The 144,179-nt window shown below is 39.9% G+C and overlaps 1 protein-coding gene across 2 annotated transcripts; it reads right to left on the bottom strand.

Annotated features, from left to right (window-relative positions):
* Positions 1–30,352: 30,352 nt before the first annotated feature.
* On the bottom strand, positions 30,353–123,073 carry DAAM1 (dishevelled associated activator of morphogenesis 1; the record flags this gene model as incomplete). 2 transcript variants are annotated; one of them, XM_084240921.1, is made up of 25 exons in its annotated part: positions 30,353–30,562; positions 31,660–31,830; positions 34,822–34,953; positions 37,810–37,870; positions 39,247–39,354; positions 43,539–43,707; positions 44,633–44,721; positions 47,196–47,302; positions 51,353–51,437; positions 57,764–57,870; positions 58,991–59,020; positions 65,944–66,051; positions 66,359–66,658; positions 67,186–67,373; positions 70,545–70,603; positions 70,887–71,025; positions 71,421–71,538; positions 71,751–71,817; positions 72,977–73,080; positions 73,198–73,308; positions 73,840–74,173; positions 76,102–76,196; positions 81,982–82,053; positions 104,407–104,496; positions 122,876–123,073. In XM_084240921.1, 25 exons carry the CDS (start codon positions 123,056–123,058, stop codon positions 30,353–30,355), a joined length of 3,237 nt encoding a protein of 1,078 aa, XP_084097047.1. The 2 variants fall into 2 exon arrangements, with proteins under 2 accessions (XP_084097047.1, XP_084097048.1); XM_084240922.1 differs by lacking the exon at positions 58,991–59,020 and having other exon boundaries at positions 122,876–123,058.
* Positions 123,074–144,179: the final 21,106 nt, after the last annotated feature.

Raw genomic sequence — 144,179 nt, 5'->3', positions numbered from 1 at the left:
TAGAGCTGAATGGGGTTACTCAGGATCATAGAAATAAAGAACATTTTAGAAAAGTATTATTAAACTTTTTATTCTAAGAAAATTATAGATTCCCATGCAGTTATAAGAAATAATAGAGATCCTGTATACCTTCTACCCAGTTTTCCCTAATGGCAACATTTTATAAAACTATAGCACAATATTACAACCAGTATATTGATGCTAATAAAGGCAAGACACAGGACATTTTCATCACCATCAGGACCCTTCACATTGCCCTTTTTGTGACCACATCCATTTCCCTCTCTCATCCCTTCACTTCTATAATTTTGACATTTTTAAGACTGATAGATAAATGGACTCATACAGTATATAAACTTTTAGATTGGCTTGTTTCACACAGCAGGATTCTCTGGAGAGTTATCGTGGTTGTTTGCATTAATATTTACTTTTTTTTATTGTTGAGTAGGATTCTGTAATATGGATGTACCACAATGTGGGTGACCATTCATCTGATGAAAGATGTCTAGGTTCTTTCCACTTGGGTCCATTACAAACAGAGCTCACGTGAACGTGCACGCAGGCGTTCATGTGCGCATCAGTTGCCATTTTTCTGGGAAAAATGCCCAGGAGTTCAGTCATTGGGTTGAACAGTAGTTGCATATTTAGTTTTGAAGAAATTGCCCAGTTATTTCTTTTTCAGACTGGCTGCACCATTTTACATTCCCACTAGGAAAACATGAATGATACGCTTCTTCCTGTCCTTGCCAATATTTGGTGCTGTAGCTTTTTTTCATTTTTGCTATTCTGAGAGGTGTGTCATGATATCTCACTATGACTTTGAATTTCCCTAATAGCTAAATTTTGCACCTGCACATTTGCTTATTTGAGCTGCTGTCCCTCAAGCACCCTTGCTATCACTACAGGGAGCACATGACAACCAGATGAGCTGATTCAGGGCCTGTAACCTCCACCGCCACTAACAAGGCTGCCTTTAAAATTTTACAGATTGGGTTTTTAAGTGGGATTGCATTTAAACAAGTTTTTCTTTGGGTAAAGAAAGTATAAAATCAGCTTCATCTATTTTACAAATTGCTTTTTAGGAATCTACTTCACACGGTCTTAGACAAAAACTAAATTCAGAATTAGAAACATACTCAAGTACATTTATATAACAAATATTCAGAAGCCAACTATTTAAGCCAGCCCATGCTCTTTTCAAATATTATTTCTTCATAACAAATGACAGCAAATCAATTCTAATTTTAAAATATCAAAATGTTTTATGTATTTTAAATTTAAAAATATTTAGTATCTCTCACTATAAAGTAGTTCTCATTAAAAATGGCTAAGACATCACTCACCTAGTCTGGAGCATGGCTTCCTTTCATGCATGCAGAGTCAACTCATCAATTACCCCACCTGCCAGCCAGGAGGGGAGCTCCTGTGGAAGTAAGAACTTAAAAGATTTTAGATATAAATATAGATGAAAAGATTTTAGATAGAAATATAGTATGCTGGTAACAAGATGACAAATACATGCACAATGCTTGCAATACAGTATGATTTTGTGAGTCCATGGATCAGTATAGATTAATAGGTTGGTGAAAAAACGACCCATTCCCAGCACGCCTGAGTCATGCTGTAATCTTGTATTCCTTTGGGGGGATGTTTCCCTCGAGACACAAGGCCTTTAGCCTTTGCTTCCTGCAAGCAGGCCCTCTTGCTTTTTTTGTTAAAGAGAGATGTTTCCTAAGCAAGGTCAAAAAACATATTTTGAAAAACCCACATCCCTGCTGTACTTTTCCTAATAATTGTCACACCCCAGGAGCAGGTGTGTCAGTCTGTGCTCCTGAAGGGGAGACACAGAAGGGCATGAGTAGCCAGGCTGGTGCTACCCTGGCAATAATTCATTTGCCTTAGTGAGGCCATTTGAGGTGACAGCCTGCGGCAGGATATGAGCCACATCCTCCCAAAGGACCAGAAAACAGAGGTCACTCCATCCCAGCTCCTATGGAGCAGTGTAATCCCCCCGCCGCCCCAACTGGGGCTCTTTCTGCTCATCCACACGCGTGCAAACGGCTCTCTGGAGGAACACAAACTGGCTACAGTGCAACATTTTTCTCACATGTTATCATCCATTCCTGGGAATCTGTGGAAAGACAAGGATAGGTCTGGTGAAAAGAAAATCAAAACAAAACACATTTGAGTGTCTTCATTCTGTACACGTCCCTTCCCCAAACATTGCAATCTCCGTGGCTGTACTTGAGGGCTTCAGCACAGTGGTCAGAAGGCTCTGCAGAAGTTCTATGCCATTGGTTTATGTGGGATTTCTTTTTCTCTGTGTGTGGTAGAAGGAATTAGAAGGGGGTAATCTCTTTTGGAATAATGCATTTTATGTTCCCACTGGAAGTTGGGTTTAAAAGTACAAGTAAATGTTTAAGAGTTTGCATCAAGGTGGAGCAGGGGCCTGCTGACTGCCTGGCGTGAGCTCATGCTTCATTGGAGTCTCCTCCCCAGTCCCAGTCAGGACCCTCGTTAGACTGGAAGGAAGAAACAGGGTGCTGGCCAATTCCATCTTTCCCATGAAAAAATTAATGGCATTCCCACCAAACTCACTTGAACATCAGATTGAGGGCTGGCAGAGAATTCGTTCTTTTTCCTGGAGGAAGTAAAAGGCCCTAGTGCCTAAGAAAATGTGAGACGTGAGCCCATCCCCATATAATTATGGAATAAGGCAATTATAGCATTCATATGCTCCTGGTCCTTCCAAAATAAATGTGGCTTTGAGTTTTAGCAGGAGAGCTGTAATTCTAAAGCTCTGTACTATCAACTTGTGTCCTGGCTTTAAAATAATCTACACATACCAATCACTAGGGTGGTAAGACACTTTGAAAAGAATGATTAAAAACTGGGATTGGGCTTTTACAAATATTATCTCATTTAATCTTCATAACCACCTATCAGGAAGGTACTATTTATAAGCCCCAGTTTACATTCCTGGGAACTGAGTGGTAGTAAAGTTAAATAACTTTCCCAAAGTCCTGCAGATAGCAAGATGAAGTGCTGGGAATTGAACACGGAGCTTGGCTCCAGAACTCTCAGCTCAACCGCTTGGCAATGCCAGAGACCACCCGCCACAAGGCATGTGGTCGGCCCTGGAGGAGACACCAACAGACTGGGCTGGGTGTGGAGCCTGAGGCTGAGAGGATTCTAGGAGTCAAGACGTGTGATCTGTCCTGCAAGATGGAGTTAGAAAGCATGAGGAAGTGTCAGAGGAAGGAAGGGAGATGATTAATCCAGAAAGGGAAATGGATGTTCAAATACGTGGAGGCAACAAAGAATGTGCAAGTACGAGGAAAGCCTAGTAGTGCAATGAGCTCACATCATTGAATTGGGTTTGAATTGAAGAAGGAGGGTGTGGCTAAAGCATAGGTAAGAACACAGGAGAGCTAAGTCATGCCAGAGAGAACTTCATTTTGAAGGTTAATGATAGCCAGAAAAGGATTTTTTTTCAATTTTATATATTTTTACATCATTTTCATTTTTTGCATAATATATGAATTTTCTTCTTGGTTACAGTCCCCATACAATTCCCATCCCCTGCCTTGTTTTGATCCTACTCCCTCCTTCCTACCCTGTAGTGTGTCTCTGGTCTACAGTTGCTTGTTGATTTTGATTTTTACTTTATTATAATTAGCCTTTTTCCTGGTTCCTTACTTAGGTTTTCTAAATTCCTGCTATGAGTGAGACCATTTGGTATTTTTCTTTTTCTTTCTGGCTTATTTCACTGAGCATGATCCTTTCCAGCTCCATCCATGCTGCTGCAAATTACATGAGCTTATCATTTTGATTGCTGAGTAGTATTCCATTGTGTTTATGTACCACATCTTGATCCAGTCATCTGTTTTTGGGCATTTGGGTTGTTTCCATAACTTAGCTATTGTAAACAGTGCTGCTATAAACATAGGGGTGCAGGTGCCCTTTTGAATTAATGTTTCTGTGTCCTTTGGGTAAATACCTAGCAGTGGAATTGCTGGATCACATGGAAGCTCCATCTTTAGCAGGTTGAGGAATCTCTACACAGCTTTCTATAGTGGTTGGACCAGTTTGCACTCCCACCATCAGAAAAGGATTTTAAAGAGAGGTCAGGGGACACGTTTTGCATTTCAGAAAGATGAATTAGAGACAGGGAATTAGTGACAGGGAATTAGGGCCCAAGATGTGGCAACAGAGTCAAGTGTGAGTCGGTCAGTCTAGCTTAGCGACGATGCCTTAATCTAGTAGGAAATGATGAGGTTATAGTGTAAGAGAGAGGCAGTGAGGATGGAGAGGAAGAAATTGACTTGAGAGGCATTAAGGGAAGTGGAAAGTCACTAATGACTGAATGTGGAGCGTGAAGGAGAGTGTCAATGGTGAAAAAACACGTGTTCATTCCACTCAGACATGATGGCTGTGTTCATTCATCCAGCAGTACTCACTCAGCGGGGCTAAGCAGAGTGGAAGAATGGACAGGTTAAGAAGGTGAACAAGGATAATGAGAGCAATTTAGAATGTCCTGAGTTTGAGGTAACTATAGAGCACTCAAATAAATACCCCAACAGGGGTTTGGCTAAATAAGCTGGAGCTGAACAGAGATGTGCGCCAGGGAAATAGGGTTTTGGATCTTCCCATGGTGTTTGAGGATAGAGGTCAGGCCAATTTTTAATCTCTTTACCCAAATTCACTCTTTCTTTTCCCTCTCAGATGCTGGACCTGAGACTCTGCCCCATTTTCTCAAGCTCTGCCCGTAGAGGGCTGGAGGGTTGCTGTAGGGAATGGAGGAAGGAGAGGGCCCAGGATCCCTCCGGCCTGGCCAAACTCTAGCAGCTGCAGTTCACATCGGCAGCAAGGGTTGGGTCCACTGTGCATGCTTTAACACTGGCAGAAGCAGCCTCCCCTTGCCCCACTTAGAGCCACTCCAGCACCAGCTACACCCCACTCCATGGAGGTCCATGTCCCAGCCCATGGCTGTCTTCTCCAAGATTCAGTTGTAGTAATTTCAGCCTCTTCCTTGGTTCCTCCAGCTCTAGAGATGGAGTTGCTTCTGTTGCTGCAGCTTAGAGATCTTTCACTCTTACACTTGCCTCGTTAACAATTTTATCCTTGGTTATTATTCTTTATTTTATTATTATTATTATTATTTTCTCCCAGCTAAAAATCTAGCGCGGTTCTCTCTCCTGATTGGACGCTGACTGCTGTGAGCTGAATATGAGGGCACCTGAGAAAAGTACAGAGAGTAATGGAAGAAGACAGCTTTGAAAAGAACCCTGGGGCCATCTTCATTTGAGAGCTTTCCAACCCAAGCTGTGCACTGGGGAGGTTCTAGCGGATCCAGAAGAGTCAGTATCTGCTAAGGGAGAGGCCAAGCAAGGAGGACAATGCTCAGGCCAGAAAGATAATTATTAGTGGACTGAGATTCCTGATGGCGTGGCAGGGGTCTTGCTCCTTGAAGGGAAAGAAAAGGGGTGAAGGTGGTGAGGAGTAGATCAGCTTTCCATGGGGAGGGGTGAACTGAGAGAATAGGATGCGAGGAAGGGGGTAGGGTGGGGTGGGGGTGTGGGGTCTGAGGGAGGACGAGGGGTTTACGATTGCTTCTAAGGAGGATGAAAGAGAAGGCGGGTCAAGGGCACCCTCTGGGACAGCACTGAGGGGCCAGGGAAAAATGGGGCAGTTTTTGTTTATTTTTGTTTTATTGTTTAGGGCACAGCGGCCCTGTGTGGGCATTGACAAGGAGACAATGGGATTAATCCAGGGAAGGATTTCACCAGGTGCTCAAAAGAGACACATGTTTGCCAGGTGTGGGCAGAAGAGGGATTAACACCTGAGGACTCTGTGCTGGAGTTGGAGAAGGAAGTGAAGTTGGGGAGGTGGGGGGCAAGAGGGGTGATGTGTTCTGGCCAGAGAGAAGAAACTCCTCCACAGAGACTGGATACTAATTTTATTACTAAAACCTTGGGTGTTTTGGGTATGTATGTATCCTTACGTTCCACCTAATTAGCAAACTACTTTTGTCAAATGCCTCATGAATCTGCACATTTAAATGCCTTATTTATTTTAGGTAAGAAACAGATTTCAAGAAGAAGTATGATAATGAGTTTAGAAAACTTCAGACTCCTCAGATATGAAGAGTCAGGGATTTTGTTGTGGCGAGGTGGGTCTGGTTTGAATACGATTTTACTACTTCAATACTTTCTTAGGGCTGAGATCAAGTCTGATAAGTACTTTAACTCAGGCAAATAATGATGGTAATAGAATATTACTAAGTGCCCAGGCTTCTGCGCTTTTCCAATTATTTTCTTGTAAATGCATTGGTAGAGGAATAGTTTCCCCCAGGACAGATCATAATTTTAAAAACTTGTATTCACTGCAGTCTTATAAATTATTGTTTCCCCTTCATGTTGGCAAGTAGTGATTTATTTTAGTGCAATTGCAGCCCTCACTAGGCATACTTTACTGTGTATGTACTTCCCTAGGGCGACTAAGACTTTTTAATGTATTGTTTGGAGAAAGCCTAAAAGCTATTAAATTCATGAATTCTTAGTTTACTATGATTTGTCACATATTTTGTATGAGTGTTATATTTGCATTATCTAAGCAACTAAAATGTACGACTCCGAGGAATTCTTGAATTTTTAGCATTGACTTTTTCATTATTATTTAAAAAAATTTTTTTTTAATTGAGGCAACATTGGTTTACAACATTGTAAATGATTCACATGTACAGATTCACACCTTTTCAGTTGCCTGTGACTATACCACATGCACCACCAAAGATCCATAATCTGCCACTGTAGTCCACTCTGCCTCTCTCTCCCCCTTTGCTTGCCACGCCCCTTCACCCACTCTGGTAGCCCAAGTTCTGCAGCATATTTCTAGGGATTGCTTTGATTTAGCTTTGTCTGTTCCTTTATTTTGTTTCTCTATATTCCCCATAAGAGTGGAATCATCCTATATTTCTCTTTCTCCTTCTGGCTTATTTCACATTGCATAATCCCCTCCCGTTCCATCCATGTTGTGGCAAGTGGCAAGATTTCATCTTTTTTTTTTTTAATATAGTGAAGTGGTATTCCACTGTGTCTATACCACATCTTCTTAATCCATTCACATTTGATAGGCATTTAGGTTGTTTCCATGTCTTGGCCACTGTGAATAATGCTGCTATAAACACAAGGGGTCATAAAGCTTTTCAAATTAGCGTTTTCATATTCTCTGGGTAAATACTTTAGGAGAGGTATGGCTGGGTCATATAATATTTCTGTTTTTTTTTTCATTTTTAAAGAAATCTCCATACCACTTTCCACATGGGCTGCACCAATTTATAACCTGCTAACAGTGAACAAGAGTTCCTTTTTCCAGGAACTCTTCTACACTGTTGGTGGGAGTGCAAACTGGTCCAACCACTATGGAGAGATGTGTGGAGATTTCTGGACCTACTAAACATAGAGCTTCCATATGATCCAGCAATTCCACTCCTAGGTATTTACCCAAAGGACACAGAAACACCCATTCCAAAGAGCACCTGCACCCCTATGTTTATAGCAGCACTATTTACAATAGCTAAGCTTTGGAAACAACCCAAATGCCCAAAAATAGATGACTGGATCAAGAAGATGAGGTACATAGACACCATGGAATATTACTCAGCATTCAAAAAAGATCAACACATGCAATTTGCAGCAACATGGATGGCGCTGGAAGGGATCATGCTCAGCGAAATAAGCCAGAAAGAAAAAGAAAAATACCGGATGGTCTCACTCATAGCAGGAATCTAGAAAACTTAAATAAGGGACCAGGAAAATGAATAACTATAAGAAAGTGAAAATCAAAATCAACAAAAAACTATGAACCAGAGACACTCTATGGGGGTTGGGGGGTGGGGAGGGGAGGGATTGGGGTCAAAATAAGGGGGGTGCAATTGTATGGGGAATATAAAAATAAAATTTATTTTTTTAAAAAAAAGTTCCTTTTTCCACTGCACCTTTGCCACACTTACTGTTTCCAATAATTGTCTTTTTGATATAGGCCATTTTCACAAGTGTAAGATGTTACCTCACTGTGTTTTGATTTGCATTTCCCTAATAATAAGTGATCAGTTGAGCATTTTATCATGTGCCTGTTAGTCAACAGGATATATTCTTTTCATTGACATGGAATTTAATGTTCTCTTATCACAGATTTATCTAGGAAAGACATAGGGAAAATAGTCAAAGTGAAATAGGTATGGTTTTCTTTAGTTCAAATATAAAGGCATTTAAAAAGAAAGGGTATCCAGAAGAATACAGAGTGGTTAAATGCAGCAGAAAATGATGAACTGCTAAATGGTTTAATAGGGAAGGTACTGATGCCATAAATTGCAGCGACTCTATCACCTGAAGAGTCTGAGAACTGGTACCCCTGGGACACTGTTGGCAAACATTGTCAAGATCTTCTCACATTTGACAGAAAAGAAATTATTTAGCAGAAAAAAATTTGAGTCAGGCAAATATTGGTTGGACTTATAGCTCAGCCACTTACTATTAGTTTTTGACCTTGGTCAGCTTTAATTTTTCTTAGTCATGTTTTCTTGTCTGAAGATTGAAGATAATTACCTCACAATATCCTTGTGAGAAGCCATTGTGATGATGGGGTCTGGTATTGGCACCTGGGGAGCGTGGTGGCCAGTGGTCTTCTTCCTTTGTGGTCCCTGACTTCCTCCAGCCTCAGGTTCTGACCTCCCAAACGACTACCTGAGGAGACCTCAAGTAAGATTTTGCTAGAACACAAAGGGAAGATGCCATGATCCTTTTATTACAAACTATAAAATGTAGAACTGTTTATACTTTCAAGAGGCAAAGTGCATGATGGAGAAAATAAGTTTGCTCTCAAAGTTGTTGCCATCAAAAAGGAGAACAGTGTTGGACCACGATTCCTAGCTTAATGGCTTACTGTAGAAGCCTACAGCTTCATTACTTAATTTGGAAACATGGCTGAAAGCGCAGACTGAAAAAGCACTCGGAATAATCCAGAACGTTGGAATGATCAACGCAGTTATTTGAAGCACACAGGAGCAAATTCTTTTGTCAAGAAAGTTTGACGGAATGACTCCTTTGCTATCATATCCTATCCCAGGACTAGCAGTGTGATTATTCCATTTGTTTATTAGAAATCTTGAAATATCACAGTTGTACTGTTGGCTCAGGAAAGGGTTCCTCGTGACCTTCTCCTCAGCAGCTGTTCGTCCTCTGTTTCTCATCCATTTGAGTCTTTGCAGCTCTTGGCTGTTTGTGGGAGATTTTCCTTTCAGTGATCTCACTAGGTGCGCAGCACTGATTGACCTCTCCTCAGCCTTGCTTCTCTTTTTCTTTCTGGCCACCTTGACTCTCCTGTGAAGCTCTATGTCGCCCACCCCATTATTTGTACCAGTGATGCTGGGAGGTAACCCCAGAATCTCTACTTTGGACTTGTCTCCACTGCTCTCACCCCCATTTCTACCTATCTGCTAGACACCCTCACACTCCTGTCTCATAGGTACTTCAAATTCCTCAGAACAAATCTGCACCCATTATCTCCCCTCTGAACTCAGTTTACCTGGTAAATGACATCACTGTTCCACAGGGACACAGATTCAAAGCTTTGCTTCTCTTTGCCTCCTTTTTCTCTTCTGCCTCCAAAACTTAAGCAGTTGCTACAATATGTTCTATCCAGTCTGCCTTTGCAAAATCTTTCACATTGACATTCAAATTTCAATACTTTCTGCCTTATATTGAGTCTTTGTTGCCTTTCCTCAGGACTATTGGAATAGCTTTCTATAAAGATGTATTTATTTATTTATTTGTACAAGAACCGGGGTACAGGCCAGATTCGCTGGGTGAGAGGATTCACCAGAGACAGAGCAGGGAACAGAACAGGCAGCCTGAGGAAATACACTTCTAGGGGGAGCAGTGGGCACGACAGGAGAGGTCTGCCTCGCCATGTGGGTATCTCCCTGGCTGGCCAGGAATCAAACCGGTGCTGCAAAGGCTGCAGACGTCTTCACAGCACTGAGCTCAACCCGCTGCACCACCTGGGAGGCCCTCTTAGCCATTTTTTACCCCTTGCACTGAACATAAATCCTGGCACATTCTAGAGGCACAGTGTCAAAATTCATTGCCCTACCAGCTTACAAAAAAAAAAAAAAAAAAAAAGCAACACTGGCATTGGCAAAATAATGACAAGAAGTCCCTGTGTTTTTCTTGCAAGTCACAGTCTTCTATCTAGCCACTAAGCAAATAAATATAATATAAGGGGGAGAGAGGGTGTCTTACTGATGACACATTTTACACTAAGTTCCTGATTTGTGTGGTTTGTACATCTAAATAAAGTGGACACTTTTTTCAAAACAGTAGACACAGTTGAAAACCAACTGATTCTTCTTCTGTAAGTCAGAGGTGAATTATTATCCAAGTCTTGTTTTGTTCAAGAAATCATGTGACGTTGGCAACAAAATGGACTCTTGTCTAAGTTCATGCGAGCAACATTACCCAACACCTTCCCATGTTTATCAATTATGAAATCTAGGATGTTGTCACTCAACATTGAAAAGTAATAAAAATGATGTGACCCAGTTAATTCTACTCCATGTGAAATATTGAAAACACATATCCACCCAAAAGACTGTGCAGCATTATTTATAACAGTCAAAAAGTGCAAACAACTGAATGTCGAGTAACCGATGAATGGACAAGCAAAAGTGGTATCTCCATACAACTGAGTATTATTTAGCAGTAGAAAGGAATGAAATACTGAGACATGGTTACAATATGGATGAACCATGAAAGGATTGATTATGACAAGCAGAAAAAGCCAGTCACAAAAGACCATCTATGTGTCATTCCATTTACATGTCACGTACAGAAAAGGGCAATCTACAGACACAGAATGTAGATTAGGGGTGTGGAATCAGGAGATACTGGAGTCACTAATAATGTGTATGATGAGTTATTTTTGGAATGATGAAAGTGTTCCAAAATTGATTGTAGTGTTTATTTCAAATGAGTGAATTATAGTATGTGAGCTATATCTCAATAAAGCTGTTATTTTAAAAAGCAGTCCAAATGGCATCAAGGATTACTATGGGAAGAAGAGGTAGGCTAGCCAATGGTTGCAAAAGCTGCTAAAATCCTGTTTGAAAGAGGAAATCTAACATTTGAATAGGCTCTTTCCAAATTTTCTTTCTGAAAACAGATTACAAGGAAGCCAGAGTGATGGGGAAAAACATATATTTGGGCTTTTGCTCAGTCTCCTGGAACATTTTACTTTAATCAGAAATGATGCTTTAGTTTAGGTCAATCAGGAATATCTTTGAAAATATATCATTTACTCTTCTATAGTTTGAAAAGGAAAAAAGTGAATATTTTATAACTTAGATAATGGGGAACTTTTATTTTTAGCTTTAATATTAATTTTGAAAGTCACTTAACATAAATGAGCATTTTTTAACCAACTAGGTATATGTGTCTTAATATAAACAGCTTTAAATTTATCTAGGAACATTTAACAACTGAGCTGTACATAAAGATTATTTAAAAAAAAAAAACCCAACTATAGTGTTAATGACTATTACACATTCCCAGCCAGCAGGGACTTGACAGAACATTGGACTACAGAAACCCTATAAGTGAATAACATGGGAAACAGTCTATAAATAGGAGGAATATCAGTTATTTGCCAAAACACACAGATTCTGGTGTGACCACACAGAAAGGAGTAAGAATGCCATTAGGATTTCTGACAAGCTGAATGATCCTTGGACACAAAGACAGCAATAAAGATATTGCATTCTCCTGAGCAAATGTTAGGAGCTGGTTTAACCTCTTCTCTTACTTTGGCTACTTTCCAGCCCTCTCCAAAAGAGGAAGCTGGGCCTGGGAATATCAACTGCATGAGAGATAGATGTAGGATTTTGACTGTAGTCCTGGGTTCCTTGTGCTTTTACAAGGCAATTCAAAAATGGGTTGGCTGGTTCTGCTTGGCAGGGACCATCCTCTTACATCAGAGATGCTGTAAGAGTGTGGGGAGACTGAAGACTCCTCCTGGTCCATGTGCTCTAGCTAAACAGAGGGTTTTGTCCTGCCCCCCATACCGAGGGTGGTGCATGCTACTACTTGATTATTCGCCAACAACCTATACTCAAGACCCAGACAGAAATGCAAAAATGTGTGTGTGTGTATGTGTGTGTGTGTGTGTGTGATCAGTAGGAGACTATTAAACCCTATAGTCAAAGTGAAAGAACTGACTGTCTAATGGGAGTATTCCAGGCACCACCAGGAGAGAGATCTGTTCAAATCATATTGTAGTGTGTGCATTAGTTCGCTCAGGCAGCCACAGCAGAGCATTGCAGACTGCGTGACTTAGTGACAGGAAATTATCATTTTCTCAAGATTCTGGAAACTAGACGTTTGAGATCCAGGCGCTACTGGGATGGGTTTCATGAAGAGGCCTTTTTTTTTTTGGCTGCTTCTATGTCGTCATCTTCTTATCTTCACAAGGGAGAGTTGCACACTTTGCTCTGTGTGTATCTGTGTCCTAATGCTCTCTTCATAAAATGACACCAATCTTGTAGCATTAGATCACTTAACATTAATTACCTCTTTAAGGTAATTACAGTCCCATCTGAGGTTCTGGAAGTTAGGACTTCGAAATATGAATTTTGAGTATCACAATTCAGCCAAAAAGAGTATATATGTCCTAACTTTGCCTGAGGTTCAGGCTTGTCTTGTACATCAGTTCTATACACTCTTTTTACCTCCCTTGAACTTGATCCTCAGGTCTGAGCAATGTTGACAAAGCCAGTAAGTAGAACTGGCAAAAATGGAGTCTAGATGCTATGGCAGATTCTCTTCTTCCTCTTCTAGTAGGGCATGTGTGAGGAACCCTTCCAGGATGTCAAAAGGCAAGTGATCCCTGACCTTACACATTGCAGCCTGTTTTTCTGGAAGAGCTCAGGCATGAGTTTGCAGAGGGAAAGAAGAGCAATGAAGGTCTCTTTTCACAAAATTAGAATTGTGTGCAGCTGAAGCCATCCAACCTGCGTTGGCCTGAAAGTTAGGCTTGTTGTAACAGCACATCATTCAAGTTTCTGCCTCTCAATGCAGATGTCCACTTCAAAATAGAGCAAAAAAAAAATCATTATAGCATCGTGAAACTGTTCAGCATAGATTTCTCTTGGAAAAGGCAGTAGTGGAGTCATTTCCTGAGAATAAGATTGGGTTTACAATGTTTGCCCTCCAGAGATGGTCTTCCCTTCCTTTGGTTTAATATTTCTCCAAGTGAGATCCTGGGTCATCTTTGTTGGATTTACATGGATTTCTTCATAAAATTGTAAGTTCTTATGCCTTATCTCACGCCAACTGACTCAGGATCTCCGGGTGGAGCGAGGAATCTGAATTTTCATTTTTGCCTTGTGTAATTTTCTTTTTAAATGGATTTTTATTAAAACTTTTCACCACCACCACCCCTTATGTCCCCTTGATCCTTTCTCTCCTGCTCCACTTAACCTAAGGTGCTTCACTTCATTTATTAGTGTCTGCTAGTTTTAGTAAATGTTTTGCATTATCAAATTGTTTCCTAGGTAAACATTGAATATTTGTCTTTGTCATTCTGACTTGCTTTACGACACATAATTTCCTTGAATCACTTTCATTTTACTGTTAAGTGACTACATTTCATCTTTCCTTATGACTGAACAGTATTCCACTGTGTGGCTATACCACATCTTCTTGATCCAGGCCGCTATCAGTGGACACTTCGGTTGCTTCCCTGTCCTAGTATTGTAAACAATGCTGCAATAAACATTGCAGAGCATATGGTTTTCGAGGTCATGGTTTTGTATTCTTTGGATGGATGCCCAGGAATAGGTTTGCTGGGTCATGTGGTATTTCCATTTTTAGTTTTTAACAGTAAGTTCTTATTAGTTTCCATAAAGGCTGCACCTGTTTACATTTCCACCTACAAATGCAACAGAGTTTCTCTTTCTCCTCTTCCTCTCCAGCACTTGTTTTTGGGGTTCTTTATAATACAGATTGTTCCCATGGGATGATATCTTATTTTGGTTTTAACCTGATTCTCTCTTCCTGGGATCAATGATGAACATTTTTCCATACATGTATTGTCCTTCTACCCATCCTCTTTGATGAACTATCAATTCAGAGCCACTGCCCATTTATTAATTGGGTTATTTTTCTATTGTTTAATTGTATATATTCTTTATGTATCTTAGCTATTAACCACTGTTGGTTAAATCATGTGTAAGTATATTCTCCCTCACAGTAATCTTTTTAATCTATATGTTTTCTGTCACTTCAAATTTTTCATTTGAGGTAATCACAATTGTTTGTTTTGCTTTTATTTCTTTTGCCTTGGGGGAATCAAGTCTCCAAAAACATCGCCACCATTGACCTTATGGATCATATGGGCAATATTTATTCTATATATTTTATTGTTGCAGGGCTTTTATCTAAGTCTTCTCTCCATTTTGAATTTAGTTTTGGGGCATGGAGTTAGAATGATCCAGTTTAATTCTTTTACACGTGACCTTTCAACTTTCCCAGCACCGTTTGTTAAGGAGACTCCTTTCCCCATTATATGATCCTGGCTACTTTATCATAAATTCAGTATTGAAATGCATGTGGATTTATTTCTGAACTTTAGATTCTATCCCATTGATCCATGTGTCTATTTTTATGCCAATGCCATATTGCTTTTAGTACTGTTGCCTTATAGTATAGTTTAATGTCAGGTAACATAATGCCTCTATTTCGCTCCTTTTTTTTCCTCAGGACTGATCTTCTACTTGAGGCATTTTATGATTCCATATAAATTTCAATATCTTTCGCTCCATTTCTTTGAAAACAATTGTTAGTATTTTAATGGGTAGTGTGATAAATTTATATGTTGCTTCAGGAAAATAGTCATTTTGATAATATTGATTCTTTCCACTACTGAGAATGGGAGTTGCCTTGTGTAATTCTTATTCAAATTAACAAGTATAAACTGCAAATAATTCTCCCTAGAAATGTAGGAGAGGCCCTGGCAGACATATGGTTCTAACTAAACTATGACCTCATGATCCACTCAGCTTTTCTGTGGGTGTGGTTGACTGAGACCACGAGAAAACTAGTCACAAGGTCCTTGTCCACAGACCCAGCCCTAATTCATACTCTCCAGGCTCTGCCCATAATTTCAATTGATGTCTCTTCCTTATCACTTTATTCTTTGAAGTCACTGCTAGGATCATACTTATTATTTTAAAAGTGCCTGCATGTTAATTCTCAGTGATTCACACCTCTCAATCTTATATAATGCTATAATGCAATGCTACTTTAATAAAAAAATTCTTTTAATTGCCAAAATTTTTCTAATCCTGATACTACTCAATGTTGATGACGGAGTAGTTAGTTGAAGGGAAGTTTCACACCCAGCTGCTGGGAGTGTAGACTGGTCTGATCCTTTCCAGAGGGCATTTGGCAATCTGTAGTGAGAAACCATGAGTTCTATTTCCAGAAATGAACCCCAAGGGGAAAATGAGAGATGCTGTCAAAGACTTGTATTCAACAATATTCATCAGAACTTTGTGTGAATTAGTGATAAATGTTCAACAGATTGGGAACTTGTCAAATTCATAAAACTAAAATATTAAGTAGTCATTTAAAATCCTGTTGTCATAAAATATCTAACAGGTGAGAAAATACATTTTTACTAAGGTTTTTAAAAGTAGGATGAAAATACCTGTGTAATCATTTTATACTCTCCCCTTCCCTGTCTCAATTTCTCTATCTGTGTCTGAAAAAAAAAATATGTTTAAATAATTATTTTTAGGTCAGGGATATCCACAGAGATAGATAAGGGCAGGAACTCTTGAGAATGTAGTCACCCAAACCTTCAGTCAACTCACATATCCCTATTCATTCAACTCACAACTCCCCATTCATTTGAGCAGAGATTGGTTTGCTTGAGTGGAGAGAAATTTGGATTTGGGGTGGATGTGCCATCGGCAGTTAGACACCAGAACACTGAGAGCAGCAGCTTTTAAACATCAGTGTGTCAAAGGCTCACCTGGGGAGCTGGTTAAATTGCATATTCTTTGCCCCACTTCTAGAAATTCCTATATAAGACATGAAGCTTAGTAATCTTCATTTCAATAAGTACATGAAATAATTTTGCTGCAGGCAACCTGGAAGATAGCAGTACCTGAGGGAAGTGCAAGCAGAACAGAGGACCCCAGGGAAGACCCAGGGAAGCAATGGGCCCTGGGAAGCTAGGGGGAGGGGACAAAGAAAGGGGTCAAATTGTAAATTGTACCATAGTTTCTTTTCCACCTAAACTGGGACTAGTTACTAAAGTGCTAGGACTATCAGAACTATTTTTTTTTTTTTGTAGTAAGGAAGGACATGACTTTCATTCAAAACATGATTTCCAATAAAAAATGTGTTTTAAGTAATTCCTTCCCATCTGAACTTCTGGAATTTAACTTGTTCCTATCCTGGCAGCTCTCTGTTAACCACATGCCGTAGGCTCCCGATGAGAATTGGAAAAGTCATCCCAACCCTGATGTAACTATTATATTTAGATGCCCTTCAATTTTTCACATTGCTATTAGCTCATTTATCAAAATAGAAAAATAATAAGCCTACTTTGAGAAAAAAAGAAGTGATATCCCATTGTTAAATATAAAATTATATTACATGTATTTAAAAAATTACACGTCTTTCCTACTTCTTCCTCCCCATACCTCAAGACCTTTGGATTTTCATCTTTTGGGAGAAGGATACCATGAGGAATAGGAAAGGTAACTTGAAGTTCTGGTCAGCTTTTGTAGATTTACCTTTGTATTGGAAAGGCCTTTTAAAATTTATAGATTTTAAAATCAGTAACGTCAAAGAATAAATTACTGAAGAAATCTCTTGACAGGTATGAAACAGGAATTGATGAAAACTTCTATCACTGGATATGTGCACAAATGTGTCATTGTACATCTACAATATGGGGATAAAAATAATTTGTTTAAGGAAAAATTCAGATGTGATTTGGAACCAAGTTTGAAAAAGTTGTCAGCGGGAGGTAAGTTGGGATGGCAGTTGTTTCCATGTTTGTCTTGATTGTGGAAAAATAGAGGTGAGAGTAAGGGGCTCAGAAGTTGCCACCCTTTCCTGTATCGTTAGTCATTTGCAAAATAAATTAACATACCAGTCAAAATTAAAGGCCCCAACAACTGAGTTAGAGGAGCACAGTTTGAGCTACCATCAAACTTTAATAACAATACTGTGGGTTCAAGCAGAGTCTTTGCTGAAGCAGAAGTGGAACCCTGTCAGCTCACTTGCTTGGTTCCTCCATCCTTTCAACAACCCAGTTTAGACTTTCACATCAGTTAGGCTTCTTCAGTTCTAAGCAACAGAATCTGACTCTGGCCAGTTTATAGAATTGCTGGAAAAGTTGAAGAATTTAGCTTCATAAAGGACTGGAACTGGGGAAGCTCCAGAATTCTTGATACCAAGAAGTAAAGGATGGTGTCTTCTGGGTGGTCATTAGAACCAGACTTGGTGTTCCTCAGCTCTGAGTGCCTTGCTGGGGTCACAAGTCATCCATGGACCTATGCGGGGTGGGAACATTTTTATTGACCATCTGGTGTGAGAGAATGCTTTGCAGAAGGAGGGGGAGTTGGTAGTAAACTTAAACATGTGTCTGCTATAGTCCTTTGAGATCCCCTGCAATCCCACGATTCTATGAGTACTGTTCCATTATTAGAAAATTTCCACTTGTAATAGTAAACTAAGATGGCCCCAGAGAGCTAGCTGTTCTAATTTTAAGCTTTAATTTTCAGAGGACAGCAGTGTCAACATAGAAGTAGAAAAAAAAAATAGGCAGTATAACAGCAGCGTTTTTTGCAGTTTCTCTTTCACTGAATATTTGTTCAGGGTGCAGACATTCTGGTGAGTCACAGGTATATTTTGACTTTGGGTAAAATGTCTTCATTTTCCTAAAACTCAGTTTCCTCATCTGTAAAATATGAGTCATTGGGTTTTTATTGGGTCTTATGGGGAATACTTATTATAGTGCCTGATCTTAATAAGTGGTAGTTATTATTCTAAAAGAGAATTTCCTTTCAAATGTTAATTATGGAAATCTATACAGTTATTTTAATGAGTTCATGTTCAAAAATGTATTTGAACTTGGAGACATGGTGAACAACCAAGCCCACAGGACTAACAAAATGGTGACAATTCACTGAAACTGCAGATATGTATTCTATGAACACAAGTCAAGTCATAGGGATTGTGTCCAGGTATGTAGATGGTATTTATATTTGACAGCCACCAGAGCAATACTCTAGCAATATTGTTATCAATGCTCACTCTGAAGATTTACCCTGGCTTTCTCTGAAAAGGTTTCCTCCCTAGTGACTTACATAATGGAATGTATACCATATTTCTGTAGCATTTTGATATATGATCAAAATATGTACACCCTCCATCCTTTGGCAAACCAGATTGGTTGCTTTAACTCTGGTTTATCACCATGATGACTAAAGTACAAGTAAGTTTCAGGCCAAACAGTGTGTACTGGGAATTATGAAACCACATGCTTCCGGAAGTAACTCACTAAAGGAGGATTTTAAAACAAAGAGGGGCTGACGTCTGGTGAGAGAATTCCACTCCCTTAGTTCATCACAAGCACCTTATTAGGAATGGGAAATGGAGAAAGAACTGCTTCTAATGCAGATCTACAAATTATCCTGGTGTGACCAGAATTGTGTCTGAGAGGGAAAGATCCCAGCCCCTCTGTTGAACACATTTCCTTCCTTTGGGTTGTGAATTGGAAAGTTAACCCTTCCGTCCCAGAAACAAGTGTGTGTCCAACACTCAGTGCCAGCCCTTCAGAATTCCCACATCTTATTTCTAAAGCAGCGAACCAGAAGCAGTTGCTGATCGCCTCTTGACATTTTAATTCTTCACTGTGTCATATACTTGAGCTCTCAGAAGAAATGGGGAATTCCACACTTTGAGACACTGCTTGGGGAGACATGTAAATACATGAAAAAACTAAGACCAAGTGGAAATCAGTATGAAATGATAACTCTTTTCTGTGAGTCAGAGGCCAGTGAGGCTGTGAACTTCACCGCACACTTGGCAAAACCCCTTACTCAGCTGGAGGAGATTTCAATCAGCAAACTGATCTGTGCCTAATGCAACAGTGTCCAAATTTGTCACCAGGCCATGTTTGAGAGAAGAGGCAATTTGTTGAAGTCATTTCGGATGCAGGAAATCCTGTGTTTACTACCTAGGAAATACTACATAAAGATTTGGAATTTTTCCCCCTGTAATGCTCTTTTGAATTGAAATTTGGTGACAGAGGCACTGCTGATAAGAAGGTTGCTCAGGAAATGACACTGTAGTGATAGCTGATCATACACAATCGTCCTCACTTCTTAGTTTCCATTTGTTTCTTGGAGTTAGCTGACAGAATGGCTTCCTTCAGGGAGGCCATTGCTGATACGCAGGGAGGCAGAGCCATCATCCTGAAAATGCCTGGGAGGAGGTATGAGGGGACAGCCTTGAAAATACTGTATAGCTGTTAGAGGATACTGAGCAAGTGGGACAGTGAGAGTGAATTTTTATAAATTCATGAGAGCCTGGAGGCATGGTGGACAGGCAGATATTCTTGGATTTTCAACAACCAAGTCCACAGGACTTATAAAAGGACTGGTGACAATTTACTGAAACCACAGAGAGGTGTTCCATAGCCACAAGGCCATGTCACAGGGATTGTGTCCAGGTATGTAGCTGGTATTTACATTTGGCAGCCACTGGGGCAATACTCTAGAAATACTATTATAAACATACACTCTGAAGATTCACACTTGCTTTCTCTGAAATGATTTCCTTTGTAAAGATGTTGGAGGATGATAAACAAGAGGAACAGTGAGAGTCTCTAAGTTTCAGTTATTTGCATCAAATCAGCTAAATGGAATGCAGTAGATCCTTTCTAAAGTCATCTACTTAAGCAACGATGTCTATATTTATAACTATAGAATGTCCTCTAGTCAAAATATCAGGACAGAATCTTGGACCTTACATGGCATGACAAGGATGCACGGAAGTAAAGAAATATGTGTCTGAAGAAAAAGATGTCGATTGAAGGTATTGATAGAGTACCTAGAAGAACGGTGAGCAGATGTGGAGCACCACTAGAATATAGCCTGCACTGTCGAAGAACTGAAAGTTTTTTTTTTTAAGATTTATTTTTATTTATTTATGCATAAGAGCTGGGGTGTAGACCAGGGGTGTAGGTGGTAAGAGGATTCACCAGAGACAGAGCGGGGAGCAGAACAGGCAGATCTACTGAAATACACTGCTGAGGGGAGCAGCGGGCGAGCCAGGAGAGGTTTGTTGCACCATTTGGGTTAGCTCTCTGGCTGGGGATCAAACTCATGTCACAGTGGCTGGTGATGGTTTGACAGCACTGAGACATAACCCCTGTGCCAAGAGGGAGGCCCCCAAATATTGGGTTTTAGAGTCCCACTGGCAAGACTAGAGTTGGCAAGTTTTCTTCCTATAAATTAACTGTGATATATCATTTTAAATTACTTATTTTGTTTGCTTTTGTTATTTTCTCATCGTTAAGTTAAATTTTTAATTCATTTTTAGTCATGTTTCTTTTTAAGAAGTGACAACACCAACAAGCAAACTTTTGCCTTCAAGTACCATTTGGATTGTGTTCTTTCTATAGGAGGTATATTTTTATAAGTAATGATGCTTTCATTATTTTTTAAATTGGAGTTACCAGATACAAATAATAATATTAGATCCCCAATAAAAGTTTAATTTAGTATAAACAACAGATCCATTTAGTTAGTGTAAGTATATCCCTAATATTGCATGGGGCATACTTATACTGGATTATCTGAAATTCTGATTTAACGGGGTATCCTGTATTTTATCTGGCAACCATATTATAAGTATATCTTAGATGTAGTTTGGTTAATTTTTTACCCAGTATTTCTTGGAAGACTTTCCTCCACAATGATTGTAAAATATTTTGCTTAAATTTTTGTTAGATTCTATTCTTGTGTATGTGTGGCTCAATTTTAGGAACGTTACTATAGGCAATAGAATCTCAACAGGGTGAGATTTACTCTCCAGAAGACATTTGGTGGGGCCTGGAGACACATTGGTATCAGAGTTTGGGGAGGTGTGCTGCTGGGCAGGGACAGAGATGCTGATAGACACCACAACAGTGCACACAAGAGCTGACAGCAAAGAGTTATTTGGCACAAAATTAAATAGTTGCTATTGAGAAACACTGTCATCAACATTTCGCAAGAGGTCTTTATCTCTTCAAATATATCTCTGTTAAAAATATATCTATTACATCAACCTCATGTATTATTCATATCATCTCTATATGTTTGCATATTTGATCTAACTAAAGTCAGAGTGATATAGTGAAGTCATTCATTCAATTTAACAAACATTTACTGAGATCATCCAGTAAGTCAGACCTTGTTGTAGTTGCTGTAGTTGCTGTCAGCGAACAAAATGAACATCTCTTACTCATGGAGCTTCGATTCTAATGGGTATGGTCAGATCAGGAGACGTAATAAACAAAAGGTATGCAAAATATATGATGTTAAGTGTTATGAAGGAAAACAGAGTAGCGAATAGGGAGGGGTGGGGGTTGTAGTTGTACCTTATGAAGCAAGGAAAGCATTACTGAGAAGGTTACATTACAAGAAAGACCTAGAGGAGAAGACAGAGAAAGTGATGTGATATCCAAGGGAAGTGTGTTTCGGGCGAAGGAAACAGAAGTGCAAGGGTTCCGATGTGGGTCAGTGCTTGGTGTGTGCCAGGAGGAAGGGGAAGCCAGCACCACTTTAGCGAAGGGAAGAAGAGGGAAAGTAGTAGGGAAGAAGTCAGGGGGTGATGATGCTGGGCTGGCATCCAGATCATTGGGGGCTGTCACATTTACTTCTAAGTGAGATAGGAAGCCTCTGGAAAGTTTAAGCAGAGGGATGGGATTTTACATACATCTTGAAAGCATCTCTTGAGCTGTTGTGTTGAGAATAAGTTATGGACTGGGGGTGGGGGAGGCCAAGCAAAGACTAGTTCGGGGGGCATTGCCATGATTCAGGAAAGAGATGATGGTGTTTATCTAGGGTGCTAAGAGTGGAGTTTCTGGGCCTCCCTGGTCATGCAGGTGGTTGAATGCTGCACTGTGAAGCTGTCCGCAGCCTCTGGGGTGCAGATTCGATCCCCGCTGGCCGGCGAGAATCCCACATGGCACGGCAGACCTCTCCTGTCTTGCCCTCTCTCCTCAGCAGTGTGTTCTGTCAGTCTGCCTGTTCTGTTCCCCACTCTGTCTCTGGTGAATCCTCTCACCCTCCCACGCATCTGGCCTGTACCCTGGTTCTTGTCTGAGTAAATAAATCTTTAAATAAAAAAAAAAAGAGTGGAGTTTGTGAGAACTGACTGAATTCATCGGCACACTTACACATCAATGGTGGGAAGGCAAAATGGCAAAAGACCTATGAGTGGAACTTAGCAATATGACCTATGGATCTACTCTTTGATTCAGAGAGCCTACTTTTAGGAATTTATACTGGAAATTCACCTCCAACAGTAACAAATAAAGCTGCACATGGTTATTCAGTCCAATGCTAAATGTAACTGGAAAATACTAGCGATAGTTTGAATAAACTATGTTATTTCCATACAATGGAGTACTATGCAATTGTCAAAAAGAGTGAGCGCTGTCTAAAAGAGAAATAATATGCCCATAACGAAGTGGTTTATGCCAACCCCCACCTTAATGTAAAACCTAACCTAACTACAGTTTCAGCATCTTCCAAAATGGAATTTTATTTTTTATTTTTATTTTATTATTTTTTTTTTTTAGAGGCATGTTTATTTATTTATTTGTTTGTTTGTTTGTTTATACATGCACTGGGTACAGTCAGAAGCGCGGGAGGGTGAGAGAATTCACCAGAGCCAGAGCAGGGAGCAGAGCAGGCAGAAGGACCGAAGCACACTGCTGAGGGGAGCAGCGGGCGGCAGGAGAGGTCTGCGCGCCATGTGGGACCCTCCTCCGGTGGCCGGGGAGCAGCCGGGGATTGAACCGGCGCCGCAGAGGCCAAGGGCAGCTTCGCAACCCAGCGCTCAACCGCTGCGCCACTGGGGAGGCCCCCAAAATGGAATTTTAAAACAATCAATCTGGGATTTCCCGGTCAGCACTAGTGAGGTCATCTTCCTTAAGGAAGGTAACTTTGCCTGAGATCATCTTTCTTTTCTTGTCCCACTCTCTCTCTGATTATAGAAGCTTTTTGTTTTGTACAGTCAGTTGGGGCACTTTTCTGCTGCTAGATGGGATGCTGTTAGAGTCACAAATTGCTAAATAAAGCCAATTAGGTCTCAAAATTTATTCAGATGAATTTTGCTTTCTAACAGGTTGCAGATCTGTATAATTGATTCAGGATGACTTAATCAGATATTAAGTGTGAAAGATTTACTGCAAAATAATTTATATAGTTGCTAGCTTTTGTGCAAAAAAGAAGTAAAAATATGTGTAAAAACATACACATATCTATTTGTCATGATAAGAGAAACAAAGGAGCGATCAACCAGAAAACATTGAACTTGGCTATCCAGAAGGTAGTGTGAGCCTGGGGGGTAGGGTTACAGGTTACTGGAGGGAAGGACACTTCTCTGAATTTGCCTTTACTTATGGTATTGACCTTGGAAGTATGTTAGTTGCCCATATATTCAAAAAATACCATTAAGTCAATATGAATTCAAAGGGGACAAACCTATGCAAAACTTAAAGATATAGAAGCAAAAGAATCTAAGTGTATCTGAAATGATTCTTGTAGTTTATATTGAAGGGGGATTTAAAAAAAAGGATCAGTTCAAGTAATTTATGAAGTTTTTAATGATATTTATTCTGGTGGTGAGGGTAAGTCCAAGTGAGAAATATCAATTTTGCACTCCCTGCTGGGTAAGATTTTGTGTGTTAGGTAAGAAACAGTTTTGAAATTCTTCAAAGACTCTACTCAAAGAAGACTCAGTAACAGTTTGAGCAAATGAGTAAACGTGTGAATGTGGTTGGACTTGGGGGTTTTCACTGTTGGAAAAGGGGACATACAAATACAGCAGGAGGAAGGCAAGGGAGGAATCTATGGGGTTGGATCCAAACTTGAGGTACTGATGTGAAGTCATCTCTATGTCTCGTGTATGTACATACCGGTATATGTGCATGTTTGTGTTTGTATGTGTCATACATGTATGTACACACACATTTCCTCACTCTGTGCTAAGGGTCAACAAGAAAAATTAATCTCAGTCTCTAATCCTATTCCTCACTAGACTAGGGCAGGCTAGGCACGAGATAAACCCAGGAACTTTTGTTATACCAGAAAGTTAGGAAATGCTTTAAACATGGAACATGAGGCAGGGTCAGAGGAGCAAATCTGAGGGCCTCCCCTGGTCACATCTGGAGCAATTTGAACACAAAAATAAGTATATAAATTATAAACCACTGGGAAAAATAGGAAATTGGAAGCCTTATTGATCACGGGAGGAGGTAGGAGGTCCCTGGCCTACAGTAAAATGCTCAGGTCAACTGGTAAATGTGGGGTGTGTTGAAACTGAATAGTCATTTTGCAGAGAAGACGACACTGAGTGGGCGAAAGGTGCTTCACCTATAAAGACAGACGTCACACGCCATTGGATGAGACACCCTTATTCCACCTGTGCTGCTTTCCAGTTGCCATGTAGGTGATAAACAGGGCAGTTGGAAATTTTTTTCAACTGTTAGTAAACTGGTTGTAGTGATGCCTCATCACCCTGGGACTGGAAGTTTCAGAGATGGGTCTGTGGCATCCTGCAATGGGAAGTCTTAGAACTGCTCTGCTCAGCTTCCAGAAGGGAAGTAAAGAAACACCTTTACTTCAAAGGTGTTTAGGAGACTTGCCTTGGGACACAGCTCACATCTGAGGGCAACAGAGCAAAGTAGAACTCAGTCTTTAGGGCCTAGGATGTCACTTACAAATGGGAGCAAGAGAAATTGGGAGCAGTGTCCTGTGGGGAGCACGGAAATGACTACAGGGGGCAGTGTTGGGATGGATCAGTGTCACCTTGGCCCCATGTGAGTGAGAGAAAGTCAATGCCATTTGTCCTAGAAGCATGGTTTCTCCAATCCCGTGGTTGAGGCCCCTTCCCCCTTGCATTCATCCTTGAGCAGCCACCCGGTGAGGCAGGCCCCGCACAGCCCCGCTTCTAGCAGGGCCCCAGTAGACACGCAGAGGCCAAGCACCCAGTGTGAACATACCTGTCATAAATACAAGTCCCAAAGTAGCTGCTGCACCGCAGGGTCAAATATCTCATTCAGGGCAGGAGAGGATTGCCTTCTGCAAAAAGGCTTATGTAAGAGAATTGCTAGTGGCTGTCCACTTGTTGGTTGCTCATGTCAGCAGCCTGGACATCCTAGAGGTTTATAATCTGAATTGTCTCAGCATGACTTGCTGACATAAAACCCTTCCTTTTATTCTGGGCCCCTAATGAAAGAATGAACAGAAAGGTCCTGTTGACCAGAGTTAATCTGGCCAGACTGAAGTCTCAGAGTGTGGTGTTCTGAATGGAAGTCCAAGGAAGAGTGAGAAGTTACCCTATTGGGCTCGTTTTTAGAGATATACCCGTATGTGAATATATTGGGGGAAGTCAAACACTGGGAAAATTTCTCAAAGGAAGTTGATTGGTGTATATTAGGTGCTTTTTAAAGCAGCTAATAGAGGCAACTCCTCTCCTCCATGCCTGCCTTCCCGAGTCATCCCTCAGCTCCACAATAATGTCCTTATTGTGCATATCTGTTCTCCTCACCGACTGGGGTGGCCCCCAAACCTGTTCCAAATTGGGAGTGCCTCTACTTTGGAAGTGGGAGTGTGGAATGGGGATGAGGACAGTCACAAGAGATGCTCACCAGTGCAGCAAGCTGTGATGATTCCTTTACTGTAGCAATGTTCCCACAGAACTGTAATAGCCGTAAATGAAATGGAGATCAGGACAGAAGTTTCCTTTCTTCTCCTTCTGGGTAAAAGAAACTACTGGCAAAGGAGCAAAGAACAAATGCTGTATTTAAATAACAGAAAGATAACACTTAGGAGCCTCTCTCTTTCCCATGAAAAACACATATAGAGGTTTGATAAAAATCAAGGCCCTCCTTTGTCCAAAACCTCTGGTGTGCAATCCTGTGCTCATGTTGTTTGTTTGATGCCATGGATACTGGAGTTGACTGCAGCACACAATGGCCAGGCAGGGAGGAGACCAAAGGTTAGAACTGATGTTTTCCCCACATGATAGATGACAAGCAATTCTGTTTGGTCTTCGCTGTAGAAAACACTAAAATCCTTACAAACAAGGAACTCCTTCCTCCAGGAGTTGCAAACTTCTTCCAAGTTAAAGCGTTTATAGTTTTTAAGTCATCCCTTTAGTTAGGGACACAACAGGGTTTTAGACTCTAGTGGAGTTCAAATTCATAATGGAAACGAGGATAGAGAACTAAACCAATCTAAAGACCACGCAGAAAATAAGTGCCAGACACAATAAAATAATGATCTATAAAAATCCCCAATGCAAAAGCCCCAGCACCCCAACTTTAAGTCTCTCTACATGTGGTCCAGTGGATCTTGAAGCCAGTAGTAACGGAATGACTGGTATCAGGAGGCTGCTAAACCTTGGGAGTTCTTAAGTTTTCTACTTGATAGGAAATAGGTGGTATTAAAAAAAAAAAAAAAAAAGCAAACCAGAAAATTCTCCCTTCCAGAAATCGCTTAAATGACTGGGCCCAATTAGCTTAGTAAAATTATGCTTTTGCATCACATAAATCCATATTAGTTTACAAAAAAGAGGCAAAGTGCTGGGATCAAATAGCATCATCCCCTGACAGAAGCACATTTTCCCCAGGGGTGATTTTTTTGGGAGAACCTAAGACATAAAAGTAAATAAGGAAAAGTTTCACTTTTCCCTACTTCCGCCAATACACCAAGGACAAATGAGGATCTAGGTTGTTCTGTCTGTAGCTCCACTCTCAAATGTGACCATCAGCAATCCATTGGGCTTGTGGGATGGGATATAAAATTTGTCTAACATGTGAAGGGTCTCTTTTGTCTGAATGCCAGTCTCAGAGAACAAAGTAGCCTTTGGATACCAGGCAGTATTAAGTGACGGCATGACAAACAAGATAGTTAGCAATTACAAGAACATCGTAAATCCATTCCAAAGATCAGAAGGTTTAATGTGTGGTATGCCTGGTCCTGTCAACCGCTGTCACAATCTGCTTCCAGCTTGATCTCAAATTGGGTTGAGGATGGCTGGGCAGCCACGAGGGCCCACAGGAAGCTCAAATGTTCAAATGATAATTTGTAAAACATGTTCCATGTTCACCAATATCATGTTTTTTTAAAAACAAATGCTCCAAATTGAAAGAGGTTTTGAATCTAGAAACTAGAGACTTTCTATACTTCCTGTTGAATGATATCATGAGTATCGCTGCAGTGAAACTATATAACACACACTGTTACATGAAAAGGTCATAAAGAGTTACACAAAGAGGTAGCATATGGTAAGTCTGCAGATGTGATGAATGTTGCTTCACAGAAAACTACTAATATATCCCCCTCATGGTCCAGTACAGACACATTAGAAAACAGTTTTAGAAACCTGATTTAGTAAATTTGCAATGTTCAAATTTAATGATGGGACAAGCAAAGAAGTTTGATAATGCTGTTTTTAATAACTCATGGAAAGTAAATACAAACACTCAATGAATTCATCTCTTTATTGCATATTGCTATTTAAAAAAAAATGTACAGTCTCCTAACATACAACATTTTTTTTCTTGGTACTGTAACGACAGTCTTGCACCTAAAGACTAAATGGTTCCAACTACTAAGCTAATAAGATACAAGACATATAATTAAGTTTACAAATTAAATGCTTTTTCTTTTTGGCATTAATTTAAAAAAACAAACAAAAAACTTCAAAATACACACCCAAGAGAAAAAAGTGGCTAATTACACCAGCACCAATCTAAAAAGTAGGTTTTCTTCAACAATGGCACATGGAATTACCTGCACACAGCTTCTGGGGAAAGAAACCAAAAGACGGGAATGGCGAGGGAGGCCTACCAGGAGGGCCATGGCAGAATGAGGATGCTTACAAAGGGCAAGAGGGACACGCTGCACAAACTTGCTCCTTCATGTGCCTCTCCATCTGTTTGTCCATTCCTTAAACTGGAAAATAAAGCCATTTTCAAAATACAGTTCCAAAATTGAGCCAGACCAAATTTCTCCTGCTATCAATAGAAAAGAATATACATAGAGGCACTTTTGATAAGTAAGGAATAGACAAAACCATCAGCATATCCCACTCCTCATCTCCAAGATTTTTTTTGAGCAAAGTCTCCATCTCCACCTTTAATGGTGGATTTGCAGACCTGGGTGACTAGGGGCAGGGGCAGCACAGCTTCTGCTCTGTGTTGATGACTTCTGTTTGCTAGTCATTCACTTCCACGTACTGTGTAGAAAGTCACTAAGTTTTCAATGAGGGGAAAAATGTAAAACCACAGCTCTTGACAACTCTTAGAGCACTATTTCACAGCTTTCACATAGCACAGAGATCTGGCCACCTGTGCTAAGCTTTATAGTTTATACAAATTATTTTTAAATAGCACAATTCCTGTACAGCGCACACATTGGTATTCTGTTCACCCTTCATCTCCCCACTAGAATGCAACTTCCTTGGGGGCAGGGATTCTGTCTTGCTTACCATTGTAGACCTACTATGCCTGGCACATAGCTCGTGCCCAATAAATATCTGTTAATTGACTGAAAAACTCAATTTTGTGTGTAAATAATGTTCTAGTGCAACAGGACAAACTACTCTCTCCACAGGAAACCCGACCACAACAGGATGATGGAAAGAAAAGAGAGAAACTCAGTTCTCCTCCCCCACTACAAAATAAATAAAGCAAAAAACAAAAACAAAAACAAAAAAGTAACAGTCCTCTTCATATATCATATAATTTAAGGATATTAAGAGTTGGTAGGTTAATGGTAAGCATTTATATTTTATTTTCTAATGTTCATTGTTTTTATTCATTTCTCCCTGAGAGTTTCATCTTTTGGACTGAAATTTTACAGGTAGCTTTACTGACACAATTTAAATGACAACATATAAACAGCAAACCACTTCAAACATAGCTAGAGATAAATAGATCTTGGCATCTCTGTTGGTGGTGTTGGTATTTTGTGCACTCACTAAGTGTCCTTTAGTCCAGACCTATATTTACAGAAGATGCAGCTTGTCCTACAAAACAGAAAATACAAAATACAAAAAAAAAGGCACCCCATAAAATTTTTTTTAATAATGTGTATCCCATCAGATAATTCCTCCTTTTAAGTCTTGGGTGGGAAATTTTATTTTTATAGCTTATACATCTATACTGTTAGAACTACAAATGCATTCTGGCAATCTTGTTCTTTAACAAGAGCATAGAAATGCATTTAGATAAATAGTGTTCTTTCCAAAAGCAATGTAAAGAAATCATCAAGAATGCTTGGCTGAAATTAGGGGAAAAAAAATTGATGTCCAAGTTTACATATAGAAAAGAATTCTGATCGATATTCTACGTAATTCAGATTGTGTGCAAGATGTTCTCAATAAACATTTATAGATGCATCCCCACACCAATGTCAGAAATGCTAAGCTGGTCCTCTATCCATTATTGATATGATGCACCAGCATCATATTGTCAACTATTAAAAACTATTTTAAATCTATATTTTTCCAATATCAGTTTCACCAATGAAAATAATTTCAAAGCATAACAAGCTTGGAAACCATAAAATATTTCTCAAGCTTTTTCTTTTTTTTTTTTTTGCTTTTGTTTTTCTTTTAATCTAGGGAATGTCTGCGTCATCTCTTTCAGGAGATAGTATTGTGCTTCTGAACAGTAGTGGTGTTCAGGGGAAGAAGATGAGTCACACTCAATATGAATGCATACACAAAGGGCCTCTGAGCACAAGTGTTAACATAGACTATTTTTTTTTTTGGAATCAGACATATAGGTCTCCAGACAACATTCAGACTTCTATATACATTTTTAATATATATATACACATACATTTACAAACACACACATTCACACATTCACACACGGATGAAAGAAGAAATTGCCACTGTTCAAATTGCAAGGCAGTGTAATGAAAAGTTCTAGTCCCTTCAAAGGGCTGCTAAATGAGCTTTCTAAAAAAGGGATTCAAGGGAGATTAGAAATTCAGTTTTGTGATGGGTCTCTCTCGGCTGCTGTCCGTCATCTGGTTGGTAATGCGTTTGCGATTCCTCTTCAGTTTAGAGAGGTCTTTGTCAAACACCTCTCCGGAGCGTAAAGCTGAAACCAGGTCATCAAACTCTCCACCTTCTTCACTGTTCTCTTTTGCTTTTCTCATTTTACGTTCCCTTTCACGCTGTTCTTTGAGCTGCAAATAAAATGCAACATTTTGAGAGAAGTGTCAAAATGTTTTGTTTCAATAGAGATGAATTCTGTGTTGTGTGGCCCTGCATCAGTCACACCAAGCCAAGTCTATCTCTAGCTGCTCATCCCCGTGAGTCACAAGAGAAGGGTAACCAGGACATGAGGGCTCATTGTAGAAGCAATGGACAAAAAAGAAAAATGACCACTGCTTTGTGACTGGAACCTCATTGATTAGCTAGGTAGACCTCCAGTTAAGAAAAGAGTGAAGGAGGCAATTTGCATTTCTATTACGCAACGAGAAAGTTATCACTATTAAATAAACCCCAAATGTTGGTTTCTTTTATGGCAGAGAAAGATTTTAGTATGTGTGATGCAGAAACAAACACAATGGCAGAAAAAGATCAAATAGTTGTGAGATCATTCTCCTTATACATCAAAGTTTTAGCCTCTATCTGCTGTGGATGCCTGGAACTCCACACAGAAATTATTATTAACAGCCAAATAACACGCATATGTTATAGAAAATTTAGGTAATTCAGATAAGCAAAGGGGACCGAGATACCATCCTAATTGCCAAGAGATAACCATTGTGAAACTCTGCAGGGGTATATCCCACCACTATTAATTTTCATATTAACATTTATTTTTTAAAAAAAGATTTCATGCAGAAATTGTTTTGCAAACTTTCTTGCAACATTAAATATTCCTTGAAGATGTGACTTCTAAGGACTGCATGAATATTCTATTCAGTGACTATTACATCATTTAGAACTGTGCCGTGTTGATAAACATTGAGGCTGTTTCCAAGTTGGGATTTATACAGACCTCTGTTCTCATTTATGATTGTTTCTTTAGAATAATTTCTAAGAAATGGAATTCCAGATAAAAGGATGTGGATATATTTTTTTTTACACTTTGGATAGAGACTGCCAAATTGCCCAAAAGAAATTGTATACCAATTTAAACTCCCAGTGGCATGCTAGAGAGTACTTTGGTGTCCTTCTTGCCAGCAAATCAGATAGCGTTGTTTCAAAACCAAGCTGTTACAGCCGCAGACAGACCTTTCGGGAAGTGGAACTGGCTAATTATTCATCCTCTTACCTGAGCTTCCATGCGAGCTCGGCGCTCTTCCTCCTCCTTCCTCTTCCTCATGTTTTCATTCTCTTGTTTGGCTTCTGACACAGCTTGAAGAAACTGATCAAAAATGCCAAAGAACTCATCTGGCTGTATTTTGCCAGCCTCCTCCCCAAAGTGTTTCACTGCTTTAGTGAACTGGAAGAAAGGTTTTAAGAAGTTCAGTTCAATTTCATGATCAAATAATCTCTTTAGAAGGACTAAAGCTCAAATTGAATTGATTGTAACTTAGGTGTCTGTGAGCTTGTGTTTATGTTTGGCCACTGAACATGTCTATCAACCGTTTCTAAAGCAAAGAATTGAATAGTCCTCGACTTTTGAAACCATTTATTTTATCCACTTCATTTCAGAGTAACATCTAAGATTACTTCCTGTGACTTTTTGCTAACCAAACAGTAGTAAAAAACAAGAAAGCAAAATATTGTAGGGCAGAACACTCAAGACATAAAACTAATAGCAAACTCAGCAGGGACAGGGAAACTTGTACTTTCAACTTTTCTTTGAAGTAGTTTAGTATCATTTACTGGTGCCATATGGTTAATATCAAAAAGCAAATGGGATCCAGTGCTTCTTAGCTGTTTTTCCTAATCATAAACAATGCTAGGCATTGTTAGGAATCAAAAAACATTAACTGATTATAAAATCATGAATCCAACCCCAAATTCATGACTGACAATATAATTTTACTCCAAATCCTTCATTTTATAACTCCTTTAATGCAAATCTCTTAAAACAGCTAAAATGCAAAGTATTAAGAAAATTAAAAAAAATCATATTATTTGATTTTACACAGATGATTTTTTTAACTATATATAGTAACTATTATTTCTAGTCTTTTTCATTTGAAATGTTTCTATTTTTCAGTTTTTCTGGTGGTTATCTTTACAACTTGAGATTATATGCTTTCAGGAGTCTTAGCACTGTTCTATTAAATAATGCTTAATGCCAGGAAAATTGTTAGGATATTTTTTTCTGTAAAGAGCTAACGCTGTTATTTCAGGTAATAAGGATGGTGGTTATTAGCTTCAGAGTCAAATGAATTCTTATTCCCTATGCCTGATTAACTAGTTAAATTTTTCCAGATCTCTAATTTTCTTTGTATTTAGAACATGAAGTATTTATACAGTCCCCATCCCAACCCAAGAGCTTCTAGGGGCTTTTGTTTTTCTTGCATTATTTGCTTTTACTATATTTTTAAGGTTTTCTGGCATTTCAGTAATACTGGTCTATCTAAAGGAAATGCTTGTAATACTTAAATAAAACATTCTGATTTAAATTATATGTGTGTGTATATATATAAAACATATATGATATTTTATAATTATTATTTCCTAACTTTAAGTTTGTAATAAAAATGTTCTTTTATCATCTTTCCCTTCACGGAATTGTCACTCTCAATATTTTACTTATTTGGGAATATTCTATCAGAAACCAGAGCTCTGTAGGGAGAAACACGACATTCTTCACACACTACACACTGTGCTCTCGCTTGCCGAATGGTTTCATCAGCTAATTCCTAAAAGTTCTGGTATGAATAACAGAGCCACAGACAGCTCTTAACTGAGTTTCAAAAACATTAAAGTTCATGCACTTCAAGCCATTCTGAATGATCTTTTTATCTAGGAATTCTAGTGATGATGAAGTCATGTATATTTTAGTCTTAGAAATCTGAAGAAAACTAATCTCAGACTAAAGTTCCCACACTAAAAAATAAATAAATAAATAAATGCAGGTTTTGTGTATATGTGTCTGTGTGTTAATACCAAAAAATAAACTATCCATAACTACTTATTCTTATAAAACAGTCGACTCCTTCATGAAGTACGTACTACAACGCCTGGTTTGGGATGGAGTATATACAAGTATATACCCCAAAATGAAGTGTACACAGGACATGGATGGGGCTTCCACATACATCAGCTGACTGATTTCAGTCCTGCGCTACCAGAGGCGGGGCTCTAAAGCAGTCACTGCAACATGCAGTCTTCCCATTTATTTAATAATGTTAGAGATGGGGCTGAATGTTGAGATTAGCCAGTGTATCTTAATATAGCCTACTTCTGAACTTGAACCAGTTTGTGTGTACACTTACATAACAACCATCTCTCTCTCTACATATATAACTGAACAGGTGACCAGAGAAGTGACATCCACCACTAAAACTTTGAAGGAAAGATTCCAGTTAGAGTGCTGTGGCAATTGAGAGGTGGGCAGTATGAAGGAACTCAATAGGGTGGGGTATAAATAAAGAGGAAAATGTGTCCACATACATGTATGTAAATGTGTATGTATATGGAAGAGGAAATAACAAGGCAGAGGTGAGACAAAGAGATAGGTGGGGATAGTTAAAGGTCTTTCTTTAAAGAAAAACAAAATTTTGAAATGGCAAATATTGTAACAACAAAAAAAAATGTCACATTAAAAAGATGTGCCTCTTCGCAGGTGGTTGAGTGCTGCATTGTGAAGCTGTCCGCAGCCTCTGCAGCGCTGGTTTGATCCCGGCCGGCTGGCGAGGGTCCCACATGGCGTGGCAGACCTCTCCTGTTGCGCCCACTGCTCCCCTTAGCGGTGTGTTTGTCAGTCTGCCGGTTCTGTTCCCCGCTCTGGTGAATCCTCCCACCCTCCTGTGCATCTCGCCTGTACCCCGGTTCTTGTGTGAATGAATAAATAAATCTTTTAAAAAAAAAAAAGATGTGCCTTGTGCAATGAGGCCATGAATTAAAATGCTCTCATTTAATAGGTTCTCCCAGAGGCTTCAAGAGGGAGTCTCCTGTTGTCCCAAGACTATCTCAGGCAAGCAGTTACTTACAGGTATTGAGGCACATGTGGTGGTGACACCTGACCTCACATTTCATCCTGCCTCTGGATTTCATAATCTACTCCTTTCTGACTTCCAGAGGTATCTGCTGTGATCCAGTATCAACCAACATGAAACTATCAAAATGCTTGCTGGTTTTACACCACTCAGGTACTTCAAGGTCTTAACTAACCTACAAGCAACACAGGCCAGTTAGACCAAAAAGGTGAGTTTCAACTGATCACAGTGCTAGAAATGAAAATATACTTAAGAGTATAATTTCTGAAAGTACCAGCCCTGCCAAACAACACTCTGTGCAAGGGGAAATTTACCAGGTCTTTAGCTTCTGCTAGAAGATCTTCAACATCAGAGAAGCTGAAGCTGGCTACAGTGATGAACTGGCTGACAACGGACACAAACTTATCTCCCGCCTGCGGGGGCTGAGACTTCTGATATTCCAGCTCCTTAAACACAGGAAATGGATAATGTCAACACAGGCTTCAGATGCAGACATACCTTGTCTCATTTTCCAAATGCCTCAAATTTAATAAATCAGATGGAAACATGTCAAAACCTGCTCTAAATGATTTCGTGATACTCCAGCTCCACCGCCCTTCTGCCCACCATGCCCACATGTACACACGCCTCAAAACAGCAGTTTAACCAATAATTATAGCACTTTTTCTCTATGATTTCTTTTAGAAAGCAGGTTAGAATTTGGATAAAATTAATAGAAGTCAAACAAATAATGGGGTTAAAGTAAAGTTAAACAAAAAATTGGATTCAAAGGATGTGTGGCTGAAAGCAAGACAAGTTGGGGATATTCTGTGCTCAGAATTCTGGTGCCTTGGTTTTCCCTTCTTTTCCCCTCTGCCCACTCTACTTACTTCCTCTACTGTGATGTCTGGGTCAGCTGATTTTCAACTGTAGCATTTGACACCATAATCATATACTGTTTTTCTTCTTGCCCATACCCTTCAGTTTTTGTGAACAGGCATGTAGGAGGCATTAGTTTCTTGTTAATTATCCAGAGCCTCTTACATTAATGATTATGATACACAGATGACTCAGATCTAATTGCACTAATTTCAATCATTTCCAGATGTGCTTTCCTATTTTATCCCACAACACTCTGTGTAGACACATAACTGTGCAGACACATGAATTGAGTGAGGGTCAGCGGGAATAAAGTCTTTGCTCAAAGTCAAATAGCTGATAAGTGACAGAGCCAGAACTTGAACCTCTGCTTGTCTAGAGTCTCAGGAACAACTATGCTGTGTGCCAACTGACTTAAAATCTTGATCTATTTTCTTTTGCACCTGCTTTAGCAGAGCTACTAAATAAAAAGCAGGAGTGTAGAGGTCACCAGCTGTTGAGTTCTGATTCAGCTCCACCATAGGTTTGGTTCTCATCCAAGTGGCCTGAGCCTCAGTTTCTCCACTTATAAAATAAAAGGAGGACAATATTCATATAACCATGAGAATCAAATGAAAAAACAGAATTAGAAGCTCATAAATTGTGGAGCTTGCTCTGATTGGAATAAATTGCCAAGATTATAGTACTTTGGCCCGGAAAGCAAGTATGTGGTGCTGGTAGGAGGGAGGGAGGGGGTTGAAGACTGTATGTGGGGGTGTGATGGAGATATAAAAGCAATTTAAAGTACATCATTAATGTTTAACTTTCATAAGAACACCTACTTCAGTACCTTCAAACAGTATCATCAATTTGCATCAAACACATCAACGCATCAGCAGGCCAAGATCTCACTCCCATTATTTTCTTCCAGTGTTACATTTTGATATTTCAACAGTCAGAGGGAGGGGAGGCTTCCCTAGCATCTTTTTTATGAAGAGTGTGTTACAGTGTACACGATTCAAGGGCTGGGGAGATTTTAGCAAAAGTACCTATGATAAACCCACAACCCAAAACTTCCTCAGTACCCCTCCCTTCCATGCCCTGCTCTGAAACTAGCCGAGATGCAAGGGTCAGTGTACCCGTTATCAGGCTTTAGGGTTTTCATAACTGCCAAGTAGTCTTCAGAAAGTCTTCCACAGGGCAGAAATGGCAACAGAGTGATGCTTACAAAACAAGCCTTGTCCCAAACGGCCCTTCTCCAGTTTGGCCTCTGAAAGCCAGGGAAGATGACCCGAAGTGCTCACGGGGGTTGGGAGAAAGAGTTATGCAACTAGTTTATTTCCTGTTTTTTTAACCCCTCCCACCCCCCCAAAACAAAAAAACAACCAAAACCTTATGTGCTCCTTAATTTATTAAAAACAAACAAAAAGATTAGACAATGCCCCCTTTTATTTTTATTAGCGGTGCATCTTTTATGAAGCTAGCAACTTTCTATGGCACAGTTTCGTGACTCAAAAAGGAAGATACTCATGGTATTACTGATAATTTAAAAGATACTTAAGGGAGGGGTATCTCCCTAAGAGGAGACTATGAGTCAGCATTCTTCCCTCAGTGCCAGACCAGAGCCTCTCCTGGGTGAGGTTTCTCAGCCCCCAGCCTGCTCCTACATAGTCCACACATGGTGCTTTGCCCACACGGTTCTGTTGCTGCCAACTTCTTAGCCTCCAGGGCTCTGACCCGCAGTCTTTCCATGAAGGCCTGGACCCAGCTATCTCTTATACCTAGAACCATTTCCCTCCTGTATACCCAGGTTTACTCCATTGTTTTTGGCCACACTCAAAATTTGTTTCTTATAAAAGAAAATTTTCTCCAATATCTGTTAATTGTCCCCACAATCTTGGACTAAACTAAATCTACCCTCTCCTCACTGCTCATCCAGTCAGGCTGGATAGAGCTGACGTGCATGCTTGCTGGATTGTTGTTGGCCACCACAATACCTTCACAGCAAGGATTCTGAATCTCATGGCCCCTCACCTGGAGAACTGACTGTACACCAGTGTCTGCTCAATAAATACCCCCGCAAAGGCCCAACTTGCAATGTTAAGGTCCGCTGCTCTATTGGTAGTAGATGTTTATTAGTAGGATGAGAACACTGAGAGGATCCTTGAAGATTATCCTAGCCCAATCCCAAGTCCTGCCTCTTAGGTAGGAAACTGAAAGTCTGGTCCAGTTTTCCAGCTCCCTGCACCAGCCAGTCCCCCCCCTTCACCCCATGGCACCCTGTGGCCTGCACTCCAGTTACCAGGCTAAACACAGCTGCCTTTGTGTCTTCCTTGTTACTCCCTTCGTCTTTTTAAAATGAAGAAATGCTTATCCCACATGCCAGCGCAACAAGTCTTTGCTGGGAATCACCGGCGCTAGAGACGTGATGAGACTAGGAAATAGAAGCAACAGCAAGTACTCACCATCTCCACTGCTTTCAGGCCACTCCTCAAAGTACTCATTTCTTTGTCCAGCTCAGTCATGCTGTTGTAAGTGGCAACATTTTAGTGACTAACATGGGACTTAACATGTCTTAAGTATATGATGGGTTTAAATATTTCAAGCTTAGAAGACCACACTAGTTCATTATTTTAAATCTTTGAAATTCCCTCAATGTTCAGATTTCTCAGGAAGACAACATTTCAAACCTATAGAATTTAGGTACGGAATTATGTGTTTTGTTTTCCACAGCCAGCAGCTATGTTCCATCTGTTAAAAATAGAGCTATCTCCCATCTGCACAAAAAATTTTTATGTTTCAATCTCACAAAAATATTACTGGAGCAAATTAGTAAATGTAGCAATGCTTTTCTTTCCATATGCTGCTCCCTTCTAACACATGAAAGACACTGCTTATCCACAAACATGTTCACGCGGTGCTCTTCAAAACTGATGACTACTTCTCACTACAGCTCTGGTAATAAGAGTATTACAAGGTGATGGCATACATTTTCATCAACAATGGTTTTTCTTAAAGTTGTACTAACCAGTTTTTGTGTTTACTGCCTTTTTTTTTGTAACAGAGAAGGTTTCCTGGACTTCTCCCATAATAATTTCTATTTGACAGCTTTTAAATATTAGCAATTACAACTTAATCCTCATGAATAATTCACATGTAAACAAATTCACCAATATATCATTAACCATGACATTTAAATTCTGTGTCTCATATAGTACATTTCTACCCAATTCTAACAAACAGAGGGAAAGAATTAGCTTGGTCATCATATTTTTCAAATTCACTGCAAAAATATGCTGTTTAAATATGTTTTTAAAAGGAGGAGAGGGTGCAGATGGGAGGAGGGAAAAACAGCCGAGAAAACTGCCTGCTCCTCAGTCTCTAAAAAGTGGTGTGAAGTTTGTGGTGAAAGTTTGGCAACCTGCCATTTTATTTTTAGTTTCTTATTTGCATAAAGACTGCTTTCCATTAAAAGGTTGCCTGGGTTTCTGGGAGTGTGCGCACATGTGAAAATGGCTAGTAATGCCCTGGGTTTAGGTCTTCTATTTGCTTTGCCATGTACCTCATTTAACTAAGGGTGTTCTGACCTGTTTTTTTTCATAGAACTGCCTTTTAAAAGCCCTCGTGAAACCACATTCCTTTCCTATATGCTTAATAACTCAGAAAATTAGGTTTTATGGAAGTTAAATATTGCATGCAGGGGTATTTCAAGGGAGCTAGAACAAATATATATTCAAAACTGTGGAAGACATTTCTGTGACTTGGATATGACTCAAACGTTACTTCATGCACTATTCAGGGGAAAAGAGAAGGACCAGCTTCATGCAGTGCTAACTATCTCAATGGCTAACGCACAGCCTCAGTGATTTTAAAAAGGAAAGCAATTCACCATACGCACTTACTTTACTTTTGCTGCTTGAGCAATGTCCTGCAATTCTTCATGTAGACCGAGAACCTTGGGATATTTATTTTCCACAATAGTTATGAGATAGTGCAAAAGTGTGATGTTCCTACAATTAAAGGAGGAAAGTATTAATCATGGTTCAGTCCTGCACATGATTTGTACATTCAAGTGGTTGAACTCAGAATAATATTATCTTACTGCATTCATTTTAAAACTTGGAGGTTCCTGTAAGGCAGGGATTCTCAAAAGAAGGGGATACAAGGGAGCGCCTACATGAGGTTTATATAAATACATGTCAGAAGGAAGCATATGTCTTCTAAAAAAGGAAGGGCAGGGGATAAGAATTCCTTGGCCCATAAAGAGCATCCGTCAAAATCCAGGTAATGTGATGGGTGATGGAAACAAATCTGAACCACTGCCATGGGGGACACACCTTCCAGTGCACCCACCCACAGATGAGGTGTGCCTGTAATTCCTAATCAGCAGTGTGGGTGGGGCAGGGAGTGAAAGATGTTGAATCCACTAGATAAGATAGCTATTTTTAGGTTTAAAAGTTCAGAGAAGCAACTCACTGCTGACAATTATTGATAATTCTCATTTAAGGTTTCTTCCAACTCTGTAACAACTTTCTCCCCTCATCTGACACGTTTTGCTGTAGCTGGGAAATTAGAATGCCCCCTAAATCATGGCAGGGCCTGGAATAGGGCTGGAAAAGGGCTGCACCATCATAGATATGATTTTCTTGACCTGAGAAGCCACTTCCTAATTTTAGCAACACTTCACCTTCTAACGACAAAAACCCAGCTCTCTCTTGAGTGGTGACAAGGCTGAACCCTGACTGACCTGGGTTGAAAAGGTAGGCATCTGATAACACTGTCTCCTTGGCAAAGCAATGGTAGTCTGGTTCCCTTGTCCCCAAGCCCTCTCACAGCAATTTCTAGTTACCTGGAGTCCAGACGCCCAGGCCAACCTGAGATTCATTTAATTTGATTGAGGTGGGGCATGAGTATTTTTTAAAATTCCCTGGTGATTCTAACATACAGCCAGAACCAAGAACCACTGAAAATACCAAGAGGATACACATGTGTTTCTCTAAAAGCAAAATTCACAATATCACCACATAATAGTCCTGCCCATCTTCAGTTATAGTAAAACAGGATTGCCAAACAATTTTCTTTTTCACAACAATGAAACCATTTCTGGTTACTCTTATAGCTTCACTTAAAGTCAACATAACCCTATTCCTCTAAGTCACCTAGCCCACAATTTTAAAAATGTTTTCCTTTTTCTTGCTTTTAATTATTAGAAAACATTTTCCCAGATAAGTAAAACAGTGGCCAATTATTCTGAGTAATTTTTTATATTTGTTCACCTGCATCATCCACTTTAATTCTGGGCATGTATGCCCGTGTATCTGTTGCCTGAGGGACAACACGAGTGAGTGAAACCCCAGCGATCATCACAAGAAAGACCAATGCCATTTTTCTTCATTGTTTTGCCAAAATTTTAATTTCCTCTATAAATGTAACAATAGAAAATGTAAAACTAGGGCAGAGTTTCTCCATTTGTTTGCTATCCAAATCACACCTCATTTGATTGCATATAAATTCTTGAAGAATGAAGAAAAAAACAACAGAAGAGCCATACAACTGATTATTCCCTGGTTGTTACAAGAAACAAGCCTTCCACAGGGAGTGAATGCTCCCTTCATGCTGTCTGGTTTTTGCAGTTTGATTAGAGTCTATAGAATATTTAATGGGTGATCACTTACAAGTAAGGAACTCTGCTAGGCACTGTGGGTTTATAAGACACAGGTGCTACTTTTGGAAACCAAATATTCATAGGCAGGAAGAAGAGGATAAGAGAGATCAGAAATGCTTTAAATTTATTCTTTTTTTTTTGAAGATTTATTTATTTATGCATACAAGAGCTGGGGTACAGACCAGAGATGCGGGGATGAGAGGATTCACCAGAGACAGAGTGGGGAACAGAACAGGCAGACTGACCAAAGTACAATGCTGAGGGGAGCAGTGGGCGAGTCAGGAGAGGTCTGCTGCACCATGTGGGTAGCTCCCTGGCCGGCCGGGGATTGAACTCGTGCTTCAGAGGCTGCAGATTGCTTCGTAGTGCAGAGCTTAACCCCTTGTGCCACCAGGGAGGCCCTAAATTTATTCTTTTGAAAAGGCTTGTACATTAGTAATAACTTCAAATAAGCAGATTAGCCACATAGTTACATGTGTTGTAAGTGTGTGTGTGTGTGTGTGTGTGTGTGAGAGAGAGAGAGAGAAAGAGAGAGAGAGAGAATAAAATGGAGCTGACTCTTAGTGAGGGTTTCCTTCCTCCCCAGGCAGCAAGCCCAGTTAGAGAGAAAACCTTTCTTTAAAAAAGGTGACCACTGCTCCCCTCAGCAGTGTATTTCAGTAAATCCATATGTTTTGCTCCCCAATGTCTCTGGTGAATCCTCTCACTCCCCCCCACCCATACCTCTGGCCTACACCCCAGTTCTTCTACACAAAAATACATTAAAAAAATATATGTTTTTTAAAAAGGTGACTGCTAACTATAGATCTGAGGCATACAGCAGAGGAAGGGGAGGAAGAGGAGTCAAAACAGGAGAGGGAAGAGTACGAGAGACTACAGTGATGGTTCATGGGTGATGTGATGGTGGGAGATTTATGGGAACTATATTTAAAGGGGAAAATCAAATATTGTACAAAAATGAACAATGATGTAAGAAAATAATATTTTGTACATACAAAAATGTGACTATTATATGCAAATAAGACCCACTACAACCTCCAAATAAGATCCATCTTGGTGGAGCAGAGCTGTGGCTAGACCACAGAATAGGTGCTAAGTACCTATAAGGCCAAATACCTTGCTTATTGTGACCTTGGGAAAGCTACTGAGTCACTTGGCCCTGCCTGGGTTTCTTTATCTGACAACAGGTGATACAGCACTTGGTCTGTGAGCTTCACAGGCAGTTGCGACAGTGAAATGTTAAAGTGCTCTGGAAAGGGACAAGTGCTTACAATAAAAATAAGGTGGCAATGATATAACATAGCAGCTGCCCTTCATTAATCTGTTTCTACACACTGCAACCAAAAAGGCTCAGCCCTAGAATTTACCACAGTGCCTATTTGTTACAGGATGGACTGAGGCTTGCCACGAGGCTATGCTTCACTAACCCTATGGAAAATATAAAATTGAAAAGCCTCACTAGTTAGGATAATTAGGGTGGACAGCCCATATTTCTAAAAAGAATTTGGGCGCAAGGAAGCTTACCTTAGAAATAATTTGTGCAAGTTCCTTTGAAGTCAGTGAAAATCTTAGAAAACACAGCTCTCAGGGAAACCAGAGCGAATATGCCTAATGACCCTACCTGTTAATGGCACCAGCGCACTTTCACACCTCGGTGTCTCAGACAAGAATCTATTCACCTAAAATGCTGCGTTGCACACTTTCTAGGAGGCATTTTAATAAGTCTCAGGATGAGCAGTTCAATTCCAAGAACCAAAATGCATATATATATCTTAATTTTCTCAGATAGCTAGTAGCTCCAACATATGCAGAAAAACATAACCTAAAACCCCAGCAAGCTTTGGCAGCTGTCAGTTTTTTTCCTTTTCCCTGGATCGCAGTTCTCTGTGGAGGGGTCATGGCAGGGAGGAGACTTCTAGTGAGCTGGCTATACAGGTATGGTCAACTTGTGAACATTCATGGGACATTTACCATAAGTAAGCTAGCACTATAATGGAATGTTTTCCTAAAACAAAAATCCCTGTGGATGGATAGTGGCCCAAGGTGCAGTTGGGCTAGTCAGGTTGAGAGGTAAGAGAAGGCAGTGCCAGGGCCTCCCCGGTGGCGCAGTGGTTGAGCGCTGGGTTGCGAAGCTGCCAGCAGCCTCTGCAGCGCTGGTTCGATTCCCGGCTGCTCCCTGGCCACCAGAGGAGGGTCCCACATGGCGCGCAGACCTCTCCTGCGGCCCGCTGCTCCCCTCAGCATGTACTTCGGTCCTTTTGCCTGCTCTGCTCCTCGCTCTGGCTCGGTGAATTCTCTCACCCTCCCGCGCTTCTGACTGTACCCAGTGCTTGTATGAATAAATAAATAAATCTTAAAAAAAAAAAAAAAAAAAAAGAGAAGGCGGTGCCGGGGAAGGAAAGGGGACGGTGAGACAGGCAATTGCAAACCAGAGACTGCAGCATCATGAGGCCCAGGCGGGCTGGGCGGTGTGCTAAGCCCTGAGCTGAGCACCTGGATCCTCCATGTGTTATAAGAGCCCAGACTTACTTGTCTATACTGGACTTTGTGTCAGCAATCTTGTTGAGGCTGGATATCTTGAATCCATATGCATTGCCTCTCTGGCCTTTGTTCATGTAATTTCCAAATGCCAAAACCACTTCCAGCAACTGCTTCAGGGCACCACTCCTGAACACCTCTTCTGAGCCAGAACGAATTGCTTCAAAACAAAACAGATAACAACACAACTATTACAACCAAGACTCTTCATTGATACCCATCCTAAACCTATCCTGATACAGTAGATATTGAAGACCTAAGATTGGGTTGTTAGGCCGCAAGGAGTAAATTCAAAACACCTAAACTAGAAGCAAAAAAACAAGGGTACAGGGAGAGCCAGCCGACATTGTCCAAGAAACCTCTGCTCCGTCTTGTCTGTTCCCAGCCTATTTCTGGCTGAGTCATGAACCATAGGCAAGGAGGACACATGGAACAGCAGCTGCAGTTCCCACATTCCTTTGCTAATTTTCTTGTCTGGGGTGACAGGATGACAGGCTGTCAGGGTGACTTCTATTGACAGAAAAACTGGTCAAATGTGTTACATGTCACAGCTCGCAGGTGACACTAGGGTCAGGGCTTCAACTGGGTCCTGTGTTCAGCCTGCTTTCTGAGGCTGTGGCTCTGTAGTGGCCTTGTCCACATTTCAAACATTATAAAATGAAAACTTCACAATCAAACCATATAATATATGAATAATATTTAAAAAATTAAAACATGAAATAAATAATAAAGTTTACAAATCTTTCTTTAAAATCCAGTAAGGCCCAGTTACAAGAAGGCTAATCACAGGCATACTGCTGGTAGAGGTGAAATCAATTCCTCACTAACACCAATACCCAGGCTGTCAAAAGCTTGGTCCTACAGAGGAGCTGAGGAGATAGGCTGCTGAACTCCAGGAACCAGGCAAGAGAGCCAGACTTGGCTCTTAAATAATTATCCATTAGAATTCTGAAGACTTTTAGGTTAAAAAAAAACAAAGCAAAAAACAACATAGGACCCCGTTTACTGTGTGCACTTGAATTGTACATGAAAATGGTTAACACTTAAGATGAACATCATTTCCAACATGGGTCACTTTCCTTTACCTTCTACTTTAGGCTTCACTTCTGCCACACGCTCTGCAAACTTCTTTTTGAAGTACAGTGATTGCAGTCTTTGCTGATAATGATTAATTCTGTAAGAGCAAGCAGGGAGTAGTGAATATTAATCTAACATGTCTGTGTTCACTCAATCACTCAATGGTATGGTGGTACCTTAGAGTACCCCCACCCTCAATCACACACACACACAGAGACACACAATTCCTTTCCTAGACAGGAGCACAGAGCATGAGGCCAACTTTGCCTGGCAATTTCATTTCCCTCTGACCTACAGGAGGTATTTGGGCAACTGTGGGCATGATCCTTAGCTCCAATCAATAAGGCAACTGTGACAGGAAACGAGAGTTGGCCCTTGTTAACTAAAGCCCACTTCTCTTCCTTGGAGACCCATTAGCTCTTATGAACATATAAAAGAGATAAAATAACAACAATGTGAAGACTCCCTGTTGTGCTGCAGATAAAGGTCTGTCTCTTACATATCTCCCATGCTTCTTAACCTTCTACAAAGTTCACTTTTGGCAATAGTGGAGACTTAAAATACATCTCCAGCCTTCATGCCTCACATCAATTTCTACTCATATCATCCTCTACTTACTCATCCGCAGAACTTCCTCTTTACCTCCCTTTCTTTCTTGCATTTATTTAATTTTGGAGTTACATTTTGCCTCTCCATATGTGTACATGTTCCATTCACCCTCTGCCAAATCTTCTGTGCCAGTAGCCCATCTGGCTCCCTCCCCCATTCCCTCTGGCAACCATTAAATTCTTTCACTAAACTCCAAAATTTATTCCTGTTGTATTTTGCCTGTGTTTTTTTTTTTTTTTGCCATTTATATTCCACAGATAATAATACCATCTGATATCTATCTTTCACTTTCTCACTTATTTCACTTAACATAGTCACCTTGAGGTCACCCATTTGTTCCAAAATCACCCTTTTTGTTCCAAAATAGACTCTTTCATCTTTTTAACAGCTTTGTAATAGTCCATTGAATTCCTGAGTTAGCTCCCTTTATGCTCTTAGCAGGACTGGCAAGCTCTGCCTTCTAAGGGAGCAACTAGTGACTATACATTATAGGGATGCACACTGGCCTCTGACCAACACTAAGCAACTTTGTGTTGCTGAGGGGCAGAAAGGCATTCTTGCCCAGGTCTTCTGCTAATAAACTGTTCTCTGGTGAAAACTTCAGTCCAATAGGAACAGTGATCTGCCCTTCCTCCAAATCTATACCATATAATCAGACAGACCTGACTATGCAGCCCAAATTCTATTAGGTGACCTTGAACTTCTCCACATATCTTCTTCCCTATTATTAGTTTTCAGTAGCCCTCCTGGTAGGTTTGATCAGATTAAGTATGATGATGCAAGCAAAGATCTAGACAATTACTAAGTGGCAGCTATCGCAGGTGACCATCTGTCTACATATAGTACTGCTGGCAACACTTGTAAAAATTTCAGAACTATCTTTTTTCCTCCATAGTAGTATACAAAATGTTGAGATAATACAACAATGACAAAAGTTTGGACATGACAAAAATAATAGAATGAGAGGCATGTCTACCTCAGCTACATTTATAGGCCTCTGCCCACTCAGGAGAAGAGCTCTGCCCTGGGGTTGACTGAGATTTTCAGGACCACTGGTCCTTTTCTATTGTAGAACCAATGCACTAGGCCTGGGGTGGCAAACATACTCAGCTCACACGCCAAACTCAGTTACAGAGCAGTAACTACCTCAGGGCTTTCTATGGAAGGATTGAGAAAGCTTGCCAAGCTCTGTGGGAAGAGTGCCATGATTGATTAATGACGTGTACATTGTCATGATTTAACATCCAAATACTGGCTGCTCAGCTATATGGGCTTCAAGCTGACACTGTCAAGTCTAGCCACCCCCTGCCCCCATATTTATAACACTCTTAAGATGTTGAGACACTAGGGTTTCCCTGGTGGCACAGGTGGTTGAGCGCTGCACTGTGAGACGGTCTGCAGCCTCTGCAGCATGGGTTCAATCCCGGCCAGCAGGGGAGAAATCCACATGGTGCGGCGGGCCTCTCCTGTCTCGCCCGCTGCTCCCCTCAGCAGTGTATTTCATCAGTCTGCCTGTTCTGTTCCCTGCTCTGTCTCAGGTGAATCCTCTCACCTTTCCACGCATCTGGCCTGTACCCTGGGTCTTGTATAAATTAAAAAAAAAAAAAAATCTTAAAAAAAAAACCAAACTGCTGAGGCACTAGGAGGAGCAAGATGCAATCCCAAGAAATCAAAGTTGTGAAGAGAAAGACACTGACTGGAACCAGGGAAAGTATGGCTAGATTAGGTAAAAGCACTGAAGCCAAGGAGAGCCAGAAACAGAGATAATTGTGAAGAAACCCTGACCCTGGCTCACCCAGAGGCAACAACTCAAACAATTAAACTCCATACAACTCAGACTTGAGAAGATTTTGGAATTCAAAACAACTTCAAGTTAAGCCAAGTTAATTGGTTCAAATAATTCGGTGTGATTCAAAAGTTTAACTTCCTTAGGGGCATCTTTTTAAGCATTTTCAGACTTACCGACTCATCTCAAAAAGAAATCTATCAGCCTTGGCCATCCGATCCAGTTCATGTTTATGTTCCTCCAACAGGTCAATGTCACTTTTTTCAGGAACAAATTTCAAGAGCTAAAAAGAACATGCAAATATTAAAATCAAGGTTTATAACTTAAATTTCTGCAGTAATTTTTCACGCTTTTAGCTAATTTGCCCAAAAATGAAATTTTAATGTTTGTTTAATTTACAAACTCTGCCCACAGGTGATTGTTAAGATACAACGGAAATAACTAAATCTTAATGTTTTTACATAAAAGTAATTAAATTGGTATTAGATTTCATTCTTGGCACCTTTCTCATTAATACTGCCTCTCAAGTCAGAATTGTGGAAGCTCTTTATAAGGACCCACCTTGCATAGACCTTTAGATGGACCTTAGAGACTTAACCCCCTCACTAGAAGATGATAGCTGAGGTCCAGAGAGATTATGCAGCTCACCCAGGATCACAAAGCAAGTTCACGTAATCAGCAGAAATAGAACCTAGGTCTCTGGGCTCTCAGCTTGGGCCTTTTGTTCTATTACATCATGCTGGAATGACTAATTCTATGTGTATTTTCCATTCAATTTGCTTATTTCTCTGGCTCATCTAATTGCATCTCATTTTTTTTGTTCCATGTAGAGCTGGAGGAAGAGAACATAGTGGGATTTGAAGTTTCTGATTCCACATTTTATTTTGGAGGAAGAAAGGAGCATGGGATGTGGAAAAAATACCAAATACTTAATGTTTTGAAAAAGTGCTTTGGTATGTGTCTGATTCCCTCTAAAATTATGAACATGTATCAAAGCGCAGTAACCCAGGTGAGAGATGACAGTGACCAAGGGAGGATGGGGCAGTGGACAGACCCTGGAGCTGCTCAGGGGTGTGAAATATAACTGGACTGTGGTAGCTGAGGGTAAAAGGATGAGGTTTGAGCTTATGGCCAAGGCAACAACGTAGACAGAGAGTAACAGGGGATCCAGGTAGAGATGGTTGGAGGAGGGTGTGATTTTTAGTAGACAGGTGCACAACTGGGTGTGGAGCCCTGGGGAGATCTGTTTGGAATACTAAGCACTAGTGTTGGTAACAGGTAGGGTACTGAATGCACAGATATAAGTGGGGTAAACAGTGGAACCATCAGAAAAAAACAGAACTAGAGAGAAGTCAGCATTGATGAGATAAGTACAAGAAGGAGAGGAACTTTCGGAGGAGGAAACAGAGGGGGATGGTGGTGTTGCAAAGGAGAAGTCATTTCATCATGGAGTCAGTGGCCATCGGTGTCACATACCAAGAAGAAATCAAAGACGACTAATGATTGGGAGGTGTTCCCAGGCTTTGGCAACAAGGAAGATGAGGTTCCCTAGTGAGAACAGCTTTGGGGACGTGAGGAGGACATACTGAGGGGGGTTGAGGAAGAGTGAACAGGAGGAGTGTGTAGAAAAGCTTTCAAGAACTTTGAGTTGAAAAAAGAAGAGGACAGTAAGCAGATGGGATAGGGGGTGCTAAGGTGTGTGTGTGCATGAGAGAGAGAGAGAGTGAGAGACTGAGAGTCAAACAAGTAACATGTTGAAAGGGAAAGACTGAAAATCTAGAGTGGGGGGGAAGCTCCTACTGTCCAGCTGGGCCCTGAGCAGAAGGAAGGGATGGACCAGGGACACCCTTTTGCCTAATGGGCTGGAAGGGGGGAAAGGAGGAAGTGCATGCCAGGGAGATCACAGGGCTGGTGGCCTGACAGCTTCTAGGCATTTATGTTTCTGGGTTCAGATGATGATACTGGACATAACAAGTTTCTATTTGTTCTTCCTCAGTGCAGACATATAAGGTAATAGGGCAAGAAGGGAAGGGAGAAGGACTAGAAAGGTAAAGGCTTGCTTTTCACCCTCTGTTTGAATTTTACCTACGGGGCAAGGAAATTCAGTGCTTGTCTCCCCAGCAAGCATGAGCACACAAACGCACATGTGCACACACACACAGAGTTATGGTGAGCAGATAGGCTCTGTTCAGGATAACACAACCACCACCTCTCTTTCATTACTTGTAAGAGCATTGTATAAGGGACATGCTAAAGATTCAATCCTTTTCATAGAAGAGTGGAGTAACAGAATGTGTATGGATAATTTTAAGAGAGGAGTGAAGAGCAAGACAATCACTTGGGAATAAGGAGAGGTGTATACTGATATCATCTGAGACCCAAGTTCAGCAGCTAAAAGCTGGAGAGGAGGGAGTGAATGTTGCTCAGTAGAAACCATAACTAGGAGTACAGAGAAGCCAGCTTCAACACTTGTCTGAAGAAAGTGCTGTATGAAGGCAAAGGATACAGAGAACATGGTAGAATAAAGAAGAAAAGAAAGAGCACAGGAGATGACCAGAGAGTGACAGACACAGAATTATCAAGAAAGAGCAGGTCAAAAGTATCTGACTTAGACAGATTCTGCTTCAGTAGACTGATTTTCTTCCTTGTATTTATTTGAAGTACTTTCTGTTTGCACTGTAAAGCACTTTTGGCATGATTTTGAAATCCTTTCCCTCAAGGAGGAATTTTGCTGGATGCGGTTTCACAGTAAACAGATCTTGTGGAATTTTAAACATACGACCTTGTCAATTTTAAACATACGACCCTTGTCCCTATTGACATGAAGTAGCTTCATGCAAGGATGGGGGCGGTATAAGAGTTCAGGGTCACCTGGGGATAGGGAGGGGTGGAGGGCACCCAGGCTCTGCTCTCTCAGGCTGAGAAACTGTAAAAGGTTCTAAAAAATGAACTTTGGGCTTAGGAGTTACTTTCAAACTATCTATATACAGAGCATCCTAACAGACCTGGAAACAGTCATTAACTATTCGGATAGCTAAGTCAAATCTTAAAAGGACAGTAGGACACACTTCTCTACTGCTAAGTGTGAGGGTCTTCACCTCAGATGACTGAAGCTGCAGAGGCTCCGTGAAGGGACAGTTCTATTTTGAAGTGGTGACACTGCACACGTTACCCTCCCTTGTGTCCAAGGCTATGTAGGACATCAGTGAGAACCACAGAAAATGCACAACAGAGACTAATACTCCCCTAGTAGTAGCCCTGCACACAGGCTCACTGTAAGCCATCAAAATACCCCTTTTCTCTGCTCTGGGGTGCTGAGCATGACTATCCACGAGTCTTCCAGTTCAAACAAAATCATGACTACTTGTCACAGTCTATCATAAGTGAATCCCTGAATTAAAAACACTCAGGCTATGTATGACTGTCCCAAGGGCAATGAGACATGCTGGCAGAACAGTCTTAGCACTTTCAGGCATTAGCACTACAAAATACAGAACAGTTTCAGCCCAGACCAAGAGACAGGTGATAATTCCTGAGACAGCTGATAGTTATCACTTTGGGAGGAACTGAACAAAGCTGCTGAACAACATGTGACAGTATTGGGGTGGCTAAATGGAGTGTGCTACAGAAACACTGCACCCTAAGAAGCTATGTCACCACACTTGACTGCTGCCTGGCCATGGATAACAAAAATTATCTTCAAATACCACAGGCAAAGATGCACTGACTGCATGTAAACCCATCCAGAACTTTCTAGCCCCAGCATTTAAATCTAGTGCTATTTATGACACAAGAAGGGTGCCAGAGATTGGACCCATATAACCCCAAGAAATTTATACGCCATCTCCTAATGCATATGACTGTTTAAACACAGATGACAGTGTCCAGGTTAGCATTTAGGAGTAGGTCGTGTGGCAGTGGGACTGGAGAGCCAAGAACAAGACACAAATTGTATCAGGATTTGTGTAGGGCAGTCTGTGATCTCACAGTCCTAGTGAGATTCTCAATATTCCTGTGAAGCTCAGATTTTCCACTAAAGCTAGTACACTTCTAAGACCTACTAAAGCATAACTGTCGCAGGGAAACTGTCGCATTGAGGAAGGGTACCAGGCATATGACAGACTCATGACCTATCTTTTCACCTGTCACCTTTATGAATGAGAGAATTAATGCATAAATCTCCCACCATGGCCACATGGCACCTTGGTTCAGCCTCCTCAACTCAGAGCTGAGGAAATGGTCCTTTTCTGGCAACAACCAGGATTTCTCAACATCCACTCCCTGCTGAAAAGCCAGTTGTCACTTGTGCTCTGAGACACGTCTGGCAGCTCACCTGTTCCAACATGTCCTTGGGCAGATCTTCCTGCTCATCCATTGTTAGAATAGCCCGTTTGATTTCATCATTGGATAACTTCAACCTGGAGAAAAAATATTTAATTTTGTTGTCAACAATACCGGTTTAAGTATTAAAATTTAATACAAGATGATTTATTTTGCTACTTCAGCTGCTACTTTTCCAGTACTGTTTTTCTCAAAATCTCTTAGTGAAAGCTTATTTCCTGATAATATTGCTCCTAAAAATAGTATTTTGAAACTGCTTTAACATTCTTTTGAGGCTTTGTAATGCTCTTCTGACACAGAGAACAAAGATGTTATGTTCTAGGATTTAGTTTCCTTAAATGAGGGATCGGAAGATGAGAAACTAGGAAAATACCCATATATGACCATTTTTCTTTTATATATATAATGTCCATGAATTGCAGGTAAAAAACTAAATTCTTAACTTAGAGTTCAGATTTGCTTAAAGTTTGCAGTCAGATCAAAGATGAATTTTGAGAAAATTAGAATCCCTGTTACTATTAAAAATTGAATAGTTAGGGCCTCCCTGGTGGCACAGTGGGTTGAGCGTCGCACTGTGAAGCTGTCTGCAGTCTCTGCAATGTGGGTTCGATTCCCGGCTGGCCAGGGAGAAACCCACATGGCGCGGCAGACCTCTCCTGCCTCGCCTGCTACTCCCCTCAGCAGTGTCGTTGGTCCGTCTGCCTGTTCTGCTCCCCACTCTGTCTCTGGTGAATTCTCTCACCCTCCCATGCCTCTGACCTATACCCTAGTTCTTGTATAAATAAATCTTAAAAAAAATTGAATAGTTAATACACAACATATAATGTATAGGAACTTAATAATTGAGGGTTTTTTTTTTACATATTTCAATTGAGCTTGAAAATAATTGCACTTTAACAGAAGAGGAAACTGAGGTACAGAATGGCTGAGTGTTTTGCCCCAACATAGAGAAAGCAGCAGTATCTATCACAAACCCAAGACTCATGATTGCTAACCTCAAATATTTTTTACAAATATAGCTACTTAGTATCTTATAAGGAAGGAATTAAGCAAAAACCATAAATTCAAATGATTTACTTTTTAATTATGTCAGAATAACAGAGGGTTGACTGTAAAAAGTCATGAAATCAAAACATACGTATAAAAATGTTTTTACTGGACACAACCAAAAGTCTTAACCATGGCAAAAAAATCCTAATCAGATTATTACCTGTACAATAGAATCATTCTCTTCTATTTATGAGCATTAGACCCAGACTTCTTTTAAAAACCTTACTTCCTGATAAGCCACCACAACTATGGCATATTAAACTCATTTGATCTATTCTTCTAGTTTGTGATCTTCAAGAGAATCATATTTAGGACTAAAGCTAAAGCCAAAAACACACAAATACAGAACAAGATGTAATGTTCGAAGGAGGGGCTTTGGCATCAAAGAGGCTGGGCCTCAGTCCTGACTTTAGCAATTCCTGGTCAGTGTGACTTTGGAAAAAATTTTTCTTAAGCCTCAGTTTCCTCATCTATAAAACAGGGATAATAAGAATGCATAAGAATAATTTTGCATGTGTGTGATAAAGTGAAATAATGTACATAAGGGATTGAGCATAGTGAGCAGCTAAAGAAAGAGCTCGATAAACCACATGGATGCTCTACATGGCAGCCTTTCCACACTGGAAAAGAAGCAAGCAGCAGTACCCATGTGACCGTGAGATTCATGGCAGATATCTAATCACAGAACAGTGCCTAGTAGGGTTATTATGAACACCTCCCCAAGCAATCTCACAGACATCATTTCACCAGTTTCCTCTCTGCATACATCTACAGGCCTGGGAGTATTAAAAAAGAATGAGAAAACACATTCTTATTTGAAAGATGGTGCTAATATTTGGGAGAATGAACAAGGGCAAATAAGGCACACATGGTCACCCCAGTTGTCCCATGTAAAGGAGAGGGGAGATGAGAGAGCTGGACCCAAAAGCCCTAGAAGGAGGAATGAATCAGGGGTGGGTCTGGGGTGAGTCATGTCCCACTCAGAACACCTCTGATTCGTCCTTCTCCCTAGATTTTGATCTTGTTAAAACCATCTATCTTGTAATTTAAGCTGAACGTTGTTTCAAGTGCTGATAATAGGAAAGGGAAGGAACAAATTTAGGCAAACTACTATACCAATACCATTTTCATCAGAGCAACATGCCAAACTGTTCATGCTTGACAGGGTCAGCTAGTACCAATTTCCAGGCTGTGGACAGCAATTTGATCTGGGGCAGACTTCTCCAAATGGCTTTAGTCATTCTGAGGACAATCAATACGCCAGGAACATGCTCACCAGACACATGGTGAAAAACCCACAACAAGTAGAACAATGTAGCCACTTTGGCATGGAGCAATATGGCGGGAAGAACCGCATCCTGGCATCAGGGTCTCCACTATGCAGGCTGGGCAGCCCTAGCCGACAGGACCCTAAAGGCTCTTCAGTCAACCAAGGACAGACACCCTGATGCAGCATGGAGAGGCTGAAGTGGAGGAACACTAGGGGAGGCTTTAACTACCACAAATGGAAACTAACAGGTTGTGGAAACCTAAACAGTCATCATGAGAAAAATCTCTGCTTGTAAGGAAAAAAAAATAAATTAGCTCTGTGTCCTTCTCACACTGAGCTGATGAAACCACTTTATGGTGTAGTTCTGTTGAGTCCTTCTGTTTTGCATTTAAAAGAAAAGGAGTTGAAAATCAGAGTGAGAACAATACTTGAAGTATCAGATTTGCATTTCATTAGCTCCCCATATGGAGTGCAGAACTTCTTGCTTTTGAAATTGTATATATTTATGCTCCTCAACCCCCAGAGGCCGTCTGGACTAAACATGAGCTCTAATTCATAACAATTTTGGTTTCTGTTAATGTGGCCCACAAAGCGACTCGAGACTTTAATGGAGAGTACTTAAGAAAACCTACCTGTCATCGTGCCGCCTTGCACGTGGCCTGTTGGAACAGACAAAGAAACTGGACCCCTGGGGAAAGAGGAGAAGGGTACGTAGCCCTCCAGGATACTTCTATAGGTTGCCGAGTGCTTAGTATCATCTGTCATCCAGAGAATGAGTCAGTAATCTCTGTAATTTAAGGACCTTACCAATTCTAACCTTTTAATTGCTTTTAAAGCTTGGCAGTGCTCTGGTGTGCTGGAGGGTGGCAACTTTTGAGACTTCCACTTCACTTTTCTTTACAAGGCAGGAAACAAACTGGCTGTTTAAAATAGTATTTAAGTCTACCTTGCTCCACTCAAGTATTTCAAAAATTTGCCAGAGAATTGGAACATCCAGGCGTAATTAAAGTAAGTTAAGGATGGATGGCTATATCAGCCTTAGCTCAGCTTCTGTGGATTTAAGCCAAATCCACCTACTTTAAAGTAGCTTTTTGTGGTTTACTAAACCCCAGCTGCCATGTTAAGCGAGCATCTGGAAAAAGAGAATGGCAGAACACTTCATAAAAGTATATTTTAGGGGGATTCATTCCGCAATATAAGCCAGCTTCCAAGTTTCTTTCTTTTTAGAAAGTCTGTTTTAGGGAATAAAGCAGAGTGAATTTTTAATTGCCACATGTCATCTATATACATGCAGTAGGAAAGTTATCGTTCATGCTGCCTGGGGTCTAAGGAATGGGTTCTCAATCTCAGTGTCCCTTCCATCCATTCCATTTTCTTCTCAAGTCTGTGGAAGACAGGGCCCTGGGCGCCTGGAGCTTCTGCTTCAACCTGACACCTTCCAGGCCATCTCTTTCCAGGAGTTGTGAGTGACCCTGACCTACTCCTCCCCTTCTTGGCCCCTGGGGAAGGGCTTTCCTTCTCATAGTCTGTTCATCTTTAGGCATGGTTGGGGCAGGTGCCCCAGACCAAAGGTCCACTAACTCTTGCAGTGTAGTGTGTAAGGAACTAATTGAGCAGCTACCACATGTAGGACTAATTCACAGGTACAATATAAGACTGCAACTTTCCTTACCTCTGCTTTATAGATGAGATGGGTATGGCTTGACCCTGAGCTAACTCAGCACCTACAAAGGCACCAGACATGGAGGGCAGGCTCTCTTGTTTGGTCTCATTCAATCCAAGTGATGACTGTCTGCAGCAGGCTCCACTCCTCCAGTGCCCCTGCTTCAACTGCATGTATCCTTGGGACTGCTGGCTATCCCCTATGCCCATGCATAAGTGGGTCCTTTGAAGCCACTTTCTCTGGTAAGCCCTGCTGGTGCCCCTGAGCTGGGCTCCTTTCCCGTTCTGTTCAGACCAATCAAAGCCCTGAACTGCCCAGCAGTCACCTGACCCGTGTCATTTTTCTTCTCCAATTAGCCTAAGCACCTAAAGACACCAGTGCTATCTCAAGTTTGGTACATCCTATGCCACCCAGATGGTGCCAGGCAAGTACATGCTAGCTAGCAAGTGGTAACCCTCAAAGAAAAAAGTCACAGCACACTTTCCCATCTCTCTCCCCCTTTTTCTTGCTGCTTTTATGTGCAGTAATGCATTACCAATGAGAAGGGAGAAGAAAAGCAAGGCAAACTGCTGCCAAGTTAGAAAACCAAATAAGATATAAATTAAAATTAAATCTGGTTAATTTCTTTTAGCTTTACCACAGCACATGTAACATGTCAGTCCTAGGCTTTTCTGATAAGAGCAAAGCTATTGACCACCAAGCAGAAAAGCATGTGGGAGAGAGGGTTTTAGACTCTGATCAATAAGGCCCCCATTATCATAAGGTCAACTGGGACTCAATATTACATTGTTATGCACATACACTTTTTAATTACACTCACTATAATACCACTTATCGTAAATTGGCTTTTAATAGATAATTTATAGGAGCAAATTCTTAAACCAGTCTTCTAGAGAGTTTGGACACATTCAAGTTGTAAGTCACCTTAGCTTCTGACACATTTGAAGTAGCAAGGGAATTACATACCACAAATATGAAATAATTCCTTCAGTAATGGCATGGAAAATTTGCCAGAAAGAGTTGAAACCCTATCTATGACTGGTGTAATTATTCTGGTTGTCATTTTGTACTAAGCCTAATCTGTCTATAAAGAACTGGATCAGTATTTTTACTCCTATGAGCACTTAAACAGTGTAGAAATTTAGAGAGCTAACTCTCTTTGAGAAATTATTTTAAGTGTTTCTTTTAGACTACAAAAACAAAATACAGGAAAAAATTCCACAATTAAAAAAAAAAAAACTTGCTCCACATTTTTACCTATTTTTGCCATTAGGAACGTTATTGGTAAAAAAAAAATATTGTAAGAAAGCAAATTATATACACCAAAAAGCCAAATAAGTAGACCTTCAAGCTACTTGCAATGGTGTCTTCCTGAACATGTGTTTAGGGAGCAAAAGTGGAAATCAGCACAGGGCCTGTCCACTTAGAAAGCCTCCAGTCAGAAGCAGAAATGAAAGGTTAACAGGATGGTTCACGTTACCTTATGAGCTGTATTAAAATTCAGGGATCTCACTAAGCTTCAATTTCTCTTTCACTAAAAGAAACACTTGCTCCCTAAAGTAACACATATCTGGCTCACAATCAAGCTTCTATGTTGCAAACCAAGCAGCAGCTCTTTGTGTTAAAAGAAAGTCATTCTAGGATCATCTGTAAAACAAGGACTAGGACCTTCCCTCTTTACCCTCCCTGAAAGAGAAGCCACATTATACCAGGCTCAATGTGTTTTATGACAGTGTTTCCAAAATGGAACCAATATGACTTATTTTTAAAGCCCCAAAGTTTGGGATTCTTTACATCTTTATTTACTGATTCAGCATTAGTTATCTTTGCCTGATGTGAAAATCCCTTGTTAGAGAAAAAGAAGGAGCTTGACACAGAAAAGCTACTTGAAATGTCCAGGATGACCTGACATACAGCTTAAAGCTACAATTAGACTCCAAGCCCCCAAATTTCCTTTCTCCTTTTCAATTAGCGATGTTCACTAATTAATGAGAAAGATTTCTGAACAGGGCTGAATTGATAAATTAGGCTTTTACTGAGATTTGAGATTTATATATCCTTTCAGTCATAAAAAATGCTAAAAAAGAGCACGAAATCATATAGCCTTAAAGTATAAGAAAGTTAGAAAGCAGAATGAAACAAAGAACATTAATCATATAAAGTAAAGAGCCATTTTACAGGCTCTCTGAGGAAAAAAACAAACATTGATGTGGGATGTTCTGCCTTTTAAGTTAACAAAGTAGGCAACCAGCTCCGACACATTCCAATAGAGAAAGTAAGCACCACCTTAAATAGAAGAGATTCTGAGGAACTGAACCTCAGCCGAGTACCATTAAAAGAACAAGTACAAACATGCGGTTTGGAGCAACATGACAGAAAAGTCAGACCCGATAGAAATGTTTATTCAACATCAACAATACCTCGATAGAAGGATGTTGCAATTCTGAGCTCTGCGACCATCAATCACCGAAAGCTCTTTGACTTTAAGCTTGGAACTCAGTGTGTCATCAATGGCATCTGCTTCTTTCTATAAAGAGCATGAAAGAAATCCATCAAAGAAATCCATCAAGCCAAACAAGGACATTCCGACTTTAGACATACACTTTCCCTTTGTATTCTCTCTCTCTCTCTCTCTCTCTCTCTCTCTCACACACACACACACACACACACACACACACACACACACACACAGAGAGTTGAGATGGGGGGCAGTGTAGGGAAGTCGAGGAATTAAAACAAAGGCTAAAATCTAGTTGACAATGGGAAATAATAAGAAAAACTGACCACCCACATTTGAAAAAGCATTATTTGGAAGAACAAAGGGCTTCTAAGTTGAAGATGCTAAGTGTGCATAAATTAACAGTGAGTGGTGCCCTCCTTTTGTCCCCCAAATCCCTATGGATAGCAGACAGAAGAACTGTCATGATGAATCAAGTTCAGCTGAGGTTTGCCATGGCCAGTCTGGCCATTTGCAGGGTCCATTTACCCCAGAACCATTTGCATCCAGAGCACTCAAAAAGCTGAACAATGAAACTTCCCAAACGTCTTTACGAGCAACAGGAAGCTTCAAAGCCCAGATGGTACCTTTCATTACCCTGGTGCCTGATGGACAACGGGGAGGGGGCAGCTCAAAGCATTAGCTCAATCCCTTGAATTAACAAAGCACAACGTGCATGCTGCTGCTGCTCAGAAAGCTGTAAGCAATAACATTGAGTCATAACTTATGGTGGAAGAAGGATAAAACAATTCTATATAAAATACTGTTTGAATAAGCTGCACAAAGTGAAAATGTAGACTGACTTGATAAATAACAAGTTTGATTTAAATAGAGGTCAGGATCAATTTTAAAAATGGATCATAGCATTTTAAGAACGTAAGGAACCAAAGCACTCTGGAACTATGTAAGTTTAGGATACAAAGACAATATGGAATTTATAATAAGGAACCCTGTGTGGTCCAACTTCAACAGCCAGTTGGGTTAAGATTTCAGGTGCACCCCTACATATTCAGTTAAGAGTTGAATCCCAACATGGAATAATATAGGCATTGCATTATACTATTGGAATAAGAGGGATAGCCAAGAAATGTCAAGCTTATAGTGAGCCAAGGAGTTACATTAAGCAAGGTTTAGGAGGTAGCTCACTTACCTGCTTGGAGTTACTGTTCACAAAGAAATCCTACAGCCATGGCAGAGGCATGGAAAAGGCAAATCAGATACATGCAGTTCAGAAATCACAGCAACAAATGGGGGAAAGTCAAAGCAGTCAGGGAAATCAGAGACACAGGGCAAAAGATGACTTATGCCTGCAGGATCAGCAATGAGAGTTGTTGAAGATGAGAGAGGCCTGGCTGAAGGCGCAATGTGGAGCAGAGTACTAAGCATTCAGGGCAGAGAGAGAAGATGACAGGTATTGCACACAATTTTTATTGGTGGCAAATCAAATTCAAAAAAGAGAGAACTTAAAACACCCCAGAGAGACTCAAGTTGGGGAAGGAACAAATCCTCTTTCAAAGGACCTCTTTCAAAGGGGCTCTATTTATTCAACAGGAAAATATCAGTTCCATCAACCACTGTCAGATATTACCCAGTGAAATACGCTCTTTGCTGGGTAGAAATAATTTCCTGCCTTCTTGTGTCACAAGGAGGGATTAAGAAAAGAAAAAAGAGAAGTTCAACAACATAGGTCATATTAACCCTCAGTATCCCTCAAGATTCCAAATGACGCCTGTGGGTACTATGGCTGGGTATGAGGGAAAAGACGATGTGCAGTAACTGAGTCATGTGGTGCACAGCCATGCTTGGCCCTGGCCCAACTGCCTTAAGGGCTTCTCGAGCATACAAGGTCAACAGTCTCTTTTTTGAAATTGTTCATAGAAAAGTCCTGGAGCGAAGAAGGAAAAGAGGAAGAAGCAATTGATATGAGAAAATCATAGCTTTCTTTGCATATTTTTGCAATGATGGAATGAATAAAAGCTTCGGTGTACAAAACACACCCCAGCTTTCAGGCCAACTGCTTGCACAACCGGCATTGGCTCAGCAGATTCCTCAAGGTCTTATTGGTCCCGGAAGCACTGCCAAGGCCAATTTTACACAGATGAGCTGGTTTGCATCATTCTTGTAGTGGGAAACACAATGTGTCCTCCCTGAACCCACCCATTCAGGGAGGGATCGCTTTTCTAGAATGACATTTGAGGAACAGATGACAACCAAAAGAAATCTTTCTTTTCTGAAGTCTCAGTTTTCCTTCATCCCTGTTCTAATGCCCAAGTTTTCTACTCTGAAGTTCTTTAGAACTCTTACCCTATAAAAGCAGCTTCTTCTTTCAAGGACAGAAAAAACTATGGTGAAGGGAACTTTTCTTCTGTAAGGAAGTTGCTAGCTGAAATTAGGTCTGGCTCTGTTTGACAACTCTTTGTCCATTAGTTCCTGCTGTCAGGAAATTAAGACCTCTGACCTCAACTGTGGTGGACGATGGGGTCTGGCACCTCTCTTTTACTAGGTATGAGGTTCAGGGGTTCAGTCTCACTCTCTGTAAAACGGGGTTTATAACTGGATTCTTGTGAAGATATAATGCAATAAGGTATGTAGAGCATTTTGTATAGTACCTGACACATTTATTTATGAACACAATACTTAGAATACATCAGGCATTACGGTTACTTTATCTTTCAAGGTGATGATCAAGTCCATTATTTCTCCCTTTGCTTTTCTACCAGCAACAAGTGTAACAGTTAATAGCTAAGTAAAGTACCTTAGCTTTCCAGAAGTAAGGATGAGGCATGCCACGGGGGAGTTTGGTTAACTGGTAGTCTTTCAAATTCCCATTCTTAGGGAAAGACAAGTATCAAATGGGGTCACTTATATGTAGAATATGAAGAAACAGAACAAAGGGTCAGACAAAACCAAACTAATAACAAACCCTAAAATCCAACTAGATCTGAATCTACCAGAGGGGGAGGAAGAGAAGAAAGTGAGGAGGGGCTCAATGGACTATGATGGATACTCAGTGGGTGGTAGGTGTGATTGTGTACCTCTGATTCACAGTGTTGAAAATTAATGTTACTTTAATTAGGTAAAAAGATTCCCCTTCTTTATAGTCCTTTAATCATCACATTCTAAACGAAATCACAAAGTTTATTGGGGGCATGCTGAAAAAATAAATAGTACTTTTCAAATAAGTTAACATTCTTTTTGAAAATGTCAATTATTCACTAACTGACTTAGGCCAAACATGATAGAATCCTCTATATTTGGCTCTACCTAAAAGAATGTTTGATTTTTGTGGATGATTTTTTCAGGTGTAGGGCTTAGAAAACAGGAAGTTGGGACATCTATTGTCAGGACCCAGTGCTGATAGGTTCCTATAGGTAGGATTCCACAATGAAGATGGCTCAACACTCCATAGATAATAACGAGTCTCAGACAAATAATGATAAATCTTACATAAATGCATCTTAATCTTTCTGAGATTGAGATCCCTCTGTATACCTGAAAGGGTATTCCTTTCCAGGAAAATATGTACACTTATATTTATATAAAACCCTGCATCAGATTAACTCCTATCATGGAGTACTGTTATGGAATCTACCTTATACTCTGGTCATGAGAAAAACCACTTTTACAATTTTCTCTTCTGCCTTCATGTGCCTTATGGTTAAGGGTAGATTATTGAAATAAATATTCTCATTTATATACTTTTTCAATGTAAGAATCACATACACAGAAAATGAAAAAATAAAAAGAATAAGAGGAAAATTCCTTGACCATTAATAAAAAATCAGACTATATCATTGAATGTTCCAAATGGCATCCCAAGAATGACCTATATATTATTACCTATTAGCAGAATGAGACAGATTCTGGAACATGGGATAGCAGTTATCCTTTGTTCCCTAAATCCAAGCAGAAAGGTTTAAAATGTTTTACTATGTGCTGATAATGGGACCTGTAAAAAATGGGTGTCCTTAGACAAAGAGCAAGGAGGAGGAAAGGAGATAGCTATCATTTAATTGTATCTGAAATAGCATTACGATGCAAAGTGCTACAGTATGCATTAAAATGGGTGTGTGTGTGTGTGTGTGGTTGGCCTAGAGAACATGTATAAAATAATTTCAAGAAAAATAAGTTCTGAGATTTGAGAAACTGACTTTTCAATGAACTTCTGGAATATGAGCAGAGGGAATAACCCTGCCTACTATTAAATTCCATTTCATGTGTCCCATAAGCTTACATAATCAGCTCTGCACACCTTTGATATCCACACTGAAAGAAAAAAAATTCCTGAATAAGGATGGTCTTGTTCTTAAAACTGGAGCTAAAGAAAACTCCTGACAAAGCCTGACATTCATAATGAATAAAACCATAGCATGAGAACAGAGTGAAACTAAGAATTATACTGCTTGTAGACCTGGCTATGCCAGCTGTTTGTACACACTGCATCATAGGAAATAGGAATAATACCAATTTTAGAGAGTCAGTATGATGATTAAAGAAATTAAAAAAATACACTAACTTTTTTTTTTAACAGTTTTTTTTTTTTTTTAAAGATTTATTTATTTATTTATACAAGCACTGGGTATAGTCAGAAGCGCGGGAAGGTGAGAGAATTCACCAGAGTTAGAGTGGAGAACAGAGCAGGCAGACTGACGAAATACACTGCTGAGGGGAGCAGCGGGAGGCAGGAGAGGTCTGCGTACCATGTGGGACCCTCGCCTGGCAGCCGGGGATCAAACTGGCACTGCAGAGGCTTTGGGCAGCTTCGCAGCCCAGCGCTCAACCGCTGCACCACCAGGGAGGCCCAATACACTAACTTCTTAAGAATTAAATTTTAGGACTGATAAGATTAGAAACTGGGCATATCATATTCAACACCAAAAATGAAATGTTAACAGATACTTAGCATTGATTATTTATTTAGTATCTTTTAGTTAAAATTATGGCTATTTATGGGTTTTTCTCATCTCTGCTTTTATATCATAAGTTGAATTGTGAGCCTGAGCAACAACAGCTCGATACATTTACAGTCTTTGGAATCCTTTAAACACAAAGCAGACAGCATATGTCTGTTCTGATTTTAATGGTAAATTTCTCAAATCAATGGGGGCATATCTTGAGTATGCGTGTATACATATATTTATATAAAATACCTCTCCTAGGGTAACTAATCAGTGTTCACCTAAATTATACAAGTCTGACACTTGAGTTCTTTTTCAAGATCTTACTCTGTGTAGTGTTCCTGTTGTATGCACAGAGATAATGGTATTTGTGTGCTCCTTTACCCCTCTGAAATATTTACATGATCAAACAACTGACCAAAGTCTAGAGAATTTAACCAGGGCTTTATAACTAGAGGATAGAAAGAGTGAATACTGTAGGAAAAGTAGGTTCCCCATATTCATTTGGGAGTGGAAAGGAGATCAGTGTAAGAGTGATGATAATTAGGTAATGCAGTGCCAACTCTAAAATGAAACAGCGTAGGTTTGTGATGCCATGATTAGTTACAAAACTAGGGGACATTCAATGACAGGTGCTGTGTTTCATTCACCCCTTCCTATATATTCCTACTAGAACGTGGGCATCTTTCAATTTTCTGTCTCTCCACAGTCAGTAAATTTAATAAAATGCCTCAAATTACCTTCATTTAGGAAATGACATTTATAGTTCAAAAATTCTCACCTCAAATTCTTGCACCAACAGGGGAAATATACTTGAATTGAACGGAACAGGTGTGTTGAAATTTTTTTCTCCAGGAAATGTTACTAAAAATGTCACAAATGGCTCTACTTACCAGTCTACTTATTGTTAAGTACAACTGAAATGTTCTGGTTTATCCTGACTGGAATGAATACTGATTACTTAAACAGTGATTGGTTGCTAAGAGACAATTACCCAATCGCTAGGCTTTCTGCAACCTGTGTTCCAGAGCTCTTGAGAACTGTCCACATATTTGTCCCAGAGCATTTTGGCAGCATCCTTCTGCACCTTCTGCTGAAAGCTAGTTAATTATGAGTCTTGTAAACTTGGGTCTTTCAACCACCTGCCTTCGTAATAAGTGCAAGCCACATGTTCAGACTTGAATAGCATCATTTGAAATAACTGATGTCTTCCCTTCCTTCAGTTTACCTTCTCCAAGTTTCCAAATTTTCATCTTAGGCAAACAGAATGGACTGTTATTAGGACTAAACTGAAGGGGGAAATTAATGGGACATGAAATGAGGTCAGCAGATTATTTGAATCTAATAGGAATTTGCTAAAATGTATTATGAGCTCGTATCGTGACCCAGAGGACACCTTCTGAAAGGGGAATAGGATGTGGGGAGGGATGCAGGGAGGGGGAGGAGAGGGGTGAGAGAGAGGGAGGGAGAGAGGGAAGAAGGTAAGAAGGGAGTGGAGGAGGGAGGAAGGGAGAGAGAGGATGCCCTAGCTATGGCCAATGAGGAATGAATCTGGTCTGAGCACTTGCTGTAAGAGGGTTCTAAACAGGCCCTTAAGGCAACCACCTACATTTTTGTACTTTACTGAAACAGCATAAAATGCACCAGAGAAGATGTTCCTCTTAATTGAAAAATATTCTGTCTAAAAGACATAGCCTTTTTTTTTTTTCTTTTCAATTTCATATGCATTAGAGGCCATTTTGAAAATTAAAAACCTTCTCAGCTTTTGCTTCTTCCCCATCTTCAGGCCATCATCCCCCTCAGCGCTCAGCAGTTCTGTTCTGAGACACTCCTAGGGACCTGGGCCAAGCCCAAGCAGACCAGGAAGTCTGCTGCTCTTCTGAGGATGCTCCACCCTCGGCATGATTCATGGGGGAGTTGAGGGCCTCCAGACCAAGCCAAGGAAAACCCCTGTACAGATGCCCAGGATCTCTGTGCTCCTGCTTAAAGCATACTCTGTTCTCTCCATATATCTCTCCCCAGGACAGCCTTGAAAACCTGCCTTCTCACGCTGGGACTCAAGTTTTCCCTTCCCAGACTTTTGCTTGGGTGCCCACAGTACCTCTCCTTGCTCTAAAACATGTTTTCTTTGGTTTTTTAAAAAAGAATTATTTATTTATACAAGAACCAGGGTACAGGCCAGATGCGCGGGAGGGTGAGAGGATTGACCAGAGACAGAGCGGGGAACAGAACAGGCAGACTGACAAAATACACTGCTGAGGGGAGCAGCGGGTGAGACAGGAGAGGTCTGCAGTACCATGTGGGATTCTCACCGGCTGGCTAGGATCTAACTGGTGCTGCAGAGGCTGCGGAAAGCTTCACAGTACAGCACTCAACCACCTGTGCCACCAGGGAGGCCCCAACTCTGATACATTTGTAGTGAGTCACCTTGCTGTGACCTCTTGTGCTCTACCCTGAAGAACATCCAGCATGATGCCCTCCAGGAGTTTGGGATACCACACACTCATGACCAGGGCTTGTCAGGGCAGCCAGCAAGCATGTGTCCAGTGCTGTCCCTGCGGTCACAAAAGCTTTGCTTGCTTTTCAGAAGCTTCTCTGATCCCACTTGAACCACTGCCATCTCACACTTGCTCAGCCTTCCCAGACCCACTTTCAACTCTATCATGTTCAAGACACACAGTTACAACTTCCCCCGGCCTGGCTGCCATTTACCCATCTTCTTACTTTTAAAGGTCAAGCTATTTCAAATAGCAGCTCACTCCTGACAATAACCAGCTGATATATATGAACATGTATTTCTAAAAGTCAGAAAAAATAAAATGGCTTCAGAAACAAACCACTGTGAGGTCATGAGTTAGGTGATTCTCCTACTAGTGTTTTTCTCCTGGTGACCCATTTTGACCAACCACAATGATAATACACAGAACTCCTTTCAACAATGGAGATGGCATGAAGCTCTCAAAGAGCTTGCATACTTTTCTCCATCTCTCTTTCTCTCTCTCTTTCACACACACTCTCTCTCTGTCTCTCTCTCTCTCACAGGTACTTGGACACACATGTGGACACATAACATGCTGCTTTGCAAGAGGATACCAGGGTACCAAGGAGCTGACAACTAAAACCTCAAGGTTATGGCAGATGGCCCAGGGATCATGCACAGGACACAATTTTTTTACTTCTTGGCCTCTGTACCACATGCTGTTACCTGCTGTCTTTGGTAAGCAGAGAAAGTTCTTTCCAGGTCTTCAAGATCTAGAATTTTGAAGACTTTTGTATCATCAATCTCGGTCCATACTGTTCCTTCCAGTTTGTTCTGCAAACATGAAGTTAATAAGTGCTGTAGTTTATAGTTATACACTAAAAGAACAGACGTGATTATTTTTTTTAACATGCTGTTATCCCCAATTTTTCACTCTACCAGATGCGCCAAGTGAGCTGGTTTCAAACAACGTGTCATTAATTTCAGAAGTTTTATCACTTAAATATCTGAGTTAGTGGGAACCCTGAGTTCACACTAGAAAATGAAATCATTTAACAGCCAGGCTGCTTCCCCTCTCGGTGACAGCGTGCTGAGCCGCTAATGCTACCCATTAGAGGGAAAACTGGAACAAATGACTTACCTCAGGCAGCTTGCACCAGTTGAAGGATTTCAGGGCATTTGTGGGCTGAGGGATGTTTTTCTTCTTGAGTGCCAGGCCCATTGGAGCGCCAGGGGGTGGCATGAATCCCCCTAATGGAGGTGGCCCTGGGGGAGGAGGAGGGCCACCAGGAGGGAGTGGAGGTGGTGGAGGGGGCAGCATTCCACCAGCCAAAAGTGGTGGTGGAGGGGGAGGAAGGAGAGACCCAGGTGCAGAGGAAGGAAAGGGCCCCCCTGGGGCTCCAGGCGAGGGTCCACCCGGGACTGAGGCACTGATGGCCCTCTGAAAAGACAAAACCAGTGGAAGAAGTCAAGACATGGGATGTTTTTGAGAGTCTGAAACTTTGCTTCAAATGTGCATTATAAAGAAAACCCACACTTCTGAGAATGAAAAGGGGCAGTGAGGTCAATGGACTCTTACAGGCCTCCATGGGCTCTCTCTGGTCAGCCCTTCAACAGTCTAGTGCTCATCTGCAATGCGCTCACATGTCTCTCACTTCCTGGACCCATTGCACAGTTTTGTTTTCATGAGATCAGTTCATTTTAGAAGCTAATGTGATTTTCCTTGTTGGAGGCTTTGTGTTTAAGAAATCCTCTCCCTCCAAAAAAGAAAAAAATAAACCTGTCTCTGCTGCCTAACCTGACTGGTAAGCAGAGTGAGCAAATGTCACATCCGCTGTGATAAATCAAGGCTGTCAGGCTTTCTATCTACAGGCAGAAATTATCTGCTTGAGGATGGGGAGCTCTGGGCGAAGTGAGGCCTTGGCAGCAGCCCGGAACAGAAGACCCTGTGCGGCCCACAGCTCTCACCCTGTTGAGCTCATGGAGCTGTGCCGTGAGATCCGCCACCTGCTGCTTGACTTGCTTATGCTCGGTGGTCTCCTTTTCAAGCTTTTCTTTCATCTTGTTTAAGGTCTGCATCATCTCCTCTTTCTCTTGGGTCTTGGCATCACACTCTCGCTCTTTCTTTTCCAATTTCTGCTGTAACTCGTTGTGCTCTGAACATGAAAATAAGGGGATGTAAAGACGGGGCACACTTCAGTGCTGGAACATTCTCTCTACTAAGGACACTGACCAAGGGTGACCATGAGGGTCTTTATGAAGTATTGCTCCTCTCGTCCATCAAAGGGAGACTTAAGGGCTCAAAGGTGGTCATGCTTAGAGGGGGCTTCAAATGAACCACCTTACTGACATTTAAAAGACTGAAGAATCCCCAGAGTCACAGGGCTAACGATGGAACACAAGTGTGAGTGGCCATTGGTGGAGAGAATGGTGCTTGTTTGGGATTGAATTCAGAATCCTGTCAAAGAAAGGGTCTTGGAGCCAGGCTGGGGAAAGGAATTTGAAAGGGTCTCTTTTTGTAAATTAGATACCAGTCTGAGGGAAGCGAGGGTTTCACTGGGCAGGTTTGCTGGCTCACGTCTGACAAGCAGAAGGGCTGGAAGGAAGGATCTTGCCCTCTGAGGGAATGTTGCTGCCAGACACAGTGTCTGCCCAAGGAGGAGTCATTTCTCCCATTTCCCCTCAGAAGGCTGTTGGGCCTGGAGTATTTTATGCTTCCAGCTAACAATTATTAAAACTTGTGAAAGCAAATGTTATCATCTCAACATTAAATATCTTAAGGGCAGTAGTTACTGGCTGAGCATGAGAGTCACCATAACAGGGGGGAAAAATATTAGCTTTCAGCTGTAATTTTACTGACTTCCCAATACAGTTATCATGGAACAAGGCAGCCAGTTTAGCATACTGTTTATTTACATTGCCAAAAAACCTGCTGACAGGAGTGATGGGCTTTGGGAAAGAGAACTAATGAAGTTTAGGCTGCAGGTTTTTATTGCCAATACTTGGCCCCAATTCTGATTCTTTTTATAACAACAAACTCACGAGAGAGAGGATCCGCTGGGACAGAGCAGTTGAGTTGGTCTCTATATCTGAATTTGATAACACATTTAAATTCTTGCTTTTTCTTTACCTTACATTTTCTCTTCTGAGTCCTCCAAAATTATATTGGGTTGTCAGAAAAGTCATGACTTTTTTTCTGTTTTTCAAGCAAAAATACATCATGACTTTTCTGGCAGCCCAATAGTTTACAGAGAAGGATTCAAGCTATGAAAATTTTTGGACCTTTACCAGGCTTCAGTTAAGATAACCTTTAACTCACTTCTACTCTGTGGAAGGCTTCCCTGACTTCTTCAGAGACACATGAAAAACCTCACTGTCTCCCACGTCTTCCTTCTTCTATCTCCATTTCATTCTTATTGGCAATTTTAAGAATTGACAAATCTGGCCATGCTCTAGAACCACTTGAGAAATTTAACATTTCAAGATCTCCACATCCTATTCCAAGGGATCTATGCTGTATGGGCAGGGCAGGGCTTAGGAATCTGTGATTTCTGAACACTCCTTAGATGATTCTGATGTAATGCCACCTTTGTGAAGCCCCAGCCTAAAGAGTCTCTTCACAAATGATTTCCATTTATTACCCATTCACTAAGCTCTTATTGAACATTAACTAGCTGTGTTACACTAAAGAGAATTCTCTCCAAATATTCTCCACCTTTCAGATCCAAGGACTTCCTGTCTCCTTACTCCTTCCACTCTTGGAATTAATCAACAAACACTCTCTTAAATACAACTTTGCTTCTTGAAGCTTCCAGGAAAGAATTAATTTTACCTGTAACATCTCTTCTTTTACTTTGTACCTACGACCTCACTGTAAACCACCCAGTTCCAGCCTGACTTTGGCCATTACTTCTTGTATCACCATAGCTGCCTAATCCTACCATAGTTGCTATCATATATTGTGCAACCTGAACATTCCAGGCACTGTATTAAAGTCCTTTATTTGTTTTGTCATTTAATCTTCACAGCAACCCTGTAAGTTAGGTTTAATCTTCACTTTACAGAAGTGAGGAGAAAAGGACAAGACTTAGCTTACCCACCCAGTCAGTAAGGGGCAGAATTCAGGCTCAGGCCCACAGCTTCTAGTACAGTGCCTGACACGGAAAGGCTTCAATAAGTATTCACTGACTGAACAATCCTAAAACTTACATCCTAAGTACTCTCCTCAACGTGCGCACGTCATTCTCCAGGTTTTTGAGTGCTTCCCTTAACTGCCACTCGTTGATAGTTTTCTCTTTGGTATGATCTCTTTTTACCCTTCTAGTCAGTGTGTCTATTCTTTCTACAGCCGTTTATGATATTTATTTATAAAAATGTATGCCCATCCTCATTTATTTTTATTTGAGTGTAATCTGAATTTCCATAAGGATAACCTATTTGTACTTCACATTTGATAGTTTCCACTACCAGTGGCACCCCGCTTTTCTGCTCAATGGAAAAGGACAAACGTGAGAGAGGACAGGAAATGTTTCAGATCTCTTGGACCTTGTTTTCAACATGCTAAATAACAAAGCAAGTGCTGTTGTATTTCACTGGCTGTGACTGAATAACTTGGACAAGAAAATGGAAGCCAGTTGACCAACACAGTGAAAGAATAGTGGTTGGGGATATGATTGTTTTCTCAAAGGGCCAACTGTAATTTGCTAATATTCTGAAATAAGAGAGAGTTATATCCATTCTGTGAGTAGCCAGCAGAGTGATGGACACAAATGATCCTCTTACGAATTGATGCTGCATATTAACATAAAAGACATATTCAAATATCTACCAATTGTTGGTCTGTTAGTGTTTCATAGCACATATGCCTACAGTGATCAGTCATTTTTTTCTGTATGATTTCCCTTTTTAGAAGTGATGCCAAATTAAGATCACGTGGTGAATTAGGCAGCTGAAACTAAACTGCCTAAAATTTTGGGCAATTGCTGGTATCTCATATCAGAGTTCTTAAAATTCACTGTCATTTAAAGAGTGGGAGTGATGAAGGGTTGAGATGAAAATTTGAATTCATTTAATTCAATATTAAATTGCAAATGACAGTTTTTCAAAAAAAATTGCATGATTAAAGTACAAGGATAAAATATTTGGGAATTGGCATGACAACCAACATAACCTGAGTCATGAAAAACCAGTGAAAAATGCTCTAAGACATGGAAAAAGAAGGCTACTTGATGCACTAAAGTCAATAAAAATTATCAATGCAAATTCCTTAAACGTACAGAGTTGCCTAATAACCAGCAACATGGTCTTGTCAGAGTCTCATTGTTTACCTTTTCTCATTTTTTCTGCTTGTTCTTTCCACTGCTTAACTTCATTTTCATTAACCAACCTGTATGATAGTTAAAGGAGCATTCATTACAAAAAAACATAAAAGCCCATTGCGAAATGCATGCTGTCTATGTACAAAAATCATCTACTGCAGAGAATACCCTCAGGATGCTTGAAACCCATTTAAACCCAGATGTTTCTTAGATATAGTACAAGTGTATATACAGGAACTCATATTTGATTGCTAGAACATTTCAGCTTCTACTAGCTCATATTTGAAGTAGGATAAAATAAACAACATTGTCACTATCTTCTCACAGACTGTAAAATAAAAATAAACTTACATGCGTACAACATTCTTAATATTAAAATTTTCCAAAGGTGTGGAGTCAGGGTCCTGTCCTTTGTCATTTTGGATAACTATTTGCTGTATAATCCTATCTAGCAGCAGCCAGTACTGAACAGTGTTGCCACTTCTCTTGTCTAGAAAGAAAAGAATGGTAAAAATAAAACTTTAAATTGTTTCTAAACTAAGACAGTATTTTTCAGTAGTGACCACCCTCCAGAGTCAGAAAGCCAGAGAAATGTTTACACCATCTGTACCAAAGCTCCCCGAAGTTTCTGAAATCCTGACATGCAATGATCTATTACTTGATTGAGAGGCACCGTCTACTATCCCTTTCTAACTGTGTTGTAAGGCATATATCTTTTTTGAAACAAAGTAAGTTGGAATTGATTTCATTTTGAGAACTTCAAATACCCCTAAAATCTGGAGCCACTGGTATGCACCCAAACTAAAAGCACTGTTCTTAAGACAGAGCCCTGTGCATAATGTTTAAACATTCAAAATCACACATGTAAGTCACAAACACACTCACAAGGCATTTGGAGGCAGTGGTGCAGGATGGACATGAAGTGAGGGTAAGCTTCACTGTGAGTCAGCCTCTTCCTGGTCAGCTCAAACATCTGAGTCGCACTTTTTGTGTCTATGTGAACCTGTTTTATATGAAAAAGATATCTAAGTAAAATGCCTGAGGTCCTCAGTTCCCAAAATCCAAGGCAAACAGAAGCTAATCCTGCCACTTAGATAGCACAACAGAACTCTGGTTTTGCTTTTAGGATACACTGGTCCATGTCTACTCTAGCACACACACAGGGAAATTCCATGCACTAGTGAGTCAAATCAGACTAACTGTGAGCACACATACCAGTTCAAATCTTTTGGCAAATTCTAGTTCATCTTCATTTCGGAGCATTTCAAAAAAGTCTAAATGCCTGAAAGAATTAAAAAGAAGCTATTAGAAGCAGAACAACCTACAAACATAGGCACACAGGAGTCAAGACATTAACACTGAGGCCTTTCCTAAATTTTCGGGGATTATCTCTAAAATAAATAAGACATCACAATTTGAAAGTCTTTGCTTAACTATGCTTTTTCTAAGGGAAAAAAAGAAATCCATCATTTGGCTGAAATGAAATCGCAATTAAGAGATAAATTTAAAAGTTTAGGATACCTTGCCTATAGTAGACAATAAATGTTTATCAAATCCAAAAATTATCTAGTCTGTTCACAGACTCCATTTCTAGAAAAACAAGCTCATATACCTACATTTGACTAGCTGCTGTGTTAAAGATCACAGAAGAATGTTCTTATCATTCACTTATTTATTCCAATATTTACTGAGCCACACTCTACAATGCAGACACAGGGGATGCTAAGTTCTCTGAAGAAAAATACATTGGGGTAATGGGAATAGAAAAAGATAAATATGAGGTGATTAATGTGCAGAAAGGCTGGAAAAGGTCTTTTGTTAGGGAACAAGGGAAAAAGCCATCTGGATATCTGTGGGAAGATACAGCAAGTGCAATGAGAATGAGGCAAGAGTATTTTGGTATGTTCAGAGAATATCAAGGAGAAGAAAATGCCTGAGTGCATGAACATGGGAGAAGAGAGGTAGAAGGAAGACATCTGGGACTAGTGGGGTATGATAATAATAAAATCATTGCAGACAAGAATAAATGAATAGGAAGGTAGGAATTAACAATTACAGAATGCTTATCAAAGGTGTCAAGTGATTCCACACATTGTATAGTCAATTTCATAACAGTCTTGAAAGACAGTTGTCATCCTAAATTATCACCATCATTATCGTATTTCTTGCTGTATAAAAAAAGTAAGGATCAGAAAAATTTAGTAACTTGACCAGAATACAAAGAAAGTAAGAAGCAGGAGTAGGCTATAAATTCAGATCTAATACCTGAAAACCCATACTAAGTTCTCTATACAACATGATGCTTCTTTCATTTAGAAAGTCTTAATATAAAACCATTGTTAGCTGAACTAAAATTCTGGTCCCAGCTCCTTATATTACAGAAGGTAGTTCACAGGCTGGAAAGAGTGTGAACTCTCTCAGGTTATAATAGTCTGACTTACCTATCTAACGTTGAATTTTCATGTTCCCTTAATTTATCTATTACAGGTTGAATTCCTAACATCAGAAATTCATAGCGAAGATGAAGTCTAAAGTCCAGACTTTCCTGAAAGTGGAAGGGTGATAAAATATATTATATATTTATGATTGACTACAGTCACATTTTTTAAACATTATTCTTTAACAACATTATGCTTAAAACTGTGGTACAGAAGGCTCTTACCACGCCTGCGCCTTGGCTGAGCACGGCATTGATGAAGGACATGATGGCAGTCTTGAGACTTACTTCATCTCTATACCGCCCTGTGCTTTTGTCCAAGTCATTAATTAAGGTCTATCAAGGATACAAACATAAAAACAAAGGACTGAATCATTAACAACCTTATAGTCATTTATTCATTATTTTAGAGTCAGGATTATAAAAACTTTATTCAGAATGTTGATTGACAGAAAGTCACTTTCCCCATCTAAGTACTTAAAAACGCATTCAAAATTCTTAACATCACATATGTCGTATGTACATGTATGCCAGGTACAAAAATGGTGACATCACTGTTGACACTGATCCTGAATCAAGAATGGCAACTAATAACATTTTCAGGGACCATTCCACTTAGTGGCTTCAGAAGATGTGTGCTATATTATGTGTAGGAAGTAGGGCCACATTTTGAAGTTCAGTTAATCAAAAATTCCAGATGGATCAACTGCAGAAAGTACATTCTACTCTCCGGTACTAAAATCTAAGAAAAAAGGAGATGCTTGGAATCATGGGGTGAGTAATCACCACAGGGAGAAATTTCAAGTTATGTTCTCCCTTCCCTTTCCCCCTGTCAGAGGAATAACCAAAGCATGGAGGCACACTCACCTGGAAGCGGGTTCTCTCGCTGGCGTACTTCTGGTAATGCAGCATGGCCTGCAGAACCTTCTTGTGACCCCCGGGAACCAGGCACACAGCGCCCAAGATTTCCAGCACGGCCACCTTTGTTTTAATGTTCTCTGTGCTCAGACTCTGAGCAATTACATTTATACTCTCAGAATGAGCCAGGACATGAGCCCGACCTTGAGAGTTGTTCATTAGCGCCTTTATACATCCAATGAGAGAGGTATGTATTCGAGACTCTGAGGTCTCATAGTCCATGGTCTTTAGAAAGTTGAGAATACATGATAGGCCATCTAAGTCAATGAATCTGGTTACAAACCTGTCATGAGAAGAAGGTTAAAGTGTATCAGAACTAAGCCTCTTTGAAATTTTGTAATAATCTAGATGGAAAAGTCCAGAGGAGGGGGCAGGACAGAAAAAAGTGAGAAATATACTTCTTAAAGTACCATAAGGTTTTTGCTGATGAATTCTTCTTAATTTCTGGTCTCTTCCTTGGCAAGGACCCAATGGTCAGCTCTAACCAGAAAGAGTGAAAAGATCTTTCCATTTGAGGTAAATACATCTTAACTGATATATTGTATGATGAATAGACCAATGAAAATAAACAACAAGCAGACACTCAGAACCCACATATAGGCTTGAGTTGAAGTCATCTGCTGAGGCTGTGTTACTGTAGAATGCAGCCCCCCTGCACTTTTATGTGTTGACCAGTGTGACTCAGGCAGACCCCCTTATCAATGACAGTCAAAGTACATGCTTGAACTCCAGGATATTTACTTGTCAAATAAATGATAATTTATAGTTCTACAATTTTGTAGAAAAATCATCTTTTGTATGATGATACATTGGCTCCCAATATATAAAACAGATAAAAAGCAATATTTTATTACCGTAACTATTATTGTTCACTATAAAATTTATCAATGAAAATAGTTCACAATTGAAAAGTGCATGTGAAAGCCTCTGAAAAGTTCAAAAGTAACATGACCTTACCTACAGGTACTTTAAGTGACTACTCAGAAACTTCTGAATTTATTTAGCCTTGGCTACCCATTAACATCTGAGAATGCAGAATATATACACAGAAGAAAACATTGATCTAGTTAAAATAGGCTAGAAAATCCCAGATATATAATTTATAAGGGTTATTGATGAATCAGTAAATTTTTCTTGTAGCATTTTATAGTCAAATAAAGGAAGGGAATCTTTGTTTTATTGTCATTTTAACCAACCACTATATGATCCAGATATAATAAAACTAATTAAACCAGTTGGCTTCATTTAACAACTGTGCTAAAAAAATATGTTCTTATCAGTACCCCACATCCCACCAGACTTAAAGAAGCATTAATGGAAAAATTGAAGGTACAGGAGGAAAACAGCAGAAGCTTATTACTAGAGAGGAGGCAAATCACTATTGCCAGAAAGTCTGCCCTTTTTTTTACTTTTATTGGAATACAACTTCACACTTTTAAAGTATACCATTCAGTGGTTTTTCATATATTCATGGAGTAGTGCACCTATTCCCACTATCTCCTCAGAACAATTTATCGACCCCAAAAGACCATTTCCACCTCTCTTCAGCAGACAACTACTAATCTTTCGATGTCTAAGGACTGGGCTTCTCTGGACATGTCGGACATGTCATATGAATCACTTGTGACCTTCTGTGTCTGGCTTCTTCCTTTTTAGCAGTCAAATAATATTCTGCTGTATGGCTATATCACTTTTTATTTACCCATTCATTATCAGATAGAATTTGGATTGCTTCCACTTTTTATCAATACCGATATGAGCATTCACGCACAAAATTTTGGGAGGACATGTTTTCATTTCCCTTGGCTATATATCTAGTAGCAGAATTGCTGGTACATATGGCAACACTATGTTTAACAATCTGCCCAACTGTTTTTCAAAGCGGTTGTACCACTTTACATTCCCACCAGCAATGAATGAGGGTTCTACTTTGTTCACATTCTCATCAACAGTTGCTAGTCTCTTTTTTATTTTAACCATGCTAGTGACTGTCTCCTTGTCTTTTAATTGAAGAAAATTGATTTAATGAACATTCATGACTAAAATATTTCATCTGCGATTTAAACTGCATACTTTTAAGATTTCCTTGAAAGCTTGACTAATGCATTAAAAGGAAGGCAAGAAGAAAAGGGAGGAAGAAAGGACAGAAGAAAACAGTAAAAAGAAGAAAAAGAAGAGACAAATAGTACATGCTACCTAGGGGGGAATTACCTCATTGGTTTTGTCCTTAGTGCTGTCTTCAAACTCTCTATAGTTTTACTTCTCTCCTCCTCCTCTTCTTTTTCTAATGCCAGCAGAGATTTTCTCTATGTAAAGAAAACTTAAGTTATTTCTTCAAATTGTTTCAATTATTGCATAAGCAGACAAGCCTACAGATTATGTGCTACCATTACTTTTAATACAAACAATCAATAAATCTGTGATTAATATTTACTATAAGCCAAAGTGTAGAGCAAAAGCATCAAGAATTATACAAATCCGCTATCTTGTCTATAAATTATTTTTAATCTTAACACTGTAAGGAAATGCTTAGAAACACTAGTAGAGATTAACTGCCCAAATGTTTGTATAACTGTTCTATCGCTATACCCTGATAAAGATACTACCATTTATAATTGAGAGAAAAAAGGCTGGACCTGTAGTTTAATAGAACATCCTGGAAACTAAAATTTACAGCAGCACACCATCAGACTGAAATGGCTGCAATCCTCTCACAGTATCTCTCCTATGACTCTGCTGAAAAGTGTAATAGTTTTCTGTACTTTTTGTTACATCAAGTTATTTTTTTAAGAGGAACAATTAAATCGGATCTGCTACTAAGGTGGACAAGTCTCTCAGAATAAATGCTTAACTTTAGAAATGATTTAACATCACTTGGAAACCAGTATATGGAGTGCATGTACGTATGTATGAGTGTGATGTGTGTGTTCATGTGTGTGTAGACATGCTCTGCCACCCAGAGATCTGTGAGAGCCATGATTTTCAAACTCTAATGTGGATATGAATCATTTGGAGATCTTGTTAAAATTTAGGCTCTTGTTTGATATGTCTGTGTTCACCAAAGCCTAAGATGCTGCGCTTCTGACTCTTTTCTAGGCAATCCTGATGCTGCAGGTGTGTGGCTTTTGAGAAATAAGGTTGTAAGGAAGCAGGTCTCAGTTAATATTAAGCTGTCATGAGTGCGAGTGAGGTTTTATGGGCTTCCCCTCTCTTTACCCTACTTTGAACAGGTGCTTGTGTAGCCTTAGTCTTTTTACTTGTTACCATTTTTTTTTTTAAAGATATATTTATTTTTACAAAAGAGCTGTGACACAGGCCAGAGGTTCAGGAGGGTGAGAGGATTCACCAGAGACAGAGTGGGGAGCAGAACAGGCAGACTGACTGAAATACACTGCTGAGGGGAGCAGTGGGCGAGAAAGGAGAGGTCTGCCATACCATGTGGGAATCTCCCTGGCCAGCCGGGAATCGAACCTGCGCTGCAGAGGCTGTGGACAGCTTCACAGTGCTGCCTGCATTCAACCCACTGCGCCACTGGGGAGGCCTCTTGTTACTAGTTCTGATGAAAGGATTTTTGGGAAGCAAGTTGGGGAGTTAAAAAGGAAAGTTTGGCTCTTATCCATGGGTGTCACATGGGTGTCAGTGATCTAGCCTCTCCCCTTTTTTCGGGACCACAAATCATTGAGTGACCTAATTTTTCAAGTCAACAGTATCAGTATTAAGAACTCAAAAGTTAACTAAAGACTAAATTTGACTTTGCAATTAGGAGAGTAAACTGCAAGGCAAATGAATATGTCGGTATCATTTATGGAACTGAAATAAAAACAGTAAACTCTTGTTTTTTAAACTTGTTACTGCTTCTGCTAAAGCTGTCCTCTTCCTGTGATGTTCCTAGACAGCTGTCACAGGCAGACTGGGGGTGGAGAAAGTGCATGTGGAAATAGCCAATGAATTCCTTCATGGCTCTGAGACCCACCTCCTGGAAAATTCAGCACAAATCCAGCCAACTATGTTTAATCTCCTATACACAGCTGAACTTGTTTAGACTCAAGCAATCACTTTGAATCTGCAGCTCAGAATCAAGCCTTTTATGAATATCACTCCTTTTCCCTGAGCTTAATCACATAAAACTATCCCAAAAATTAAAGACCACACACACATAGCATTGTGGCTCACAAATACTAAATAAAGGTGTATGCATTTATCCTGTTAATGACCATGGAGACTGGAACATCTGAATAAAACAGACTATATTACATCCCAAGTAGAGCTGGGAGATTTAGGAAATGTTAAGAAAATTAAATTGGGATTTAATTTCTCCAGTATAAGGAGCATTACCTTCCTATGAAACAGAAGACAATTCACTTTTCTGTATGTGATAAGATAGATTTGGATCTAAAATTCTGTTTATTGTATGAGAACACTGAGGACATACAGATGAAACTGATGTTCTACAGTAACTTTTCAAAATAAAGTAACTTCCTTTACATTTTTAAGCTTAACAATTGGGAAGAAGACTTAGTTTGCAAGTTTTGGCAGCAAAGGAGGATATGCCTGTATTTCTGAAGAAGACCACAATGCCAAATATCAAGTCTGCACTTGGCACATACAGGTCAGGCCTGTGGCAACTTCTTTGGGTGCTCAATGCACTTAGTATATCCTTGTGTCCATGAAAAGTAGGTGAAGGACAAAGTACATCCTGACAGAGAATAAAGAGTGAAACATGTAGGTCTGAGAGAGATGTATAGATGAGGCATGGAATTCATTCCTGGCTGGGGGCATGGAACTAAGCTCCTGTTTGAAACAATTCCTTAGTGTGAAATCAAGCCTGCTGAACACGCTGGACTTCACCTTACATCTGTCCTCCTTGAGGGTACCCAGAGAAGACATAGACACAGAAAGCCTGGGTTATTTTTGAACTTGTTGGGCTTCACAATTTTATTATTCTGTTCATCACTTTTTAAAAGCCAACTGATCACCCAGGGGTTCTTTTAAGAACAAAGCATTCTTGTTATGAGGCTTAATTGAAGGAACTGAACTTGTTCCACAAACAGCTTCACAGACCAAAAAGGGCTGCAGTTCTCAGCCTAGACTGTTGATCAGACTCTGGAGAAAAAAACAAAACAGATGCCTACCCCACCCCAGAAAAGTTTGGGGTCTAGGTGGTATTACCGGGCCCTTTTAATGTGCCAAAGAGTTTTAAAAACCAAGTCAAGTGAAAGACAAACTGAAAAGGTGTTTGAGCTTAGACTGATAGGTTTAAATTCCAGCTCTATCATCTCCTAATTAGATGACCTTGGGTAAACTAGCCTTTCTCTGGGTGTGAGACCTTATCTATAAATAGCACTTACTGCATAGGGTACTTGGAAAGATCTACAACATGTGAAATGCCTGTTACACTGCCTTTCATGTGCTGGACACTCATAGTAGTAGTTATATGGATGCTTAGGACAATGAATGATGACAGTGTGGATAAATGTCCCTTCAACAATTCCCTAACCAAAGAGACAAAGAGTCTAGTTGACAATCTAGAGTAATAATGTCTTTTTCTGTCCCCAGAGACAATGTTCTCAGGATGTCTGCTGTGTGTTATCAGGAATTCTCTCACAGTTATCAGAGAAATTAGCCAGAACTATGGGAGGGGGTGGTGGTGGCAACAAATATGATGAGAAAAACAGAAAACTCAGCTTATGGTTTCTGATCTCATAAGGTCTTCTTGTTCCTTTATGTCTGCAGGAGTTCTGAAGCCTCATTAATCCTTGAACTGTTAATGCCCTCTACCTTTAGTCCTAGGGAGATGCTGGCTTGATGGTAAAGCAGCACTGGAAAGCACTGTTGGGTATTTAACACATAAAGAATAGCAAAGAGACTGACAATTTAATAGCTTTGAGATATTCTTGGAAAGGATTTTGGATTCGGAAGCAAATATAATTAAAATGTAGACCACTCATGAATGTAGCAAAGGGTTTTCCACAAGAAAGGTTCTTGAAGAAGTGTCATGTAACCGGCCCATCATGGACCCTCTAGTGCAAGAAATAATCCAGATTCATTCCACAGAAGGCAAGGATTAAGTCACTAAAGAACAAATTAAGCTAACTGCCTCAAAATTTGAAGAAAGGAAAAATCTGTAGTACTTAGTACTTCTCTTTATAGAAGTGAATCCAGTAACAAAGAAGCAGCTTTCCTGGTTAGACATCAAACAATGCTGACTTAATTAGAAAGAGAGAGCCTGACTGTAGACTGCTATTCCCTCCCACCCACTTCCCCTGGCCTGGCCAACACCTCCAACCCCCCCCCCCCCACCGCCCCAGGAACAAGAATTCAGAAAAATAGTCTTTACATGCAGGGAATATAAATGGTTCTATATTATAGCTTAGGCAAATGCACAGAAAATCCCTGATGGTCATCACAAACCTCACATTCTGTCAGCATATTCATACACATGCTTAGGTCACGCACGCTTTTTTCATCTTTGCCATTGTGTAGATGCGTTGTATAAGAAGAGGATTTCGTGGTTATTTTCTGCTGTGCTTTTAGATTAGAAAGGCTTGGGGCTCTGATTTATAATTGTTCATTTTTGCTTTGCTGTGTTTTGTACTGTTATTATTTTTTTACACTGATATCTTATTTGGTTTCCCTATACTCCTGCAATAAATGAAACCATCCGATATTTTTCTTTTTCCTTCTGGCTTATTTCACTGAGCATAATTCCTTCTAGTATACTGCAGGGGAGGAGGAGGGAGAGGGATTAGAGGGAGGGAGGGAGGAGCACAGGGGACTGAGGTGATGGTGCATTGGTGAAGGAAACTCTATGGGGACTACACCTGAGGAGGTGGAGGGAAGCAAATATTGTTGAATAATGAACAATGATGTAAAAAATAAAAAAAAGAAAGGCTTAGGGCAAAAGTTTATATGCAGTTTTTTCCATAATTGATACAGTCCTATTCACATTTGCTATCCTGTCTGTTATTCACTGTGTGACAGCAGATGAAGCACCTTTAAAGAAGATGCTAGAAAAAGAGGAAGTTATCAAAAGTCAAGGCTTCTAAAAGTTTAGCACAAGTGTGAATGATTCACATACTCTAGTCAGTTTTTAACTTTTGCAGCAGCAGCAAAACGTTAGATAATCTAAAATGTTTGCTTTAAGTGATAAGAAAACAATCCTCAATAAAGAATCAGGGGAAGGCAGGAAAGAAAGGTAGAAAAAAATACTATGGAAGTTAGCATCTGCTTGAAACAATTCCTTCACGGTTTTTCTCTCAAAATGAATCTAATAGATTGATTCTCAAAATCATGAGTATAGCGACTTAGGCAAAGACTGCTTTCCATTGTGGGCAACCTTCAATTTTTATCAATATTAACAGTATTTAAGCCAGTAAGTTCAAAGGTTGATGACTTGTTTTCTGCTGCAAATTTTAGCTGGGATCAATAGGTACCCCGAAAACTGTTCAGAACACCGACATCACAGAGACATCTTTGTAATCAGAACATATATTTTAGTAAATGCATTTTAAGCAGTTACTGAACCAAAAATCCATGTGCCAAAGATTTTTCAAGGACATTGAGGACCCTTATTATTATGTCTTTTCATTAAACAGCTTACTCCAGTAACTCCTGTTACTTATATGAGTTAAAGAGCACTTTGGTGCCTTGTAAAATCAAGAACCCAGGAACTAAGTAAGTCCTCATTAAGAAAGAGAATGAAAGAAAAACCAGGAAGGAATTGTTTCATGGTATTATTTTTAAATGGTAGTAACTTATAGAATTGTGCAGGCATCACTAAGCTCCAGTGATTGGTAAGAGCAACTGCAAGTTGGAGCTGAACATAAGCCAGATTTAAGATTACATTTCCTTTCATAACATTAAACTCACTTATATTTTAGTGTGTGCTGATTTTATTTAAAACATACTAGAAAAAATCACTTTGCCAAGTACTACTCCTGCCCTCTTTTATTTCCCAACATTGAGAGTTTGCAATGGAGTTTGTAAAGATAATATTTGGTAGCTCTTACTCAAGTGAATTTATTATGCAATTGTGTGCTTTGTACTAGACTTGCATTTTAAACTGTGTCATAGAACATAAAGTATACCTACAGCAGCCATGGAATTGAGCTGATCGATGTAGAATTCAGGCCAACTTGTTGCTCCCTTGTTTTCTTCCTGGTCCTAAAGAGGAAAAACACAAAGTGATATACCACCAGACAGATACACATGATGGTCCCCAGCACATCTGACTTCTAGGGCGTCTACACAAACCATGAGGAGACAGTGAGATGCAGATTTTGTCTTTACATGTTGGCTTTGACTCATCGGACTGCCCATTTCACTAGAATGGTCTTCCTGACCATCAATTTCCACAGAGAGTGCTAAAGTCTGAGTTAGTGTGGCAAAGGGGACATTTTCAAAACTATATATCAAGGGGAATTTAAATGGTGGCTTTGCCACGCCAGGGTGTGAGCTGTTTTCCTTCAGGGACCCAGTAATATTAAGAAAGGCACTGTGTTTGTTGTGTGAACAAAGGATCTCTGGGTCCTATGTCACAGTGAGGATAGTACTGAATTATTCATCTGGATGAAATCCACAAGAAGGAAAGTTGCCTTTAAACTGACCACAGGACTCTGTCAGTTGTTAACTAGAATTGGTCAGTTCATTTTATTCAAACTCCAGCAGACAGTATAAATTTTGAAGAAAGGTTTCATTAGTTGTTCCCTCTTCAGATGAGGGGGTAGAATAAAGTCTAAAAATGAATAGAAGGTAGTAAAGGGAACAAAACTTAGTCCCAGGCCCAACCCTTATGCTGTGACATCTTGTATTTGGATAGAAAATGGAATGTCTCTGAGCTCTGGGGCACTGAAACACAGGAGGTTGGGAAGCCATTCCTGAACCACTCCAGTCCGTTTGTGTCTTACAAACCATTGTGACACCAGAGTTGACTTGGATTTTGTGGATCCAAGCACGTGCGTACGTGCGTGCACACACACACACACACACACACACACAGAGTATCAGGGTGCTCAGGCCTCTGCTCCATCAGAGCACTGAGTCCATCAGAAGGTGATGTTGTAGTCAGGGATATCCATGCATGTTTGCAAATCTCTGTAACTAGAAGTCATTTGTGGCATCAAATAGACTTAATGAGGACATTTTTAGCTCTTCTCTAGCTTCATATTCAAATAGCACCTTATACAATTAATATCCTCTCCTCATGTCTCCTTAGAGAAGTGCTGGCCCAGCATACATAGCTGCTATCTGACAATAAAGCAGTCACCCCCTATTTTGCTTTAGCATCTATTTATTGGTGTCAGAATCCAGAGATAGTGGTATCAAGATGGGGTTTTTAATTTTAGTCCTGTACTGTACTGTACCTCAAAAAAAAAAAAAAAAAAAAAAAAAAGAGCCCACAACTTTCTCTAAGCAAAATCTCCTAGGCAGGTCTACTTGGGAAAGGCAAAAGAAACGTAATTTCAAAACTGTAAGTATTCACAAAAAATGAACACAAAATGTTTCACAAAAAATGTTTAGGGTGCCTTGAAAGCTGGCAGTAACTGGTTTCGGGACTCAGGCAATTGAGTGAATTTCATGTGGAAACTGTAAAGCCAGATGACTGGACAAAGGCCACAGCAGTAGCTTTGAAGCTGGACTGGATTACACTTCCATGATTTTAAAGAGTGTAGAGAATCTGATGAGTTTTTAGAACAGCCCTGATTATTATTAACTTGTTAATAAAATAGCTCACACTGGTAGCGTAAATGCTGAACCCTTCTCTCTTAAAATGGTGTATTAAAGTTAGCAAAACCCCACTGTTACCAACGTATTCAGCGAGTCAAAGCCCACAGTGACATTCAATGGTTTTTGAATCTATAAAATTAAATAGAAGGTGCCAGATCTTTTTATTTCCCCAAAGTAGGGCAGATCCCCCAAACTACAATAATATCATATCATGTGCCACGTTCAGGGTCCCATGAGTACCTATCTGCTGTAAGCTTAATACACGTGGCTACACAGCAGAGGTCATTTTAGAAACTGAAGGTTAGTATACAATCTTTAGATGTCAGAAATGCCCAAGTAATGTAAATAGATTGAGTCGACCTAGCTGTGATAATTGTAATAAGGGGAAGAAAGTCTCATTTTTATTTCATATGCCTCAGTGCTAAGAAGACCAAATGAGCTAACATAGGTGAAAGCTTCTTGCAAATGCACTAAGTATTATCTCTTTTTTTCTTAGGAGGTGATCCTCAGAATTCATTTTAGCAATGCATCTCTATTTTCCTCTGTGAAGTTCTGGTCCTTTTTTACAACATGGGTTATAGTAGCTTAATGAAACTCACTTATGTGAATCAACTCTCTTCCTCTTGGTGTGCCTGCTCAGGTCTGCAGTTCTGCGACGGCGCAGGCCAAAGGGAGATGAACACAATTGTCCTTCCCAATACCCAGAAGAGCACCTGCCTTGAGACATGCCAGGAGGGTAGGGAAGGGAACTCTCCTAAGAAATCCATGAAAGCAACTTCTCTCAGAAGTGCAATGTATATACTATTCCTGGAAGACCACAGGATCCTATGTCATTACCAGCCGCCAACATGTATTATCCATTGAGACATATGTTTCAGTTCTATGTTATTTGCTCAGGAGAAACAAGTGGAAAAACACATACGACTGTATAAATTTTATTAGTTGTAATGGCAGCAACAGCAACATTCAACACATCTATAGCTTACTATGCACTGGACTGTTCTAAGCACTGTATTAATCATTTAATCTGCCCTATGAGATAGTTGTTGTTATACTCAAGGGGAGACAGAGGCAAAAAGAGGCCAGGTGAGCTGCCAAAAGAGATCCTGCTGGAGATTAAGAGGCAGTGAGAAAGATCAGACTGCAGATTAATCACAAGTAACATATATTAAGTGCAGAAGCTGGCCTTTCACTCTTGACTAGTTCATGATAAGAAACTCAAACATGGCTAGTGTCCAAAAATGAGTTCAGCTTTCCCTAAACCTTATTGCTATTTTTGGAACATTAAACATTTCTGAATATTCATCTCTGAATTTTAACCCAAGTTACCTCTGATTTCCTTTGCTAGACTTTTTCTGTGGTAACTCTTCATCCTCTCAATGCCTTGTCTATCTTTGTATGTGTGCAAACAGATAGTACTTAAGAAGCTCTTTCCTAACCTGTTCTCCTGTTCTGTTACACACTTCAGTTAAAAGATCACCTTTAGGATGATTTCTCAAGAGCTCCTGAAGATGAGCTGACAGCACTGAGTGGCTCTGGGCACTGGAATTGTAAACAAACCCCCTCCCTAAATCATACACATCTAACCCTACTTTTGGTGACCTCTGATACCAACTCTGTGAGAACTTTTCTCTAATAAGCAAGCATACTGACTTCATTGTATTTTTTTAAAAAAGTCATTCTCCTCTTCTCCCCACCCCCAACCTTTTAAAGCTGTTGGTAACACTTAATGACACCTAGAAAAAGCTGCCTATAGGATTACAAATTCTAACAATCACACTCAATGCTTTTTTATTCTATTTACAGAACAGATAATCCATATTAAAATCTAATTTGTTCCCTCTTGAAAATTTTATAAGAATTTTGATTCATATTCTTATCTTCAGAAAGTCTATTAGGCAATTAGGTATTAGAATAACATAAACATTTTATGTTATTAAATTCTTCACTGATTATTGGTTCTTGAGAATATTTACAATTATTTTCAGATAAATGGTATTGTAGAAAGATGACCAGATAGGCCTTCTGAAGATGATACTCCAGACCTAGTTGTGTGGCTTACTCAATCAGCTTTAAAAAAAAAAAAAAAAAGATTTATTTATTTATTTATTTATTTATTTATTTAAGCACTGGGCACAGTCAGAAGTGCAGGAGGGTTGAGAGAATTCACCAGAGCCAGAGTGGGAACAGAACAGGCATACTGATGAAATACACTGCCGAGAGGAGCAGCAGGAGGCAGGAGAGGTCTGCCCACCACGTGGGACTCTCGCTGGTGGCCGGGGATCGAACTGGCGCTGTAGAGGCGTGGCAGCTTTGCAGCCCAGCGCTCAACCGCTGCGCCACCAGTGGAGGCCCTCAATCAGCTTTTTATTGGTAAGATTTAGTACTTCTGGGTTCCATTTTTCTTCTTTCCAAAATAAGAGGGGTAAAACCAGACTTCTTTAAAAGTTTCTAAAAGCCCAAGATTCATAGCTCTAAGAGTGAGATGTCATGGAAAATACTGCATGCAATGCATAGTTTGAGCTCGCAACTTCTAATATAAATTAAAAACAATTAAGTTGTTCAATGACCCAGTTATACAACGCTTCATTTTCAATAGCTACTGCCTTTCCTTCCCTGCCAATGGTTACTGGAGAGGGGAAAATCAAACAACTGCTTTATTATTTCTGCAATCTAACTCATCCTGTTTCCTTGGGAGGCTGTGAGTCATTGAGAAGATTCATGGACAAAAATATTTCCTGCTGGTTGGAATTCACCTTTCACACTTTGTCTTCACCTATATACTGCACTGACTACCACTCTGAATTCCTGGTTGTCTACTCTGCTTCCATTATCTCAGATGCTGAAAACAAACAAACAAACAAAGCTAAAGCAAACCTACTAGAAAGATGAAATTTAAGAACACTGACTTTTGTTATTTTAAATCAGGCTTTAATCAACCAACTCTTTTAGAAGATAAAGATATACAGTCTTTCTAGCCTCACTTCAATTTCAACTGCCACATTTTTCATTCCTAATAACTGCTGAGTGCCTAGTAAAAATTTCAAGAAATTCTCCCTCTATCTTCTTTAAATGTTCACCAGTGCCTTTATTTTTCTCAGTATCACTTTGCCCATGAGAATAAATTTCACACTCTTCCTTTGTCTGCATTCTTTCTGAGATAAACATTCACAGCTGTATGTCTGGACTTGCATTTTTCAGGTCACTGCCACCTTTCTGTGCAGATCCAAGCTGCCAGTGTTCAGCTTCTGTCACCATCAATGGACATGTATGATTCTCAGTCACTCACTACCATGCGGGGTGTACAGAGAGGCGAGTTAAGTAACATCTCTTTGTGACTCAGCCTTGCTTCCCTTGTCTGGAAAATGGGTGTCTACCTCTTCAGCTCATTGTATTTAATAAGTTACCACAAGTAAAGAAAGCACTGGGAACAGTACACAGAGCATGCTCAATAAGTGTTAGATAGGATGGTCATGACATATTCCAGAATGTCCAGCTATGGCCACTGTAAGTCTTTGTTACTAGGACTGCAAAGGCTTTGACCCCTAAGTCTACTTTTAGCCATAATTACATATCTATACAGGCATAGATACATGGCTTGCAATTTTTTTTCACTGCCATGCTATTTTAATTCCCAAATAATAAAATTACCAAAAGTATGGAAAGGGGGATGGTTCAATAAATAAATTTGTAGCAGTAACAAAGAATGAAGTAGAGTTGCATAATGATATTAAAAATGACCAAACATATTACTATTTTAGGACAACAGCTTTGCTTTTGCTGATGTTCTATGTAACAAGAAATGCATCAAGTGCAAGACACTACAACATTTGAAATGTCTATTCTCTACCCTGGGACACCCTCTACACCCTACAGCAAGTAATTAAAAACATTTCTAACAGTCTTCTCTCACTGGATTTTCTATTTCTAAAACATAGTGTTACCCTAATGTCAACTGTTTATGCAGACAAAGAAACTATGATTTGGGTTAAGACTTACCCAAAGCATGTTATATTTTTCTAAATTTCCAAACATATATTGCAAATGTGTGTGGCAAAAAATTTCTTGGTAGCAGCTGAAGTTTGTCATTGGTGTGAGACACAAATTACAGTTTAAAATAAAGTCTTCAAGAATAACTTTTGAAAATATCACAGTTCTACTACGTAAGAGATGGCAGAGTTTTTCTTCAGTTTGAGATGCTCTTAGTAAGGCCCAAAATAGGCTGTGCCAAGGTCAATCAATTACAAAGGTCATGTTTTGCGGTTGTTCACTAGACCACAAATCACAGGCTGGAGCAGCGTGCATTTGGCCAACTGAAGTCATAAATCTCCATGTGCACTGTTAGAAACCCATGAGGTTCTTGGATAATACTTGCTAGGAAAGAAAGACACATTCTTTCACTGTCTAGATTTGGCTAAAAATCCTCCATCAATGTATAAGAATACTGTGGACTCAAAAATAGTACAGACATATTAAATCTAACGAAATGAATTTCAACAGCAGAAATATATCATTTCAAAATGACAATAAATTCCATTCTGACAATTTTCTTTACAGGACAATAAAAAATGTTGTTGTAAAACTGTTCTATTTGGAAAGAAAAACTATCAGAAAACATGTGAGTGTGATTGTACACAGGATCAGAGAATTCTGCCCCTTTGTAATAATCAAAATAGTCACCTATTCCATTAAATTGTCGTGCTATCCTGGATTTCATGGGTCTGGCCCCATATACTAATGAATACAACAGATGTTAAATAAATTCATTCTATACCTAGAAATTTTACAAACTACCAGGCAGAAAGGGGCAGACAAACCAAAACAGTTTACTCTACTTGATATGTCTCCATATGTGTGACATCCAATAAACTCAAGTGAATGATAGGAAACAGGTGCCAATGTGGGTGAGATCAGGTCCAAGGAACAGGATGGTAGGTGGAAAAGTATTTTGTGGAGGCTTGCTAATAACGTCTATTAACTTTCATGTAGCTAATGTTATTAATGTAACCAGTATCTTCTCAAAAGATGGCCGTGATGAAGTGCAGGAGACCCTCAGAAATCAGGGGTTAGGAAATATTTTTTGCAAAAGACAAGATAATAAATATTTTAGGTTTTACACAACAGTCTGTCATTACTCAATTCTGCTGTTGTGCAGTATAAAAATAGCTACAGTTAACACTTGCATGAATGAACATTAGTTTCAATAATACTTTATTTACAGAAACAGGTGACTGGCCAGATGCTGCCACAGGTTGTCAAGGACTGTACTAGATTAGGCTTGGCTCTCAATAGGGCAGAAGTACATCAAACTCTAACTTGGTTACCAACTATTTTTTATGCCTTCTCCTCTTGAAGCCACTGTTTCCAATAACCCCAGCTATTCATTAGGATCAGTCCAGAAAGTGTTTGTGCTTTTCCTGGGAACCTGCATTTTTCTAGCATTTTTTACTTCCCTCAGCCTTCCAATGCCTACCCTAACCCCTAGCAGTGTATATTCTATATACTAAGTTTTTCAAAGTGAGGTGGTTAGTTTTATTTTTTTTTAAAGATTTATTTATTTATGCATACCAGAGCTGGGGTACAGGCCAGAGATGTGGGGGGTGAAAGGATTCACCAGAGACAGAGTGGGGAACAGAACAGGCAGATCGACCAAAGTACACTGCTGAGGGGAACAGCCAGTGAGTCAGGAGAGGTCTGCTGCACCATGTGGGTTGCTCCCTGGCCGCCTGGGGATCGAACTTATGCTGCAGAGGCTGTGGACAGCTTCATAGGTTGTGTCTTAACCCCTTGTGCCGCCAGGGAGGCCCCGAGGTGGTTAGTTTTAAAAAATATTTCCTATGTTATCAGATTTCAAGCTGGCCAGTGGACCTGGGGACTGCCAATACTGGTTACATTTTAGGCCACTGCCACAATTACACATCAAGTGTACCTGCTGCCAAAATCCGGTTGGGGCCACACAAGGAATGATTATAGAACAGTAGCTTTTTCATCTGCCAGGATATGCAACACCTCAGAATGTCTGTCATTTTCAGGAAGACCTTCAGGGTGATTTGCAGTAACAATGGCTTTCATATTTAGCATTTAAGAATCATAGGAGAAGAGCAAGCTGCCTTCCCCATGTTCTCTGATAACTACAAAACATCTGTATGTTTTTTTGTTTTTTTTTTTAAGATTTATTTATTTATTATTTATACATGCACTAGGTACAGTCAGAAGCGCGGGAGGGTGAGAGAATTCACCAGAGCCAGAGCGGGGAGCAGAGCAGGCAGAAAGACCGAAGTACACTGCTGAGGGGAGCAGCGGGCAGCAGGAGAGGTCTGCGCGCCATGTGGGACCCTCCTCCTGTAGCCGGTGGCCGGGGAGAAGACGGGGATCGAACCGGCGCGTGCAGCTTTGCAGCCCAGCGCTCAACCGCTGCGCCACCAGGGAGGCCCAACATCTGTATGTTTTTAAGGAGAGCAAGCACATAATTGCAGAGCTAGGTCTCTGACCCTGGAGACAGCTTCCTCATCTGAGTTTCCCTTCACAATGGTCCTTGCATAAGATGACCAGCAGGTAACTGGCCATGTGTTCTTTGAGAGATGGCTTAGAGAGGTTCCTAATTGTTTGGGACCAGCACTCTCATTAATGGTTAGAAAATCCACCTCATACTAAATTGACAGATGTCTCTGTAATTTTAAGCACTTCTTGGCCTCAGTTTTGCCCTTGGGAACTGCATGGAACAAGTATTTAAAAAATTTGAATAAAGCTATTATTATGTCCTCCCAAAGTTGCCTTGTTACCAAGCCAAAAATTCTCCCCTGGCTGTATAGCACAAATTTATCTTCCTCAATTCATAAATAAATCTCAATTTTTCCATAAGTTCATCACACCCTCATGTTTACTCTGTAAAAATAATTCCAATAAATATCTCTCATTTCCTATGAAAGGGCTCTTGATTCTAGAGAGTCTCTACTCAGAGGGCATCTAGAAGATTTCTGATCAAAATGTCTCCCAAGAAACAATTCTTGCTTTCCTGATGGTCCACAAAAAGATATGCTTTTAGGTTTTAGAATAAAAGATAGTATCATTTGAAACAGTGGTAAACGTGTATAGTTCTTACTTTAGGACTGTAAGGATACAAATTGGCCATGACCTCAATAGCAAAATTTATTTTCTTACTGTAAGATTGAAGATGGTTTTTCACTCAATCATAAATTAACAGAATTGAAAATGGGTGAATAGGACCTAGGTGCCAAGAAGTTTTGTGGGGATTTTAAGCTTCTTAAGAGCATTTTTTTTGAGGTCTCTGTATTATATTTCTGCTGTCCCTGTTCTCCTATGCATCCACTCCTTCAAACCTCAAGGACATCAGAATAAGAGATAGACAATTCCACTTTCTGGCTGAAGATGAGACAATCTATAATGGCGAAATGTGGAAGTTACACTGTGTGGCTAGCACCCTACTCCAGGTTCCTCACACCTAAATTACCTAAATGCTCAGACTTACGCAAAATTTTTTCTCAAAAAACATGCCCCATCCTAAGCACTTCACTTCAATTGTACCGGCTCAGTTGCCCTGTCTAAGTTGTATGGCATGGTTTTTATTTGGGTACCATTGAGTCTCTGGCTTGAAACCATTTCATTATATTCCCCTTAGAGACACAATGGCACCTGGCCCTCTATTTTCTGTTGGGCAAAGAGGTGGGGCTACTTCTAAAACTTCTTGTATTATTCATCAAAAAAATAAGTGAAAGGGCCTCCCTGGTGGTGTAAGGAGTTAGGTCTCAGCATTATGAAGCTATCTTCAGCCACTGCAGCACAAGTTTGATCCCTGGCCAGGGAGCTAACCCACATGGCACAGCAGACCTCTCCTATCTTGCCTGCTGCTCCCCTCAGTAGTGTATTTTAGTAGATCTGCCTGTTCTGCTCCCCATTCTGTCTCTGGTGAATCCTCTCACCCTCCCCCCCCACCTCTGGCCTACATCTCAGCTCTTGTATGCATAAATAAATAAAAATACATCTTTAAAAAATTTTAAAAATAGGGCCTCCCCAGTGGTGCAGCGGTTGAGCGCTGGGTTGCAAAGCTGCCCGCAGCTTCTGTGGCGCCGGTTCCATCCCCAGCTGCTCCCCGGCCACCGGAGGAGGGTCCTGCATGGCGCGCAGACCTCTCCTGCTGCCCGCTGCTCCCCTCAGCAGTGCACTTCGGTCCTTCTGCCTGCTCTGCTCCCCGCTCTGGCTCTAGTGAATTCTCTTGCCCTCCCGCGCTTCTGACTGTACCCAGTGCTTGTATAAATAAATAAATAAATCTTAAAAAAAATTAAAAATAAGTGAAAGAAAGAAGGGAAGAAAAGGCTTTTACCTACTCCCCACCCTAGCCAGAAAGTTACATTTGACCACCTAGACTAGCGTGGGAGCAGTATTAACAGTATACTGATGAACACAGGGTTTCTCAAGGGCAAGACTGGAACAGAATCTTTCTGTTCATCATGTTCAAAATTCCGTCCCATCATGTTCAAACTACAAAGTCCCTTCTCATTTACTCATTCAATAAATATTGAATTTTATAATGACCTAGACACTGTTTTAGATGTTGGAATAGACAATGAAAAAGTAACGCTTTCTATTTTTCACTTTAGTGATCCATGAATACAAGACATTTGAAATGTGAGGACATGTTAATAAACTTAAGTTGAGAGTCTCTTAGAAGATCACAAACTTATTCTCACAATAGGATCTTAGTCTTTGTAAGTATAGCTACTAAGAATTGTACCCATTCATGGACACTTCTTAACATGATAAAAACAAGTATTGTAACTCTCCCGAACTTTTACTAAACTCTAATCTTTATTGATGCATCTTTTAATTCCAACAAGAAAAATATCAAATGTAAGCATTCTTTAACTCCACTGAAAAAGAATGCTTTGAAACATTTCTTTGATAGCACAAAATGTTTCATGAATATTTTCTATGTGTCACAAGCTTTGTTTAAACTAGTAAAAAAAATCATCAAAAATTTCTGGATGAGAAATGAAACATAACACAGAAGTCAGTCTCGTGCTACTTCTCAGTCAACTATCCTTCATGTTCTCCTCCAAATCACATGCCCCAGAAAAGCAAGAAAAGAGTACCACTTTAAAGAGACCTAGTCTCCTTAAGGGGAACAGCAGCAATGAAACAAAGCGAGGACCAGCAATATGATGCCAAGCGTAAAGAAGCCAAGTGCACTTGTAAAACAGTTCAGGGGCTCAGTCTGTTCCAACACCTTTTCTGAAAAAGCCTCAATGATTTTACAGAAATGAAATCTTAAAAGTCATATGATAAAGGCTCCTAGGAGAAAAAAGCATTTCATGTGCCCATCTAAGAAATTAGCCACACTCCTTACCTAGAACTAAAAGTTGAATCTTTATAGTTGATCCCCCAAACTACAAGACATTTATTTTATTTATTTTAACAAGTCATTTCTTTGGGAGAGTACTTCACAGCATGGAATATAAATGGAGCTCAAAAAAAAATCTCAATCAGTATAACTCCAACATCTGAAGTCAACTTTAGATGAAAATTCCCCTTAATTTTCATGGCAAAGATAAAGAAACCTATTTTCAGAAGAGATACAATCCGACAACTTCTCCCACAGGCAGGAAGTTTGCCTGTGACACAAAGGTGCACAATGGCATTAAACAAATTTCTTCCACACAGCTGGCAAGAAGTGAAGTCTCTGACCATGTGTCACCACGGAGTGCCACAGACCCAGGTACAATTTAGTACAACTTTTTGGTAAATTAACATGTTTGGACACACATCACTAAACCTTTATGCAGTACGGAAATCCAATCAGTGGTGTCAAAGGTCTCTGTCACCTCACATCTTGCTACCAGATTTTTGCTACCAGGTCAGGCTTTCAGAATCTCTGAAAGCAGGTTTTGATGTTCTATTACCTGCTCTTGGGAAAACAATCAAAGTGTGTTTATGATTTGCAATATAATGTTTAACACAAGGCTACAAAGAAAGGACTTTGGAATATAGTAATTAAAGTAGGGAGAGAATCAGGGGAAACTGGAAGCCCACACAGGCATCTTCTATTCTGGAAGCATTCTCAGGATGACTGCACACAATGCTAAGACAGGGCTAATTGTCCCTTGAGGACAGCCACAACTGTTCTTCTGATTCTAAGTCATTGCTGACTTTAGGATATACTACTGAATTAATGACAGCATTTTAACAAAGGAAACAAAAGAGGAGTATTAGCTGGAAGATGTCACTATTTCACAAATACCTAAATGTGAGAACATGGGGGCGTACATGTTAGACATTGAGAAAATAAAAGACTTCTCACCTATGGGGGCATTAAAGGAAACCATTTTATAGATAGCTCAACTCAAATGTTGCTTTGCACTGTATTGAAAAATGACAGAATTTAAGATACTATTTAAAGTTGATATTCTTTGGTGGACTTTCTATTGTAACCTTTTCCTAGTTCCACAAATAACTAGATTCCTTGGGAGTGTAAGGAATTTGTAGAAACCCAACCTAGAAGTATTTGTGACACAATCTAACTTACACTGGAAGCATGAAATTTCTTTCTACTTCCCGGGGGAGAAGCCATGACTTGCACCAAGCAGAGCATGGATTTAACAGTATTAGGCATGCTAGAGCTATTAGTGAAAAGGATAAAATAAATGTAGGAAAAGCTAGTTGTGTACTTTTTGAGGTAAAAACATCTTTTTCACGGTAAAAACATCATTCCAGCCTTCCACTGATATCTTTCATAAACCCATCTCCTAGAGGGCAATATTTCTATACAAACAGGCAAGATAACACTTAGAGAGTCTGTAGAAAACCAAGGAGAGACCCAAGGGTAAGCATGGAATGTGTTACTTAGGTCCAATTATAATCTAGGAGCAAAAGGAGGCCTCAAGGCCAAGAGTGACAAATGCTTGCTACATATGCCATATGCTCCCATATTGTATCACAGCAGACATTGCTAATCAATTACCACACTGTTTTCAATGAGAACATTCAAAACCTCTGGATGTTTCTCAAAGTACTCCAGGCTCCAACTCACCATTGTTCAGAGATAGTAATTAATATAAATTAAGGGTTATTCATAGTGTACTCAGTTAATCTAGGAAGAAAACCACAGTTCTAAGAAATACTGAAACAAAAGACCTGCATTGCTCTGGAGCACCTCCCATACTGCCTGCCTGTCCCTCTGAAATCCACTGGGCTGCAGACAGCCAGAATGGGTGGCTAGTTTTGAATTCCCAGATGTGAGATATAGCAATATTCCTTTCCATCAGAGAAACAGCGATCACTGAGATCACTCACTCATTGTGCATTTCTACACTTGCAGATTGCAGAATTTTGGAAATGAAATGGAGCTGTGCTTATGTGCTTCAATACACGTAAGCAAGGGGCTCAAAAGGCTTCACACATAGTTGTATTTGGAACCTTGGTGCACAGTAGCACTGTTGACAAGTACTTTATGGCAAAGATTATGAGCTCCACCATCATCATGGACTGCTAACTCTGTAATCAACACATGGTGGAATTTATCCTGTACCAGAACTGTCAAAAGGGAGCTATCAAAAGGAACCTGCCTGAGAATTAAGATCTGGAAGTCAAAGATAGCTGCTCTGTAGCAGCTGAGAGCCACTGCCTTCCCAGGTCTCCCATTCAAAGCCAGCACTCTAAGTCTCTTCCAGTGCAGAGAGCAGAGGCAGGAATGTGAGCCCCATGCTGTACCACTGAGGGAGGCACAAGTGACGAGCACAGAGTGAAAGCTGTGGGAGTTGCTTCACTGGCCCCTATTCCAGAGAGAAGAATAGAGCTCCACAGGGCTCACAACCCCCATACTCTCCTTGACTCCATTAATTGGTTTGTCCAAATAAGATATTGTACTTTATCTTGGCTATAGATCACTTAGATCACTTTTTTTTTAAATTGTTTGAGTGAATGCAAACACCGGGTCATTTGTCCCTATCCTCTTACAGCCTGGTGTTCCCTGATTACACAGAAAGCAAGGCCTTGATAAGGGGTGTTGTTCACTGAAGAAATGCAAGGATGAAGAACACTAAAGAGATGACTGCCACAAAGTAGATACATGCTGTTTCTACAATATTCTAAAGAACAAAGCAGAATCCAGTATTTATAGACTGAAGAAGTCATGCGTTTAACTTGTCACACTACAACTAGCTCAGAATTTAGGCATCAGAATAGACAGCAATGTACACATTTCATTTCTTTTTTAAAATTCCAAGGTGGACATAATAAAATATTAGCATTTGTAAAATATGGGTATTTATTATATTCCAAGCGCTTTTGTGAAATTTAAAAATTTCACAAAAATAAGTATAACAACCAGGAAATAACAGCTTACCTACAACTTGAGGGGAAAGTTCATTATTAGTTTTATTTTTTAGAAATTTTAGAGAATGCCCATTATGGGTATGAGATTGTATGTTCTGGAACAATAACAGTTACATGCAACTGTTGAAACATTCTTTTATTATTTCCTCAACCCTGAAGTTTTCTTTCCTTGTAACTTTGGAAATCACACAGTTAAAGCAGACTTGAATTATAATGCTGCTGCATCTCTGAACAGTTTGTAAATCTGGCTCACTTGTTCTAATAGATTACTTATTTGTGAAAATGGGCTTGTCTCATGGAACCTCTTGGGTTCCTCCCCCATCACAAACAACAGAGGAACAATGCTTTCATCTAAAAATACTCTTAAGTCCTCTCATTTTGAAAACTCAAGATTTTTATCGACCACTTGTCTTTTCAAGGCAATAAGGAATTTTAATTTTATTTAAAAACTAGCTCAAACCCCACACAAGCCCACTTCCAGGAGCTGAACTGGGCTACAGGGTCAGCATGGCCCACTGGTCATGTGGGCGAGAAGAGGAAAAAAGTGCGATTTGACTTTCTCTGGGCCTCCATCTTCCCCAAGGATAAATTAATGGTGCTCCTGCAGTAAGATATTCAGGGCTCTGATGAGAAGTTCAAATGAGTTGATAATCACTGTCCCAGACATAGTGGGGGTCCATTTACCAAGTTCTAGTGCTAACAGTAACTATTTTAATTTCTCCCCTTATTTACGATGTATCCTTCTAACTCACTATCTCCCCCTCTGAAATGTCCTGTGGTTCAAGAAAGGGGGAAATGCTTTTGAAATTCTCACAACTCTTCTGAGAAAACCAGGTCCCACCATGTAAGGCCATGGTGATGAGTCCCACGTGGCATGTGTGAACAGCAGTTACATTCCCTGCTGCTGCTCTGATGATGCCATCATCACACATATGGTGACAGCAGTTACCATCACTATGCCCCACACTCTCTGATGACCAAATCATAGTATCCCAGTTTTCACAACACCCCTATAAAAGTGGTCTCACTGTACAGAGGACAGAGAAATTATAAATTAAGCAATATATGCCCCCAGTCATGCAAGTAGCAATGGAACTCTGCCTTCTCAGGCTACACTTTGGATGGCCTTTACCTATGCAAAGTATTTCCCATAACTATTACTTGGCTTCATGGACATACATTACACTACAGTTTAGAATAATTCTGAGGAACAAGCATAGTTTAGGAAGCTGCCAGGCTGATTCCTTAAATTGAAAAGCTTTTGGATTAACCCTCCCCAAGGGAGGTTCTTTCACTAGAAGTATCTCAAGTCTGAAAACATAGGACAGTACAGAACCAGAGTGCAATACCCTGACAGAAGACTCCAGAAGTTGGACACAATGGTTTAGAGTTGTGCATTTCTCCAAGGACCAAAGAAAAAGAAAGATGTTCTTGGTTCATCCTATGGGCACATCTACGCATTATAGCTCCTTAATTAATGAAGGTGTGTACTTACTGAGAGTCAACATTTATAAAAACAAAGCAGTGAGCTCAGAACCATTCTGGACACCACAAGGTACTGGTGGGAACAGGGATCAGCTGGATTGACAGAATTGGTTACCAGGGGTAGGAAAAAAAATACAGAAAACTGGTATTACTGAACAAAGGGATTATAGGAAGAAGAGGCAAATACAGACTTAGAAACCAATAACCCTTTACTGGATACAGCTTTAAGGCTGCCAGAGACAGAGAGAAATGTTAAATTCTTTTCTCCAAATCTAAAATATGATGTAATTTTGATAGCATTGGCATCTGTAATAAAAAAGAAAATAAAAATGGAAAACAGGTCCCTAGCTTTGAGATTATACCATTTAGGGAGTAAAATGCCTTCTGGGGTTTACGGGCCTAACACAATCTCCTCAGGGCCAAGGTCATCATGTTTTCACAGATAAGTGGTACTGGAAAGCTCTGGGTGGTTTACAGTTTGTTTTAATCCCCAGGGTGGGAGTGGGGGGTGGGGGGTGGTTAATGGAAGAAAAACAGGGAGGAGTTAAGGAGGGTGGAAGGAAGGCAGGAGGGAGAGGAAGGGGCAGGAGAGAGACAGGGGAGAAAGAGATTGAGAAGCACTCTTAGAAGGATTGGGGTCAGAATGGGGTGTTTGCAATTGTATGGGGGAATATAAAAATAAAATTTATTATTTAAAAAAAAAAGAAAATATAAAATATTCAGTGAATAAAAATTGAAAACAAAAAATGTAAAAAAAAAAAAAGAATTACACAAAGAGACAGAACAACCAACCAGGGTTGTCTTGCCATTTCTTATAGGTTTCGGGGGTAGACTGAGCCACAAAGGAGATTTCATTAGAAAAGTAGAGAGGGTATAAGGGAGGCAGTAGCCACGCTGCAGTTCACACGTTACCCCTTATCTGTAGGGACAGCCAGCAAGTCCCTAACTGTTCCACCTCCCCTGGCTCCTCCTTCGGGTTCTCCTGGGTCAGGAGTGTGCGTGTTGAGCTCCATAACTAAGGCCCACCCAGGTTTCCCAGGACACCCAAGTTAGTCAGAGACAGGGAGAACTGACACAGGGTTCAGTCTCTCCTCGCCAGCTCCTGCTTATCCTTGCTCTCCTTCAGTTTACACCCATTTTCCTTCCCAACTAGCTTCTCCATGAACATTAAGCTCCAGCCTTAATGTAAAGATGACAGCTTTACAGAGACTGCTCATTCAGCTTCTGAGATTACCTAAGGTCAATCTCTGCGCTGTGTGTGTGTAAGAGTATGAGTAAAACCCAGTAGTCTTGCTTCTCTGACTGAAAACTGATACAAAATACATTATATGCAGTTTTACAAACAGTAATCTTAGTTTTATAATCAGGAAAAAAAAAATCCCAAGAGAGAATAATGCACTATGGAAATATTTGCATGATGAAAAAAAAAAAATAAATCAAAGTAATCCATGATCACACCGAACAACTGTTTGTCTACCTATTTCCCTCTCCCTGCCTCCCTTTACAAATGTTTGTGTGTATACCTATATGGAACTATATACATATATCCATTTATTTGCACACTTTTGATTTACTAACTACGGTTTTATGTCCTTTTTTAATTTTACCATTATATGCTGAGCAGTTTCCTACGTCATTAGAATTTCTTTTGAAAACATGACTTTTCAGTGGTTGCAAGATACTGTTACAGTTGTGCACCATAATACAACCATCCTCCTTCAAGTTCTTCACAATCACCGGCTTTCAGAGACAACATTGCAAGAAGACCCTTATACTCAGTTCTTTGCCAGCATCTCTGATCAAGTCCTTGGGATCGCCTTCTAGAACAGGAAAGTTTTAAGCTCTAGATATATATTATCAAATGATTTTTGGTCACCATCTTCAGGGCCATAAGCATCTCACATCAGGCCAATGTTTACAATACTTATTCACGAATATCACACGGAGATCTGTGAGCTGCAAACGATGATGCAAAATAGCAACAGGGTCCTGGAGTTATCTGTTGTGCTGTGTGAGGAGTCCCCGAACCATGGGGGAAGACAGGTATGCCTTTTTGGGGAGGGGTTGGATTGGCAGGTGGTTTCTATTGGGAGGACCTGAGACTACTGCTGCCAGCTAGAAGCTGGCAATACTGTCACAACATAGATACTAACCCTGGAGGATAGCCAAGTGCACATCAGCCTATGTTGGAGTTTTCCCACCTAAATCTTAGTCTCTCATGGTGGACACCTAAAAATCCAAAACCCACTCTACCATATATTTACGCAAATACAGTAAAGAAAGAAGAGATTATTTAACTTCTCATTCTTCTCAAATCTTTCAGGCCAAATGCCCAGCTGCTGATTTTCTTCCCAGCCAGCCCACAATCAGCTCCTCATTAGGATACTGGGAACAACTCAAGAATCAATGCATCACCCCCTCACTTCCCAGTCCTTTTGTTTGACAGTTGTGTAAAAAATGGATGGTTCCATTTGTTGTAAAATCCACTGTATTAGCCTATGTTCCATTAAACTGTGTTTTGATGAAACCACTCCCTCCCATGCTCCAAACACAGAGGCCCCAACTCTCAAGGAACTGAAAGAACTACATTTTGATGTCCTTACACAAGTTTTGTGTGTGTGTGCGGTGGAAGGAGACGTCCTTTCCATGGTGAGGAGAGAGGAGGTGATCCAATTAGGATATGCAAACCAAATAAAAGCCATGAATGAGAAGGAGGAGCTGAATTTCTAGTCACTTTTCCCGATATCTTCACAATGTGCCTAGCACGAGGTGTGCACTTTGCACAAACCACAATGGCTGAACTGCCGTTAGGAAAGGCACAAATTCTTGGATGATTCAATTAAACTAGAGTCAAACAACCTCAGCTGCAGAGTAAAAAGTCCAAAGTTGAACTCAAAAGATCCAGAAATGTAATATGCAGCATCCAAAGCTGTTCACTTGAGCTGCGGCTTTAGAGATCAGAAATGAAAGGAGGGAAAACTCAGTGTGGTCCTCCATTCCTGATCACTGCCTTGAAGGCCTGACATCACTACAGCTAACCCTGTCTAGCTCCGTTCACTCATTTTATAAACTTGTGAGGAACAAGGTATTTTCTGTATACTTAGAAAGAACTGGCCCACTGACAGAACTAGCAAGATGGCTCCCGTGAAGAACTGCAATTAAGGAGGATTTCTGATAAGATGGCTGTCGGCAAATGCAGTACTATACCATTTTACTTTCTCTCTCAGAAGACGTAGTCCCTATTTTTTCAAGGTTTAAAAATCATGTTAACAATAAGCAAATATAGCAAGGCCAGATGCCTTTCGTGGTCAGATGGTTCATTGTTTAAAAAGCTTCAGTTTAAAATCCAAAAGATTGTTAACAGATGCAGTTTCTGGCTAGCGACTGGGAAAAACCTCCCTTAAACAAAAGAGTATGTTGTGATTGGAACTAAAAAGGGAATTACCTTTAAAGATAAGAACCACAAACATTTCCTATTTGAAAATACACCCAGCCTCACCAACAGGACATTTTTGGACCTTCCATGTAGTTAAAAATTTTGACAGTAGATTGCTGCAGATGACAAACTATAGCTGACCAACCAGCCTCGTAATTTTTACAGATTTGTTTGGACTTTCAACAAGGCCACAGCATCCATCTCTTGCTCTCCCCCAGGTTACTCAATTAGGCAAAATTCCAATTAATTTCTTTCCTTTTTTTTTTTTTTTTTAAGTCCCAGAAATACTTGTGCTTTTTGGCTCTGGAAATGGGTTTTCAAACAGACTTAGACAGAGAAGTTTCAGAAATGAATACAGAGCCTGATAAGCAGATAGCCACTGCTGGGACTCAAGTCACCATTGGATGGAAAAGAGCCACTTGGCTGACAAAGGCCTGGCCCTGTCTTCGGTTCCCAGTCTCTTTTGCCTCCACAGCTGCTGTTGACTTTAACACAGCAAGTCTGCTTTTCACCAACTTGTGGGTCTGTTTCTGTTGGCTTTCGTGGCCCCTTCTTCTGTGGCTGCACTATGTGTGAGAATATCTGTAATGCCCTGGGTTCTAATCTTGAAAGCTGGAAAATCTGAAGGAGCCATGGGTGTGTGGCTTTCCCTCCACCTGAGAAAAGAATGCAGTTTGGCTTGTAGATGACAAGCCTGTTTGGGAAAGGTTACTCAAGAGATGCCAGGAAAATAATGTGCTCTTAGGATTAATGATGGCCACCCCGGGCTCCATTCTGAGAATGTGCAAGCTGTCCCTTGGGAGATCACATTCCCTGGAGAGGTACACGTCATACCCTTTTCCTTACTGTGTTCTTTTTGTCATTGTGGTATTTCCCCCATTGATTATAGCACCCAAAGAAGTCAGTTTCAAACTAAAAGTATAGTATACTTTTAAAAGTCTCAGAATTCTAATCAAGAAATGATTGGCTCTCCTATCTTGCCCACTGTCCCCACTCTATCCATGTGAATCCTCTCAACCCCCACCCCCTGGAACTCTGGCCTACACCCCAGTTATTGTATGCATAAATAAATAAAATAAATTTAAAAAAAAGAAAGAAAATGTTTGGTCCAAGCCATGCTGCTAACATCCATTTTAAAGAGAGGTAGATCTATAAGCCCACAGGATTCCCCAAAGAGTAAAATGGCTTTCTGCTAAGCGGCACCACTGCTAAGTCACGTAAGGAATCCAAACTAGGAATCCAAACTGGAATGAGGCTAGCAGGAGAACTGCACTCCTCCCAAAGGTATATGCAACCTAACCAGGTATTAGCAGCAAGGACCCATCTGTCAAGAAATGGGATTCTGAGGCCAGTGGCCACATCCATCCTCTTATGAAAGCCAACCCTGCCAATGTGCACATGAGACAAGGTTTGCAAGGGGATTTGATAGGCCTGGAAATTGAAAAATGAGCAGCAGCTGCAAGCCTGAGGTCATTACTATCCTCTAGGGCTTGCCTCTTCTAATCTAAGGGGCAGTAGTTTCCATGATTAACTTTCAATTGCTGTCAAGGGTGCAATAAAATCTGGGAAAGAAGAAAACTTTCCCCCTCAATAAGCTGCTCCCATTTTTCTGCCTCTTCCTTTCCTCCAGTGCATATTTTTAATCCCTTCATATTGTTCCCTAATTGTGAGGAGGAAAAAAATCTGCCCTTGGAGAAGCCAAAATAGATAGTATTCTCTGTATACACAAGACCTTGAGGATTTTTCTTTCTCAGTTCTAGGGGCCCGTAGTTAGATGACTGCACTAAAAGTTCCCATTTCCAAAGACTATGCGTTATCATTGGTTTCAGTACTGAACAGATTTTAATTTTAAAATACTTTCTACCCATCATACTCTATATCTGTTTCCTCAGAGATAACAATCAGTTCAACAAAGAGAGGTTTTTTAGTGGGTAAAGCAAAGAGAGAGTGAAGACATCTGTTCACAAACACATCTTACTGGTTACTACTAGGTTAGGAACCCTTAGCACCCCACTCAATCTGATGGGATAGTGAGAGTCACGCTGACAGATTACAGCTGGACAGGTCTCAGCAATGTCCCAGAACTAAACCAACACAGTTTTATCAATTACAAATGATCAGTTGGAAAATTAAATGTGCTTTAAAAATTTTGAGATTATTCAGCATAACATTAATAACAACTTGGTGGCTCATCAGACATTCACTTCAAAGCACCAGATATTGAAGTTTCAAAGATGAGTAAAACATGATGGCTCACCAGCGGAGGCATAAAGCCTGGTGGGACACACACAGGCCCACTGCTGGAGAGATGCTCCTGGAAAGGTGGTGAGCCAATTGCACAAGGCAACAGACAGGGGACAGAGGTGCTGAGAGACAGCCAGGTGGGTAAACGGAAGCATGTTCGTCACCTAAGGAGAGGTGTACTGGTACTATGCCTTGAAAAGATACTGTATTGTTATAGTTTGTTCCCATTTGCCAGGGGCAAGAGTAAGTAAGTAGAGGGTCAGTTGCCTGTTAGAGAAAGGCACTATTTCTGGTAGGTGCCAGTCCTGCTGCCCCTCCCACTCATCTCACTGAGAGTCATGTCTCTTCAGGATAGAAGACAAATTGGCAAAAGATGGCCATGAACAGGCCTGGTTCAAGCATGGGTGCAGGAACAGTCTAAGGATTTGCCCCAGGGTTTAAAAGATGGCAGAGTGAGCGTGATTGCAGGAGACAGATGCACAGGGTGATGCCATTACCAGGGATACTAGGGAAAAAGAATGCTGGTGTTTCCACTGCTCCTGATATCCATCCTCTCCTTCTCTGAAGTAATAGAATCAAGTAGGGTGACCACCCAGAATAGATGCTGCATTCCTTACAGTGAGTTGTGGCCATGTAGCTACCAATGAGATGTAAGCAGAAGGCAGGTGTATAACTCCAGGGACAATTCCCTAGGAACTTGGGGAACAGGAAAGGGTGGGAAGAAGCTTGTGCCTCATTCCCCTTTCATCCATCCTAGCTTAGCATGTGAAATGGTTGGAAACCTCCTTTGAACACAAGGACAAAGTCATACTTAGAAGTGATGAAATGGAAAGTTGTTAGAAGGTCACAGAGGACTGAGACCCCACAATACTAGTGATAAACTACGTACATCCAAACTTTTATGTAAAGAATGGGGATGGGGGCTTTGATGTTGGATGAGCCAAACAAGCCCCCACTATGAATACCTTTAGTATATATCTACAGTTCTGGTCTCACACTTGTTACTCCTACCTCCATTTATTTTGGGTCTCGGTTGCACAGGATTACAACAATGGTTACAGGTATTGCTGGGGGTTGGGGGTCATCAGTGAAGTATTGATAAAAACAACATCTAAGCAGTAGGCACTTGGTCACATACAGCACCCAGGTCACAATAGGGCACATTCAAATGCTTTTTTACATTATAAAGAACTGTCAGAATTGTGGTGATGGAAAAGAAAAACAAAAGGAATCAAAAATAATTTTCCAATGAACCATAATCACAATGAATATCTTACCTTTTTCTTGCTACAGTATATTTGCCATTTTTTCTCAGCCGGAAGTGCAAACATAGCTTCCCTGTGTTTGTCTGTGAGGTCAAGTTCATCCTGAAAAGAAAAACAGTAATTTATTATTTCACAAACTATGTGCCATTCTTGGCCTCCCCAGTGGTGCAGCAGGTTGAGCGCAGCACTGTGAAGCTGTCTGCAGCCTCTGCAGCGCGGGTTTGATTCCCAGCCAGCCAGGGAGATACCCACATGGCTCGGCAGACCTCTCCTGTCTCGCCTGTTGCTCCCCTCAGCAGTGTATTTTGGTCCGTCTGCCTGTTCTGTTTCCCGCTCTGTCTCTGGTGAATCCTCTCACCTTCCCATGCCTCTGGCCTGTACCCCAGCTCTTGTATAAAAATAAATCTTTAAAAAATTCATTAAAAAAATATTTGCCATTCTTACAGGGGAAGTTATCAGCATCATTGGGGTAAGACAAAAGAACCAACACATATTTAAAGGAACTCAGAAAAGATCAAGAAGCCAAGTTAAGGCACACTGAACACCGTTAAGAAAGCAAGTCCCCAGCATAGGAGTAGGCATCTAGCACAGCAAAGGGATGAGGAAGGGCCCTGCGCTTTACTGCAGGGTGGTGGGAGGGGACCGAGCATGGACAGAACTCTCCTGAAACACCCATACTGCTGTTGAGGGCCCATCAAGCAGCAAAGGTCATTGAAATACCAGAGCTTAGAAGGAAGAAATCATACGATGGATGGGAGTTTGCTGAGGATAGCGCCACAAACACTGAGTACTAGGCTGGGTCTTGAAGAACTTGAATATGATGGCAGGTGGGAAAGGTCCAGAAGGAAAGGCCAGGAAGTGGTAACAGACCTCATGTGGTCAGGAGACACTGGCAGGCTTGGCTAAAATGCTCAGTTTATGCAGAGAATCATCAGAAAAGAGGTTTGAAAAGTGGGGAGAGACCAGTTTGTGGAAAGTCTTAAGTTCAGTCTAAACAATGTGTTTTCTTGACCAAGGAGATCAATCAGGTTCTGAGCCAGGGAGTTGTATCTGTATCCCCATCAACTCCAACAATATTTATTCATGCAACATACAGGCATCTTCTCATTTAGTTGCCACAAAAGCCTAAGAGTTCTGCTCATTACCGCACCCTCCTTGTAACAGCAATCTTTGTTTTAATACACTGGGGAAAATTGAGCTCAGCTGAAGATCTGGTCAGTAATTTGCTCAAGACTGAAGAACAGGTAAATGATGGGGCTGGGTTTTAAGCCCAGAGTTGTTGACTCCAGAACCCAGACTCAGCCTCTCAGATCAGTGTCAGGGGACATTAATTTTACAGTGGTCTGCAGTTTAGACTGGATACTAAAGGGAGAAAATTTACAAACATCTATAACTAGTGAACAATGGGATGGTGAATATAAAATGTTTCAAGAAAAGTTACTGGCACTGAATAACTGAATCCATGGTCAATTTTATTAGTTAAGTGTCTGATACACTTTTATTGCCATAGAGAAAGTTACCTTGTTGAGGGACACAGCCTGGTGGATTTGAGGCATTAAAAAAAATGCTATAAATTAAAATTAAGGCACACACACACATAACCAAATGTGAAGAGCATAAACAAGCCCCACTCTCGATACCTTTAGTATATAGCTACAGTTCTGGTCTCACACCTGTTACTCCTACCTCCATTTAGTGATCATTAATTCTTCCTGGAAAAGTCTCATGATTTTCCCTTTGTTTAATTCCTGGTGAAACTATCCAAACTTAAGCCCTAAATAACCTTTCTCTTGGCCCCACAATAGCCTCCCCACTGCTCCTCCTAGTCCTTCCAGAGCTTCCTTTAGCTGTGGTTCTCAAACTTGACCTCAGAATCACCTAGATGTTCAGCTGTCAGGACTCAGCAGGTGGAAGGAGGTCAAGGATTTGCAACTCTGGTAAATTTCTAAATGTTGCTCATGATGCTGGACTGGGACCATTCTTTAAAACCACCCCCTTAAAAATAGAGAACTCATGCTATTTTGAACTCCCAGTTCAAAAACTTGACTTGTTCCACATTGCCTAAAAATTCACTATATATTCTTTAGTCTGTCTTCTCAAGTCTTCCATTTGTAACTCCAGCTTACTTTGCCAGGCTTGCTTCTGATGGATCCCCTTTGTGGTCAACCTTGCTAATCCCTACACTGCCAGGGCGAGCCACACAGGGCCTGATACTTGCTAGCTTTCCAGGAAGACCCTTACTCTGATTAAAGCTCTACTTTCTCATCTCCAGGATGGGCATATATTATGTCTTTCCATGGCAGTTCTGAGAATTAGCAACATCTAAGCAGGAACAAATATCTTGCATGGGCCCTAGTGGATGGGGAGGGGGCAACTGCATTATAGTTATTTATCTTGTTATTTAACTACAAATCTGGTGCTATTTTCTTAGAAGAGCCAAGCAAAGCAGTAAGTCACTAAAACACACACCTCACACTCTATTATACCAAACCATAAGAAACCAGTTATCAAGAATTTCAACAATGGACAACCAGGGAAGGATATTTATAGAAAATTCCATTATAAGGGAACATGTTAAAAATGTTTACATTTTGGCATGCAACTATTATATGTGAAGCAATTCTTTTTCTTCCTTTCTTCCTTTCTATTTTCCTGTAAGTCACAGTGACTCTCAACTGTTGATGAATAAGAAAACAATTAGCTGTTTTTTTGGGGGAAGGGGGTGGGGTTCAGGTCAGTTATTCAATAGCCAATGCAATAGTGCTCAGTTTGGGGAAAAGTGTAAAGCAGCGTAAAACAATGTTATTATTAGCATATCCTTTACTATACTTACAGGATAGTGTTTACTAGCTGAGCAGAGTTGTGAAGAAATGTGTGAATACTAAAACATAGAAATTCACAGTAAAGCGTATTAATATTACCATATTTTGCTTTTAGAGGTAGGAAACTTCTGCTGAGACACTGAAATGACCAGTTTTGAATTGAGAAAATACACCTAAACTACGACTTAGGGGCAGATAACTTCATGCAAGAAGAGAATTTCCACAAAACAAAAATATAAAAAATTGCTATAGGGTCTCTGGAAATAATATTGGATCACTGTAAGAAAATGGGAATAAAGTAACACTGGGAATAGTAACAACTAACTTACTTATCGAGCTCTTTCTGTGTGCTTAGTACTAGTGAGTTCTAAATGAATTAAGTTTTCCCTCACAACATTCTATAAAGTGGATAGTATTACTCCACTTTCCAGGAAACTGAATCAAAGAAATGAAACAGCTTGCCCAAGGTAACAAAGTTAGAAATGGTGGAGGAGGAACCTGAGTCTAGATTGTCAGGTTACAAACTCATGTTCTTCACCTCTATTCCTTCACCCTGTTGATCATTCAACAAGCAGGCAGAATTATGACACTAATGCAAATATCTGCATCCATATGCTATTCTCGGAGCCTACTGAATGTTATTAGCAGGAAGAGATGGACTTTGCTGTAAGATAGTTCTGCATTCCTAGTGAGGTTCTTAGAGTTAGGCAACCATGAACAAGAGACTTGATCCTCTAAACTTCAATTTCAGAGATCAAAACTGATCATGTGTAATATGTATTTGATAGAATTACACCTGATAAAGAATATGCCTGACAGAGTTAACTTAAGGAGTCATTCATGCAACCAACAATTATTTTTGTGAGTTTGCTAAATACTATGGCATTGTGCTAAAGTCAAATAATGACATAAACAGTGATCACACAGGAAACTGAACTTCGAGGGCCCACTTGTTGTGGGGAAAGGGAGGGCTATCCCGAATAAGTCAAATGAGAGCTGAGAGAGGAATAAAAATTAAATAGGCAAAAAAGCACCACAGATAGCGAACAGCTGCCTTGAAGCTTGCTATGAACTCTGGTCTTTATCCTATCAATCAGGGGTTACTGGCAGATTCAGAGCACGGCAGTGTAGATGAAATTATATAATAATGGGAGTGCCTAGGCACAATGCCAGAGTGTAGTAAGATCCCCCACCCTTCCATTCCAAAAGCATCTCTGCTCTGACTCATTCTGTTTAAATAAAAGGACTGAATGCAAGACTCTTCACTGTCACAGCCTTAGACATCAATTAGTATTTATAGTCCTACTCACTCCAGGATCATTACCAAACATTATGAAGAATATAAAGATGAATAACAGATCCTGATCTCCTAGAATTTGTAATGTAGGTATGAAAATAAGATGACTGAAGGCTTCAAAAACAAGGTTCCCTTTCTTTTCAGGATAAAGTCCCAATTCCTTAGCTCCAAACCCTTTCAGGATACAGCCTTTGCAGACCTGTCCTACCTCCTCTACATCTCCAACAGCAGTCACCTTAGCAAGTCTAATAACAAGATGTCTGCTTCTGCAACCTTTGTAGATGCTGTGCCCTATTTCCCATAGAGCCCTTGCCACCAGGTACAAGCAGTAAGTACGACTCATCTAAGCTTTTACAATGTGTCAACTATTCCCTCCAGGCAGCCTATCCTGATTTTTCTGGGGTAGGCAGCTCTCCTTAACCTTATAGCTTTTATCATATTGTTATAATTATTGGCAAGTGGGATTCCTATTCTAGATTCATTCCCAGAGGGCAGGAAGCAAATTTGTTTTATCCATCTTTGTACTACTTACCAATCCCCAAAAGAATATCTGATATAGTTGGAATATTTTAAAAAATAAAAGCAAGGTGACAGGTAGGGGAAGGTGGGAAAACTGGTAGAGAGAGAGAGAAAGGAGCAAAGGAGGGGACTGTCATAGGATATAATAATTATCACTGCATTTTGAAGATTAAACCCCGTTTTTTGGTAGTAAATTTTATATATAATGAATCTTAAGTGTATGATTTTGAGTTTGGCAAAGGCATATGCCAATACTTTAGAAACTGGTTGTAACACTTTACTCTCCCAACAGCAGTATGTGGCAGTTCCAGTTACTCCACATTCTTACCAACATTTGGTGCTATGTCTTTTTAATTTAGCCATCCCAGCTTAGGTAAAACAATATCTCAATGCAGTTTTAATTTGCATTTTCCTGATGACAACTGATGCTGAGAAGGCCTCTTCATGTGTTTGCTGGTCATTTATGTGTTCTTTATGTCATCACTGTTCAAATTCTTTGCCCATTTTTACTGAATTGCTGGTCTTATTACTGAAAGAACTAAAAAACTTAGTTCTTTACATATTCTGGAAACATGTCCTGATTATCAGAGGCATGTATGGAGACTATTTCTCCTAGCCTGTGGCTTGCATTTTCATTTTGTTAACAATCCATTTTGATCACCAGTGTTTTTTTTTAATGATATCTAATATTTTTTATTTTTGATCTAGTTTTTATTAAGGTAACAATGATTTACAACTTTGATTTTAACTATGTCTTATAATTTTCTTATATAGTCTTTCTCCTCTATTAAATTTACTTGTTAAATTTTCTCCTCCTTTGTTAAAATACTCCTTAATTCTTCTTGATGCAATTATAAATGGGTTTGCTTTCTTGCTTTCTTCCCCATCTAGCTTATTCTTTACACAGAGGAAGGCAACTGATTTTGTAACCTACCTTTTTGCTGAGCTGATTTATTGTTTCAACTAGCTTTTTTTTTTTTTTTTTAACTTTTTTTTTTTTTAAATAAATTTTATTGTTATATTCCCCATACAATTGCAGCCCCCCCATTCTGACCCCAATCCCTCCCCTCCCGCCCCCCTAAAAGTGTCTCTGGTTCATAGTTTTTTGTTGATTTTGATTTTCACTATCTTATAGTTATTCATTTTCCTGGTCCCTTATTTAAGTTTTCTAGATTCCTGCTATGAGTGAGACCATCCGGTATTTTTCTTTTTCTTTTTGGCTTATTTCGCTGAGCATGATCCCTTCCAGCGCCATCCATGTTGCTGCAAATTGCATGTGTTTATCTTTTTTGAATGCTGAGTAATATTCCATGGTATATATGTACCACATCTTCTTGATCCAGTCATCTATTTTTGGGCATTTGGGTTGTTTCCAAAGCTTAGCTATTGTAAACAATGCTGCTATAAACATAGGGGTGCAGGTGTTCTTTGGAATTGATGTTTCTGTGTCCTTTGGGTAAATACCTAGGAGTGGAATTGCTGGATCATATGGAAGCTCTATGTTTAGTAGGTCCAGAAATCTCCACACAGCTTTCCACAGTGGTTGGACCAGTTTGCACTCCCACCAACAGTGCAGAAGAGTTCCTTTTTCTCCACACCCTCGCCAACATTTGTTGTTGCTAGTTTTTTTAATATGTGCCATTCTCACTGGTGTAAGATGGTATCTCATGGTAGTTTTGATTTGCATTTCCCTGATGACAAGTGATGTTGAACATTTTTTCATATGCCTGTTGGCCATTTGCATTTCCTCTTCAGAGAAGTTTCTTTTTAGCTCTTCTGCCCATTTTTTGACTGGATTATTTTCTTTGTTGTTGTTGAGTCTCATCAGCTCTTTGCAGATTTTTGTGATCAGTCCTTTATCATTAGTGTTGGGTGCAAAAATGTTCTCCCAGTTGGTGGGGTTTCTCTTTGTTTTTGTTATTGTCTCTTTTGCTGTGCAGAAGCTCTTTAATTTGATGTAGTCCCAGCTGTTTATCTTTGCCTTCACTATCACTGCTTTGGGTGATGTGTCTGTAAAGATGTCTTTGATGTGCAAATCACGTAGTGTTTCGCCTATATTTCCTTCTATATATTTTATGGTTTCAGGTCTTATGTCTAGTTCTTAGCTTTTCAGTAGAGTTTTGGGGGTTCTCTATGTATGCTGTCCTGTTGTCTGCAAATAAAACTTACCTTTTTCCAATTTGGATTCCTTTTAGATCCTTCTCCTGCCTAATTTTTGTAGCGAGGACTTCTAATACTATGTTGAATAACAGCGGTGAAAGTGGACAGCCTTGTCTTACACTAATCTTAATGGAAAAGCGTTCAGTTTTTCACAATTGAGAGTATTAGCTGTGGGTTTGTCATATATGACCTTTATTATATTGAGATTTGTTCTACTTGTTCCCAGTTTTTAGAAGTTCATTTTTTGAATCATAATTGTATGTTGAGTCTTATCACATGCTTTTTGAGCATCTGTTGATAAGATCATTTGACTTTTATGTTTCCTTTTACTGATGTGGTAAATTACATTAATTACTTTGGATGTTGAACCATCTTGTACCCCTGGAATAAATCCCACTTGGTCATGGTGTATGGTCCTATGACTACATTGCCGAATTTGGTTTGCTAAGATTTTGCTGAGGATTTTTGCATTTATGTTCATGAGGAAAGCTGCCTGTAGCTTTCTTTCTTGTGTGGTGTCTTTGTCTGGTTTGGGTATTAAGGTGATGGTAGCTTTATAACATGTGTTTTGAAGTATTCCCTGGTTTTCATTTTTTTTTTTTTTGAGGAGTTTAAGAAGGATATATATTAGCTCCTATTTGAAGGTTAGGTGGAACCCACTAATGAAATCATCTTTTCCTAGAATTTTGGTTTGGGGACGGACACTTGGATTACTGCTTCAATTTCCTTCCCTGTAGTTGGTCTACTCAAGTCTTCTATTTCTTCCCAATTCAGTCTCAGATGGTTATATATTTCTGAGAGTTTGTTCATCTGATCTACATGATTCAACGTACTAGCATACAAATGTTCATAGTAATCTCTTATGAGTCTCTGAATTCTGAAATGTCTGCTATAATTTCCCCTTTTTATTTCTGATTCTATTTGAGTTTTCTTCTTTCTCTTTTGAGCCTAGATAGAGGTTTATCTATTTTTTGAAAGAATCTGCTTTTAATTTCATTAATATTTTGGAGTCTGGCTTTTATTTCTCTTGCATATATTTCTGGAGTCTTTAGTTATAAAAAAAAGTTGACAGTCTTCTCTTTTTTTTTTCCCCAGCTACTTGCACTCATTTAGATGTACTGCTGGGAATAAAAGCACAACTGAAAGAAGGAGGAAAAAGAATGGAATACAAACTAATTTGAAAATCATCTTGGCACATTAGTATACTCAAGCTCTGAAATGACTTCCAAGTAATATTACAGGAAGCTTTTCATTTCGATACTTAATGAAATACTGAAAAAGGCAAGCTTGGAAAACAAAGCAATTAGGAACACTATCTCAGATAATACCTCTTCATATGAATCTTTTAGAAAAAGGACATGTAGAGAGGCAGAAGTAAGATCAGTGGTTGCCTGAGCTAGAGGCAGGAGTAGAGACTGACTAAAAATAGGCACAAGAAATGATGTGACGGAAATATTCTGAAGCTGGGTTGTGGTGCTGGTTACAGATCTGCATTGCAAATTCAACAACATATAAATTATATCTCAGTAAAGCTGCTTATAAAACAAAATCAAGCCTGGTTGTTGGAGCTGGAGAAAAAAAGAAAGATTCAGAGCAGAGAAAATATAACCTTGTAGACAGAGTAAGGAAAAGAAAATTCTGGTTCCATATTAGGTAAATCAAGAAGTTAGTTGAGAAGGGAAAGTAATGGGAAAGAAATGTATGAAAAGGAGGGAAAAGAAAAAACATGGATTCATTTAGAGTAAGTATTTCAATGTGGAAAATGTCACCATTTCAGACACAGCTTTTGTATGAAACCAAAGACCATTTCCATGAAATATATGTAACCTTTCCTTGAGAATTACAGAGATTCTGTTAGTACACATTTTACTTACTCCAAGAGATAGATCAACATTTTTCCCCTAAAGGCCCTTAATATTAAATTAAATTATATTTTAATGTTAACAAGAAGTTCTTAAGAACATTTTGGTGGTGGTTCCCCTCCACCCCTTCCACCGGGGACATACAACAGTACTGGCTCCTCTGTGAGTTCATAGTGAAGTTTTCCAGTAAAATTAACAAACAAATACAATTTGCCCAATCCCAGGAAGTATCCTGGCTGTTTCTAAATCACCTTCTTTAGCTTTTTACCCCTTACCTTTTTTTTTTTTTCCCTGCAATCCAGTTATGTTAGATATTGTTTTGGGGATTGGCAATTAATGCAAAGATGAACCACAAGTTCAGTTTCTGCTACTACACCTTAAATTTGATTGGTCTAGCTCTTTTTGGGCCACAGAATTTTTTTTCATATTATTCTTTCTTGGCTATAGTGTTAAAAATAAGGGCAAATGAGTTAGCCAGTGATAAGAGAAACCCCTGAATCAAGCATCATTCTCTCCACAGCCAGATCAAGTTTCTTAAAAATTAATACCAATCAGTAACACCCTAAAGGCTTTTCTTCTTGGGGAAGATAGTTATTATATTTTTATGACTTTATAAAATATGTATTTTATATATCTGTAATATCTTGGAGAAAAGGTACTTTATGTATCTTGCTCTGAAAGAAACCCTGCTGTGGGAACTAAAGTTCTGAGCTTTACCCTCTAACAAAGCATATTATTAAGCCCCACTTGTAAAAGATTACGCACAAAGATAACCCACTTGTCCAACACTTTGGAATAAGCAGGCAGCACTATAGAGAAATCAACATAAATCAGAAAACAATTGGCACTGGAAAAATAAGTCTAAGGAAATGGACTGATTTGTAGATAAAGTAAGGAAGGGAAGGAATTTTGAAATATACAATAAGAGTCTTGAATGATTGAAAAGGCTCTTTTTTTTAGAGGTATAAGCTAAACTGAAATATGGGATTATTTATAAAACCTCTTAAAGCATTTATTCTTTGAAAATTTACCAATCAAAAGATTTCCAAGTCAACAACTAAGTTGCTGGCTAACAAGAGAAATCACAAGAAAAATCTCTAAAAAAGGATTTCAGGATTTCTATTTCCAATGCATTAAGCTAAGTCATAACACACCTATCAAAGTAAAGTCACAAAGAGAGGTTCTCATGCAATTAGGGCTGAAGCAATAGGAAATTTTTTAAAAATGAGAAAAAGAAGCTAAGACAGGACTTGGGGTCATGCTGCCAATCAACCCATTGCTTTGTGTTTGTTATTTGATTGTTTGGGGGTTTTGTTTGTTGACTTTTCAATGGTCCTTTGCAAGGTAACTGTCCACCTGACTCAATGTATAGAGCTCACAGACTTTTTAACCATATTATTCAGACAAGGCTAACATTTCCCCTTCATATTACAAACTTCAGGGATTTGCCCACAGCAAACAAGCCCAAGTCACCCATTACTAACTTCAGCCACCAAAGGTTTCCCACATGCCCAGGAGGAAACAATCCTTCAGTTCACCTCAAGGATACACCCAAATTAATGATGCCTTCTCTGGAGTCAATCAACTCCACTTTACCCTTTCCACCCATCCTACAACTCAACACTACCAGAAATAAGACAAGCCATCGGAGGGGCACGTGACCATCGGAGGGGCACGTGACCAGACCTTAAGTATTTTAACATGGTGAGAAGTATGCCATCATGGAGGAAAAGGCAGATAAGGCAGGTTAAGGGTTGACACCTTGGCAGAAAAAAAAATTACCCTTTCATAAATGAAAAAGAAAATGTACCACCATGCTGTCATAATTCATTAAATTAATGAACACCCATCCAGTCGCAGCAAATGGTCATCACATCCAAGAGTCGTGGACACAGCTCTGAAAATTTAACCACACACCCTGAGAACAATATTTTATTTTCATTGTGGGGTTTGAAATATGAAAGTTAGATGAGATTTTTGTTGGTTTAAGTAGAGGTGTATTTAGTGAATTACTACTTGCTCCTAACCTATTAGGAAAGACATAAATGAAAAACAACAGAGTTTTAAATTCCCAAAGGGATGTGTACACAAAGAACAAACCTTGAAGATGTTCAGCCTGTAAGATTTCTGCCAACATTCTTAGTCATTACACGAAATACCACAATATGACTCACTACCACCTACACAGTAATGTTCTCTGTGTTTGATAGACGTGTTTTCATTTAATATATAAAAATAAGAAGTGAGAAGTACCACAAGCAAAGGCTGACTAATAGAAATAATTTTTAGTTTCTTACTGTTAATGGTTAAGTGTTTGCTACAATATTCTTTCCTTTCTTTTATAGTAGGTAATGCAAACCATATTCAGTTTTCTAGAATCTGTTGCTAAACCTATAGGGTTCTTATTCTGTTTCTTTGTGTTACTTCAACAAGAAACTCATTGGATTAACTTTTCTTTTGATTAGTCTAAACCACCAGCAGATTTTCTGTAATCCATAAAAACTCTATTCTAAATACATCTTAAAATCACCTCTTCATATCCATTCAGTCACCCAAATTTCCATCTATAATAGAATATCATATAATGCAACTTCTATTGACAAGGCTTAAGAGAGAATTTCTAAGCAGTGTTTTCCAAATTGAAAGGAGGGACTTTGTCTCCTGGGTCACAGAACCAGATGTGAAGTGACACATGTGAGAAGCACCCAAAGGCCCAGGGATAACAATGAAGCCAATTCCACACATGTCCCTACTCCCTCAATGACACCAGCACTGCTTTTGCCAGCCCAGGACCCTCCCCCACCCGCTCAGCACACCCTCTGAGGACTATTTGGCAGAATGACACTTGTAAGTTTTAATTGGGTCAAACGATATCTAGCACAGTGAGTCTCTTCCCACATTGCAGGTATTTATTGTTCCATGTAACATAATGTAGAGACAGTATCAAGGACAGAAAATATTTTTTGACTATTATCACCCTTCCCCTTTTAAGCCACATCAGCCACTTTGGTGGTCCTGTAGTAAGTGTCATCCAAACAGGATGAATAAAGTAAATGACACAGGAGAATGCGGTGCTGGCGATTGCAGGGTTCAGATCTTGACCAGCACTACTGCTTTGAGAATAATTCAAATGAAACCTCAACTGAAGGAGGATGCGGCAGTCATCAACTCATGAACACATGCTTGCATTGACTCGAATACTTGCTGATCATCTCATGTGTTGTCCTTAGGTAATTATCAATAGTTGTTTAACCAGGCTACAAGCATGTATTGAGCACCTACTGGGGACAGGCACTGCTCCAGGCCCTGGGGATCCAGAGGATAAAAAGGTCAGATACATGCTTGTGCCATGCTGCTCTGGAAGGTCTAAGATGTCTATTCACAGTAGATTTAATATAATGAGTGTCCACTTAGGAATAATCCCAAACTATCTGTTAAAAAATGACAAAGAACTTGTTGACTTTTTCTCCTGCATCCAATGCCCATCTTTCCTGAAAATTACATACACACACACACATTCTAACTGAGCCTCCAGTCACTTGGTTTAGTTTAGTTCATAAATATTACAGTGCATAATGAAGTAAGAGCTAGCAGCTGTATGATGTTTTTAGTGGGTTCATTTAAAATTGGACAAGGGAGGAAAAATTGTAACTTTTTTTAGGAATCTGGTTTTCAAAAAAAAAAAAAAAAACACCCAACTAAACTAAAAAACCAATATGGTTCTTCATCCATTAGCCAGAAAATTGTAATTAAAAGATGTAGCTGGTAATGAGATCATATAACACACATCAAGAAGCAGTTTGAAATTCCAGAGGAATTCTGGGAATGAAAGGTGGGGAGGGAAGTAGTCCAAACCCAGCTGGTAAAACTATTCAAGGACACTTTAGGACTGAAATACACTATCACATACTGGGCATTTACCTCCCACAGGCTATGGGACATCTGTTTTCTGAGAGCAAATGGCATTTAGATGATTCCCAACACATCAAGATATAGTCTAGTATTCAGTTACTTGTACAAACTACCAGACTGTTCTAGTCATTCACTGAGACACATTTTCAAAATGACACTTGAAAATTTACCTAAACTACACTATTTATAGAGATTGAATTGTTCTCTCAGTCTTTTAAAACCTACATTAGTTTATGGGAACCTGTAGGGAGTTGGCAAGTCAGTACAGCATGTTGACTTTGTGTACTTTGCACATGGCAGCCTGAGGATTAAGTCAGATCATCAGATTTTCAATTGTAGCCAAAAGCTAAGTAGGGACATACCACTCAGAGACTCTTTAGGGTTCAAAGTAATGAATATCAAGGCCAAGGGAACTCAATCATTTTTTCAAACTAACATTACTAGGGAGGGATGGTTTTCGCAGTTATTTGTGGTTTTTTTTAAAAGGTTTCCTTTTCCTCTCCTGTTTTTCAACACGCCTTCCATTTTAGTCCCCATTGTCTAAATTAAGAAGCACTCAGTAATAAATGTATTGACTGATAACAAAGTGTGTAACATGAATTCAAAATCTAAATTTAATGGCCTATAGAAAAGGATATTTAGAATAAACTCAAAACTAGGAAGAATAAAATGGTTTTGTGGTTTTACCTTAAGTTTACTGGATTTTTCTAAAGTTAATCAGAAGACCAAATGCCAATTTAAGAAGTCATACTGACCATCTTACTGTCTAAGCAGACAGGCCCTCAACCAATACAAAGAAATGTATAGTATCCACTGGAACAAAGGTCTATATCCAATCCTACTTTGATTCTTGTAAGCAACGTAATGTTCTATTAAAAAATACAACAAATATAAGCAAGCAAAACCACCTATATGGACACCACCCAGTATCACAAATCATCAGTTGTTCTCAGAGTCAAAATAACTTTTTTATAAAGGTCTGGGTGTAGGCTTGTCTTTTATCATCTTTAAATAGACTGTATATTGGCAGCAGTTCACCTCTGTTACACAGGAATTTTAGCACTGGATACAATTAAGCTCATTATCTACATTTCCACTTTCCTTTGTGATACATTGAATATTTTCATACTGTTCTAATATCTTTCTAAAAAATGACATAGAGTAAAACAGATCTACCCACTTATCTTTTTCTTCTCTCTCAACTAAATTTTGCCAAATAGAATTTTCTCTCATGACCTTTCTGAGGTCTGTCAAATGAAAATATTTTTTAACCTCATAGAAATAGCGTAATTTTAATATAATTTCTTTCACTGGATTCTAATTTTTGGATTCCAGATAACTGGATATTTTGAGATTGTTCAAAGTGTATCTCTGAAGTCTTTTTACAGTCTGATTTCCTCTGGTTAATTACTGAGCAATCCTTTACACTCTAATTAAGAAACAGCAGATTAAACTATGACTTCTTATCACCAGTTTTTTTTTCCTTCAATTGTATTAAAATTAAGTGTTCCTGCTACCCAATTTTTTCATCTTTCTTGGAGACAGGGAACTGAACAGTTCCTGTAAGTAACTTTCTATTCTTAGAAATGGTCTTAAACTTTAAAACAAAAGCTTTGAAAATGAACAAATAAAAAGTGTTGAAAACTTTTCATCGATTCTGGTGATAATGGAAAATTTTTATTATTAAAGAGTTTAAACTAAACCTAGTAATAAAGGAAATTATGTTGACAGCCTGAGAAGACAGCTAATAATTCACATGGCTAGTAAGAGAATAAAATCTGTACACTGGTAACTTGGTAAGACCAACTTGGATACCAAGGCAATGTCAGAATATTCTGGAAAATGAGGAGATTACTGATGTAGGTTCCTAAGTGAATTTATCTGGCACAGCTTTCCTTACGGTGTATTAATCTAACTCTGATGTATCACCTACATTCTCTCATTCCTAATATTCTCAAATTCTACACTGGTTACTAATGCTCAGACTATCCACATTACATAATAATAATGAAAATGAAATGGAGTAATTATATTTATGAAGACACAAATATTCCTCACTCTCCCTATTTAGATTTTCACTCTCGGTGACACTCCCCAATAGCATAAATAGTGGTTTTGTGATCATTAATAAATTTCTCAATTAGCTTTTTAAAAATATTTTACATTTCCTGGGAAGGCAGAACAGTCTATGTTATTCCAAACACTAGACCCATTGGCTAAATAAATGAAAGACTAAGCGTTGATAATTGAAAATGTATTTCCATATAAAAACTTGTATATGAATGTTTATGGCAATATTATTTATAATAGCTTAAGACTGGCAACAATCCAAATGTCCATCAACAATAAATGAACAAACAAAATGTAGTATGTCCATTCAATGGAATATTATTCGACAATAAAAAAATAAAATACTGATACACGCTACAACATGGCAGAACCCTGGAAAAGATTGTGCTAAATGACAGAAACCCATCACAAAGTGTCACATATTGTAAGACACAATTTATATGAAATGCCCAGAAACAAAATATGTGAGGTTGTTACCAGAGGATGGGAGATTTGAGGAGAAATGGGGAGCAATAGTTAATGGATATGGGAGTTTCTTTAGGGGTGATGAAAATGTTGCAAAATTTATTGTAGTGATGGTTGCACAATTCTGAGTATACTAAAAAAAACTACTGAATAAAATACTTTAAATAGGTAAGTTATATGGGACCTTCAAAAACCACTGTTCTGAAACTGGAATAATCCTGATTCCATTGCTGGTCCCAGGAAGGCTGAGAGATCCAGGCACACTTTGCTGCCACCTTCTTTAAAGACTCACATGACTGACCTCCCATCCAGGCTTGCTTTCTTTATGAGATAAGTTTGCAGTAAGCAATTCTGAAAGTAACCTATTTAATATCACTTTCAATACATCAAATGAGTGACTTATCAGAGGAGGAAAGGAAACTAGGTTCCAATAAGTTTGGTTCTCGTGAAATGCTTTCCAAATGGCTACAAGTTGGGTTTCACTTTCAAGTAAAGGAAAAACCTGTGCTATTTCTTAGGGTGTTATACCCAAAAAATACCTGAATTATCTCCCATCCCTCTTGATGAACTAGGACATGGAGTATTTCTAGGTGCTGGCCTTGTAAAAGTGTTTGATCTTCACACCACCCCTATCAGGAAGATGGGATTACTCCCATTTTACAGACAAGAAAATAAACTCGAATCCAAGAGAAACCGTCTTAAAGGAGGTTACTCTCGGTCACAGAGTGGACTTAGGAGGCCATGCAAGTTCTAATGCCCCATGTGGCTTCCCTCTCCTGTGCGTGAGCAGAGGCAGAACTGCTTCTGCAACTACTCAAGAGAACCCAGGGAAGAGAATTCCGGTGGCCCTGAGGATGCCTCACTTGCCCCAGGACAACCCTGGCAGTTGGGTGCATTTGTGGTCTAAGCCCCGGCAGTGAGGAGCAGACATAAATCCATCCATCACTAACCAGGACAGACACAAACCTCAAGATAATTTGTTTTCCAATGGTTTCAGCTTAAAGTTCTGGTTTGGCATTGGTTTTTTAACAACTAACAGCTGTGGGCAATTTTCACACAGAATAAAGACATCAATAAGGCAGAGAGTAGAATTTTCTGTCTTACAGAACAATGAGCTGTCTTCGGGATGAACACATTGCTGCCACCACATAGGCTCTGGTTTAGGGAGACTGACAGACCATCCTTGAAAGGACATTGGATGTAGTTGTGTGGAGAGTGCTAGCTCTGCCCAGCAGCCCTGCTATCACGGAGGAGCCCTTTATCCACAACATGTTTTCTTAGGTTGACTTTTGGTTTTAACATACTTTAAGTGAGGAAAAAAAAACCAAGCTTGTCAATATATTATTATTGCCCTTCTTGATTGCCAAAAGGGTAGATGATTCACTATACCCCTCCCTAGGAGAGAATTATGTGTCCTCCACCCACACCAATGACTTTAGCTTGCCCATATGACATGTGGTGTCTGTCCCTACAAAAGGATGATATTTCCTTACCCTGTGATCTCAGGAGTTGCCGTGTGATTGTCAATGACCTAAGAGATGTGGGTGGAAATGACATGTGTCATTTCCAAGCATAAGCTTAGAGCCTGGTGGTAAGTAGTTCACCATGTCTCTCTTTGCTTTTCCACCAAGTTTGATTAAAAGATGGTGAAGAACAGAAGCCCAGGTGACCCACAGTGGACATGTAGCATTAGCAAGAGATAAATCTCTACTGTTGTAACCACTGAATGTTTGCTATAACAGGATAACTTGCTTACAATGACTGAGGCGACCACTAACATTGATCTTCTCCACATCTCTCCTCACTAGCAATCCCTGCTCACTACTCAGCCCCATCAGAAAGTTGTCCCTGACCACCCACCTCACCACCATATCCTATACCTGATAACACCTAGACCCATGATCAATGCACAGATGAGTTGTGCTTCTCCATTTGGTGATATTAAATCTTCATTATCTGTCCCATTTTGCTACAGAAATTGTCAGCTTTTGAGAGCAGTTTCCAGTTTCTATTTCAAACCTCATTAGCATCTAGAACAGAGTTCTGCATGCAACCGAGATGAGAGAGGACAGAGATTTCTTAAACACTGAAAATATTCAACATTATAAAGTAGAAACATGCTATGAAGAGTCAAGTCTTTTTCCCAACCAATTCTGGGTGGTACTGGGCCTGTTAATCCACTCAGCAGACCAGAACTCAAACATAAGTGTCATGTTGGCTTACCCAATAGGATAAGCTTGCAGGTGAACTGAGGTCTACAACTGTCGTGACTCTATCCATTCAGATGTTGCCCCTGCAGGGCAGTGACACAGCCTACATTACTTTCCTGACTGAAGAGTCATACAAAATGATGAAACTAGTATCTGTTGAATGACATAAATGGTCTGACTGGAACTAAAGCCATGACAAAATGCCAGAGTTGATCTTGAGTATCTAGTAAGGGCATTATGCCATCCCCACTACGCATCACTCTGCTGTGAACATCAGACCAAACTAGGAGGAGGTATTATTTTTTCTACACTTTCCAGAAAACAGACTTAAAAAGTCATATGCTTTTTTCCATATTTGTACAGGTAATGAAGTCAGAGCAGTAATTTAAACCAAGGATATCCTATCTCCAGGTCAGGCCACTCCTGAGATCACAGGGCAAGGAAATATCATCCTTTTGTAGGGACAGGCACCACATGTCACATGCCATAACATATTCTGAAACACAAAATGGAAGGAGACACTACACTGGAGATGCTTCTGCAGCGAAGTTAAGGAGAGCACTTATGTCTTGTGACGAATGGGTTCTAAGCAAGATGCATCTCTCCCACTTCAGGATAGTGGGTCCAAAAACATGATAGGGTCATAAAACATTTCCCACATCAGTTATTATTCCAATCCTATCATTAGGCTAAATAATTATACCGTACTTAAGTAATAATGTCTTTCATCAAAGGATCAGGGACAGGAGGGGTGGTTATGACTAATTTTTAAAAAGACATTAATACTATCAGGTGGGAGTGGGGGGTGGAGGAAGCATTGGGGAAACCCAGAAGGTGTGAAGCAGATGAGGGAATTATTTATTATAGATGCAGGTTTAATGGGGAGGAATCAGAAAGGGCAACTTAGGATGTAACACTATCACGTATTTGAAAACCTAAAGGTCTAACTCCCTTCACTTAAATCACCAGCAAAGCCCTTATTCTGTAATCTTATCCTCTTCTTTTTTCCCCTCCTTTATAGGCTCACCACTGATAACACAGGTGCATATACAAGGCACATGTGGGGCCACTTCACAGAAGAAGGGCATGTCCGGGCCTAACTAAACTAAGCCCTCCCCATCATCCCAGCTCCCAGCCACCACCAACATGAAGTCTGGGACTCACCACAAGTTCACTGAACATGACGTCCAGCTCCTCCACAGGGGGCATGGGCAACGCTGGCTCCATGGTCTGAAGCGCAAAGTTGCTATCATTTCGCAGTCGATATGTGATTTCGGGATGATCATTATTTCGGAAACAGCAAAAGATGAATGAAATCCCCCGTCCACCTCTCTTCCTTGGGGCCATGGCTAAATTCTCTTCTATTTCTTGGAGTGATTAAACTCTGCAAAAAGAGGACATGCGATGGTTAGAAGTGCAAAAAAGAAAAAAGTTTTTCAAAAGTCAGACCAATTCAAGAAAGAGCCCCCCTATGCTGAAAGCAACATTAGCCCCCTTTGGGGCATAGAAAGGACAACCCCAAGAAGGCTTAGAGTCCCTTTGGGCAAGAGCACATGTATTTCAATTCAGTTGTTGAATGTTTCCTGTGTCAAACTGCTGAGTAGAGTCTTCTCCACCCCCTCAACTCCCCACCTTCTCTCACGGGCTACTGGCCATTCTTTGTGTATCACACACTCTTTCTCATGGACCCATTTTGTTCTTGTTACTCCCTCTACAAGAATGACCTCCCTTCTTTACCCCCTTAGGAAAGCTCTTATTTAATTTTTAAAGTCCAATTTCAGTTTCTCCTTCTTTACCTTCCCCAAATAAAATTAATACTATGTATGCTAAGACACAGCTATCTATTCCAGCTCATGTCGCATTCTAAGTTCTTTAGGGACATCTTTCTCTGAGGCTGTGATAACTCAAAGCAGGGAGAAAGGAATGCGCATCAAGCAAACTGGTGGCCCTAGTGCCCTGCACAGTGAGTGGGAGACACTAGGCATTCAATGTTTGTTGTGTTGAATATTTTAAATTCATAACAAAGGAAGAGCAACTTAACATAAACTAGAAGGGTGAGACATGTTCAGATAAAAAAGATCAAATGAATTCACTAACAGGGAGATAGTTAAATATAGCATATTTACATAATAGAATACTAGGTACTCATTAAAAATGAGACATCTGGGTATGTTGATACAGAAAAATGTTCAGGATGCTATAATAAATACTATACATGATAGGATTACATTTTAAAACATTTATGAATATTTGATAAAGTGTTAAAAGCAGTAACCTCCAAAAACAGAATAGGAGATTGGAAAACTATCCCTTTTCACTTGATACAATTTTGAATTTGAATTTTTACCAGAAAAATTGTGCTTGTAATGACTATATAGTTTTTTTTTTCTTTTTTTTAAGTCAACTACATGTATTCCCTTGGAAAATTTTCCATTATAAGGTCAAGTGAAAAAAGTCAAAGAATAATGGATATAACATGAGCCATAATGTCTTTTAAAATAATGTCACAGAAAAAATTGCTTACATTTAAATGTACAGCAAATAAGGGCTGGAAACAAAAGCAGCAAATTGTTAGAGAATGTAAGGGGGGTTAGGAAAGACAAGAAAGGAACATTCTTTTTTATTTTTTTTTAAATAATGACAGCATATTCATGAGTTTTACAGATTTTCAATTCTCAAAAAAAGAGATAGAGTTAAAAAAAGGTGGGATATGAATTGGCCCTGTGTGAGCTGAAAGGGCAGGAGGAGAGTCACCTATGCATGGAAGCTAGCAGGAACAAAGGTGTGAACTTGAGGGAGGAGGCCAGAGAGGTCAGACTAGAGAGGTGGGCTGGTGTGAAGAATGGCAGTCCATCCCGGCTGACAAGTCTGGATTTACCCCACAAACAATAGGGAGTCACATTTAGAAGCATCCCTGATCTCTGAATTTAGAAAACAGATTGGGTTGGGTCTTCATGTTTTAGAGCTGTGGGCAGTTGACCTTGCTGGAGAAGCAGCAGCGAATGCTGAACAGCCTCGAGAGAGGGGTCTGCACATCACAGCAGTGTAATGAATGTCACTGCCTCGACAATTAATGGGAAACTCAGTGTGCTGAGAGAGGGCTAGTGCTACAGCAGGCATTTTCTCAAAGGGATGCAGGTCAAGCCTAAGGCAAGGCAGAGGCCTGCAGGTGTTGCTGGATTGATTTCAGGCCGCCAATCTATAAACAGAACCAGAGCTATGTCACCCCTCCAGGTTGAATTTAAAACCAAAGTTGAAATTACATGGAGACAGTAGGAGAACTTTCTAATTCTGCAATTAAAATACGATGGAGATGATGAGTCCCTGGTTTTTCAGGCTTGAGTTACCTGTTAGAAATGCCTAATGTATAAAATACCCCAACTATGAGATAAGAGATGAGGAAGAGATGAGATTTTCAGTAAGTACTGATTTGAACTTCTCCAGCTTCAATTCCAGCCATTCTGCATTTATCCATTTTGGATATTGCATATTATATATCAATCTTATTTTATAAAAACCTCCTTGGCTGCTCACTATAATTATAGAACTATACAAAGGCCATTTAACAACCTCCAAGGGTCTCCATCATCTAGTCCCTCCCTGCTTGCCTCTCTGCCTCTGCACTCTTCCATCAGCCACTGTACTACACGATCCTGCTGGCTCCTGCCTCAAGGCCTTTGCCATCAACTGTGTGCTAGACTGGCATGTTCCGGCCCACATCTGTGCATGGCTACTTCTTCTCATCATTAAGAACTCATTTCCCAGAGAGACGACCGTATCTTCCTTCTATCATTCACTTTCCATGCTCCAGTCACACTCCATTTGCCCTATGTAGAGTTCTTCATGGCAGTAACCATTACTTAAGATGATCCTGTTTCATTACTTCATGGGGGAAGATGCTTACTACCATGTCCCCAGCACATGACAATACATGGGACACACGTATCTGGAATAGTCACATGTCTGTTGAATGAATATTAGACTTTTACATAAAAAGTAAAAGGACTTTTAAAATATCAAACAATGGGAATAGGAATGAAAGTTAATGGGGTCTTAAGCTTTACCTAAGATTTAAAGTTTTTTAAAACAATGTATTTGTATGTTACAAATACCTTTAAAAATAAAACTCTATTATACTCCTAAGCCATATACAGTGTTGTAAACCAACATTACCATAATAAAAATAATACAATTTAAAACTAAAGTATACACATAGAAGAGACTAAAAGCAAGTCTAAATATTTAATAATGGTTAATTCTGCACAGTGAGGAGATGGCTGTCTCCTTTGAACTTTGCTTTTTAGTTAAATTTAAAAAGTAAAACTCAATTTATCAATTTGTGGTATATCCACCAAAGAGAAAACACAATTCTAAAATCTGTCACCAGTTTCTTGATTTTAAAATTGTATGATGAGACAAACACAGGTAAACACAGATAAAAGTTCTCATACATAAGTATGATGGGCAAAAACATTCACTTTAAGAAATAAAGGTCGCTGAAAGCTAGCAACTGAAAGTCTTTGTGAAAGGAAGGAAGAGGAAAGATTAAGAGCAAGGTGTCCACCATGGAGTCCTTCACGGTGACCTCCCTGGCTCTGAAATAAAGAATTAGTCAAGACAGACAATATCTCATTCTGCTGCAACATTTACCTCCTGACCAAGGGAGCACCTGTGCAGGTGCATGAGACACACATGGTCCCTGGGATTCCTTTGGTAAAAGTGCATTAATACCTACTCAATATCAGGTGTGAGGTAATAGGATATGAAATACCAATAAGTGTTATGTAATGGAGCAGGAAGAATGTAAGCAGGTGGAGTTATGATACATTGTGGAAAGCAGTGTGTTTAGGCAGAGGGAATGGTTCAAAGACATGAGCTTGGAAGAGGCACAGAGTACACAGGGACTAAATAGTGGTATGTATACCACAGCAGAGTCCTGGGGCGCTCATCTTCCTGCTCAAGCTCTGCCAGTAGTTTCCTAATAAGACTCTAACTTGGCTTTCAGTGGCCCATGAAGTCAGATTTCAACTCAACTTTTCAGTCTTTTCTTGACAGTATCTACTTCAACCAACAGACCATTTTCCATGCCTCAAAAATGTCCTGGACTTCTCTCATCTTCCATCTAAGTGGTCCACTCATTCCTTTTGTCCTTATCTTTGTCAACATTCTCTGACAGGACTAGCCTTGTGATCTATACCTACTGCTGGAGGTAGCTCAGATTTGTTTCAAAGTTTTGAAAGTGCATTTATCAAAGCTTTAGAATAGTCACAACTTTTTGACCTTTTTTAAATTTAAATATTTTATTTTATTAATTCTTACATCTTTTTTCATCTTTGCACAATGCATGCATTTTTGTTTTGGTTATATTCCCTATACAATTGCACCTCCCCCCTTATTTTGACTCTAGTTCTTCCTTTCCCTGATCCTCCCTCCCCACCTTCCATAGTGTGTCTCTGGTTTATAGTTGCTTGTTGATTTTGATTTTTACTTTGTATTGATTAGTCTTTTTCCTGGTCTCTTATTTAGGTTTTCAGGGAAATGCAAATCAAAACTACCATGAGATACCATCTCACACCAGTGAGAATGGCACATATTAAAAAAAAAAAAAACTAGCAACAATAAATGTTGGCGAGGTGTGGAGAAAAAGGAACTCTCCTGCACTGCTGGTGAGAGTGCAAACTGGTCCAACCACTATGGAGAGCTGTGTGGAGATTTCTTGAACTATTAAACATAGAGCTTCCATATGATCCAGCAATTCCACTCGTAGGTATTTTTGACCTTTTGACCAACTTTTCTACTGCTGGAAATATGTTCTAAGAAAATATTCAGAGATAAGAGCAAAGATGTTTTCACAAAGTTTTCAAGGCAAATGAGGGCATAAAAAGAGTGCTACTAATAGAGGACTACAGATAATATTTATGCTATATAAAATAAAGATTCTGTATTCAATGTCTCATTAATGTAAGAAAAAAATTACTTATATGAGCAGGATAAAAGGATAAGATAAATACACTAAAATGTATTTAGTAGCTAACTCGGGTCAGATGTACAGACTATTTAAAAAAAAACAAAAAACTTTGTATTTCCAAGTTATTCTCACAATGAAGATATACTACTTTCACAATTAGTAAAATAAGATGACATTTAAAATGAAACACTTTTTGGATTGTTTATATGATAGAGGAGAGGGAAAGTGAGTGCAAAAATATTCCTATCAAAAATATCCAATTTATGGTAATTTACACACCAGCTTCTCAAACTATCTGTACTGAAGAACTAGTTGTTTTTCCTCCAATCTGTCACAAATATATTTTTGTAAAATACAGTACAAACATCTCATTAATGTCATGTTGCTATAAGAATTTCTCTGGGTGCTTAATCTCAATTTTTATATACTTTATTAATCTGCCTAGGTAGAAGGCAATAGTACTGTGTACATTAGTAGATGAGAATTAAAATTTATCTCATTCAAATATAACTGTTACTGTTTGTCTCCAGTGTGTGCTCAGGTCAGGAACAACATCCCACTCAGTAGCCAGGTCAGTATCCTGTGAATCCTGTCACTTGACCGTCGTTAACCAAAAAGAGGTTGTTTGGGGACTGTGGCCCAGGTCTGCGTAAGCACCTCTGTGTGTGGGGTTAGGGAAGCCATGTTCAGGCTACCAGAAATAGGAGCAACTAAACATAGCACACAGGCCAGCTCATGGAGGGCCTTATGTCCACACTCAGCCTTTAAGTTCAACACAGCCTTGCTACCCTACCCAACAGAATGTGTCCTCTTAGTATTTTGGCCCCTATGATGCAAAGCCAAAAATTATAGTAATCTGTAGTCTGGGTCTGTCTTTTCCCCATTGAAAAGTCAGCTCTATAAGAAAAAGTGCCCATAGCGAGTATCAGTGCCTTGCACTTATAAGATTACAACTAAAGTTATCTGGGAAATGAATTGAGAACAGCTACTTTGCTTTTGCATTCTGAAAATTGTTTCACTTAAACCCAAGTTATACTACATTCTGGTTCTACTGAGGAGGGGTACAGAGGAAACATTAAGATCTAAAATTCAGTCCAGGGCCTCCCTGGTGGTGCAGCGGGTTGAGCGCAGCGCTGTGAAGCTGTCCGCAGCCTCTGCAGTGCGAGTTCGATCCCGGCCAGCCAGGGAGATTCACACATGGCGCGGCAGACCGCTCCTGTCTCTCCCCCTGCTCCCCTCAGCAGTGTTTTCCGTTGTTCTGCCTGTTCTACTCCCAGCTCTGTCTCTGGTGAATTCTCTCCACCTCCTGCACCTCTTGCCTGTACCCCAGTTCTTGAATAAATAAATAAATAAATAAATAAATCTTTGAAAAAAATAAAATAAAATTCAGTCAAAAGCACTTTAAAGTTTTAAAAAAATGCCAATGTTTGTTTTACAAACAAAAGAATATGAGTCCTTTGTTAGTTTCTATGATGGACAATAAGATACAAAGCCTATTATATTTAAGAGCCTAATAGAAATAGTTTTAATAAACCAAAACATTGGCTGTAACAGGTGATTTGTGTTTAAAAGCATCAATAAAGCTCAAAGGCCAAGTTTTTACTTTCTGACTCCTCTGTGGAACCTCAAAAACAAAGTCATTACACCCACCTGTAAACTGTAGATGATGGCAAGGCTTTGAGATTTCCAACACACATATTTGGAACACTGCTATTGAGAGCCTAGTCCTCTAGTCGCCACGCCACCTGACCTCCCAGTGACCGGGGACACTTCTGAAGGCAGTCCTGAACTGCTCCACCACTTGACTGATGAGTGGCCCCAACAACTGCCTGTGAGTATGTTTTCAGTAAGCATTTTCACCCCCATCACTCCATTCCAACAGTCCCATTTCACAGATGAGACTTAAGAGGAGACTTGGGAGGAAGCCAGGCAATTAGGAAGATGTAATCTGACAGAGACTTGCTCTGCTGCTGAAGGTAAAGAGATGATAATTTGGAGAAGCCTGCTCAGTGGGGACTGAGGGAGGGAAGCTTAGCAGAGGCCAGGGAACACATCGCTTGATCACAGTGGAATCCAGTCCTCACCCTCTCCAACCTTAAGTCCATGACCTTAGTTCAGCCTTCCTTCATCTCTCATCTGAACCACTGCAACAATTTCTTAACTCTTTTCCTTACCCCTTGATTCCCCAGTCCAAGGGTTGGCAAACCTTCTTTGGAAAGAGTCAGAGAGTAACTATTTTCAGCGTTGCTGGCCATGAAGCCACTATAACAACTGCTCAACTCTGCTGTTTTGTCCTGATAGCAGTCACAGGCATCTGTAACATGAACATTTTGTGGACACTTATATTTGAATTTCATGTCTGAAATCAAAAGATATTATTCTTTTTATTCATTTATTTTACCACTGAAAAATGTAAACAACATTCTTAGCTCACAGGTCATACAAAAATTGGTGGGATGCCCATGAGGGTTAAGGTTGCCAACAGCTGCCCTGTAGATGGAACCCACAGATGAGGGAAATCATGTTCATCCACTTAATTAAGTCAAATGTTTATCAAGAGCCAGTTATATGGCAAACATTGTACAAGGCACTTAGGAAAGAGGTATGAAAATGAGGGCCTGTGTCCTCAGGAACCTTACTTGTTTGGGAGATAAGAACAGGGGAAAAAAACAAGTAAACTAAAATATAGTTATTGATTTTGGTTAGCATTAGAGAGAAATAAGAATTAAAAGAAAATGGCAGGGGCCTCCCTGGTGGCGCAGCGGTTGAGCGCTGGGTTGTGAAGCTGCCTGCGGCCTCTGCAGCGCCAGTTCGATCCCCGGCTGTTCCCCGGCCACCGGAGGAGGGTCCCACATGGCGCGCAGACCTCTCCTGCCGCCCGCTGCTCCCCTCAGCAGTGTACTTTGGTCCTTCTGCCTGCTCTGCTCCCCGCTCTGGCTCTGGTGAATTTTCTCACCCTCCCGCGCTTCTGACTGTACCCAGTGCATGTATAAACAAACAAACAAAAAAACAAACAAATAAATAAAAACATGCCTCTATAAAAAAAAAAAAGAAAAGAAAATGGCAGTGGTGTAGTATGAGTAGATGGCTACTTTAGAGAGTAGGATCAGGGAAGGTGTCTCCTGAGAGGGGTGTCTGAAGCTGAGAGCTAAAGGATAAATGGGAATAGCCCCACAAAGTGTCAGGAAAGAGTATCGTGGGCAGAAGTGTGTGCAGAAGCCAGAGCAGGTGACACTTTTGAGGAAGGGAGGGGAGACCTGTGCAGCTGGAGCACAGTGAATAAGTAACAAGAGTGTCAGGAGCGAAGAGGCTAGAGAGGGCAGGGGCAAGACCCCAGGGCCTTGTAGACCAGAGTGAGGAGTCTGGGGTTTATTCTCAGCACATCATAAATCTGATTGTGTCACTGAGCTCGCCCGTATCTCCTGGATACAGTCCAACTTTCCAGCAAGGACAAGGCCATTCATGTCCTGGCCCTTGTTTGCTTAGTTTCTACCCTCATCTCTCACATCCTGAATGCTGTGGACCCACATGCCGCACACCCCATACATACACACACACACACACACACACAGAGTCATCAGATCTGGACAGTAACCACATTTCTGAAGCCAGACATCTGCAATCCTTTGCATTTCCTTCTTTACCTGACCATCTTCCTTTCTCTGGCCAAGACCCTACCCTGTAAATTTAGCTGCTTTTAAAATCCTTAAGTTTCCCAGAGGTGGTTTCACATTTCTTCCCATGTTCCTATCACCATATACATGGTTGAGTGTTTGGGTTTTTTTTTTTTTTTTTTAACTTGTGTCTGTTTCATGCAATAGTCTATGAGTTCCTAAAGACCGGGACCAAGTTCATTCAGTCCCTGGCACACAGCATATCCTCAATAAATGTCTGCTGAATATAAAAGCACAAATGCCTAAGTGAACAGATGGTCTCATCTCCGAACTTCAGGGATGTGTGACTGGGTGTTCTTCCCACAACTGCCTGTAGGTCTGTTTTTCCAACTGCCAAAACATTTGAAGTCAATCAGATTGCCAAGTGCTCCTTAGCCACTTGTCAAGCCTTCAGATGCTGACAGTAGCCCTACAAATGGACTTCATCCTTGTGGTAATTGCAGCTTTCCTAGAATAAGGAGTTTCTGGCACAACTAGCTGGTGCTTCATTTTCCTATCCACCCTTAGTTAAGCTGACAGAAACTTTTAAGCATTTCTCCATTTGTTACATTCAATGGACCTTTTGCACAAGATGTATTCACTTACTCAGCTATCAGATCTGAGCCACTTCAATAGTCCAGACACAGCCTTAGGTGCTAGAGATGCAGATAAAGGAACTCACAGATGAGGGAGATCACAGCTTGATAGGGACATTTAGGGAGCAGTGAAGTTGGTCCTTCTGCCCGATGAAGAGGGAATGCGCAGTTATGAAAACCAGGAGCCTATTTTCCACATCTTGGCTCCTTTTTAATCAGATCAGCCTGAGGGAAAGGACTAATCCCACCATGACCAGAACACATCTTCTAATCTCAGCTTCTGGCCTAGTTGCAGAAGGGAAAGAGTCACTTCTGGGACAGCCAACACGCAATCCACCCATAGCATTACAGATGACTATTGCTATGTCATGCACAAGGAAGCAATTAAAAAGCTACTTAAAATTCTGGAGCAGGTGGATTTTGCTTAGCAAAGAGCAAGAAATTTAATCTATCTGTGGCCCAGCTCAAAGTCAGTCTTTTGTACTGCTTTTCAGTAAAACAAATAAGAAATGTAATAGTCCAAAAATGATGGCAAAATGTTAGGGAATGCAGATGATGACGATGATCATGACGACGACAATGACGACAATGATAAAACATTAAACAACTCAGAGTCCACAAGAAAACCCTAACACTTTTCCTTTGATCATGCCAAGCAAGTCACAATATATACGTGTTAAATAAAAGTTTATTTTCCACAAAACAACACAAGTGAGAACCTAATATACATGGAAACTTGAAGGTCCTGGTGACAAGTCAGATTTGCACCAACATGTACGTGATTTTAATTGATTCATTGGGGACACATTCATACAATGGTTTTCCAGACTGAGGGATGAAGTGGCTTGTTAGCTCACTAACTTACCAAGGATTCATATAACCAAAAGAAAAAAAACCAAAAACACAAAGGTTACAGGAGAACCAATTGCTTAGATGCTGGAGGGAGAGGAGAGACAGTGAGAGACAATGAGTTTGTGCCAGTCACTGACTTGGTTAAACAGTTGAGTTTTTGCATGTACTTTACAAAGTACGATGGGGACCATATATGTCACCTCCCAGGGTCAGTGATACAATATTATCAGTGTCTTTTTATAAGTGGTCTCTGAGATTTTGGAAACAATGTCAGATATAAAAAGGGGGGCAAGAGAATTCATGCCATAACAGCAATTTTAAAAAGAGAGGTGGGGGGTACCCTCTATTTTAATTACCAAACCTATTATTGTCAGAGCTGCAGTTTGCCCCACATTTTGCAATTTTCCAAAGGGAGCTGACATGAAATTTGCATTTCAACAACACCCAAATTCTCTTATCAAGAAGAATGTGAAAGGAAAAAAATACTTCTTTCCCTAGCCATCTCTCCTCTCACATTCCTCTTGTCTGGTTTCATTTCCCAAGTATAACAGATGCCAAATACTATTTGAGTTTTAAAAAATCATGGGACACAGTCTAAAAATTGTAGGAGAGACATTTGAAAGGGAATGTGTTTTCCCCACAAGTTTCAACATCCTCTCCATCAGGAAACAGAAAGGGCGTTTCCCAGTAAGTGTGTGTCCAGTGGAGGGGCAGCCTTCACACACACTTGGTCCCAAAGGGATGTTCTAATAGGGAACTTCTTGGAGTGGCTCCTGGAAATTCACCCAGCAATCAGCACTCTCAACCCACTGACTGTTCTGATGCAAGAGGTAAACCATTCAAGCACCCCACAATCAATGAGCAAACCAAAATCCAAACACTCGAAAGTCACTGTCACCCTGACAACACTTTCTGCTTCACTGTCTAAATCAGGGCAGCAAAAGCAAAGCACACTCCCACCTCTGTGTCCGCAACACGCTGGTATAGGTGGGGGTGTGCAACGTGGAAGCCAGAACTGGTTGTCTGCCTTCGCCACTTCCTCCCTAGATAAGGGAGGAAGGAACCCAAGCAAAGACCATACATACCCTCAAGTCAGACCAAACCTCAACCAGCACATAATTAGCTGTCTTCTCCAAGCCCAAGTCATGGACGCCTGCCAGATAACGCCTCATCCTCATGTGAAAAGCAAAGGAGGGGACTTCCAGGTCTTCAACCTAAAACACTGGCAGCAACTCTTCTGTCATATGCAATACTTTATCCATGAGTGTAGGGTCTAAATCCCTAAAGACAACATAACCCAGTCTTTGAATTAGGAAGTCTGTGCTGGTCATGTGACAGAAACCAGTCTGGAAGCCAGGACATCTCGTCTCGATCATCTGGGAGAAGAGCCAAACCAAGAGTGTCATTGGAGCTCCCCACCAAAGAAAGCACAGCCTTGCCAGACAGCCTGTGCCCTTGGGCCTGCTGACCCGTTGCTAGTCTGCAAGTTAAATCAATAAACAAATGTAGGATGAAGCTGAAAGAAATGCAAATCATTTCCCCCTCTGGGTTTCTTTCTGTATTGCCTCTAAAGAACCCACTCAGTTTGTAAAAGACAAATTTAAATGTGTGGGTTACACAAACATAGGAAGCTACAACTCAGTGGCCAGCTTTGTCACATCAAAGCTCTCACTCTTCCAAAAGACCAAGTTTTTTGTTCTTTAAAAAACGTAGCACCAGAAGCCAACTTTCCAGAGTCACCTAGCTGTTCTTTCAGAAAGGAGATAAGAGTAAGACATCACAGTCATCAGAAAAGAATACTTGTATGTTGCAAGACACCAGCAATCACCTCTGTGACTGCTCTCTGCTCTGGTTCTTTGCTCGTCCAATAGGAAAAAAACCCTCAAGTCAGAAACGTCAATGCAGGTAAATATGATGACTTTCAAAATATAGCCACTGAAATGACCATACCTTGGATACTCAAGGTCCCCAAAAAAGTAGCCAACCCTTTGGTGCCATCCACAGAGAAAATGCAAATGATATATAGACATCGTTTACAAAGAAATACATTATTAGAAAGATTTTTTTAAACTTTACCACTGAAATAATTGTGTCAAATCTTGAGAGAAAAGAGATTGAGTAGATATATACATAGTTTGAACAACTGCTTTCTAGAAGCAAAATTTTGCATGAGAGAAGATGAGCATGGCCCTCTGGCATCATGATGGCCAAGCCTCATGAGGCCATGCTCACAGTAATACTGAATCCCTCTCCCTAATAATATCCTCAGATGTAGCCCCCTGTGTGAGTACTGCTACTGGCCTTCACAGCCCCCAAGCCAGATGCTGTCCAATCTTATCCCTCCTCAAATATTGTAACTACATTTTTACCATTAAGACATTTTATGGTCCAGTAGGTACACTTTTAATTTCAAAACAGACTTCAATAGAGAAGAATATCTATTGGCATCCTAGAAAAACTACAGCTGTCTGGACAAAAATAAAAACTTACCTAGGGGGCCTTCTATATTCATGTTTACTGAAAGCAAATTGAGAAACTCACTAATTATCTTCCTCTTTTCATTTTCTTCTAACCTTATGACAAGGTTACTTTGATACAATTACAACAGGAAAAAATGAAACACCATATAGAACACAAGTTCCTAGTTAGAATTACCCTCACTCTCTGGTAACTTAAGAAAACCCCATCTCTCTCACAGCAAATGTCTGTGCTTTTCAGTTTGGGAAAAACTGATGATCTGGCACAAGTAGCTAGAGTTGCCACCCAGGTTCAGATACCAACACAACCATTTGTTTTGCAGAGTGACTTTAGGAAAGACACTGGAATTCCCTGACAGTTTTATCATGTGTAAAAATGAAGAAAAGTTGTGCATATTTTTGCTTCCCTTGTTTTATAAGAAAATTAATTGAGATGGTTTACAATTAAAATAGTGAGCCCAAATCTTCCACACAGAATAAAAAAGAAAAATCAAGGTGAGCGAAGCCAAGAGAAATGTAGGTGAAGAGACGTAAGCCTAGGAAAGGTGGAGCACAAAACTTTAGTGTGAGCTTCCAATGAGCCAAGGCAAAAAGTAAAATGGAATGGATCATGTAGTTCTCCCACCAAATTAAGAAAGGCATGTCAGGTCATTCGTCCTGAGTGAAGGATTATTGCAGTGGAAAATCAACCAGGGAGAAACTGCTCACAGGCAGCCAGAGTGCTTAGATGATGTCTCCTCGACTCATCTAGCATCCTGAAACCCTTCCTCAATGTTTGGTGGATTCTACATGGACATTACAAAAGGAAGTGAGAACTATATTAAAAAGTTGGAGGGAGGATTTATATTTGTTCACTACTGTTTGGTGAAAATATGTTAGCCAGATTCCTTTCTCTGACATTCCTATGTGTATCAGCAGAGTGAATTCCTGAAATGAGAGATGGTTTAATCTCAACAGGGTACTTGTCATCACTAGATCCAGGGCTCTGAAGGTTAGTCAGCTTATCTGCAAGTGGTGGGAAATTCTCTGAGGGGTTTTTGGGCAGCCTGATAAAAGGCATTTTTAAAAATCTTAACTTTCCCATATATTTTGAAGCAGTCAACAGTTTGAATAATTCAGTCCAACTTGTGAGAAAACAGCACACCCCTTAGTCACTGGGACACAGTGGCATTTGCAACACTGACCCGAGTCCCCTTAACATTCTCTTCGGTCACTGATCTCATCTCCTATTATTCTAACTTTCCATGTCTGAAGGTATCTTGTCTGCCCAGGAAAGTAATTGTGAATTAGCACCAAGATAGAGAACCTACTTCAAGCACCCACCAGGTTTTACACTTTCGCCTCCAAAAGATCATTCTGAAAGCATGTGGACACAGCTACTATTTGCCATTACAAATGTAAAAAATGTTTATAGAAAGTTAAGTACAAAGTTAAGTATAACCGTGTACTGGGTTTAAAATTACAATGTGGTGAGTTGTTGACTGGATCCTGAGTCTCTCCACCAACGCCTGCTGCTCAGAAGGGCTCATTTTGGGCACCACTAGCACCACACCTATGCTCAGGCTGTTTTTAATGACTTGTGCTCATGACAAAGCAGCAGCCACCCAGAAACAATAAGGGCAGATGGAGGAGTCACATTATGGAAGCTGGAACTCCCTTTGAAAGAAGCACCCTGCCCTTCATAAAAATTCTACCTACAAATTTTACACAGTTAATCTTCAAGAGAGGTAAATGGAAAGAGGACAATAAAAGTTTCAATTGAAAGCAAGGTTAGGTGTAGAAATAAGGCAGTAAAGAGGTGCTCAACGTCCACCTGTTGCAGGCTCTGTGTGGCTCGAGTTGGTATATGCCTTCAGCCAGACTGCCCCAACCCTTCAGGAGACACATACACCCTTTAATGATGAGAAGTGAAGGCATTACTTTGTCATGTCAGCCTGTAAAACCAACTTCCAAAGACACATCATTAGAAAAACCTAGGGAAATAAAACTTTGACATGGAATTTCCCCAATCTGCCTTCACATTGGGAACTTCCACAGGCACTTAAAATATATTTTCCTCCAGAATCAGAACTTTTTTTAACTGGGTGAGATGGAAAAAAAATGGGTTGGGGGGCCAGGCACAGCCCCCATCATGGGCAATCTAAAATAACCTGCATAGGGAAAATCAACTGTATGCCTCAGGGCACACATGGCAATATGGCAGATTCTACTGCTGTTTTAATGTTCTTGTCCTTTGATCCATATCTAAGAATTCCTAGGTTCCACATTTAGGGATTCACCTATAGATACACTCACTCATACATGGGCACAGAACTATATTATAAGGATATTTACTACAACATTAAAACAGAAAGAAAACAGGATTCACTATCTGTGATAGAGAATCATCGAGGGGTCCTTCAATAGAGGAATGTTTTAATAAATGTTATTGCACCTATAATATACAGGTGCCAAGGCTATATATATATTGCACCTATAATATACAGGTGCCAAGGCTATAGTCCATATCAATTAAGTCAAAATCTGTTATTTGGAGCCCAGACTTAGATATTTTTTCAAGGTCCACAGTGATTCCACTGTGCAGCTAAGTTGAAGAATGGTTAAAAAGAATGAATTACTTATGTCCGTAGTTATCGACATGGGAAGATCTAGCATTCAGAGAAAGAAATTAACTTGCATAAGATCCATAGGTATCACTATTTATGTTAACACTAAAACAAAACTGAGTTTGTCAGCACACACATGTGCACACATGCACCAACGCATAGATATCATTACAGAATTGAAAGAATTAACTGTAAAGTAAAACTTTTGTCAATGCTTAATAAAAGGTTGCTACTATTTTCATATGTGCCTATTTGTGGTGGCTATAGAACAGTTTCAGAAGGATAATGAATTCTCATAAGTGCATCATGCAGGTGTCAGTATTCTAGAGAAACTAAAAAGTTGAAAATCTCAATAACCCATCAAATCATGAGTATATACCTGAAAAACAGTAGTCATTAATATTGATTCTTTTATTAAAAATTACAGTTTGGGCCTCCCTGGTGGCGCAGCAGTTGAGCGCTGGATTGCGAAGCTGGCCACAGCCTCTCCAGCACCGGCTCGATCCCCGGCCGCCAGTGAGGGTCCCGAGGGTCCCCACATAGCGTGCAGAAGGTCCTTCTCCTGCAGCGCCCGCTGCTCCCCTCAGCAGTGTACTTCGTCAGTCTGCCTGTTCTGCTCCCCACTCTGGCTCTGGTGAATTCTCTCAACCTCCCGTGCTTCTGACTGTACCCAGTGCTTGTATAAATAAATAAATAATAAATAAATCTTTAAAAAAAAAAAAGTTGTTCTATTTCAGCCAACAAACAGAAATTTCAATGTAATACTAGATGCAATCTTGATAAAACACAAAGAGAAAGAGTATCCAGAAGGATGCAAACACACTACATGGATAACATGATGACAAATTTTTTAAAAGTGTTTTGGTTTAAATTCTTCATGATCCTTGAGACAATTCTGGATAACTTCTGGTTCACTGAAGGCAAATTATCTTGGACATTCTTCGAGTGGTCATGGGCCAGTTAGAATGTGGGAAGTTCTATTATCTTTTATTTGGGTCTGTTTCAATTACACTTCTATTGATCAGAAGTCATAAAGGCATCACAAATATAACCCAGAATAGGGAGAGTCAGGATACTCACACATGAAAGAAACTTAGCACTTGGTATGATTTTAAGATGTATTCCAATGTAGTATTGTCTTTTCATAAAGCTGAACTCAGTATAATTTCAAACTTCTTTCCTTTCAGGTACTTTTAAAAATGTGCATATTTCATATTTAGTCCTATGTAACTTAGGCACTGAATATTTACAACTTCAAAGTAGATTTCCAGCAATTTTCTCTGAAGCATGTACTCCTGAGGTTCTATTCTTAAAAGATGAAATGTTTGTGGTCTTTCCAATCAATCAATAAAAAAGTCAAATACTTCTTACAGAACCAAATGAAAACACATGATTATATGAATTTATAAGAGATATGTGATTGTCCAGGACCAAGTTAAGATGTCATCAATGAAGTTAATGAAATTGTCTGAATGCTGATAATAGTCCTATGAGATTAGATCCTGGTTATTTCCGGTCCACACCTCCCAACAGTTTATGTAATTGAAACCCGATTGCTTCAAATATCTCTCAATATACACTACAGACAGCTGGAAGGAAATCAATGATTCTGAGAACTACAAAATTATAACCAGAATACTGTTATCAATCCCAGTGAGATAAAGGTACCATTACTTCGGAAGCAAATATCCATTGAAAAAGGAAAAGAAAAATGAAGTTTTTGAGATCGTTATAATATGTTAGAATGTAAGTACATGCTGCTCCGAGGACAATGATGACCATGTCTGAATAAATGATCCAGCATCAGCCAATTGAACATGCCTATCAAACTTAGGGAAAGTATCACAGATACCAGGAACTTGTTCTTATTCCTGCTGGTTAATAGGCTTCTTTGGCAATCAAATTCCAGGTCCTTCCAGAAATCCCAGATAACCTGGGAAGAAGTAGATAATGATACCATTTCTAAAAGCTAAGAAGCCATACAAAGGTAAGAGCCTTGACCAAGTACAAAGTTGAAGCATGTGCTCTCTGGAAAAGTTTTTTTTTTTCCTTTTTAATATACACTTCAAAGCTGCCTAACATTCAGACAATAAAATTAATCTATAGATCTTGAGAATGGGGGGAGGGGAGTGAGAGGGAAAGATGGGGGGAACATTAGCTGGCATTGCCAAGGACACAAGAGCATGTGTGTTGAGCAGGAGAACATCCATCACTGGTGAATATATATCATTTCTTAATTAAACAAAGCTAACAACCAAAATAGGAAATACCAATAGCCACAGTAGTGTGTTTTCTCACTGGTGACTTCTCTCCATGTGCTAAGGCTCCTGAGAAAGTTATTCCTTCCTACAGTTTAACAAACAATTCAGAAATTATAGGAACCAAACAGTGAAGAAAAACCTTTACTGAACTTTAATTACTATACATGGATAACCACACTTTTGATTTCAGCCCAGGTCAAAACAAAAAGTCATTCCTCAGTCATCAAAAGGGAAGTGTGAAGGAAGCTGATATTATCCCAAGTGTCCACTCCACCCAGCTCTGTAATTTTTTGTATAATTAGATGAGAGCAGTAATTGCTTTACTGGGTAGTTCAAGACTAGACACTAAAGAGACAGCCTCTCTTGCAAAATTTGTTGTAAATGACATAACAAGAAAAGCTCTGTTTTGAATTATCGTTTTGACTCAAATATCAAGCCTGGAAAAGCTGAGTTGAGGTGAATAGCTATACTTCCTATTCTGAAAAATATTGTTAAAAGCCAAGTCCTCAAATGGCTAAATATGGGAGCTATCCATACAGGACTGGTTAAATCATCCATGATGCTGTGTAATGAAATATTATATAACCATTAAAAAGAATGGGGCCATTTTCTTGATATTTAAGGGTTTAAAGTATATTAAGTAAAGAGCCTAAGTTGAAGAATAAATACAGTATATCATAAACGTAAGTATATACTCATTTATACATGCAAAGAAAGTGATTAGCATCTGATAAAATAATAGATACCAAAAAAACCTGTTCCTTTTAGAGACTAAAGTGGGGATTAGAGAAGGAAGGAAACTTATTTGCATCTTAAGTCTCTTCTATTTTATTTTTTTAAATGGGTTTGGACTACATCTTTTGCCTTGGTTATCGAGCTGTTTCTGAAAGTGTTGAAAGATTGAGTCACATCTTTTTTAAATCAGTCTTTTAAAAAAGAAAATAATTTTCATTTATCAACCTTCTTCAACATGTCAAGCACTTTCTTTTTTTTTTTTTTTTTTTTAATAGAGGCATGTTTTTTTTTTATTTATTTGTTTGTTTGTTTGTTTATACAAGCACTGGGTACAGTCAGAAGCGCGGGAGGGTGAGAGAATTCACCAGAGCCAGAGCAGGGAGCAGAGCAGGCAGAAGGACCGAAGTACACTGCTGAGGGGAGCAGCGGGCGGCAGGAGAGGTCTGCGCGCCATGCGGGACCCTCCTCCAGTGGCCGGGGAGCAGCCGGGGATCGAACCGGCGCTGCAGAAGCCGCGGGCAGTTTCGCAACCCAGCGCTCAACCGCTGCGCCACCTGGGAGGCCCAACATGTCAAGCACTTTCAATGTGTTTTACACCTATTTATTATATTAACTAACCAGAGAGCAGCAGTGAGTCCCTGCAGGTCTCATTCTGTCCTCCCAGAAACACAGTTCACATTTAATGAGTATCTATGTCATGACCTTACTTTACAGAATGTTCATTTCTGCAGATTTCCATTTACCACACCCAAGCCCACAATTTAGTTCACAAAATGAAAACAATCTGTTCAACTTATAAAACATCAATATGAGCCATGACTTTTTCCCTTTAAGTATATAATTAATTTAGAATAGGGAGGGGAGAAGGAAAGCTACCAAACTATTTACTAAAGACAAACTGTGAATCAATGCAATTCCATCTCATCACTATAGCAACATAACGCATAGCTGCTCACTTTAAATCATACAATTAAGAACCCCCTTAAACCATTGTGTATTCTTTTGCTACAGAAGTAAAAGTTGCTATCTTTCTCTTCAGAATATTCACTTTCCAGGTGGCAGCCCCAGGAACGTTAATGACTAGAAGAGTCTAAGGATTTGGGGGAGGGGGTGGATTTATTGCTAAATTCAACCAATGTATTTGCTTAGTAATCTCAAAGTACTACTTTCTAAAGCCTGATTCTAAAGCTATTAAAGTAGCATTACAATGTATCCTGTTACATTCATGGCTTCTGACCCAACCTTAAGTCATCAAGCAAATGCAGTAATGGATAATATAAATTACAAAAGGGCATCAAATGGAATCATAACAGCTGATCACAAACAATTACAGCAAACAGTGACAACTATTTATTAAAGGACAAGAAAATCAATGCCAAAATAAAAGGTGGTAACACACTAAAAGAGACCTCAAAAATAACAAAATCAAAAGAGTTAGCTTTTGCATTTCAAGAGACATTCAATCTATTTCAAGACATGACAGAAAAATGCTTAACTCCTACACAGAGACAGACAAGTAAGAGACATCACCTCTCCCCTATTCCCCATATATCTCCTTATTTCTAAAATCACCATTTACCTTACAGGTCACTGCTTTCCATTCCATGAAAATAACCAGCCAAGACGATCTGTTTTCATTAGGTTTGCCTCCTTTTCAGCAGTGGTAACCAGAGCTATGATAAATGTTCTAACCTGGCTATTGGCTCCTTCGTGGTGACTCCTCTTACAAACACTGCCCCACCTCAACCCGGGGTGGCACATAAATGGTAAAAGCCAGTCCCTTGGTGGAAAAGCATGCTGGTTAACAAACGTACCTGCTCATACTGGAAAAGCAACTAGGGCAGAGATGCCTACTGACAATCAAACTAAACACACACTCACAAACCCCAAACTGGTTTTTCCTCATAAGTACAATTCACAGGGAGTCAAGTATCACCCCCTTCCCATAATTATATATGCATAAATCCCAAATTCACAATTCTGTGTGCTGCTCATTTATATATTTTTCTTCTTTCATTCATCCATGGACCTGGTGTGTGTCCACTCCTTTGTTTTATCTTGCGACACAAGGTTAAACCAAACAGGTGTGGACTTTGCCTCACAGAGCTAGTTTACAGGCCATGAGCTCCTGGCTTCTGAAGCTATCTTAACATTCCGGATTCTCTCTAGTGCTGTGAGAAGACAGAGAGGGAGCAGAAGTGGTTCCATTTTTCACTACTGTTTGACAGGCAAAAGCAAATACTCTGCCTGCTTCAAACAGCAATTCATTTTGCCAGTAAATTCCATGTTGTCTTGACTATAAGCACCCAGGAGAGGAAGTAAAAGGAAATTAGAGGGTGATAACTATGTTCTTAAGAAATGGGGGCCGAGGGTAGCATTATTGCTGAGATGCTAACATTTGGAACCTCAAGCAAGACACTGGACTCCCACTTCTGCCCAGGAGGGATTGATTGCTACAGAAATTGCCCTCCCACTATCAACAACTATGGACCACATGCCAAAACAACTGTATTCATCACTGCACAAAGGCAGTATAATAATTCTTGAAGGAAGGAAATTCTAAATGCAGTGAGTCCCACCACCATCCCAGTTTACTCTAGGTACTGCCTTGAGTAGTACAGGAAGTAGAAACCCAAGTGAGGTTCTTGAATCTTGCTGAGACAAGGCGTCAGAGACAACAGTTCAGGGAGGCAAAAGCTTCCAACTCTTTGGAAATCTGCAGGATTCCCTCTAATCATTGACTAAGTTCTGCTCTCCACATGGACCTACATTCACATAGGGCTAGGGATAATTTGCATTCCCACAGTCCTGAGTTGAAAGTATACTGTATAAAATATCAGGAAAAGTCTCCCAAAACGCCCAAGACTCAGGCTGCTCTGGAAAAGGCTGAAAAGCAGCCTCTCCAGGATCCCATTGATCACAAGTAACTTAACTGTGCCAGAACAAAGACAAACACTCTTTAAACAAAGTCCTTCAGGCAGAAAGAAATTGATACCAGCGAGAAAATAGGATCTACAGAAAGCAATAAAGAATGCTGGAAATGGCCGTCCTAAAACCAGACACTGCGTCAGAGCCTCACTAGCTACTGCCCCTCTAGATGTGCTTTGGTAGAAATCCAGTGATGACACTAATGGGGTCAGAAGGTCAGAATCAAGGTAGATCCTAACTCTACTACTAATTCTCCTTCTAACCTCAGTCTGTCTTCTTGAGCTCTCTGAGCTCCTATTTCCTCCAAATAATGCCCTCCCTTGAACTGTTATCATATTATATAATAACTATGAAAGCATTTTAGAAATTTGGCTTATTCATTCAGCAAATAT

Source organism: Talpa europaea (assembly GCF_964194135.1).
Source record: "Talpa europaea genome assembly, chromosome: 8".
Taxonomy (NCBI): Eukaryota; Metazoa; Chordata; class Mammalia; order Eulipotyphla; family Talpidae; genus Talpa; species Talpa europaea.
The sequence above is the reverse complement of the archived record's forward strand: the minus strand, read 5'-3'. Positions and strand labels throughout refer to the sequence as shown.